Here is a 144,179-nt window from a genome sequence, read left to right on the forward strand (position 1 = left end):
ACACTGCTATCTCATCTGCTTCTGGGTGTTGCAAACATATGCACTAACCAGAGAATGAAGCCGACCCATTTTTGTCGGCGGCGGCGGACACTAAATTTTTGCCTCCGGCGGCGGCGGCTTGACGGCTGAGCCGATATAAATTTGTTCACTCGGCGGCGGACAATTATCCATTATAAAATCAATTTGAAGTTAATCGAATGGTAATGAGATTAGTTGTACAACCTATCTTACAAACAAATTTACTTTTCGTTCAAATTTTCTGAGCTAAATTTTTGCTAAATTATTATAGCAGATTAAATATGATTGGTTGTGTTCAAAATTTTGGAAAAAATACGACAATTTAATAAACATTTTTCTGATTTACATCGATATTTTTGATTACTTGGCGGCTAAATTTGAGTCGAAATGAGTCGACATATTCGGCGGTGGCGTCGACTGGCAAAAAATGGTCGGCGGCGACTGAAATCGGCGGCGCGACTCGGCGGCTTCATTCTCTGGCACTAACTTATAATACCCTGTTCCACAGTGTGGATCGGGTATAAAAATGGTGGCATGTCAAAAGCATTTTGATCGATTGCATTTAGAAAAAGTTATTCGTAATAGAATTCGTTCTTGTATATAAAAATATAAGAATGCCAAAAGCAATGTGTACGGATTCCTTATTGAAAAGATGCCCGAAGAAACCTATTCTCGCATATTGCCTTTCAAATAATACCCCAGTGTCTGTAAAATCACTTTATTCTACTTGTTCACCAATATACCTCTTATGCGCTTTATAGACTATCAGTTATTCCGGACGGAATATCGGTGTTTGTTAAGCATCTTACAGTGTGTCGCATCGATACGACTTGTCGGCGATGACTAAATAATCGGTTAATGTGTTATCGATCCCATAAACATGCAGCAGTATCGATTATGCCTTCGGACTTAACTTATAATGTGCACAATATATGGGATATGTTCGACACGAGCACTGTCGTCCGGAATAACTGATAGTCTGTAAAGCGCATTACAATTTTAAGCGAAATAACTATGTTTTCAGCACTTCATTATCGATTTTATTTAAATAAATTATAAGAAGCTAGTTGCACTTGGTTTTTCACAAAATATAAAATGGCTTTTGTAACAATAGTGATGGCAAAATACTTTCTTGTAAATTTCATACTTTTTCATACGCTTCCCCCATCACAGTTGACGATTGTTGCAGTGTCACTTACGAGTCTGTGGTAGCGATGAGGATGAAATGGAACTTTGGAATCCTGGCAGGGGTTCGATACGAGCACTGACGTCCGGATAAACTTAATCTCTAGGATATGTTCGCCACGAGCACTGTCGTCCGGATAAACTTATAGTCTGGACGGCGCATTAGGAGGCTTTCCCAATAATATTCGACATTTCGAACCCACGGTCGACAAGTACGAGCGGGAAGCGACCATCGGCCGTAACAACAGCTTATATCATTATCATCGGCGGCGCTTGCGTTCTGGTGGCCAACAAAATCGACTCGAGACGAATCGTTCGTCTAGATTGAAACTAAATTAACTTTAGATATAATTTCTAGAAAATCCTGAATTTTGTCATGAACTCATTATTTATGATATACTATCGAACACCGAAACAATTGGGACTCTGGTTTTCGAGATATCAATGTGTGATTTTTGACGAATCGTTCGTCTCGAGGCGAACGAAAATTCCACGAACAGTCAGTAAGATGTAAATTTCAGATGACCTCTTGGCAAGTAAACCCCATCATATTTGGCTTTCGTACAAACGAAGCGACTCCTTAACTCTTTCCAGTCTATTTTTTTTCAAGCTTATTTTGCAATATATGTTTGTAACATCCGATTCGATAATATCTGGCTATCACTTTTTGACTAATTTCTGTCGATTTTATTTTGTTTTTTTTTTTTACTTTTTTCCACTTTTTGCACGATGCAACAAAGCCAGTATCACGGTAACGAGTATTGGTACGATAAACAAAAAAATTATTCACATGCTGGAGGGCTCTACTGTCAGCCACTTGTGGTTTTTCAGTCATATATAATGGTATCATTTCAGAATTCAATAGATCAAAATACTTTTGCAATATTTTTATGAAATCTTATGTTTATACACTTGAAACCCGCTTATTGGATATGCTTAATTGATACAAAATCGCGTATTTTATAGTAAAGTTATTCTAACAATCCTTTAATTCTTCTCAGTAGTGACGACACCTTTCCGATGAGATTAAGATATCGTATACGAATGTTTTGGACGTGGTGGGTAACATATTGTATGAAATGCAGTCAATTTAAAAAAAATGGTGGCATGTCAAAAGCATTTTGATCGATTGCATTTAGAAAAAGTTATTCGTAATAGAATTCGTTGTTGTATATAAAAATAAGAAATATAAGAATGCCAAAAGCAATGTGTACGCATTCCTTATTGAAAAGATGCCCGAAGAAACCTATTCTCGCATATTGCCTTTCAAATAATACAACACTGTTTTGAGAGGCAAAGCTCTCTCACAAACAAAACTCTCTGAGAGCTATATGAACTATCACAACGGTAACTTTATCAAAATGTAAACATTCACTTTCGTTTTTGCAAAAACATACTTTAGCAGCAGGCAGTTAGCACAACACCCATACACCCATCAGTTTGGGAGGTGAGAAATCCAACACAATCCCTCATACAAATACAAAATCTGTAAATAAAACTTCCTTATTTTGCGGGAGGTTAATGTCGCTTTTCCCTGTGCTTTAAATGACAGTAGATAACGGGATTTTCAATGAGATGCACGCATAGAAAGTGTTAACGGACGCAAACCAGAGAAGGTTTGTTGCTGATTAGTGGTAGAGGAAATGGAAAAAAGCAGAAGAAATATTGGAAAAAAGCACCAAGATTTTTTCATGTTGAGAAATTAAAAAAAATCATAGTTTCTTTATCTCTCATGTGATGAAAACAAATCTTTTTGAAAACATCTAAAGAAAATAATAGCGTCTAAGGACTTTTGCAAGTCAAAAAGAATATGTTTGTGTGTGTGTGGTCAGTCTATCTTAGTTTGCGTGTATATGTGGCTGTGTTTATGTGATGTAAAAAATGATTAAATAAATTGACCTGGATTTCTTTCATAGTAGTCCTTCCTTGTTCCTTTCGCAGTATTCGTGTGTGTGTGTATGTGTCTGAATGATTGTCATTGTGTTCTTGTTAAAAGGATGCAAATCTTATGTCTTAAAAGAAACAAAACAAGTTAGTATAATATATCTCTCTTCCACTCAAATACCCCCACATATAGACTCATTTAGCAATAATGAAAATAGGTAAATATATATATGTGTGTGAGTGTGTGTATATACCATAAAGGCATGGGAAATCTGCATTACATATTATGCTCCTTTTCGCCATTTGTGATGTGACGTTTGCGGTTATGGGGTTTACCGTGGGGTATGTACGTTTATGATTAAGTATAGGTGGATTGGTTGCACTCACTGATGCACTCGGCTTGAAATCAAATTGTTCTATATGAGTTTGGAAGCCCCAAACTGTGTCAAAGTTCTAATAACAGTCAATGTTCCACTTAGGGGACGTGCAAAATGAACAAAACATCTTTTTAGCTGTTTTTTGCTGATTTTACTTTTTCATTTCTCACTCTCCAGTTCTGGTTTGTGCAGTTTGTTTCTTCCGTTGTTTCATGCTTTTTGATGTGGTGTACCAGGGCCCCCAAACATTTATGGGCTTGTATTTTTTATTTACTTTTGACATAGTGCATTTGCACAAACACATCCATAAAATACGATGTTCTACCACTTGTGTGCATATTTTCATGTCATTTTTAAAACTTACACCATTTTCACTTGGAAATCATTAAATCTAAAACTGTGAACGTGAAACATAACTATATACAGTAAAACCTCTCAGCGGTTTAGTTTTTATGTGCTAATTTAGGAAACTTATCACGAAAGTTGAGAGGTATCCGTTTCTCAGAGTGTTTGAGAGGTTTCACCAAAAGAAAATTGTTAGTAGTCACTACAGAAAGTTCTGCTAAAAAAGCTATTTCAATCAGACTTTTTGCTATGAGTGTAAAGATACTACTCAAAGAATTTGTTATTTTTATTCATAGCAGCGAAACAAAATGAGCAGTTTTTTGTCTGCTAAAGGGCGGTAGCAGTGTTGCCAGTATTTTTCTGGCTCTTGTCCCCAAATTATGATGTTTTCGTCCCCAAAAATCCCCAATCTAAAATTAAATTCCTTACAAAAATCCCCAAACATTTTTGACAAGTTTTTTCGAAAAAAAAAATAAAGCAAAAGGCTCTGCTGTAGAAAATTAGTAATAATTTAAATTAATTATAATTTTGTGAAATCAAGCAAGCTGCAATAAGACCAATATTTCGAACCACAGCACCAAGAGACTGGTGTTCGTCTTCCAAGTGCTAGAGATATAAAAATGGCAGTTAGGTCACCTTGTATGAACGAAAATGCACTTCTAAATATCCAAAATTTGTAGAATAATACCAGAAATGGTAGATTTTGAGAGAATTTTCTACATAGAAATAAAATTTTGACAAAATTTTTCGATATAATAAACTTTTGAAAAAAAAAATTATATAATAATAAACTTTTGATAAAATTTTAAAAATAAATAAAATTTGGACAACATTTTCTATAGAAATAAAATTTCATAACATTTTCTATAGAAATAAAATTTTCCATTCGTTTTGTTTTGTTATTGTTGGTTTTGTTCTTTAAGCATTGTTGTTGTTTTTTTATTTCAGCTTAAAACCATACACCCAGAAAAAAGTGACCCCTTCTTTAAGTTAAAATGAACTCATTGTGAAGAAAGTTGAACTTCGTATAGCGCCAAAGACATTTTTATTTGTTTGAACGATGTGATTTTCGTAGAAATTAGGTATAATGCATTCCATATATAAGTTAACATTTTCCTATATTTATGTGCCACTATACTACAGAATGAAAAAATTTAACTGATTTGAATTCATATATGGAATGTTTTTATTGAAATTTTTTCATTCACATGGACAAATCTTACACATTTGTGGTAAAACTTTTACTTCATAATTAGAACTGCTTACCTTCGTTTTTAAATACAATTTTATTTATTTATATAAGCAATTTTATATTCAATAAAAGACATGTTTTATTAATATATTGAATATATTTATTAAGAATCAACGGCATCGAATCTCCTTGAAATATTAGTTTATTATTCCGCTGTTTCCAATTTCCATGTGATATTATCAACTGTAAAACGCACTTTTTCTTCTTCTTGTACTTTTCATTTTTAATAAGTTGCTGCCTAACGATTTTGTCCTCCTTTTACAATTTCAATACCTACAAATATAAAAAATCATAAACCATTTTTGTTACAAAAGGTTAGCGTCACTGAATATTACCTGATAATTGAAGATTCCAAAATGAAGACAAATGAAAGGGTTGTTATTCTGCTGGTGTTTTCTTTCTTTATATACCATCACGAACATTGATAGATTTATTTTCAAAAAAAGAAAATTTTTCTCACTAATTTAAAATAATAAATATTTTATATATTTTATTTTTTATTTATTATATTATTTTACCATATTATTTTTTAACAATCTTTCCGTATACCACAACAACGCGATTCCAACTAAAAAAAAACAACCCACGCGCAAACATATCGATTACACCCACGCGCAAACACATCGATTGCGATGACAGGTATCGATTACAGGTAGACAATAGAAATATAGGAAAATTTCCTACATTCTAACAAGTGTGTTTCCTTAAGTTTTGAAAGGATTGCATACTTCTTAGTACGAATGAACTAAAATATTTTTCTATGCCAAGTGTTGTTCGTATGTATGAAAAACTTTCTATTATAAAGGAAGTCGCAATTATCATTTTATAAGAAATTTTACTAATTTTGAGGAAACTTGGTTTTAGTTCGGTTTTTGTTAATTTTTACGAATGCTTTGTTATCGGTGAATAAAATTTTCTTGTTCAGTAGTAAATTCTTATACCCAGCGAAGAAAATAGTATGAGTAAAATTCCATGCCTTATTCTAGTTAATGAACTATTCCTAACTGCTTACAGTTTAGGATTTTTTTACTGAAACGAGTAAATTTTATTATTTCTCACAAAAATTTACCTTAATGGAAATAAAATGGATAAACTATATTGATGAAAAATTTTTCCTTTAGTTTCGAAGGCACTTTTTTCTGGGTGTACATTGACTAAACTACAAGTGTAGCTTAACCAACTGAGGAAAAGAATGTTTGTTACGAATTTATTTCGGCATAAGCCGGCTATCATACAAAACCTTTTTTCGGAAGGTTCAAGTGTGGTTCATTGTTGGGTTTAATGAACTGCCTGAATTTTTTCTGATAATTGGTTGATAGTTTTGCTGCAAGTAGAGGATGCTAATGAGGAATGTGGTAATTCCGAAACGTGCGTCCATCCAACCATCTTGGAGTCTATAGGGCTTTGCCCAAATAAATTTGACAAACATTATTTTCCTCTGTTGGTTAAGGTACACTTGTAGTTTAGTCAATGTATGGTTTTAAGCTGAAATAAAAAACAACAACAAATAAAATTTTGACAAAATTTACTATAGAAATAGAATTTTTTTAAAAAAGATTAACCCGAATTCTCGAAAAAACATCCCCACAAAAATCCCCAAATTTATGGAAATTCCCCACCAAATCCCCAATTCCCCAACTCAGAAATTTCGTCCCCACGAAACAACAGAAAAAATAACATTTTTTATAAATTTTCTTTGATTTGACAAAAAGTATAAGTTGCAATTAGAAAACTATTTAAGTTAAAAAAATTTTCTAAAGTAAACCATCATTTTCTTTCACAAATTTTGTGGGTGTACATGTCCTCCGTTCAAAACTAAAATGATTCTTTGAGATATGCTTGAGGTGATCATATTCTTTCTCTGGGTGTACATAAATTACATCGAAGAAATGCTTTTTTATATTGAAACCAATAGTGAAACCTCCCAAACTTGGACACTCTGAAACCCGAAGAAGGTGGACAATTGGCTTGGGACATTTGTTCTGTTAACACATAAACTCTCATAACAATGTGACCGCGGGTGTCCACTTCTGGTAGGTTTAAGCATTTAATGATTTGGAATCACCCGAAAACGGGTCTGAATATATATGAAAAAATTCATTTTGAATCAATAAAGTAAATCCAGAGGCAATATGTTTCATCTGTATATATATTATCCAAAGCTTTTACGTTTTTTTTAACAAAATGTACTACCACATTTGTTTATAATTTATAATATAACCATCCGATAGGCGGTAAAGAAATTTTAATTAAAAGAAAGTTCCAAATGTTGTTGTAAAAATGTTTTTCTTTAAATCTAGGACACGAATCTTTGAAATGAACTTCCCTCGTCAATGTCATATGTCTACACTGAAAAAAATATTTACGTGATATTAAAGATTTCGCAACCTAAGTTTTAGGATGCGAAATTTACAAAATATTAAGGACAAATTTCTTAAAAAAAATAATGAAATTTTAATTAAAATAAAGTTTATAATCTTTGCTTCGAAATTTTTTTTCATTAAATTTAGGATACCAATTTTGTAAATTTGCGTCCCTCCGTTAAAGTCGCATGTGTTTGAACTAAGGCTAATTTTACTTAAAGTAAAGAAACACATTTTTGATTTAAAGAAATTGTCCTTAAATTAACTGAAATATTGAAACTTTAGATTTAAGATAAAAACGCTTCAAATATAGGCTAAGACTTATTTTGAGGATTTAGCGTCTTTGGTTTAAAGTTTTTTTGGAATTAAGAAAACGTTTTTTACTTTGAAGTATCCGTTATAATTTAGATTTTTAAACTGACATTTGTTTGTACGGAGTACCTTTATTAATAAACCGCGAAAAGAGAATGAACATTTGATAAATGAGATCTGTATCCTAATTTTAATTTTATTGGTCCTAGATTTAAAGCCAGATAGGTCGCTAAAAAATGTCTTTATTTTAAAGAAGCCACATCTTTGGCTCGGAATCAATGCCAAAATCCTTAAAGGAAGGTCAAAATCTTTAGATCCAAGTAAACTTTTTTGAGAGGTGTCCAGGTATGAGAAGTTAATTTTTATGTGTTAATATAGCAAACGTCCCCAGACAACTGTCCACATTTTGGAGGTGTCCGGTTTTCAGAGTGTCCAAGTTTTAGAGGTTTCACTGTATTCCATTCCATGTTTAATGGTAATTTTGGGAAAAAACTATGTCTTCATTATTATTTGTACTTTACATTTGGTTTTCACCAGCGAAATAAGAACTTAGTACCGGCCTTTCAATGAATATCATACACTCATACAAAACAGACTGCAAACTATAGCATACAGTCTGCTGTTATATTTTTATAATTCTTGGTCTAACGAACAACAATTCGTAAAATGTCACACACAAAAAAGTAAACTGTTCTAGCAAGAATGAACTACCTTGTGGGAAAATTGAACAAAATCATATTCCACATTTTGAGATTTCCACAAAGCGTCCTTAAAATCAGGAAAACTACACCCAACGAAATTTGTTAGTTGGGACAGCAGAAAAGTCTGCTAAAGCAGCAGAAAGTCTGCTGAAAAAGGGACAGCAGTCACTGTTTGCTGAAATAGCACACATTTCCTGCTATTTTTTGAGCTCGATTACACTAAAACATGTTTTATTTTGGCTAAAATAAATGAACATGTCAACTTAGGAGTTATCCTAACATAATTAAAACAATATTTTATGAATGTCTATAGTATTTGACCAAAAATCTGAATATTTATCGAATTGAGACATAACAGCAAACAAAATGTTTGCTGATCGTATTTAGGAGCTTGTAAGTATATTACAGTGCAAAAACATACCAAAAACAACTTTTAGTTCTTAAATATGCTTTGGAGAAAAATTTATAACCTAAAAATTTTATAAGTTGTTGTTCATTAGGCCATGAAGTACAAAAATATAACAGCAGACATCGACTGCTGTTTTTAGCAGACTTTTTCCTATGAGTGTACAAATCACAAAAGTAACGAGAAAAATTATTGGCGCCAAATCATGACAATTTTAACCATACAGTAGTTCATTCTTGGGAATTGTACGATTTTTTTTTGTATATTCCTGGCCTCCAATATTCTTAAACACTTCAAAATATGAGCAGCATTTGTTTACTGTTACGTCTTAATTTGAGAAAATATAAGATTTTTTCAGCAAATTCTTTTTATACGTCCTTTTTATACCCTCCACCATAGGATGGGGGTATATTATTATACCCTCCACCATAGGATGGGGGTATATTAACTTTGTCATTCCGTTTGTAACACATCGAAATATTGCTCTAAGACCCCATAAAGTATATATATTCTGGGTCGTGGTGAAATTCTGAGTCGATCTGAGCATGTCCGTCCGTCCGTTCGTCCGTCTGTTGAAATCACGCTAACTTCCGAACGAAACAAGCTATCGACTTGAAACTTGGCACAAGTAGTTGTTATTGATGTAGGTCGGATGGTATTGCAAATGGGCCATATCGGTCCACTTTTACGTATAGCCCCCATATAAACGGACCCCCAAATTTGGCTTGCGATTGCTCTAAGAGAAGCAAATTTCATCCGATCCGGCTGAAATTTGGTACATAGTGTTAGTATATGGTATCTAACAACCATGCAGAAATTGGTCCATATCGGTCCATAATTACATATAGCCCCCATATAAACCGATCCCCCGATTTGGTTTGCGGAGCCTCTAAGAAAACCAAATGTCATCCGATCCGGCTGAAATTTGGTACATGGTGTTAGTATATGGTCTCTAACAACCATGCAAAAATTGGTCCACATCGGCCCATAATTATATATAGCCCCCATATAAACCGATCCCCAGATTTGACCTCCGGAGCCTCTTAGAGGAACAAAAGTCATCCGATCAGATTGAAATTTGGTACGTATAATAATTCATTATATATAGCCCCCATATAAACCGATCCCCAGATTTGACCTCCGGACCCTCTTAGAGGAGCAAAAGTCATCCGATCAGATTGAAATTTGGTACGTATAAACCGTTCCCCAGATTTGATCTCCGGAGCCTCTTGTAGAAGCAAAATTCATCCGATCCGGTTGAAATTTGCAACGTGGTGTTAGTATAAGGCCGCTAATAACCATGCCAAAATTGGTCCATATCGGTTCATAATCATGGTTGCCACTCGAGCCAAAAATAATCTACCAAAATTTTTTTTTTATAGAAAACATTGTCAAAATGTTATTTCTATAGAAAATTTTGTCAAAATTTTATTTCTATAGAAAATTGTGTCAAAATTTTATTTCTATAGAAAATTTTGTTAAAATTTTATTTCTATAGAAAATTTTGTCAAAATTTTATTTCTATAGAAAATTTTTTCCAAATTTTATTTCTATAGAATTTTTTGTCCAAATTTTACTTCTATAGAAAATGTTGTAAAAATGTTATGTTGTCAAAATTTTATTTCTATAGAAACTTTAAACTTAATTATATACGTATTTAATCGGCCTTATTTAGTTTAATATATACCACGTATGGACTATGTGGTATATATTACGGTGTTAGGAAGTTTTAAGATACCTTGCCATCGGCAAGTGTTACCGCAACCCAAGTAATTCGATTGTGGATGACAGTCTTCAGTAGAAGTTTCTACGCAATCCATGGTGGAGGGTACATAAGCTTCGGCCTTGCCGAACTTACGGCCGTATATAAAGGGTGATTCTTTTGAGGTTAGGATTTTCATGCATTAGTATTTGACAGATCACGTGGGATTTCAGATATGGTGTCAAAGAGAAAGATGCTCAGTATGCTTTGACATTTCATCATGAATAGACTTACTAACGAGCAACGCTTGCAAATCATTGAATTTTATTACCAAAATCAGTGTTCGGTTCGAAATGTGTTTATCGACAAATTTTGTTCAGCGATGAGGCTCATTTCTGGTTGAATGGCTACGTAAATAAGCAAAATTGCCGCATTTGGAGTGAAGAGCAACCAGAAGCCGTTCAAGAACTGCCCATGCATCCCGAAAAATGCACTGTTTGGTGTGGTTTGTACGCTGGTGGAATCATTGGACCGTATTTTTTCAAAGATGCTGTTGGACGCAACGTTACGGTGAATGGCGATCGCTATCGTTCGATGCTAACAAACTTTTTGTTGCCAAAAATGGAAGAACTGAACTTGGTTGACATGTGGTTTCAACAAGATGGCGCTACATGCCACACAGCTCGCGATTCTATGGCCATTTTGAGGGAAAACTTCGGAGAACAATTCATCTCAAGAAATGGACCGGTAAGTTGGCCACCAAGATCATGCGATTTGACGCCTTTAGACTATTTTTTGTGGGGCTACGTCAAGTCTAAAGTCTACAGAAATAAGCCAGCAACTATTCCAGCTTTGGAAGACAACATTTCCGAAGAAATTCGGGCTATTCCGGCCGAAATGCTCGAAAAAGTTGCCCAAACTTGGACTTTCCGAATGGACCACCTAAGACGCAGCCGCGGTCAACATTTAAATGAAATTATCTTCAAAAAGTAAATGTCATGGACCAATCTAACGTTTCAAATAAAGAACCGATGAGATTTTGCAAATTTTATGCGTTTTTTTTTTTTTAAAAAGTTATCAAGCTCTTAACAAATCACCCTTTACTTGTTCTCGTTACAATAGTCCCTATTTTCATTTTTATGTTTCAGACAAATTAAAACAGGTTTAACAAAAAACAGACAAAATTTATTAATTAAAATAAATTAACAACCAGTAAGTGCTTTCCCTTTATCTGCAGACTGTTTGAGCAAATTTTTCTGCTGTGTCTACGAACAAATAAATTTCTTTGGGTGTAGACCCGGTTGCCACTTCAACTCATTTTATTTTTCGATAAATGATTATACTTTTATAAAACCAACGGAGAAAACATTATAATTTTCATATAATTGTATATTCTTTTATCGCAAAGATTGTAATACTTTCGTTTTTCTTTTATTCCATGTCAGTTTTCGCACAAATATTAGGGTATTTAAACTGTTGCAGATGATGTCATCGGCCGTATACAAAAACATGGTGTTGAACATTTTTCTTCGTTGGCACTCATTCAAAAAAAAGTTCAAGCCAATTTGTCATTACCCAGATTTGTATTAAGGATGCATATGCAAGTCGCCAACAGTCTTCCTGGCTTAACACAGAAACCCCAAAAAATTTCGACAATTTATTTTGAATTTTATACACAACAACTACAATGTAAATGGAAAAAATTGCATTTTAAAGTCTTCAAGGAAGCATTTAAATGTCTTAAAGGGATGTATGAAAATTAATTTTGCGAAGTTCATATACCCACCAATAATTGGGAGAAAATTCTCAGCTACAATAAGGGATATGACATCGTAAATGCAGAAATTTGCTAATACAGAAGAATGTCTGCTTAAAGAAGGAAGCTGCAAGATTTCTCAAAATAACTTCCATGGAAGTTAAAAAGTCAACAGGGAGAGGTTCAAATTCCCGCGTGGGATAATATTTTTAGTTTTATTGTTTTTTTTTTTTTTTTATTAATTTTCTACTCTTTTTTGCAACATTTAATGAATATGATCATTTCAAACATGTTTATTTTTGGATGGTGACCATGTAACATGTTTGTCGCAACGTTGTTATTTCTCGGAAATAATGTATCTGATTTCGCCATGCATGTTATCTTTGGTGAGAAAACAACAAGTTAGTGACAAACATGTTACATAGTCAACATCCTAGAATAACATTTTGCTTTTCACTTTGACTTTAACCTTTATACTACGTTGGGGTGATTTGATGACCCATATCGTATTTTTCAACACCGCATATCTTACTGTTCGAATATAATTAACAATTTCTATCACTCAGTGCATTAATTGGTAAATGCTGAGTGGTAAGAACTTTTAATGCTGAGTGGTAAGAACTTTTAATTATAATCCAAAAGTAAGAAATTCGGCGATGAAAAATTCGACCTAATACCCAACGTAGTATAAGGGTTAAACGGCCAAATGGCGTAATTTCGAAAACTGGTCCAAAAGAACTTCATCGGAAGGGGAAAGAAATTAATGGAGGATACCTCAATGATCTTAAAAAGAAATAATTGTGGAATAACTTCCATTTTTGCTGGGATTCTGCGTTAACAATTTAATTTTGGAAATATTGGCTATTTTTACCATGTAAATTCCTTTGATATAATGACAGTTTATTAGTTTTGATTAGAATGTTTTCTCGTAACAAAAATAATCGTTCCCAATTATTCTACAGCTTATTTACAAAATAACCTACATGGGTTTATTCGTTTTAATATTAATACAATAGCATTCCTAAACATATCCCCCTTCGTTGAGATTTTTAATATTGATTGAAGGACTTTGTCTCTCTTCGATATCTCAAAACAACCAAAATACTCATAGGGCCCCACGGCCGATTTCCATAGACTAATTAAAATTTTCAAGGAGACTGAGCAGATGCCTATGAGAACGCTCAACATAGCATGATTAACAAAAAAAACGTTCTCATTATGGGCACTGAGTTAACACCTTGCCCTACCCGCACACCACCATTCACCACCCACAAACATCCTTTGGTTGTCATTTGCACGTGCAATTACAGCCTGCTGCACACACATACACATATCTAGTTACAGTACATCGGTTAAAGTTGCTATGAGATGACGATGTTTGTTTGTTCTGCTGCCTTTGTATCTCCAGCCATGCTGCTGGGTATTGTAAACATTGCAAGAGAATGTAGAAAAGAGCAAAACAAAAACAAACGCAGAAAAATACACAGTGCAATCAACAATTATGAAGAGTCACGACCAGGGCTATACAAATATGTGTGTCGCTTTGTGGTATTTGTATATGTATGTGCGTGTACATGTGTAATTTGTGTGCAATTGCCCATTTTTGTTGGTGGAATTTTCATATAAATCTCACACATTCAAGTGGAAATGCTTTGAGATCACATTTCAAATTCAATTGGGATCTGTCAGCCTCCTCAGAGTGATCCCTTCTTCCTTCCCTGGACGATATTGATGGGCCAACACGTTACCGACCCCTCTCTCAGTCACTCTCGCTCTGTTTCTCTACTTGACCGAGGTGGTGGAATGGCAAATGTTTATGACTTTCTTTTAATATTTTTTCATTTCAATCCACTTTGGTGAAATGCGATACAACATGAAAGCACCCCATGCCACAAGAGTCGACATTTCTTAACCCAAATGAAATTGAAAACACGAAGGCAAATTGATACAATTTTCCCCATTTCATACAAATGCGACCCATACGACCCGTAACACTGATACTCAGCTAACCAAATACGACTGTTTTCTGTCTTTCTAACCTCTGTTTGTCCGTCCGTCCGTCTGTCTATTCATCTGTCGATCCAAGTGATGATAATTTAATTTAAAGAAAAGTTTAACCAAACCAACCATGACACAATGATGAACACGACCAAAAATTATATACATTTCTGAATTGATTTCAAAATTGAATTGTACACTGGGGATGGGCACGGTTTGCAACATACAGTCGGATTCTATTCAACTTACTTGTCATCTTTTTAAATACCAATCGGAAGTTTACCCTATTCATTGATGATGATGACAATTTTTGTATCTTTTTTGCAGAGGAGGAACATGCTGATGGATTCCGTTTGGATAACTTGGTGTGCACTGTATGATAGAATCTTACATTAAAACTAAAAAAAAAGAACATGGATGATTCATCTTCATTGACCCTTACGAGCTCAATACTGATAGCTTTGTGTCTGGTGGTATTTGGTTTGATATTGTATCGATATTTAGGATATCGCCAAGCGATATGGTCGCGTTCATACAAAGAGGAGAAGATTGGATTATCGGCTCATAAATTGTTTAAGCCTAATGGTTATATGGTAAGTAGTTAATTATTTACTATGATACTAGATGATATATCATTGTATCGCTAAGACCGGTACTATGTTCGGTTTTCGAGTTGACACTTAGATTATCACTAATTTTTTTTAATTTCACTCCACCAAGAGAGGAATATGATCACCCCAAAAATGTTTCATGAGCAAAATGTTATTTTTGGATGTAGCAACCATGTTATTTTCTCTGAAATTATGTATCTGATTTCAGCAACCACGTATTTGTATAGCGAGAAAACAACATTTGGGGACAAACATGTTCTTTGTCCCACGTCCAAAAATAAAATTTTACTCTTGCAACATTTTTGAGGTGATTATATTCCTGTCCTGCATTCCTAAGCCGCACTGTGGAAAAGGGTATTTTAAGTGCATAACAGGTTGGCTGAGTCCCCGGTCTAACAAAGAACAAGTATATACGGCCGTAAGTTCGGCCAGGCCGAATCTTATGTACCCTCCACCATGGATTGCGTAGGAACTTCTACTAAAGGCTGTCATCCACAATCGAATTACTTGGATTGCGATAACACTTGCCGATGGCAAGTTATCGTAAAACTTTTTAACACTGTCTTCTAAATTGTAAGTTAGCCCATACCGGGTATATATTAAACAAAAAAAGGCCGATTAAATACGTATATAATATAGTTTGACAAAAAAAAATTTTGACAAAATTTTCTATAGAAATAAACGTTTGACAAAACTTTCTATAGAAATGAAATTTTGACACAACTTTCTATAGTAATAAAATTTGACAAAATTTTCTATGGAAATAAAGTTTTGGTAGATTGTTTTTGGCGATATGGACCAATTTTTGTGTAATAAGTCATCGGCTATATATAACTAAAGACCGATATTGACCAATTTTTACATGGCTGTTAGAGGCCATATATTGACAAAATGTACCAAATTTCAACCGCATCGGATGACTTTTGCTATATATAATTATGGACCGATATGGACCAATTTTTGCATGGTTGTTAGATACCATATACCAAACACCATGTACCAAATTTCAACTGGATCGGATGAATTTCGCTCCTCCAAGAGGCTCCTGAGGTCAAATCTGGGGATCGGTTTATATGGGAGCTATATATAATTATGAACCGATATGGACCAATTTTTCCATGGTTGTTACACACAGAAAACAAATTGTTTGGAAATCAGTTATACTAACGAAAATTTTACACTCAGAATTATATATCAGTTGTGCTGATCTATTTCCTTCAATCACAAACGTTTGTCTGTCTTTAATATCATTTGATTATAATTTCAATAGATTTTCGTTTGTAATTGCAAACAAATGGTTGTAGCAATTAATTGCCCCTCTTTTGAAAAAAATTATTTGAATTCGATAGATATGACTTACCTTAAATAAATTTCGTAACTGTCATTTAGTAGTTCTAACTGATATTTGGTATTCTCAGCCGAATGCCGGTTGATGAATTCTCAAATGTCATTTTTATTTTAACAAATTATTTACTATCAAAGGAAGGCATTTGTAGGCTTCAAATTCGTTTAGAAAAGAAACGCATAATCTTCGAAGATATGAAATATTTGTAGGTAAGTTCTGCAATTAGTTTTATAAACTCTAGTAGTGATACCTATACCCCCTAACTTTCTAATTTTATTCGTTAATTTCCCTACGATAGTGACCCATTTTTAAGCTATGCAGCACTATGTACTCTGGACGCCACCTTGCGCAGAGAAATCAAGTCTGGATATCCAGCGATATAGTCCTGGATTTTAAGAAGCTACATTTCGGATACGAAAGCAGTTGGATGTGGAAAATCTTAATAAATCTGCACGATTTTATCAATTTTCTCACACCACGAATATTCAATTATTGATACCATAAAAAAGGACAATATATTTTTGATGCTGTCGAAGTCAAGTACATAATGTCCGAGAAAATAACAGGGTTGCGGCAACCATGCTACATGTTCACCGTAACAAAAATTGCTCTAACAATCTGGGTGTGGATACATTTTGATGCAATAAGTAGAGATTCTAGACCAAAATTTGTATTTACTAATTACATACATTTAGCGTATTTAGATTTATTTGTACCACTATACCTATATATAAATAAAATAAAATATAATATTTAACTGTGAAGTAATTGGTTTTAAATATATTTTTAATTAGGTCATGAGTGTTATTTAGGTTGGGCAATACAACCGAATGATGAAGGTAGTCACAACCAATATCGTCGGCAGACCCAACCAACACCATATGTGGTATTGGTTGTGTCGACCGAATCAGTCGGGTGACACAACTGCCAACCGGTAGTTGCTACAACTGCCAAAAGGAGGTTGGCAATAAATTCGATTGTCACAACCAATCTGTATTCTCTGTGTAGAGACTATATACTAACACCACGTACTAAATTTCAATTGGATCGGATGAATTTTGCTCCTCCAAGAGGCTCCGGAGTTCAAATCTGGGGATCGGTTTATATGGGAGCTATATATAATTATGAACCGATATGGACCAATTTTTGCATGGTTGTTAGAGGCCGTATACTAACATCAGGTACCAAATTTCAACAGGATCGGATGAATTTTGCCCCTCCAGGAGGCTCCGGAGGTCAAATCTGGGGATCGGTTTATATGGGGGCTATATATAATTATGGACCGATATGGACCAATTTTTGCATGGTTGTTAGAGACCGTATACTAACATCAGGTACCACATTTCAACCGGATCGGATGAATTTTTCCCCTCCAAGAGGCTCCGGAGGTCAAATCTGGGGATCGGTTTATATGGGGGCTATATATAATTATGAACCGACATGGACCAATTTTTGCATGGGTGTTAGAGACCGTATACTAAGACCACGTACTAAATTTCAACCGGATCGGATGAATTTTGCTCCTCCAAGAGGCTCCGGAGGTCAAATCTGGGGATCGGTTTATATGGGAGCTATATATAATTATGGACCGATGTGGACCAATTTTTGCATGGTTGTTAGAGGACGTATACTAACATCAGGTACCAAATTTCAACCGGATCGGATGAATTTTGCTGCTCCGGGAGGCTCCCCAAGCCAAATTTGGGGATCGGTTTATATGGGGGCTATACGTAAACGTGGTCCGATATGGCCGATTTTCAATACCATCCGACCTACATCAATAACAACTACTTGTGCCAAGTTTCAAGTCGATAGCTTGTTTCGTTCGGAAGTTAGCGTGATTTCCACAGACGGATGGACAGCCGGACAGACGGACGGACGGACGGACATGCTTAGATCGACTCAGAATTTCACCACGATCCAGAATATATATACTTTATGGGGTCTTAGAGCAATATTTCGATGTGTTACAAACGGAATGACAAAGTTAATATACCCCCATCCTATGGTGGAGGGTATAAAAACACATTTTTTGGTCAATATTCGTTTTTACACACAGAAAAAAATTCACAAACATTTTTCCAATAAAAACCTTAATTGAGTTTTAAAAAATATTCAATTAAAATTTTAATTGAATCAACAAATTTTTTAATTGAAATAAAAATCAATCACACAAATTAATAGTATCAATTAATTTTTTAATTGGATCAATTAATTTTTTAATTGACTGTCAATTAAATTTTTAATTGATACTATCATTTCTGTGATTGAAGACATTTCAATTAAAAAATTAATTGGATCAATTAATTTCGTGATTGAATCAGAAAAAAATTTTTTAGTTCCCTTCAAGAGCGATACAACGATTATAATGACCTTCCAATTTTTTGATACCATTTTTGTAGTACTCCTTCGGTTTTGCCTCAAAATATGCCTCAGTTTCGGCGATCACCTCTACATTGCAGCCAAATTTTTTCCCTGCGAGCATCCTTTTGAGGTCTGAGAACAAGAAAAAGTCGCTGGGGGCCAGATCTGGAGAATACGGTGGGTGGGGAAGCAATTCGAAGCCCAATTCATGAATTTTTGCCATCGTTCTCAATGACTTGTGACACGGTGCGTTGTCTTGGTGGAACAACACTTTTTGCTTCTTCATACGGGGCCGTTTTGCCGCGATTTCGACCTTCAAACGCTCCAATAACGTCATATAATAGTCACTGTTGATGGTTTTTCGCTTCTCAAGATAATCGATAAAAATTATTCCATGCGCATCCCAAAAAACAGAGGCCATTACTTTGCCAGCGGACTTTTGAGTCTTTCCACACTTCGGAGACGGTTCACCGGTCGCTGTCCACTCAGCCGACTGTCGATTGGACTCAGGAGTGTAGTGATGGAGCCATGTTTCATCCATTGTCACATATCGATGGAAAAACTCGGGTGTATTACGAGTTAACAGCTGCAAACACCGCTCAGAATCATCAACACGTTGTTGTTTTTGGTCAAATGTGGGCTCGCGCGGCATCAATTTTGCACAGAGCTTCCGCATATCCAAATATTGATGAATGATATGACCATACGTTCCTTTGATATCTATAAGGCCTCTGCTATATCGATCAACTTCATTTTAGGTCATTCAAACTCATTTTGTGGATTTTTTTTTATGTTTTCGTCGGTAACCACCTCTTTCGGCCGTCCACTGCGTTCACCGTCCTCCGTGCTCATTTCACCACTCTTGAATTTTGCATACCAATAAATTATTGTTGATTTCCCTGGGGCAGAGTCCGGAAACTCATTATCAAGCCAAGTTTTTGCTTCCACCGTATTTTCCCCCTTCAGAAAAAAGTATTTTATCGAAACACGAAATTCCTTTTTTTTTTTTTTTTTCACAATAACCAAAGTTGCTTCACAAAAGACGCTCTATCTCACAAACTAATTGACTTACATACGTCAAATTTTGACACGAATCATTTGAAGGTTGGTACTATATAAAAATAATATGCATTTAATACTAGCGACGCCATCTATGTGTCAGATCGGGGACTTAACAGCCAACCTATTATGTTTGCAACACCCAGAAGGATCTTGTCCTTCATACAGGGTGTTTTTGGCAATAATGCTCAGGGCCGATCCCTGAGTCGATCTAGACATAGCCATCCGCCCGTCTGTCTACAAACACATTTTTGTGACTAAAATCTAGGTCGCAGTTTATGTGTTTTGGGTCAGAATGGAACCCTATTGATTCATTCGGTTCAGATTTAGATATAGCTCCCATACTTTTCATGTTAGCCCGATACCGAAACAGGCGATTAACGTCCAAATCAGCGTTGCCAGAATTGTTTCACAAAAAACCGCTAGATTTGTCCAAAAAACTAGCCAAAAAAAGCTAAAAAATTTAAAAAAATAGCTAGAAAAAAAGCTAAAATTTTTTGTATCAAAAGTCACATTTTTGATTGAAATTTAACAAACTTAAAGGCTTTATTTCACTTAAAATGCATATTATTTTAATTGTATTCATGTTAATTCAATTTCTGTGAGACTGTAAGAAAATTTAAGTCATATTAGCTCTGTTTGCGTACTCGATACATTTTGATTACTATCACAAATTTTTACTGGAAGTCCTTCGTTTATATTTCCTAGTAAAAACATTTCTCCCAGTAAACTTGCAATTGCCAGCTGGTTAATCATCAACAAGTCCAATGTGCGATATATTGCATAATGTCACATAGAACTGCATTAGAAAATATCAATATATTTCGTTTTAACTGAATTAATGATAAATTCGTGAACGTGAACACTTCTCCTAATTTTACCCAAGAAAATAAAACCCATTCTAACTGTCTTGCAAGTTTATATTGAATAATTTTTATTCGAAAATTTCCCATACAAACCTATTGTTGTCCAATTTTCGTAAATGTAAATCCATTCCATTAATATATAGCAGATTTGTTTTGATCCTATCACTACGAATTTTTTCATTGCATTTTTTGATGTTAAAAAAATAATACCACATTCAAAACTTTATTTCCTTAATTATTTCTATATTCGGTTCCAAAGATTTTGTACACTAATGATTTTGGTATTGATTCCGAGTCAAATTTGAATTTAAATATTCGTTTTTTTTTTCAGCTTTTTCTTCATGAGCTATCACAGTGCTTTAAAAACGTGCTAACGACAACTTAAATTTCCAAATTCAGACTCGCCTTTAAGTAGAAATTATTCTATGTTTACGTTTTTAAAATAAAATGTTGAAAAACCTCTTCTATTTTTGAACGCTATTTTGGTTTGTGGTCAAGATACAAAAACTCCACAAATTTAAAGACTATTTCATTAATTTTAAGAATTTTTTAGAATTGACCCTAGCCTTCTTTCATGAAAAGATACCCATTTTTAAGTTGAATCACTTAACTATAAGGACAAAAAGAATTTATCGGCTATTGGACAAGGAAAACAGTTTATATAAGAGAAATTCACAAATGCTATTATAACCAAAATTCGCGTTCGTATTTTAAGGAAATGAAATCTTTGGCCTTACCACAATATTTTTTCAATGTACAAAGCAATTCACATCTACTATTTTAATTTAGTAATATCATAATAACTTTAGAATATTATAATAACATAAAAAGGATAAACGAGTCAAATGCTAATATTCCTAATAATTTACTGACAGTTCATATAAGGAATTGAAATATGTGGAAAACCTTATTCTGGCAGCAAGGCTTAGTTAAAAACGAAGTTTTATCCATATTTCAATAGGAACATGTCGAAAATAAAAAAAAGCTAAAAATAGCTAAAAGGGTCATGAAAAAAAGCTAAAAGCTAAATGCATTTTTTTCCCGCTAAACGTCTTCAAAAAAAGCCAAATCTAGCGGGAAAAAAGCTAAATTGGCAACGCTGGTCCAAATGTATGATTTTAATTTACAATTAATTATTATTTGAGCTTAAATTTATATGACCAAAGGGCGCAATGTTTTAATCCAATTATGAGAATTTGAGATGGTATCGAAAACAAGTAAACCAGGGTATAACATTGTGGTCCCGTGTTTTTTTTGTAAATTTTATTCGAAAGCAAAACATGTCGGAAAAAACATCAAACTTTACAAACACTTTAGATTTGTTCAAATTGGCTACTTGGCCACCACAGGCTAGAATTCCATCTCGGATAACATTATTTCTGAATGCAATAGAACGAAATGCTTTTGCAAGCTATGAAATAAATTATCACGGGAATAAATATGTGTAATAACCGTCGAGTGGCTTAGAAATTAAAGCAACCTCTTGCAACACATATCAGCCACATTGTATGTTCCAACGAATAAGTTTAATTTACTATTTAAGCTACCTTAGATTTTTACCACCTATACTCCTTTTTTCACTTTGTAGTTAAACGGAATACTTTATTAACTCCTTTCTTATAATTTAGATACATTCTGGATCGGAGCTACTTATCAGTTCCAGTGGAAGCTTTAAACGGTTTGATACGGTAGACAAAGAAAGTTGTAAGAATACCCAACATCAAAATTCGCCAAAACATGCCACAACACCCATTTGGAATTTAGCCCAAAATGAATCGGAAATACCACCTCAACCCTTGCGACCGGCTCCGGCGCCAGTGCCAACTTCTACAACAATAACACCACCACCGGTGCCAAATAATACAAATTGCCAACCTAAAATAGTCACTTTCTCTTTGCAACTTACCGATGAGTGTCCATCGGTATCAAATCTTCAACACAATGAGATATTTCGACCATGCAGCATATTGCATTCGAAACCTAAACCAGTGGATGCAATTGAAATTCCTACCTTGGAAGCTCCACCAAAAACCAAACCCACAACGAATCATTTGATTAACATAGGCAATTGTAATGGTAATAACAATGTGCCAACTACTGCCATACCCAGACCAGTGGTTAAGAAGTCGCCACCTCTACACAATGGGGTTTCACTGGAAGACAATCCAAATAGCTTTACAAGCTCCTCTAGCGATGAGAAATTCGTGCAACGAGCTCAAAACAATACAAATCCTTTTCTAGAAAGTTTATCGAATACAAATTCCAACACTGCCTTATCTAATCATACTATGATGACCAATAACATACCTGAAGCATCGAAGCCTGCAAATCCTTTTATAGAGCCTAAAAGTGAGAGTACCCCTACGTTTCGCAGGGACCATTCTCGTTTCAATGATGGTCCGACAGGCTTTACTTTTCGCAGTCGTTCATTTTCACAAACTGAGGTACCAAGTGACAAGGAACCTCCAACGATATCTTTGAAGAATTTAGCCAATGTGTTCCAATATCCCGCACAATCTCTGCCAAATCCGGGCAATCCCTTTGCGCATGTGGCTCGTAAAATCAAAGGACCCCACATGCTACAGAAGACTATATCGGAAGATTTTCTCTTTAGAAAATTTGGTTATAGTGGATTTGGTGGCAGTGGCAGTGGTGCAGAGGTTCAGCAAAATGGTAATGGTGGTACTGGATCATCATGGAACTTTAGCCGCTTATTAATGCAAGAAGATGCACCATTTGGTTTCTGGCGTCGCAATAGCTCACAAACTTCATTGAATTCGGGTAGTATGACTTCCCTGGATGGTGGAAGCTTAGAACGTGCCATTTCCTGTGAATCAGTTGATTCGGACTATGCATCTATGGATTATAACAATGATTTTGATCAATCAACGTACACGCAAATCACAGGATATCTATGCGTTGGATTACATTATGATAAGTGAGTATTTAAGAGATTTTGAAATGGATTAAAAAGGCAAAGGTCGTGTTTTTGAGATTTGTTCAATGTTTGGATATCTTCAGTCCAAATAATACAATTTTTAATTATATGATATCTCTATTCGTCCCATGGAATTTCAACAAATTTATTAAACAAATTCTATTTATCCTCGTTAACCCTCGGACAGACACATGAGTCTGGCCAGACCTTTTTCGATTCTAATTGTAATTAAAATACATATATAATATAGCTAGAGACTTGAAACTTCAGGTACCCTCCTAAAATTTTATTACCTATCGATGTGTGAAAAAATCAGGACGAAAAATACGACAGTAATAATGTAATAATATCAACAAAATAACATATATTCCATATAAATACATTAAAATACCTAGTGGGTCTGGCCAGGCCTCATGTGTTACGAATGTGACTATCGAAACATGTGTATGACGGAGGGTTAAAAGTACGAAACAGAGGACCTAGGCCAATATTATTATTGGAATAGAAAGCTATAGATTTTGGAAGAAATCAGTTCTGATTTAAATATTGATCCTATATCTTACGCCTAATATAGACTGGGGCCAGAAGCTAGATTTTTACCCCGATCATATGTGCTAAATTTGATTGAAATTAGAGGTATGCACGTGACACGAAATTGCCGTGACTCACGAAAATGTTCGTGATTCGTGCGTGAGTCGTGAGTCACGCTCATGACAACAGCGTGAGTGTGCGTGATTAACAAACCAAAATGTCGTGCGTGAGCGTGAGTCACGAAAATAATATCTTCGTGAGTGTGCGTGAGTAACGAATTACACTCACGAAAATATTCCTGCTCACCAACATAAAACGCTTAAGAGTTAAATTCAATTACAATTTTAGTGACACCTGACCGATTTTAATAATGCTCATGTTTTAAGACACTTCGGTAAGGTAAATTAATCATAAAATTATTCGTGAGTCACGATATTTTTCGTGAGTCACGACGTTTTCGTGCGTGAGTACAAATTTTATTTTCGTGAGTGTGAGTGAAAGAGAGTCCTACCAAAAAATATAGTGCGTGAGTGTGCGTGAGTATGATTTTTCAGTCGTGAGTGTGCGTGAGCGTGAGTAAACTATTACTCACGTGCACACCTCTAATTGAAATCGATTCAGGTTTAGATATAGCTCCTATTAGAGGTGTTCACGTGACACGAAATTGTCGTGATTCGTGCGTGAGTCACGCTCAGCATGAGTGTGCGTGATTAACAAACGAAAATGTCGTGCGTGAACGTGAGTCACGAAGATAATATCGTCGTGAGTGTGTGTGAGTAACGAATTACACTCACGAAAATATTCCTGCTCATCAACATAAAACGCTTAAGAGTTAAATTCAATTAAAATTTTAGTGACACCTGGGATGTTAATAGTTTAATAGTAGATTTTGTTCTGTTTGGTAGGTTGGTAGAATTCGTGATGTTTTGGTAGATTTTGAGAAACATTCCTCTCCAACTATAGGGTACTTCAAATCTCTATAGAAATAAAATTTTGGAAAAAGTTTCTATCAAAATAAAATTTTGAGAAATTTTTCTATAGAAATAAAATTTTGAGAACATTTTCTATAGAAATAAAATTTTGAAAAAAAAAATTCAATAGAAATAAAATGTTGACATAATTTTCAATAGAAATAAAATTTTGAGAAAATTTTCAATAGAAAAGAATTGAAAAAATTTTCTATAGAAATATTAGTTTGGTAGATTTGTGGTAATTTTTTCGAATTTTAGTAGATTATTTTTGGCATGCGTGGTAACCGTGGCTTCTAATTTTCTCCTGTAAAAATTATTAATTGTGTTGAATGAAAAAATCCCTACTTCTGACAACACTGTGCCCGATTATATGTTTGGCTCAATGACAAGGAACCTTCCTTTTGTAGCCGAATCCCAACAGCGTTCCACATTGCGGTTGTTTGGCTGAAACGGGTTACTGGTGGAGTAAGCCGGGATAAGCTGGAGTCATAAAAATGAACAGAGAAGACATGGATTTCTCATGAACCGAAAACAAACCACCGTATTTCTATAAATTCAGTGTAGAGTAGTCGATCAATAAAACAAAGGAATTAGATGGTGGACTATACTTTTTTATTTCTGTGAAATAATTCTTATCCATAGGTATTTTGTTGTCGTTAAAGGAAATTGAACGTTAGTGTTGGAACCAAGGTGATTATGAAATTATTATAAATAAAACGACTAAATATGTAGGAAGTTAGAGAAGGATAATGTACAGAATTTGGACAGATGTGGTTGCTGCCAAAGGTAAATTAGGTCATGTGAAAAATATAAAATCGAAATATCGCTATTTGAAATCGATATTACTTTATAAAATTAACCATGTTTTTGAAAATTAAACTTTATAATTGACTAAAATTATTTTAAAAATACTTAAAAAAACTTCTAACATCGAAAAAAGTAAACTAAAGGGTGATACGGTCAAAATTACAAATTGCAGTGGCATGGGCAGATGACCTAAAAAGGCTGTCGAATGTGACCCCAAGAAATTACCCCAAGATTCTTGGGGTCACATTCGACAGCCTTTTTAGGTCATCTGTCCATGCCACTGCAATTTGTAATAAGCTCCGTGGTAGAAACAAGGTCCTCAAGTCACTTGCCGGCAGTACTTGGGGTGCGGACAAAGAAACCTTGCTAACTACTTATAAGGCAATTGGCCGGTCAGTGGTAAACTATGCAGCGCCAGTGTGGACACCGCAGACCAGTGATACGCAGTGGAATAACATACAAACCTGCCAGAACGCTGCTCTTAGAACTGCGACTGGGTGTCTCCGCAGCACACCCTTGGATCACCTTTATGTGGAGACAAAGATCATCCCTGTGCGAAGACACAACTACATGTTGTCAAAGCAGTATCTTCTGGGTTGTTATCGCAGTAATCATCCAAACCACCATCTTATGGATACACAACCACCACCCAGGAACGTAAGGGTTGATATACATAATCTAGAGCGCGAGATCCAGCGCTATAAAAGAGAGCCTCTAGATCAAGCAGCGTACCAGGCAGGTTTGAACAGGATTCATGAGGATACTGTAGCTGAAGCGGTGAGAAGCTACAAGGTTAATCCTGTTCTTGGAGTCCGACCACCGCCCATAGCACCGGAGGAAAGAGACCTCCCACGGCAGACTAGGGTAGTTTTGGCCCAATTAAGATCAGGCAAGTGCAGCCGCCTCAATTCCTACTTATCGGTGATTGATAGCAGCGTAGCTGACGTTTGTCCAATTTGCAACCAAGGGCCACACGACACGCGTCATCTTTTCTCTTGCCCAGCCAAACCAACCCGACTTACCACCAGATCACTCTGGACACACCCCACCTTAGTCGCAGAGTTCCTTGATCTGCCAACAAGCTGATGTACCAAGCGTATAACATGAAATGGATGAGATCACAATAAACTGTTACAACAACAACAACAACAACGGTCAAAATTTGGTCAAGGGAAAAAGCGTGTAAATCGGTGAAATCGTTTATTTAAAAAATCAAATTAAATTTTTTTTCAAGTTCAATTAGTATAAAATTCAGGAAAAATATTCAGTTAGGCTTTCGCTTTTCCAAATCCGAATTGCCGGGCCTCACGCTTGACACCTGCCATCAGATTTTGTACAGCCACCTTGTCCACCTTCTTCGCCGCAGAAAGCCACTTTGCTGCTCGTCCTTAGCAGTTTTTTGGTCTTCTTTAGATTCCGCTTGACAATAGCCCAGTATTTCTCAATTGGGCGGAGATCTGGCGTGTTGGGAGGGTTCTTGTCCTTGGGAACCACCTGCACGTTGTTGGCGGCGTACCACTCCATGGCCTTTTTACCGTAATGGCAAGATGCCAAATCCGGCCAAAACAGTACGGAACAACCGTGTTTCTTCAGGAAAGGCAGCAGACGTTTATTCAAACACTCTTTCACGTAAATTTCTTGGTTGACAGTCCCGGAAGCTATGAAAATGCTGCTTTTCAAGCCACAGGTACAGATGGCTTGCCAAACCAGATATTTCTTTGCGAACTTTGACAGTTTTATGTGCTTGAAAATATCTGCTACCTTTCCCCTTCCTTTTGCCGTATAAAACTCCTGTCCCGGAAGCTGCTTGTCGTCGGCTTTGACGTAGGTTCCGTCGTCCATTACCACGCAGTCAAACTTCGTCAGCATCGTCAGCATCGTCGTGTACAGCCTCCGGGATCGCGCTTTGGCCGTCGTATTTTGTTTATCATCGCAATTTGGAGTCACTACCTTCTTGTAAGTCGATAGTCCGGCTCGTTTTTTGGCTCGATGCGCGGTTGTAGACGATACACCCAGCTTATTTGCGGCATCTCGGAGAGAGAGTAGGGTTTCGCTTGAAACTACCGGCAACTCTCTTTGTCGTCTCAGCGGCTTCCGGTTTTCGATTTCCCCCGATCCAGACTTCCTGGCTGTCGACAAACGTTCCCCAAACACTTTAATTACATTTGTAACGGTTGATTTGGCAACTTTTAGCGATTTTGCCAGCTTTGCGTGCGAGTAGCTCGGATTTTCGCGATGCGCGAGCAAAATTTTGATACGCTGCTCTTCTTGCTTGGACGGCATTTTGACAACTGAAGAGTGAATTCCAAAATCAAAATAGGAGCAACATTCTACACACACCTTCAAAATGAGGGGTGTTCAGGTTTTTTAAATGCAAAATTGAAAGAAGTACGTCAAGTTTATATTGACCAATTTTTGACCGTATCACCCTTTATTTTATAGGAAGAATGGACTACCTCGCACGAAAATTGAACTAAATTTTAGTCCACATTTAGAGATTTCCACAAAGCGTAATTAAAACCGGGTAAATTTATTGCACTGTTGTACTTGTTAACCGCAGTTCACGAAAATCATTTTGACAAAATTTTCTAAAGAAATAAAATTTTGACAAAATTTTCTATAGAAATAAAATGTTGACAAAATTTTCTATAGAAATAAAATTTTGACAAGATTTTCTACAGAAATAAAATTTTGGCAAAATTTTCTATAGAAATAAAATTTTGACAAAATTTACTAAAGAAATAAAATTTTGACAAAATTTTCTAAAGAAATCAAATTTTGACAAAATTTTCTATAGAAATAAAATTTTGACAAAATTTTCTAAAGAAATTAAATTTTGACAAAATTTTCGATAGAAATCAAATTTTATCTAATTATACAATTATTTTTCGAGCTTTATGGACAGATATAGATTAAGGAACATGGTTAATAGAGCCATTGAAAAGAAAATGCCAGATACAAATCTTTTCAATGGCTCTATTAACCATGTTCCTTAATCTATATCTGTCCATAAAGCTCGAAAAATAATTGTATAATTAGATATAATGCATTTGGACGTCAATTACCTGTTTCGGTATCAGGCTAACATGAAATATGAAATCAAATTTTGACAAAATTTTCCTTAGAAATCAAATTTTGACAAAATTTTCCATAGAAATAAAATTTTGACAAAATTTTCTATAGAAATGCAATTTTGGTAAGATTTTTTATAGTAATAAAATTTTGACAATATTTTCTATAAAAAATTTTTAAAAAAATTTCTATAGGAATAACATTTTCTCTAGAAATAAAATTTTGACGCACCAGGTCGCGTTTTTGAAGCTAAAGGCTGGCGTAACTCGGTTTGACTAAGCGACGAGCGGCACGTGTTAACGTCGTTTAATCGGGCTCAAATTTTGGCTATCCCAATATCTGGAAAGGGGATTCGTTTTATGGGGTTAAGGCGAACAAGATTCCGACATTTTTTTTCCCCATATAAGTTGCGTTCACTCTAATGGCTACAATACCCATATTTTAGCACCGAGATTCAACTACACCCTCAAAAAAAATCGCTTCTCTAACATATGTCCCAAACATATTTTGCAGGAAGCATATATATTATTGGATACTGCCGAAAAATTAATATGTTTGTGTTATGTGAACATATTGTATGTTTGGAAGCATTTTGAGCCCAAAAATAGTATATGATTGGAAGAATTTTCCTCAAAGAAGATTGTGCTCATTCCCTCACATAATTTTCATTTCCATGAAATGTTTAGTTCTTGGAACCAAGAAAAAAATTTTGCCCATAATGCCAAAATGATAAACAAAACACATGTCTACACATACATAAAATGCTGTTCTCAAGGCGAAAACACGTGTTGTTTTTTTCCAAATGTCTATTCCCTTGGTTCCGAATGTTTATTCTCTTTACTCTACTCAACTAATATTCAAATTAAATAATATTTAGACCTAAGCATATCAAATATTGTGCCTTATCATAAAACAGTTTTCCGAAACAACATACAAGCGGTTTCACAGAAGTTGCTCTCTTTTGAGTCTCTCGCTTTGTTATGTTGATATCTTTCGTCAACCCTCGCGGTTTCCATCTCTATTTCTTTCTCTATACTCTCTCTCTCTCTCTCTGTCTGAATAAAATATCACAACATATATATGTTTACTCGAAATTTGTAAATGTATATATGTTTACATTCACACATATTATTTTTATGAAACATTCATGCCCCAAACATAATATGTTCTAACATACAACATATGTGTCCCAAACATTTAGAGTTAGTTAAGGAACATTACATGTTTGCACTTAAATATATTGTGTTTAAAAATTGTGCCCGAAACACTTTTTGTTTATATCGGAACATATGAAAAACATATTTTTCTAACAGTGTAGATTTAAGGGCAACTGAATTGATATTTACTTTACGACGGATTTGATTGAAATCGGCTCAGTTTTAAATAAAGCCGGCTCAGTTTTAAATATAACATATTTACTCATAGAAAAAAATCTGCTAAAAACAGCAGTTGATGTCAGCTGTCATATTTTTGTACTTCAGGGTCTAACGAACAAATTATAAAATTTTTAGGTTATAAATTTTTCCCCAAAGCATATTTACGAACCAAAAGTAGTTTTTGGTATATTTTTGCACTGTAATATATTTATGCGCTTTACAGACTATCAGTTATTCCGGGCGGAATGTCGGTGTTCGTAAAGAATCTTACAGTGTGTCGGATCGATACGACTTGTTGGCGATGACTAAATAATCGGTAAATGTGTTATCGATCCCATAAACATGCAGCACTATCGATTATGCCTTCGGACTTAATTTAAAATGTGCACAATATATGGGATATGTTCGACACGAGCACTGTCGTCCGGAATAACTGATAGTCTGTATAGCGCATTACAAGCTTCTAAATACACCCAGAAAAAAGTGCCTTCGAAACTAAAGGAAAAGATTTTCATCAATATAGTTTATCCATTTTATTTCCATTAAGGTAAATTTTTGTGAAAAATAATAAAATTTACTCATTTCAGTAAAAAAATCCTAAACTGTAAGCAGTTAGGAATAGTTCATTAACTAGAATAAGGCATGTAATTTTACTCATACTATTTTCTTCGCTGGGTATAAGAATTTACTGCTGAAAAAGAAAATTTTATTCACCGATAACAAAGCATTCGTAAAAATAAACAAAAACCGAACTAAAACGAAGTTTCCTCAAAATTAGTAAAATTTCTTATAAAATGATAATTGCGACTTCCTTTATAATAGAAAGTTTTTCATACATACGAACAACACTTGGCATAGAAAAATATTTTAGTTCATTCGTACTAAGAAGTATGCAACCCTTTCAAAACTTAAGGAAACACACTTGTTAGAATATAGGAAATTTTCCTAAATTGCTATTGTATACCTGTAATCGATACCTGTCATCGTAATCGATGTGTTTGCGCGTGGGTGTAATCGATATATTTGCGCGTCGGTTGTTTTTTTAGTTGGAATCGCGTTGTTTTGGTATACGGAAAGATTGTTAAAAAATAATATGGTAAAATAATATAATAAATAACAAATAAAATATATAAAATATTTGTTATTTTAAATTAGTGAGAAAAATTTCGTTTTTTTAAATAAATCTATCAATGTTCGTGATAGTGTATAAAGAAAGAAAACACCAGCAGAATAACAACCCTTTCATTTGTCTTCATTTTGGAATCTTCAATTATCAGGTAATATTCAGTGACGCTAACCTTTTGCAACAAAAATGTTTTATAATTTTTTATATTTGTAGGTATTGAAATTGTAAAAGGATGACAAAATCGTTAGGCAGCAACTTATTAAAAGTTAAAAGTACAAGAAGAAGAAAAAGTGCGTTTTACAGTTGATAATATCACACGGAAATTGGAAATAGTGGAATAATAAACTAATATTTCAAAGAGATTCGATGCTGTTGATTCTTAATAAATATATTCAATATATTAATAAAACATGTCTTTTATTGAAGATAAAATTGCTTATAGAAATAAATAAAATTGTATTTAAAAACGAAGGTAAGCAGTTATAATTATGAAGTAAAAGTTTTACCACAAATGTGTAAGATTTGTCGAAATGAATGAAAAAATTTCTATAAAATCATTCCATATATGAATTCAAATTAGTTAAATTTTTTCATTCTGTAGTATAGTGGTATGTAAATATAGGAAAATGTTAACTAATATATGGAATGCATTATTCCTAATTTCTACGAAAATCACATCGTTCAAACAAATAAAAATGTCTTTGGCGCTATACGAAGTTCAACTTTCTTCACAATGAGTTCATTTTAACTTAAAGAAGGGGTCACTTTTTTCTGGGTGTACGATCAGCAAACATTTTGTTTGCTGTTATGCCTCAATTTGATAAATATTTGGATTTTTGGCAAGTGCTATAGATATTCATAAAATATTGCTTTAATTGTGTTACGATAACCCCTAAGTTGAAATTTTTATTTGTTTCAGCCAAGCAAAAATATGTTTTAGTGTCATCGAGCTAAAAAATAGTAGAGAATGTTTGCTATTTTAGCAAAGAATTACTGCTTTCCCTAACTGCTGTTTCCACTAACAAATTTCTTTTGATGTAAGCCTCTGACTTCTATAAATATAGCCCGATTTGGCCCAAAATTACTGTGGCGAGATCTAGCTTGTAAAATGGCCACTGCTAAATAGGGATGATATTATTCCACAACACTGAAAAAAAAATATTTACGTGATATTAAAGATTACGCAACCTCAATTTTGGGATGGGCAATTTACACACTATTAAGGACAAATTTCTTTAAAATAATGAAATTTTAATTAAAAGGAAGTTTATTATCTTTGCTTCAAAAATGTTTTTCATTAAATTTGAAAATTTGCGTCCCTTCGTTAAAGTTACATGTCTTTAAACTAAGGCAAATTTTCCTTAAAGTAATGAACCACATTTTTAATTTAAAGAAATCGTCCTTAAATTAAATGAAATATTGAATCTTTAGATTTAAGATAAAAACTCTTCAAATATAGGCTAAGACTTATTTTGATGATTTAGCATCTTTGGTTTATCGTTTTTTGGAATTAAGAAAATATTTTTACTTCGAAGTATCCGTCGTAATTTGGATTTTTAAACTGACATTTGTTTGTACGTGTACAGCTTTATTAATACACCGGAAAAATTGAATGAAAATTCGATAAATGAGATCTGTATCCTAATAAAGGGTGATTTGTTAAGAGCTTGATAACTTTTTTTTTTAAAAAAACGCATAAAATTTGCAAAATCTCATCGGTTCTTTATTTGAAACGTTAGATTGGTCCATGACATTTACTTTTTGAAGATAATTTCATTTAAATGTTGACCGCGGCTGCGTCTTAGGTGGTCCATTCGGAAAGTCCAATTTTGGGCAACTTTTTCGAGCATTTCGGCCGGAATAGCCCGAATTTCTTCGGAAATGTTGTCTTCCAAAGCTGGAATAGTTGCTGGCTTATTTCTGTAGACTTTAGACTTGACGTAGCCCCACAAAAAATAGTCTAAAGGCGTCAAATCGCATGATCTTGGTGGCCAACTTACCGGTCCATTTCTTGAGATGAATTGTTCTCCGAAGTTTTCCCTCAAAATGGCCATAGAATCGCGAGCTGTGTGGCATGTAGCGCCATCTTGTTGAAACCACATGTCAACCAAGTTCAGTTCTTCCATTTTTGGCAACAAAAAGTTTGTTAGCATCGAACGATAGCGATCGCCATTCACCGTAACGTTGCGTCCAACAGCATCTTTGAAAAAATACTGGTTGAATGGCTATTTACGTAGCCATTCAACCAGAAATGAGCCTCATCGCTGAACAAAATTTGTCGATAAAAAAGCGGATTTTCTGCCAACTTTTCTAGGGCCCATTCACTGAAAATTCGACGTTGTGGCAGATCGTTCGGCTTCAGTTCTTGCACGAGCTGTATTTTATACGGTTTTACACCAAGATCTTTGCGTAAAATCTTCCATGTGGTCGAATAACACAAACCCAATTGCTGCGAACGGCGACGAATCGACATTTCACGGTCTTCAGCAACACTCTCAGAAACAGACGCAATATTCTCTTCTGTACGCACTGTACGCATTCGTGTGGTTGGTTTAATGTCCAATAAAGTAAACTGAGTGCGAAACTTGGTCACAATCGCATTAATTGTTTGCTCACTTGGTCGATTATGTAGACCATAAATCGGACGTAAAGCGCGAAACACATTTCGAACCGAACACTGATTTTGGTAATAAAATTCAATGATTTGCAAGCGTTGCTCGTTAGTAAGTCTATTCATGATGAAATGTCAAAGCATACTGAGCATCTTTCTCTTTGACACCATGTCTGAAATCCCACGTGATCTGTCAAATACTAATGCATGAAAATCCTAACCTCAAAAGAATCACCCTTTATTAATTTTATAGATACTACATTTAAAGCCAGATAACATAGGTTGCAAAAAAATTTCTTTATTTTAAAGAACCCGTATCTTTGGCTGGGAATCAATAGCAAAATCTTTAAAGGAAGGTCAAAATCTCTGGATCCAAGTAAACTTTTTTTTTGAGTGAACAGAGTGTTAATCATGGTACAAATAATTGTTTGAATTCCACTCAGTAGGGTTGGTGTCGTACATTATTTGGCTAATAAATTACAATTATATATTTTTCTTTCCAGAAACTCAATCACACCACAAGGTGTCGACCTACAAGTTAACATTATCGAAGCCAAAGGATTACTTTTACCCTTCAAAGTAAACTCTATTGACACATTTGTAAGGGTATATTTAGTGCCTGATCAAACAGGATCTCTGCAGACTAAAGTGAGTATACTAAGATTGTAAAATTATGTTATGGAACACTTACCCATTCTCATTTATCAAAAGGTTGTCGAAAATTCTGAAACACCAACCTACAACGAATCTCTCCATTTCTGGCTAAGCAAACTCTATCCGAAGCATTCGTTATGGTTTCATTTGTTTCACAACGGAGATGCTCATACATTGATTGGTTTGTATAGGAGATCTGTACATAGATATTCTACGAATATTCATTACCCATATCACAGGTGAAGCTGAAATGGAAATCGGTGACTTACCCAAACCCGTAACAACATGGATACCCTTAACCGATTCACGCAAAGTAAATGCCCAATGGGGTGAAATAATGTTTTCCCTTAGTTATTTGCCGACAGCCGAACGTATTACCATAGTTGTGGTTAAGGCTCGCAATCTTCAGTTAAGGGTACCAAGCAAACGAAATCCGGATGTTATGCATGAGATACAAAACATATTCGTCAAGGTAATTATACGGTCATTTGTAATGAATTTTCCTTTTAATCTCCTATGGTGGTACTGTGCTGCTTCATTGGTAGGTTTATCTCATGAACAATGACAAGAAGGTTCTCAAGAAACGCACTTCCCTGAAACGTAAAGATCGTTGTCCAGTATTCAATGAATTCGTAATATTCAGTCTACCGCCACAAAGTCTGACAACGGCACAAATACGCATAACCGTATATGGTACCACAAACGAAGACGATGATGCCAGTGTAACGCCCCTGGGTCATGTCTTTGTCGGCAGTACTTGTTCCAGTTCTAATGGCAAGGGTTTACGTCACTGGCACCAGATGCTTTCATCGCTGCGAAAACCAGTGGCCATGTGGCATGTTTTGAAGCGGCGTGGATCTCCATGTAAAACGAGTTATTCGAGTAGCGGAGGAGGTGGAGCGGGTGTCATTCACAATGCAGATGCCAACATTATTGATATGCAACAATCAAATATTCAATGTGCCAAAAGGAGTAGTGTAGTATTCTAAGAATGGACACTTCACACATAGTGCCCAAATTTGTAAACTAATTGAGGTAAGAGTGTGAGTCTTAACATTCTTGATTGACATCAGTTGGCTATGTGGAAGACAAAAAGAGGAAAGGCATGTAAGGATTATCTTAAGGATTGCATATGAATGCATTTCTTTAACAATAGTTTGATTGAACCATACTCTTTTGTACGAGGATGCTGTGATAAGTACTTAGCCTACAAAGAAAGAACAAACAATTTAGAAAGGTGGAGATTTTTTTTCAGAATAGCCTCCTTTCGATCCTCGCTACAGGTTCTCGAACTTTTTAAGCCATTCTAAAAGAATAAGTTTTCTTAAACAAGCGTGGTGAGGCGAAAATGGTATGTCGACCCAATCATTTTACTTATTCAGGTAGTCGGTTTAAAATAGACCTTGCGAACTAAAGAATTCGTAACGCAACTAAACGACGTGTCGATTTTGGATTAAAAAGAAAATATAATGCATTTATTTATATGAGAGTATATCATTTATTTTAAATTTAATTTAGAAGGGATATGTATGTACCCACATACGTGAATATAAATGTGTAAATTTATCTGGTAAAGATTAGGTGAAATTAAAAAAAATGGTAACTCCAAAAATTGACTTTTGCAATATTTGAAAAATCGTATCTTTGATTACGACTACTACTACCCTACTTCTTCCTTGGAAATCGTTCGGTCCTGTTTTGACTGTTACGTAAGTCCCCTGAACATCCCTCAGATTGCGCTTCAGCCACGTGATCTTTTTATCCAAGCTAGAGGCGTGCACGTGAGTGAAATTCCACACTCCTCACGCTCACGTAAATTGCCGGTGCACGACAATTCTCGTGATTCACGACAAATCCCCTGACTTGCAGCAATTACTCATCAGTAAGAAACATTTTTATCACTTGTACAATGAAACCATTAGGAAAATGACAAATTAAATTATGGTCCCACCAGCAAACCATCAAACAATGGACGTGAGTATGATTGAATTTATCGTAAAAGTAAATTTGTTCGCAAGTGCGATTTTTTCGTGTGCGTGTATTTTACCGTGAGTTGAATTTTTACGTGAACGTGAATTTTATCTTGAAAATGAATAGGTCCGTGAACATTAATTTTTTGGGAACGTCCATTTTTTCGACAGTGTGATTTTGAAGAAATTTTACTATCGCACGTTCACGAATAGTATTTGATTTTCCTTCAACCTCACGCACGAAAATTTTTTATTTCGTCCCATTCACGCACATTCACGAGATAAGTTTAGATTTTGTTCATTGCACACGTAATTCACGTGTGTCCCGTATGCCTCTAATCTCAGCAAAACAATTGAGGCCAAGAAAGTAACTAAAATGTTACTTCGGATCCGGAAGTGGTATAAAATTTAACATGGGTTTTTTATAGGACGGGTGTCCACTATTTCAACAGCTGTTGCACTGAATTTGCTTCACTTCTAATGCGTATTTTGGATGTGATTTAAACAATACGTTGATATTTTGATATTGAATTAAAATAACTTCCTGCAACAACTTCCTAATATTTTGACTGGGGTGCATTTCAAGGTACCAAGGAAAAAAGTTAGGAAGTTTTGCTTACATTAAATGTATACCCCCAAGAATACTTCTTTTTGTTTAGCGATACATTTCTTAGAAGAATGGGAATTTCAGATACAATAATTGAACACGTCTTAGAGTAGCGACTATAATCGAAGATTTTATTTTCATACACTCGACCATAGGTTGGGGGTGAATGGCGATCGCTATCGTTCGATGCTAACAAACTTTTTGTTGCCAAAAATGGAAGAACTGAACTTGGTTGACATGTGGTTTCAACAAGATGGCGCTACATGCCACACAGCTCGCGATTCTATGGCCATTTTGAGGGAAAACTTCGGAGAACAATTCATCTCAAGAAATGGACCGGTAAGTTGGCCACCAAGATCATGCGATTTGACGCCTTTAGACAATTTTTTGTGGGGCTACGTCAAGTCTAAAGTCTACAGAAATAAGCCAGCAACTATTCCAGCTTTGGAAGACAACATTTCCGAAGAAATTCGGGCTATTCCGGCCGAAATGCTCGAAAAAGTTGGCCAAAATTGGACTTTCCGAATGGACCACCTAAGACGCAGCCGCGGTCAACATTTAAATGAAATTATCTTCAAAAAGTAAATGTCATGGACCAATCTAACGTTTCAAATAAAGAACCGATGAGATTTTGCAAATTTTATGCGTTTTTTTTTTTTAAAAAAGTTATCAAGCTCTTAACAAATCACCCTTTATAAACTGACCCCAGATTTGGCTTGCGGAGACTCTTAGAGAAGCAAATTTCGTCCGATCCGATTGAAATTTGGTGCGTAGTGTTAGTATATGGCGGCCATCCCAAACTTGGTCCAAATCGATCTATAGTTATATATAGCCCCCCCCAGATAAACGATCCCCAATCACACAAAAATCGGTCCATATCGGTTCATAGGTGTATATTCTGACTCTTTAATTACTTACGGCCGTATATACTTGTTTTCGTATATTTAAGAATGGAATGCGAACTACTGAAGTAGCATAACATCTGTAGAACTGATGCGCAGAGAATGAAGCAGACCCATTTTTATCGGCGGCGGCTGACACTAAATTTTTGTCTCCGGCGGCGGCTTGACGGCTAAGACGATAAAAATTTGTCCATTCGCCGGCGAAAAATTATCCATTATATAATCAATTTGAAGTTGCTCGAATAGTAATGAGATTAGTTGTACAACCAATCTTATAACCAAATTTACATTTCATTCAAATTTTCTGAGCTAAATTTTTGTAAAATTATTATAGCAGCTTGAAAATGATTGTTTGTGGCTGGAAGGTTCATAATTTTGGCTAATATAATGATTATAAATACATTGTTCTTATTTAAATCGATATTTTTGATTAATTGGCGGCTAAATTTGAGTCGAAATGAGTCGACATATTCGTCAGCGGCGTCGACTGGCAATAAATTGTCGGCGGCGACTCGGCGGCATCATTCTCTGCTGATGCGTAATGAATGCACCGATTGCTTAAAAGAACGACTTCCAGCCTATGACAAGGCCGTGTAAAATTAATTGTTTCATTTTCATTGCTTTATTAGCGACCCTTGTTTTGTTGCCTCCAGCACTTTATTTTACTTCATGGAAATGAGAAGATTTTTCTTATTTTAGTTATTTTTTGCTAACTTTAATGACGTGAACAAAAAATGAGAAATAATGTTTTATACAAATGAAGTACACAATTTTACTAAATAGGTTTATATTTTCCTAAATTGGGTGAAGTTTGAAGAAATTGAGTTTATAAATTTCTCAAATGAGTAAATTTTATTTACTTAAATTACGTCTGTCTAGAACTCAATTCAATTTTTTTCTTTCAAAATATGAACTTTTATTAAACAACAGAAAAAATTTTATTTTTAATACATTTTCTTCAATTTGAAAAAAATATTAACTAATATGTATTCTAGTTAAAATTAAAAAAATGGTGGCTTACTTTTTTTCTGGGTTGTTGTTTCCAGTGCATTTAATGGTCTCACGACCTGCTATTAAATGGGCTCACGGGATAAAAAAAAGTTGAAAATCGTCATTTCGACTAATCGACCTTTTGTCAAAAACAGGGGAAAGGTCAAAGTCGACTACTTTTGAGAATTAGTTAAAATCGAAATTTGATATTAGTCAATTTTTTCAATCGACTAATTATAATTTATTTATTTATTACTTAATTTACTAATATTACAAATTATAATAAACACATTTATACGGGCTATCGACCTAAAAGGAGTTAAATTGGAGGGTTCGAGTTCGTTTTTCGAAATGTCACCAAAAATCATGTACTTTCTCGGCCTACCGTAAGTAACATAGCATTTTTTATAATACAATGAGCGTTGCCACCTCTTTTATTAAATGTCATTAATCGATGAAAATAGCAATAATACAACTATAAGGCCGGTATGCACCTCTTGCGAAATTTTCGGTAGCAAAAATTTATTTAAGTCTACAACAAAAAAAACAGGGCTGTGTACACAAATTTTAAACCAGCTAATCGCTTTTAAAAATTGTTAGTATATGTTCCAAATATTCCTCAAATAAATTGTTTATTATTTACAGACCTTTTAAAACTTTTACGCACACAATGATTGTAATAAATTAAATGTTTGCTGCCAAAATATGCTTTTGACAACCCTGTTATTTTCATTAGAGGTGCGTACCAGCTTACGAAATTGAACGCTACCGAAAATTTCGTTAGCATAAATAGCAATGCATTTCTTATGGGAATGAAATTTTTCGCTAGAGGTGCATACCGGCCTATATGGTATAAAATATCAGTCCTTTAGACAAGGCTTTAATACAGCAAATTGCTAGTCATACAATTTAATTCAAGTACAAGAAATAATTGATTTTTATTTACATATTACAGGCATAAAAGTTTAATATATATAAAAACGATTAACCCTAAACCATTACAAATACAAAAATATAACATACGTTTTTTGTACATAAGATAAGAATATTAAACAATTTTTATACCTTTTTATTATGACCAAAAAATAAAGAAAACTTATATTCACCATTCTAACTGACTATCTCTTTTTTTCTCGATATTCATTTAAATAATATTTAATATCCACTTCACAATCCACTTTTCTTCTATCCACCTTCCTTATCTGTTATAATCACCAAATAGATACAAAATCCTATAGCGATTATAAATAAAATTTAAACGGAATCCCAAGACCATTTTGACCAAAAACATAGTTTTTATACCTAAAACCAATCTATTATTATTAATAAGCTAAATGTTGTTGAAAGTATTTAATACATGTTAAATTTTAAATAAGATAAAGATATATATTAAATAAAAACGTATTTACAAAATCCAATAAAATCATACAAACAACGTCTATACTAAGGCTTAAGAACTGTGAAATACAAAAGAAATTTTGAATATAAAATGCATATAAACATGAATTGATTTATATTTGCCAAAAGGATTTTGAATAGAAATTATCTTAAATAATTTATTTATAATATTTATAACAATAATATATAATGAATATAAATAATTTATTTTAAAGAATCAGAAGCAATAATGAATTAGTTTGGACATAATTCTTAAAAAATATTGTTTTTTCTACAATTTCCCTTTTTCAGCCAACTTTTTGCCTGCTGTTTTAGCAAACTTTTTTTGTACCCCACGAACAACAAAAGGTTTGAGTTCATTCCCAAAAAAAAAGGGTTTCTATTACCAGGCAATTTTTTAAACATCTATATTCAAAAAAGCTGCCGAAAATAAGTTGCATTTTTTTTATATTACAACCATAGTTATTAAAATAAAATATAATATAAGAAATATAATGAAAATTGTAAATTTACGACAACAACTAACAATATTAATTCTGTTTACCAAACTCCAATCAAATTGTTAAACAAAACAATGCATTATAATAATCAAATAATATATTATTATACTTTGTTACTTAAATTTTAATCAAATTTATACGAAAAAAATTAACAGATTTAATTAATTATAAAAACCGATAATACAAAAGTATTTACTTTTACATAACACTTGATAAAAAATATAAACTACATAAAAAACGGGAATGAAAGAGAAAGGAAATTAACATAATAAGGAAAAAATAAGAAAACGGAAGAGACTATGTCTATTAAGGATTGATTGTTGATCATTAAGATATTATTTATTAATAAATACAAAAATAAAAATGAAGGATAATTACGAGAAAAAAAATCGAAATGGAAATGTTGAAATATAAGATCCCCCTTTAAAGAGATACAGCTTGTGTTTTATTTTTGTTTTTTATTTTATTTTTTTCAATACTATCGAAAATATACATGTACATATAGGCCCCAAAGGCTTATGCGCTAATTATAATATGTATTAGAAAAGCCATTGGTGATTTATTTATAGGAGCACTTCCAATGGCAACCAATCGCAAGCGAAGGATCGATGTATATCCAGACATTGCGTCGTCAAAAAGAGAAATTTGTGAGAACATATGAAAAACAAGAATTTGGTTAAATTTTAGGGATGCCATAAGAGAGTGTATGGTTCATGTCTGGGAATGTAAGATTGTTGAGCAACAACAAGTATATTCGAATAAAACAAATCATTTGCCAGATCCTTTCCCTTCTAACAAATTATGAACCGGAAATAACGTAATTTCACATACAGTTTGGCTGATAAGTTTTATAACCATAATTAAATTTTCGATGACGCTGAGGCATAATGGAGGTTCTATGCCCTTAATGTGCCGAATTATCTCATCCTTTAGCTCTTGAATTGTTGCTGGCTTATCGTCGTACACCTTTTCTTTCAAATAACCCCAAAGAAAAAAGTCCAACGGTGTCAAATCACATGATCTTGGCGGCCAATTGACATCGCCATTACGTGAGATAACACGGCCATTGAATTTGTTGCCATTGTTTCGTTAGCTGTGTGGCAAGTGGCACCGTCCTGCTGAAACCACATATCGTCCACATCCATATCTTCCAATTCGGGCCATAAAAAGTTCGTTATCATCTCACGATAGCGAACACCATTCACAGCAACTGCCTGACCTCATTTTGGAAAAAATACGGCCCGATGATGCCGCCAGCCCATAAACCACACCAAACAGTCACTCTTTGTGGGTGCATTGGTTTTTCGACAATCACTCTTGGATTCGCCCAAATGCGGCAATTCTGTTTATTGATGAATCCACTGAAGTGAAAATGTGCCTCATCGCTGAAGATGATTTTCTTCGAAAATTGATCATCCACTGTTGCCATTTCTTGGAATCATTTAACACTTTGTTGGATTCTGTATCTCTCCATGGTTCAAATTGAGTAAGTCTGAAATAGAGAAATATCAAATAAAATTCGGAAAAATAACTTGGCGTTTAGGTGTGGTTCACATTCAACATTGGCCCTTACAATTTAACCACCCATTAGTTGACAAAAGTGGTGACATGGAGACACATTTCCCCAGACTTCCTACACCCAGAGAAGGAATATGATCACCTCAACTATGTTTCGAGAGCAAAATGTTATTTTAGGACGGAGAACATGTAACATGTTTGCGGCAACCATGTTATTTTCTACAAAAGCGTATGTCTGACTTCGGCAACCATGTATATGTTTGCCGAGAAAACAAAATTTTTGCGACAAAAATGTTCCATGGTCACCGTCCAAAAATAACATTTTGCCCTCGAAACATGGTTGAGATGATCATATTCCTTCTCTGCGTGTATAGGGTATACCCTACCAACCATATATGGTTGGAACCATAGTATGATGATGTTGACGAAAAAGTACTAAAATTTTATTAAAAATGTACTTTTCTAAGCCAAAAGGTGCTAAAATTACATAATATCAAATTTAACGACAGTTGTAAAAGTATACGCATATTTAATTCTACACCGATTTTGACAATTTTTTTTAGATTTTCTAAAAAAAATCTTATTTTGCAAAATTTTATTTCCATAGAAAATTTTGTCAAAATTTTATTTCTATACAAAATTTTATCAACAATTTATTTCTATAGATATTTTCTCAAAAGTGTATTTCTATAGGAAATTTTGTCAAAATTTTATTTCCATAGAAAATTTCATCACAATTTTATTTCTATAGAAAATTTTATCAAAATTTCTATAGAACATTTTGTCAAAATTTTATTTCTATAGAAAATTTTATCAACAATTTATTTCTATAGATATTTTCTCAAAAATTTATTTCTATAGAAAATTTTGTCAAAATTTTATTTCTATAGAAAATTTTATCAACAATTTATTTCTATAGATATTTTCTCAAAAGTGTATTTCTATAGGAAATTTTGTCAAAATTTTATTTCCATAGAAAATTTTATCACAATTTTATTTCTATAGAAAATTGTATCAACATTTTATTTCCATAGAAAATTTTGTCAAAATTTTATTTCTATAGAAAATTTTATCAACAATTTATTTCTATAGATATTTTCTCAAAATTTTATTTCTATAGAAAATTTTATCAACAATTTATTTATATAGATATTTTCTCAAAATTTTATTTCTATAGGAAATTTTGTTAAAATTTTATTTCCATAGAAAATTTTTTCAAAATTTTATTTGTATAGAAAACGACACTTAAAAAGGCCTAATTCCGTACTTTCTAAATGTTTGTGGACTTGTCCAAAAGGACTGCATCGGAAGTGGGAAAAACTTGATGGCGGATTTGTGGAACAACTTCCAATTTTTTTCTGGGTTAAATAAGCAAAATTTTATTTTTAAGTTGAAAGCTAACAACAAATTTATATAACAACACGAGTACACAATTAAAAAAAATGATAATCTTTTCCTCTAGTATAGGGAACCAAGTTTAGTGGCCTGACAGTAGGATTCCGGTCTACCTAGGGTCTTAAAATATGGCTCACTACTTGGTTAATATCTCAGCTCAAACCATACAATTTCAAAGAGTGATCTATAACCGTTCCCTTCTTTTTTTGTCCATTGGTTGTATGGGATCGAAGAACTGTGCGGCGTTTTGTAAGGAATGCACCCAAATACCGCATAGTCATTTTCGTTCAAATGGTTTTTTCAGCCGTTTGAAGGTCATAAAAAAATTTAACGCATTCTAAAATTTGATGTTATTTCCGCTTATTTTCGTTTTGAACCGAACATTTAAAAAAATACAAAAATACAAAAATATTGCGCTTTACTTATCTTTTTTATTGCGTAACCTCAAAATCTATCAGAAATTAAAGAAATGACTGTAATTTTTTTTTTTTATTGCGGAAAAAAACATCTTCAATCTGTGGTCCACCAATAATGAATCATTCATTCTAGCAGAGACTTAATGAAATTTATTTATTAAAAATATTTAAGGTCAATTGGCAACGTCTTTGTCATATCCCCAATTTTGATTCCAGTCTTTAATAGAATGAACTCCTTTTCATATACATTTTGTCAAGATTTATATGGGTTCCCACAATTTTCCCCAGCAATTTCAAATAGGAAATCTCTGAATTCAAACGACATCCCTCCTAGCACACACCCACTAGGGAGACACCTACATTCTTATAGTACCTAGCCCATGTGTTTTGGGCAGACACACAGGCAGTTGAGCGAACCACTTGAGAACCACAACAGCAGCACCAGTACGTATGTTCTAGTACGCCCGCTGGTGTGTATTGCAACAAGTCAAGTGTGAAATTTCCCCAAAAATTAAGTGATTTACGACGGCCGCCGTTACCATAACAACACATTGTAGATCTGTTTTTCTAGGCGACTGAATGGCTGGCTGGCAGACTGATGGAGTTGGACTAGTGTAGTGTGTGAAAGATTCCTGGAGATTTTTCCTATTGCAGTTAGTATAAGAGGACATTCTAGCAAGCTAGAAGGGTCAGTTTGTGAAAGTGATTGCAAGGAAACACACCCGAAAAATTTCATAAGAAATCAAAAACGCTTTAGAAAAAAAAAAAAAACCAAAAAACCCATTCTATATCGAAAGTGTTGAGTGAATTTATTAAAAATGTTATGTAATAGTCCAGACCTGAATTCATCAAATCCTTCATACTCATCGGATGAAATGGCTAGCACAAAATCTATCACATCATCTTCGCCATCATCCTCGACTCCATCGACATTGAGTTTAAAAGAACGCCGCGTTTTACGTACTCCCAAATGTGCCCGTTGCCGTAATCATGGCGTTATTAGCTCAATTAAGGGGCACAAAAAGATGTGCCGTTGGCGTGAGTGCACTTGTCAAAATTGTCAATTAGTGGTTGATCGTCAAAGGGTTATGGCCGCACAGGTAGCCCTTAGACGACAACAGACCTCCTTGGTAGATGAAGCTACATCATCGTATGACACACATTCGGATGATAGTTCTTGTGCCCATAAAGTCAACGATCACCAACAGCATGTCTCAGTGTTTCAGCGTACACAACAGGCTCTGATAGCACAGAAAAAAATCTACAAGCAACGTTTGCGAAATGTCCAACAATCCACATTATATGCCAATGCGGCGATGGAAAGTACGTAGAAATTGTTATTTGAGATTCTATTAAAATATTGCGTTAATTTATAACCGGACAGCCCTAAACATGGATTTCATTTTTGACTCATAAAAATGTATGATAGAACTGTATTATCGGCAATCAAAATTGCCTTTAGAGATACATATCGCACGCTCACAAAAAATCGCTTCTGTAACATATACTCCCAAACATATTTTGCTTCAAGCATATAAATTTTTGGGTATTGCCCAAACATTTATATGTTTGATCTCTTCCAATATATAATATGTTTGAAAGCATATTGGTCTAAACGATATATGTTTGGGTAGTCTAAGTTCCAAACATTTTGTATTTTTGCATCCAAATTCAATAATGTTGTCTTCCAAAAAGCAATATGTTATTATATGAACATATAATATGTTTGGAAGCATTTTGCACCCAAAATTATTATATGCTTAAAAAAAATTCTCAAAATTTTATTTATTTATTTATATATTTACCATCATAATGAATTATGAAAATAAACAGGTAATAAGGTGCTAACAACATAGGTTTTCGACCTGAATGCTCAAAATTTTGTTTCTGCCCAATTGTATATTCCCCCACATCTTTGTCACTTCCACGAGATTTTTTTAGTTCTTAGCACCTTTTTCTGTAATACAAACGTTGTAGAAGAAATTATTCAATTGTATGATTTTTTTATTTTAATTTTACCTTTTGCCGGACGGGGATTCGAACAGCGGACCACACAGTTTGTAAGGATCAAAGAAGTAGCTGATCAATTGCCCAAGGAAAAATAAAATGTTAATTTTGTAATAACAAGCAACAACCACCAACTTAATTCAATATCGCTCCCTGTTAAATAGCGCTCCAAGCTACTAAACACATATATGTTTATAGGCTATTTCTAAATTAATATATGTTTGCATCCAAGCATATTATATTTACAAACATTTTATGTCCCAAACATAATATGTTCTAACATATTAACATATATGTCCCAAACATGTTATGCTAGTTTATGAACATTATATGCTTGCACTACAAAATATTGTGTTTAAAAATTTGTGTACCAAACATATAATGTTTATAGCCAAACATATGAAAAACGGTCTTTTTCATCCGTGCGGGATTAAGATAGGCGATGCAATTTTCACCATGACTTAGTCGATAAAAACAGCTGATTGCATAGAATTTTTTATACTCGTCCGTCGCTTATCGTTCGGTTAATTGGAGGCTGAGAAACCAGACCTTAGTATGTCTATAATAAGAGCTAGCTGAGATCCAGCTAACTTAATCATTTTTTACTGTAAATTCAAAGCTCTTAAAATAAGGATACATTAAAGACAGAATTAGAGTTTTGCGCACAGAAAAAAAATTTCATAAAAAATGTTCCAATTCAAATCATAATTGAGTTTTAAAAATATTCAATTAACAATTTAATTGATTCAACAATTTTTTTAATTGAAGCAAAAACAATCACAAAAATTAATAGTACCAATTAATTTTTTAATTGCATCAATTAATTTTGTAATTGACTTTCAATTAATTTTTAATTGATACCATAATTTCTGTGATTGAAGACATTTCAATTAAAAATTAATTGAAGCAAAAACAATCACAAAAATTAATAGTACCAATTAATTTTTTAATTGCATCAATTAATTTTGTAATTGACTTTCAATTAATTTTTAATTGATACCATAATTTCTGTGATTGAAGACATTTCAATTAAAAATTAATTCGATCAATTTATTTCCTTGAAAATTGAAAACAAAAAAATATTTTTTTTTATTTCAAGTAGACATTTTGCTATGTTTCAAGTAAAAAACGTCTTATCCATTTCAAGTAAAAAACGTCTTATCCATTTTTAAGTCGAATCAAGGACTTACCGACTTCACTGAAAATGTATCGACTTTTGGACAAGAAAAAAACTTTGTATCTGAGAAATGCATCTTCTCAGATACAAAATTCGCTTTCGTATTTTAAGGACATGAGATCTGTGGCCTCACGACAATATTTTGTTCAGTGTGTTTAATAGTGGTGTGCACCTCCAAATATTGCATCACTACTGATTTTTCTCTAGTTTAGAACCCATTTTCGTCCAACCAAAACAAAAAAAAAAACTGTTGGATATAACATAAAAATCACTCGGAGAACTACAGTGGTACAATTGTTAGCATATTCTTCTTGCATACAATTGCCTTTGGGTTCTATAGGTCGAACAGCTCAAAAATTAATTCATTGGTGGTTTGTATTATCTCCGTGATATTTCTTAGTTTCTCTAAGATTCACTAAGTGGATTCGCCCATAGCGTGCTACGCCGATTGCCTACACGCATAAAGTCCCCTATCATTGAGTCGAACAGAGAATTGCGGATCATTAAATCGCTATAAATGGAAAACCCATTATTTCTCCCGTACAAGTTTTGACTGAACAAGTACGCGAACATACCCATATTTGGTTTTTCTTTTTCTCTTTGCAAATAACGGTACAATTAATTATAACGGGCTAATAACGTAGTAACATTGAAACAGCATTTACTTTTTTTTCTCAAATTTCAACTAAATATTTTATAATTCTTAAATAAAAAATCGGCGTATATGATGATAAACAACAAGATAGCAGACCTAATAGATTTAATATTTTTTGATTAAAGATAAATATTTCATTATGCTTAATTAAACCAAACATTTGTTAAAAAAAATTGCGAAAACATAGTCAAGCCAAATAAAAATGAATTAAGCCCAGTATAAGTTCCCCTGCCAACATTTTTTGAATTTGACAGCACTTCTGAAAATCCCCACCACGTCGAAAACAGTCGTATACGATATCTAAAGTTCATCCCAAAAGTGCCTTCACTATTGAGAAGTCGTACCACGCCAAGTTACTAGAAAAAATCATCGCATGAGTGCAATTATTAGGTGTCTTTTTAGATACATTTAGAACGACGCCAATAAGAGCCCCTTCAAACTGTGAGATGTTTATTAATTTGAATAAAATTATATAATTGGTTTTGTAAATTATTATAACATTTATACGAATAAAAACACATTGAGCATTGTCTTAACAAAGGGATTATGTTGATTTATAAGTTGCAATTCTGCTATGTTCGCCTGATGCTCCAGCGTCTATCAGTTCTTATTCTTGATGGAGGCAGCGTGTCTGGATAAATATTTGAAAAACTATCACTTTATTCAATTTGGAAAGTCAAAAATTGTTATATACCTTTCACAACTTTCAGCGTAATAACTATGTTTTCGGCACTCCATTTTCGTTTTTATTTAAATAATTTGTAATAGTTACGTTTGGTGTTTCTCAATATATAAAATGGCTCTTGCCCTGCCAACATTTTTTGAATTTGGGGGCGCTTTTGAGAATCCCCACTACGTCGAAAACAGTCGTATACGATATCCAAAACTCCTCGGAAAAGCGCCGTCACTATTGAGAAGTTGTACCACGCCAAGTTACTACAAAAAAGTATCGCATGAGTGCAATTATTAGGTGCCCATCTGGATACATTTAGAAAGACACCAATAAGAGCCCCTTCAAACAATCAGAGAAAGTGCATTTTAAGATAGTTGTAAAAAAATCATTGTGGTCAAGTAAAACACGATTGTTTAGATGATTATTAATTTAATTAAACATTTATAAATTCTCATAAATATAACATTTATACGACTATCACATCACATTTAACATATTTTTATGCATTAATAAAAGATTGAAGTTGAATTTCAAGTTGCAAGTTACATGTTGTAGCGTCTATCAGCCAGTGCTTTTATTCCCAATGGAGCCAGACTGTCTGGAAAAATATTTGAAAAACTAACACTTTATTCCATTTGGAAAGTCAAAAATTGTTCACCAATATACCTTTCACAATTTTAAGCGAAATAACTATGTTTTCAGCACTTCATTATCGTTTTTATTTAAATAAATTATAAGAAGCTAGTTGTACTTGGTGTTTCACAAAATATAAAATGGCTCTTGTAACAATAGTGATGGCAAACTACTTTCATGCGAATAGTGATGGCAAAATACTATCACAGTTGGCGATTGTTGCAGTGTCACATACGAGTCTGTGGTAGCGATGAGGATGAAATGGATCTTTGAAATGCTGGCAGGGTGATGATGGCAAAATACTTTCATGTACATTTCGTACTTTTTGATACGTTTCCCCCATCACAGTTGGTGATTGTTGTATTGTCACTTACGAGTCTGTGGTAGCGTTGAGGATGAAATGGATCTTTGAAATGCTGGCAGGGGTCTCGCTTGACTGCCAATAATAAAATTTTGCCATAAATTCCATATGGTAGCAAGTTATAAATAATCGATAACAACGTCTCAAGGAATTTTCGCTATCAAAAACACCAATATATTTTTTTTGGGCAGTGAAATTTTCGCTAGAGGTATATATACGGGGATTTGGAGGGAGGGAAACATATATCCTACAACTGCTTCATTCTAATGTCGAAAATAATGAATCACTAGTGAATATTTTTCCTATTCTGCAACCCATTTTAGTCGAACTAATATATAAAAAAAGTTTGGCTTTTATTGAAAAATTAAGAAAATCCATTAATGCAAATTGAACAATCAATTACCAAATTGTTTGTTCAATTCAAATAATGAAGTTGATGTTTAAATAAAACATATGTCAATCTTTCAAGAGGAATGGGCAGGCACATAAGATCTAGACAGATGGATGGATGGATAAATGACTGCCCAGATTAAAAAAAAAAAACAACAAATGTTTTCCAAGTATTTTAGGGTAATTTCTTTGAACTCCAGGAGTCTACAAGACACACTGTCTACACACTCTCTCTCACATATGATGCCATTGTGTCTGGCGACCAAGTATAACAAACACACACTCGTATAAGGTAGGATATTTGACAAATGCTCTCTCTTGAATCATCTAAAAAGGATCCAAGGATATCATATAGCAAAGTCTTACAGTAAGTGTGTAATATGATCATTAAAATGCATAAAATTGGATGAACAAATTTGTTGTTAGTAGGAATCAACCATGCCCAAAAAAAAGTAACAAATTTTGAAATATTAATAATATCAGCTCTTGTAATTGGAGAAGAACTATGATCAACTAACTAATTTTTGAATACACTAGTTGGACGTGCATACTCAAGTACTCTAGAACAAATGGTAGATATCCCAAACGGTACTCAGCATGGGATTAGTTTTTGTTATTTCACACTTGGGTTTTAAGTATTCTGCCATACAGTCTTCCATATGTGGCATGGAAATTGATCTTATAGGTTGAATAGGTTCTTAAAAGCAGACCAGACAGTGTGGTGCCATACTGTCTGGTGGGATGAATAAAGTGAACTCCAAACGTTTGATGTATGTGACAGAAAAGGACACAAAAATATAGTATCAATAGATATGACTCTCTACACAAGGAGGAAGGAGTGAAACATCGTTTCTTAGTTATAATTGATTATTAATAAAAAAAATAAAAAATTTTTTTTACTTTTGTTTTCCCACCAAAAACAAACTTTAGTTAACTAACCAAATAGGAACAAATTTTGTTTTAATTTATTATAAAAAAAAACCTTCCGAAGCTTATTTTTTTTAATAACTGATTTTTATTTTCCTTTTTCAGAATACAACCAACATTTGTCGGCTTGGAATTCACCCCTTGTTGAACGTATACGAAAACGTAAAGCCTTTGCTGACCCCGAATTAAATCATGTTAATGATGCTACACTTCTGAATGCAGCAGTTGTCAGTCATATAACCCAACCAACAATATCTGATTATGAAACATCGTATATTTTATCATACCCTGCGGTTCCGTCTATTCCCCTTATTGATGCAAGTTTCATACCGGCATACCCAACATTGGTCCCTCAGCATCGGCCACAACTTGTTGAAACTCCCCAGACAATGGTTGCGAAGAGACCAAAATTAAGTTTTTCAATAGAGGCCATAATGGGAATAAACTAAACAGAGCTAATGACAATACCAAGAGAAATTTGTAAATAAAATAAATATATATGTGATATTTCATTTCTAAGATGTAGATACATAAAAATAAAACTTTATTATTCAATGTTATAATGACCTTTTTTATTTACTGATGGTAGGGGAAATTTTCATATTCACCGATATGAAATTGTAACCAATGTCATAATTTGGTCTTTTTTTTGTGTAAATGTAATTTTATAATTAAAAAGATTCCGCAATATATTAAAAGTTCAAAAAGCAATAATTAGTTGTATTAATACTTAAGTCCCGTATTATTAACTTAAGGCCTGTAACCTGCCAACATTTCAAAGTTCGATTTTATCTACAACTAGAGTGATACAAATACCGGGCGTTTTGAAAGCTGGGTTTTCTCGGATTAAACAAAACGGACTATTTTCCAAAAGCTCGCGGGTACAAACCGCGATTTGTAACTCTAGCCTCTAAATTTCGTTTGCGTACCAATAACACAGGTCTGCAAAGTATTTGTTACCAAAATGTAAACAGTCGATAACAACCTCTCACGGAATTTTTGTTAGAAAATATATAGCAATGCATTTCTTATGGACTGCATACCAGTCCGGTGGCCGTTAATTTTTGAAACAAATTTATAATCGGCATTCATAAATTAAGAAAGAAAAATCTAATTTTATTATCACAAAACATCAACAAAAAAATATGTAATTCGATCATTTATTAAAACTTGGATACATTTTTTAAAATTTATTATGGATTTATGTGCCTAGCGTAAGTAACATCACCTATAATCTTTATTTTGTTAGAGTGCATTGTGTACATATTTGGAGGAACAATACATAAACCCAAAGAAATTTATTATTAAAAACAGCGGAAAAGTCTGCTAAAAAAGAAAAAAGAATTCTGAAAAAGGGAAAGCGGTCACTGTTTGCTGAAATAGCAAACATTGTCTGCTTTTATCAACTCGATTTCATTAAAATATGTTTTAGTTTGGCTGAAATAAATAACTTATGGTCTATCGTAACACAATTAAAAAAATATATGTTTTATGAATATCTATAGTATATATCAAAAAATCTGAATATTTACCAAAATGAGGCATAACAGCAAACAAAACGTTTGCTGATCGCATTTAGGAGCTTTTAAGTATATTACAGTGCAAAAATATACCAAAAACAACTTTTGGTTCTTAAATATGCTTTGGGTAAAAGTTTATAACCTAAAAATTTTATAATTTGTTGTTCGTTAGACCATGAAGTACAAAAATATAACAGTAGATATCCACTGCTGTTGATAGCAGACATTTTTCTATGAGTGTACGCTTAATAAATAAGATGAATGATTTAAAGAAAGTTCATAGAACCACCCTGCCAACATTGTTTGAATTTGACGGCGCTTCTGAGAATCCCCACCACGTCGAAAACAATCGCATGGCTGAACAAGAAGGTTAAATCATGGGCCCATATGATTACAATTTTTTTATTTCGACAAAATTTTAAGATGTCAAAATCATATGTTTATGGTGGTTGCAGCTCTCCAAATGACACTGCATAGCAAATGCATCTCAAACAAAATCACACATTCATTGCTAGAGAATTATTCGAAGATGACTTGAGTATCTTGATAACATATTCCAGACCCAAAATACCACGCACACCAGTTTTTAAACTGCATCATGAACTGTTTTTGTTAAAAGCTGTCGAAGATCCATTTGACTGACTTCCATTCTTAACTTCGGTGGGTATTATAGTCTTATTTGTCTCATATCGGCGTTCCTCGGATGAATTATCCACTTCACAATCACTCATAGGTGACACAATTAAATTTGAACCTTTATTTTTCTCTGGATTTGAATTATTTTTTCAGGACGATTGAAAGAATAAATAATTGCCACTTTTACCAATGATACGATTCTTTTATCAGCTGATTTTGACTTCTTAAAATTGTAAACAACATATTGAAATTTTTGTTTTTGTTATCGTGATTCAACCTCCTTATTCAGCCATGAACAATCGTATACGACATCCAAAACTCTTCGGAAAAGCGCCGTCACTATTGAGAAGTTGTACCACGCCAAGTTACTACAAAAAAGTATCGCATGAGAACGACGCCAATAAGAACCCCTTCAAACAATCAGAAAAAAGTTAATTTAATATAGTTGTAAAAGAATCATTGTGATCAAGTAAAACGCGATTGTTTAGATGTTTATTAATTTGATTAAACATTTATAAATTCTTATAAATATAACATTTAACATAATTTTTTCATTAATGATGATGATTTGCAGGCGGCAAGTTACTTGTTGCAGCGTCTATCATCCAGTGTTTTTATTCTCGATCGAGGCAGCGTGTCTGGAAAAATATCTCAAAAACTATCACTTTATTCCATTTGGAAAGTCAAAAACTGTTCACCAATATACCTTTCACAATTTTAAGCGAAATAACTATGTTTTCAGCACTTCATTATCGTTTTTATTTAAATAAATTATAAGAAGTTAGTTGCGATTGGTGTTTCACAAAATATAAAATGGCTCTTCTAACAATAGTGATGGCAAAATACTTTTATGTACATTTCATACTTTTTGATATGCTTCCCCCATCACATTTGGCGATTGTTGTAGTGTCACTTACGAGTCTGTGGTAGCGATGATGATGAAATGGAACTTTGAAATGCTGGCAGGGCATATATAGCTGTGAGGGCCGTATGCCTACTCGAACTCTCGAGTGTTATGCTACTAATTTAAATTTATTCCATTTGGAAAGTCAAAAATTGTTCACCAATATACCTTTTGCAATTTTAATTTATGTTTTCAGCACTTCATTATCGATTTTATTTAAATAAATTATATGAAGCTAGTTGCGCTTGTTGTTTCACAGAATATAAATTGGCTCTTGTAAAAATAGTGATGGCAAAATATTTTCATGTAAATTTCATACTTTTTTCATACGATTCCCCCACAGTTGGCGATTGTTGCAGTGTCACTTACGAATCTGTGGTAGCGATGAGGATGAAATGGTACTATGAAATGGTACATCGATCGATTTTCCCAAAATTTTACCTTAATACTCTTATTTATTAACCAATATTGCTCAAATTTCAAATGTACATGTATTAGGCGATCGTATTTAGACTTACATGTAGCTCTCACATAAATCTATTACCCTATTTTCAGAAATTTGGCTTTATTACCCACACTAATTCAGCGATTTTATCTTTTTTAATAATGGACTCAATATTAGTGGCAAACCAAAAGTTGATTATTGAAAATGCCAGTTTTACCGGTCCACCGAAAATAGGATTTTAACGAAAACTGAAATTGCTGGAAAATAACACTTTTCTATTATTTATTTTGGAATATCCGACCAATTGTGCTAAACTTGGCCCATCGATATTTCTGATGAAATCCTAAACGTCTTTTAACCAGAGACCATAAATTCTCAGTGGGATTGAGATAGATGCTTTGTGGTTACCATTGGGGCATTGAAAACATTGGTCGAAAAACCATTTCTTTACTATTTTGTAAGTATGCTTGGAGTCGCCGCCTTCTTGAAAAACAACTTGCTCCTCAAAGTAACAATAAAATTGTAATATGCAAAATATCGAGACAGTCCCCCCTTTTCATGATTCCTTCAATTTTAATTATTTCATGTGCAGTTTGTGTTTATAAATAGGAAAATTCTTAGATGTAATTTATAAGCGTTAAACCTGCCAGCATTTCAAAGTTCCATTTCATCGTCATCGCTACCACAGACTCGTAAGTGACACTGCAACAATTGCCAACTGTGATAGTATTTTGCCATCACTATTCGCATGAAAGTATTTTGCCATCACTATTGTTACAAGAGCCATTTTATATTTTGTGAAACACCGAGCACAACTAGCTTCTTATAATTTATTTAAATAAAAATGACAATGAAGTGCTGAAAACATAGTTATTTCGCTTACAATTGTGAAAGGTATATTGGTGAACAATTTTTGACTTTCCAAATGGAATAAAGTGATACTTTTTCAAATATTTTTCCAGACACGCTGTCTCCATTGGGAATAAAAGCACTGGCTGATAGACACTACAACATCCCTGCCAGCATTTCAAGGTTTGTTTTCATCGCTATCCTTTTCACGGACGCCCAACAGAAACGTTTGTCAAGATAATTCGCGATAATTCGAAAATTACAAAAACAAAATGTTTACAATCGTAATGGCGACTCATGTATGTATGTTTTCAGCACTGTCATTCCAGTAACTGTTATGTTCCCATTAATGTAATAAAGTATTTGGTTAGTGTTTCGATTTCATAGTGCACGATTTCTTTTATAAACCAAAACCAACTGTAAGTATATTGTGAATATTGAAGTGTTTATTTTATACAAGTATAAGCAAAGAAAGCAATCTGGTGATATTTTAAACTAAAATTACAAAATTTGTGGTGTGCGTGTTCCAAAGAATAAAATTAAAAGAAATATCTTCCAGATGGAATTTACCTTTTCACCGTATTGTGTTCAAAGGTATTTTATTAAGTGCCAATTGTTCATGGAAACAAAAGTTATAAAAAGTAAAAGACTAAAAATACAGCTTATAACATGAACTGATACACATCCAATACTTTCCCTTGTTTTATAAGTTAACACAAATTAAAAAGTTTGCATATTTCTTGTTGTTGTTATTTCATCAATTTCATGTAATACGCTTTGGTACATCAGCTTGTAGCCAGATCAAGGAACTCTGTGACTAAGGTGGGTGTGTCCAGAGCGATCTGGCGGTAAGTCGGGTTGGTTTAACAGGACAAGAGAAAAGAAAACCTGCCAGCGTTCTGGCAGGTTTTTATGTTATTCCACTGCGTATCACTAGTTTGCGGTGTCCACACTGGCGCTGTATAGTTTACCACTGACCGGCCAATTGCCTTATAGGTAGCATAGTAAATTCAGTCTTTCGTTTGTTGGAGGTTTGGTCAATGGTGTGGCAGTAAGGACCTAAGGTTAATTTCATTTACATTTGACTTGACCCATAACAAGTTGCAGTAATCACACTTAATACTAGCCATGATAAAATTTAAAAGATATCAGTTTATCATAACATACCTGATCCCTCACCAACCTTTTTTAATAGTCCCATAGAAAAGGACCTATAACCTAAAATTTTGTAAATTAATAGTAATTTTGTTTTACTTAGAGCATGTGTTAAACCCTTTTCGTTTTAAGGCTTTCGTTTTTGTTAATAAAGTCAATAGATGGACAAAATTTCTAGTTTTTAAAAAGTTTAAAAACCTAAAAACTAACTATATTGCAGTTCTCTAATATAATTAAAATACTCTGAATGCGACTAGCCAACAAAATGTTTGCAAAAATTTTGCTTGTTGTTATAACTTAATTTGAGAAAGTTTTTAACAAATTGTTTTCTTATATTACAGATTAAGTTGTTCGCTTCATCCAAACTAAAGCATATTTTAGCGCAATTTCCTTGTTGTCATAACTTTATTAAAATATTAAATTCGAAAGCCGTTAATTTTACACAATTGGTAAGTACGATGTTTTTCATTTAGATTTTGTAAAGACTTAAGGTGTGTATTAAGGTCGAATTTAGCCACTAAAAGCAAAAATAAATCTAAAAAACAGAATAACATAACTTGTTTTTCAAATTTGATAATAACTTCAAGGTGAATGATATGAGGAAAAATTCATTTAGCGCGATAAAGCGAACTTAATACCGGCCTTTAAGTTGAACATGTTTCTATCCATGTATGTATGTATATATACATACCTATGAATATTGACAGTGGCAGCGAGAAGATATCAAATTTTTTTTTGCCCAAAATGCAAGAGTTTGGCAAGCATGGTATGTGGTTTAAACAAGACGATATATATATAACAAGACGATATATATATCGTCTTGTTTAAACCACATGTCATGCTTGTTAAGCTCTTGCATTTTGGGTAAAAAAATTGGATATCTTCTCGCTGCCACTGCCAATATTCATAGGTATGTTCTGGCATTTGTAGCCTTTGCAATATGTCTGGTATTGTTTTCACTCCAAAATCGAAAATTTACATGTTCGTTGACGAAAAATGAGCTTTGTGCTGAACACAAATTTGAACTTCCTTACTTACTTTAATGTAGGTCGACATATAAAAAGTTAGTAAATTAATTTTCCATTTATACATATATATTAAAAAATGATAAGTTTCATAAAACACGTGAAATTTGTTATTTTGCAAGTTGCGGTAGCTTGGATTACCAAATACTATTTACAAAGTAATACATTAAAGCATCAACATTGGGATTCGTATTTAGGTAAGGTGTGTGTGTGTAAAGTACATTATATATAATTTAACAGAGATATATCAACTTAAAAAGTATAGAAAATATTAAGTGTATAATTAAGGAAGCATTTCGATTAATAAACGAATAACTAAAATCTATATAATTTATTATTATTATTATGCATTAAAGTTCAAGTTTTCAATTTCGCCAAAATTAATCTATCAAAATAAGCAATGAAGCAAGAAACCAACATAAAACTATTCATTAGCCTGGTTGGATCTAATGCGCCAATTATATTCGACCAATTATACAATTATATAGTGTCCTTATTTTACTAGGCTATGCCATCAAATGCATACTTGAACAAAGTAAATAAAAATAGGATTTGCGAAAGATTCGAGGCATCCAAAGAGTGAGAGTTACGATGTATGACCGTAGCCGCTGGGGGATTGTTTGTTGCAATTGTTGGCCACATTTGTTAGGCATAACATTCGATTGCTGTTGTATGTGATTAGCATAAATAGTGCGTAATGTAGAATCAATTGAAGTCGTGAACTGTTAAAAGCAAAAAAAAATTAGTTTATAAAATCAAAATATTTTTACATTTACTTTTCTAAAGATGGTCTTTCTTTTGCAGTTTTTATGCGTTGAGAACCGTAGCCCGCTTGCGGTGGCTGCTGGTGTTGGACTTTAGCTATAGATGATTCATCTTTATTTTCATTATGAATACGGTTGCGATCATTGGGGGTGTTTTGCAAAATTTGACTGGGACAAGAGCCGGACCTGAAGATGTAACAAAAAGAAAAATTAAAGATTGTAATATTAACTTTATATGGGTAGAGAAAGTTACCTAACATGCACTGGAGTAATTGTTGATGTGAGTTGTTGTGTTCCGCTTTGTGATTGTTGGTGTTGCTGCTGCGTAGGTTTACTTGTGGTTGCTGTGGAATGCTGAAGCAGCCACTATTGCTGCCCCTGGCGAGTTTGATCTTGATTTTATGTGCGTTAAAAAGTTTTTTTCAATCCCGCCGAAGCGGATGATGTTGATGTCGATGATGATGATGAGGATGAAATACAACCTGTAGTTGTTGGCTTTTTTATCCGTGTTTCCTTTGAAGACAAATTTTGTTGTGGAATGTTTGAATTTCCAGTGCTTGCCCCCATATGATGTGGTGGTAGATCAGGCGGCAATGCTTGGGGAGGTGTTAAATTTGCCAAGGTAAGACGGGCGTTTATATTCTCCAAATCGTGACGCATTGAAGATGAATAATTTGATTGTTGTTGTAGTGTTGGATTACCGCTAAATGTGTGATTACTCATTTGCATATGGCTCGATATGGTGGCACAATTTGCAGGTGGAATTAACTTCCAACTATGCATTAGTTGCTGTTGATCCCTGGCTCTTAAGGGTGTCACATAGTTTCCCGGAAATATTCCACTCACATCTTTCCAATTCTTGCCTTTAAAGCAGCCATCCAAACATCTTTCAGTTACCATATAAACACAACCTTTTTTCAATTCCAATTCATCATTCTTTCGTGGTTTGTATGGGTACAAAGCCAAATAGCCCCAAGGCAAAGAAGGTGGGATGTTCTGTTGCACACACAAAACATTATGGAGCGGTGTTGATGCCGCAGTGTTTGATGCCTGCTGAGATTGATTTTGTTGCGGCGAAGGATTTTGACTAATGTTAGAACTAATGACTAATGATGTTGTTGCTCTTGGGCTGCTGTAGTTTGACCTGTAGCCATTGAAGTACTTGGTCCCATTTCGGGTTCAAAGTCATTTGGAACACTTAAGATTTCAGCTGAATGTCGATTTGTGCTTTGCATAATATTTAAGGCACTGCCATTATTTAATAAAGCATTTACTGAACCTAATGAAAGAAATGGAAGCTTGTTAGATAAAATTTCTTCTAAGCCTTGGTGTCAACTTACCTGTACATAATTGATGGGAAAATTTCCTTCCACACCAACTTTCAATTGACCAACATTTTAACCGCATACATTGGGGAACAGACCTACTTATTAAATTTAACCATCGACAAATTTTCATAACTTTTGCTTCCTCCTTTCTTTCGTAAATATCATACCGAAATCCAAATAAATACTTTCATACATGTTTGAACCAAACATAATCAAAGAAGAAGACGTGAAATGGGCATGTTGTTATTCTTTTTTCTCAAGAACCAGAGATTAGCCCCATACATGTTCGATAAGTAGTTACAACTTTTTTTCGGTTTCTCTTTTAATTTTGCATTCGTAACAAAATCTAATTCGCTTATTTTAGCAATTTTTTAACTTTTAAAAGAACCAAAACACTTTATGAAACATTTTATTAATAATTTAGTGCAATCAACACAGAAATTTTCGGGAACTTTCGAGAAAATAGCAAAATAAAAATTGTCTACATCAAACCAGTAAGTTCAAAGTGCTTCTCCTACAAGTATGGGGCTAATCTCTGGTTCTTGTCACTAACACTATCAAAGCCCAATTCATGTCTTCCTCTTTGATTGTCTTTGGTTTGAACATGAACTCATGCACCTATCGGCAAGAAAGAACAAGCGATATGTACATCTTGGGAAATAGATAATCTTTGGGCAACAGTGCCAGTGAAACAAAACACGAAACGTACGTCAGTTGTTTAAATCAACACAGATACTCCAAATACTCCAAATGGGATTTGGAGTATGCCTATTTCCCTATAAACACGGGAATTCCAACTCCAAAGGGCTACAACAACAACACAGATGGGTAAAAATCACATTTTAAATAGAAACAATCGTTTTCAACTGACATGTCCACAATTTATTTATTAACGGCAAGATTCTCATCCTCCGATTAATATTTAATCGGAAGATAGACCACTGGTTACTATTTTTTTTTGTATGGGATTTTATCGACACGATAAATAATAATAAGACATTGAGAAACTGGAACTAAGTATTTATTATACCCTCCACCATAGGATGGGGGTACATTAACTTTGTCATTCCGTTTGTAACACATCGAAATATTGCTCTAAGACCTCATAAAGTATATATATTCTGGGTCGAGGTGAAATTCTGAGTCGATCTGATCATGTCCGTCCGTCTGTTGAAATCACGCTAACTTCCGAACGAAACAAGCTATCGACTTGACACTGGCCATTAAAGCCAGTGTTTTACCCCAATTTGGTTGAAATTTGCACTAGGAGTACAATTGGTAGTATAGTCACGAGTGCAAAATTTGATTGAAATCGGTTCAGATTTAGATATAGCTCCCATATATATCTTTCGCCCGATATGCATTTATACGGAACTACAAAATTCTCTATAGAAAAAAAAATGTTCATAAAATTTTCTATAGAAATAAAATTTTGACAAAATTTTCTATAGAAATAAAATTTTGATAAAATTTGTTATAGAAATAAAGTGTTGACAAATTTTTCTATAGAAATAACATTTTGACAAAATTTTCTATAGAAATAACATATTGACAAAATTTACTACACAGAAAAAAAGTGAGCTGTTTTATAGGAAGAATGAACTACCTCGCACGAAAATTGAACTTAATTTTACTCCACTTTTTGAAATTTCCACAAAGCGTTGTTAAAACCAGGAAATTTTAATGGCCTGTTGTACTTTTTAACTGCAATTGACGAAATTACATCCTCTCATAGAAGAAAAAATTAACTAAAAGTAAAGTACCAAATTTCAGCCGGATCGGATGAAATTTGCTTCTCGTAGAGGCTCCGAAATCCAAATTTAGGGGTCCGTTTGTATGTGGGCTATACGTAAACGTGGTGCGATATGGCCCATTTTCAATAACATCCGACCTACATCAATAACAACTACTTGTGCCAAGTTATATCTAACTCTGAACCGATTTCAAAAAAATTGGCACACTAGACTATACTACCAATTGTACTTCTAGTGTAAAATTTCAACCAAATTGGGGTAAAACTCTGGCTTCTAAGCCGCATAAGTTCATATCGGACGAAATATATATATGGGAGTTATATCTAAATCTGAACCGATTTCAAAAAAAAATTGGCACACTAGACTATACTACCAATTGTACTCCAGTGCAAAATTTCAACCAAATTGGGGTAAAACTCTGTCTTCTAAGCCGCATAAGTTCATATCGGACGAAATATATATATGGGAGCTATATCTAAATCTGAACCGATTTCAATAAAATTTTGCACATTTCACTATACTACCGATTGTACTCCTAGTGCAAAATTTCAACCAAATTGGGGTAAAACTCTGGCTTCTAGGGCAGTATAAGTGCATATCGGGCGAAATATATATATGGGAGCTATATCTAATTCTGAACCGATTCCTTCCAAAATCAATAGGGTTCTATTCTGACCAAAAACACATACTTGTGCCAAATTTGAAGTCGATTGGGCTTAAACTGCGACCTAATCCTTTGATTACAAAAATGTGTTCACGGATAGACGGACATGGCTATATCGACTCAGAAGCCCACCCTAAGCATTTTTGTCAACGACGCCATGTGTCTATCTCGTCTCCTTCTGGGTGTTGCAAACATATGCAGTAACTTATAATACCCTGTTCCACAGTGTGGCGCAGGGTATAAAAATTTAAATTTGTTTAATCATATCATGTGGAATTGCTAAAATATTTTAGTAAAACTTTTCTACTATAAACCTACATTCTCTTTTTAGGTGTAGTTTTTGTAGCGATAATATTAATTTATTTAATATTTATGCATTTTCAGAAAAATTTAATACAACGTGTTGGGGGAAGTGATATGCCTTCCTTTATGCGAGCCGCAATTAAATCTGTGATAAGCGACAAACTAGCAGTAAATCTAACATGGCGTGGAACGCCAACTAAACCAAGTATACAAAATTTCGTTTCATTCAAAATAATTAAAGGTTTGTTGATTACTCTTTTTACTTAAAAACGTACTAATGTTTTGCTTTCTTACTTAGATATCTGCAACTTAAAATATACACATTGTACAATCACCGACATCAACAGAGTATATCAGCAGCATGTTCTTCATGCGAGAGATCGCTTAATTAGCCGTAAAACCAAAAATTAAAGCAAATTTTTCAAAACGTCAAATCATGGTCCATTTCAATTCGTATATTTAGCAGCATCAATACAACGATAAATTCGTTTTTAAAAATTATATACATTTCAATAAAAATCTCATTATCATATTATATGCTACAGCCTTAACGTGAGTATTAAGTTCGAGTTTAGCCGTTCTGCCATTAGCCATTTTGTCAAATGACTTTTCTTTAATAATCAATTTTAAAGAATATAAACTTTACGAAAAGTTGTTTTGGACTGTTCCCCATCAAGTTATAATAAGATTTGCATCTAATAGTTCTAACTTTATTATTTTTTACTGATTTGCTTTTGATTTTAGCGGCTAAACTTGAACTTAATACCCATATTTAGAAGAAATCTAGAAGTACAAATAATATTTAATTTAAGTACTGGTACACCGTTATGTTCAATGTGAGTTTATTCGTATAAATTGCAATAAATCTATTTTTATTCAAATTAATAAAAATCAAAACAATCGTTTTACTTGACCATAACGACTCCTTTTCAATTCCCCTAAAATTCACTTTTTAGACCCTTTTTAAACTCACCTAAACGATCCTTTCTAGCGGACCTTGTCTAACACTTTGAAGGGGCTCCTGTTGGCGTCGTTATAAATTGATTAAAAAAGACACCTAATAATTGCACTCATGCGAAACCTTTTTGTAGTAACTTTTACGTGGAACAACTTCTCAATAGTGACGGCGCTTTTCCGAGGAGTTTTTGATATCGTATACGATTGTTTTCGACGTGGTGGAGATTCCCAGAAGTGTCGTCAAATTCCAAAAATGTTGGCAGGGATGTAGCTTCAACTTGTAACTCAACATCAATCTTTTATTAATGAATAAAAATATGTTAAATGTGATGTGATAGTCGTATAAATGTTATATTTATGAGAATTTATACATTTTTAATAAAATTAATAAACATCTAAACAATCGTGTTTTACTTGACCACAATGATTCTTTCACAACTATCTTAAAATGCACTTTGTCTGATTGTTTGAAGGGGCTCTTACTGGCGTCCTTATAAATGTATCCAGAAGGGCACCTCATGCGATACTTTTTTGTAGTAACTTGGCGTGGTACGACTTCTCAATAGTGACGGCGCTTTTCCGAGAAGTTTTAGATATCGTATACGACTGTTTTCGACGTAGTGGGGATTCTCAGAAGCGCCCCCAAATTCAAAAAATGTTGGCAGGGAAGATAAGTACTATGTTCGCTTTTCGCGTTGAAATTTTCGTGGCTACTTTATTAACTGTTTTAATAATAAGATAAATTAAATTAACTCAATTGATGCGCCTTTTCTTGTTTCTCTAGATTTCGACAAGACTTTACATGAATAAGTTTGTTTTCATTTATAATTTTGATTATTTAAGCAAAAGTAATCGCGAAATTAAAGTGGTTTTAAACTCGAAAATCGAACATAGTATTCACCTTTATATAGACTGGTAGTGTTGCCAATTTCGTAAGCACCCGAAATTGTACAACAAATCATTCGGTGTTGTCCCAATGCCATTATAAAGAGTGATTCTTTTGAGGTTAGGATTTTCATGCATTAGTATTTGACAGATCACGTGGGATTTCAGACATGGTGTCAAAGAGAAAGATGCTCAGTATGCTTTGACATTTCATCATGAATAGACTTACTAACGAGCAACGCTTGCAAATCATTGAATTTTATTACCAAAATCAGTGTTCGGTTCGAAATGTGTTTATCGACAAATTTTGTTCAGCGATGAGGCTCATTTCTGGTTGAATGGCTACGTAAATAAGCAAAATTGCCGCATTTGGAGTGAAGAGCAACCAGAAGCCGTTCAAGAACTGCCCATGCATCCCGAAAAATGCACTGTTTGGTGTGGTTTGTACGCTGGTGGAATCATTGGACCGTATTTTTTCAAAGATGCTGTTGGACGCAACGTTACGGTGAATGGCGATCGCTATCGTTCGATGCTAACAAACTTTTTGTTGCCAAAAATGGAAGAACTGAACTTGGTTGACATGCGGTTTCAACAAGATGGCGCTACATGCCACACAGCTCGCGATTCTATGGCCATTTTGAGGGAAAACTTCGGAGAACAATTCATCTCAAGAAATGGACCGGTAAGTTGGCCACCAAGATCATGCGATTTGACGCCTTTAGACTATTTTTTGTGGGGCTACGTCAAGTCTAAAGTCTACAGAAATAAGCCGGCAACTATTCCAGCTTTGGAAGACAACATTTCCGAAGAAATTCGGGCTATTCCGGCCGAAATGCTCGAAAAAGTTGCCCAAAATTGGACTTTCCGAATGGACCACCTAAGACGCAGCCGCGGTCAACATTTAAATGAAATTATCTTCAAAAAGTAAATGTCATGGACCAATCTAACGTTTCAAATAAAGAACCGATGAGATTTTGCAAATTTTATGCGTTTTTTTTTTAAAAAAAGTTATCAAGCTCTTAACAAATCACCCTTTATATTTATAGTTGTTTTATGACTGGCATTACCTAAAGAACTGTCGTTCGATACACGTACAGCGGAATAAATTAGGAAGGGCCCCTACGGAGCATCAATTGTTGTAAACAAATGAGTAAACATTTGTATTTATTTTAAACATTTCGAATTATTTGCTTCCAAGCAAATAAAATGTCAGCGCTCGATCAAAGAAATGATATAATAATAGAATGTGTGCCGGAATTGGTCAGACTCTTGACAGGATTCGATGTAAGTTCTGTTTCCGGTTATTTGTAGAATTATTAAAAGTTTAGACAAGCGGCCATATGTATCCAAATTTAACCGTTACATCCTATTCTTAATTAGGATGATGACATTAATACCCAGCAATGCATTCATTTTGCCTGGAATATCATAAAAAATCATAGAAATTTAAGTACAAATAGTCATGATGTACGACGGAAGATTGAAGGCATACAGGAGAGATTCCGCGTTGATAATAGCCCGGAATATGCCGATTACTTGGGACGCTTATGTGATGAGGTTGTAAAGCATCCGTTATGTGTCGATCACTATGAGGTTGATGTCCATTGGTCATTGCTGGATTTCCTCTTTGCTTTAGCTTACAATCCAACAGGAGCTCTAAAGAAGAATAAACATAAAATAGAAATTCTCCCAGAAGTGTGTGAGGGCATTGCGGTTAAGGATACTGAAAAGGCATTTTGGTTAAATGTCCTTAAAGAGGATTTTATTGCAATTCCAAAATACGGCAACAGCGATTCGGATTTGAGTGTAAGTAGAAAATACAAAAGACTTAAAATTTGCCTATGGTTCCAAAACATTTCGTCTTGGAAATTAAGATTTAATTAGAGGAATAGGCTACAATATAATGTACTTGAATTTATTTCAATTTAAGGATTGGAGTGATACCGAGGAAGAGGAGGATACACAAATTGTAAATGTAACGAATAGTCTTACATCCCTATCGATTGACGAAGGGAAAAATATAAATTCTGTTCATCCTTCAGTATTAAGTGTTTTGAAACCTCCACAAAAATCTGTTCCTCACAAATTATTCGATACCAGCAATCCTGCACAAAAGCTTTGTGAAACCATACAGCATTCCTGGTGGAATCCTAAAGCGGTTGGACATTGTAATGCTGAAGTGGAGAGTGATCACACAATCTCAAATTTCTCTTTAGATTATTGTCGATATCTTAATGAGACATCGAACAATTTAATCCATTTCGAAGAGCCAAAAACCATAGCAGAACAACATTTGCTACGTGAAATTCTTTGGATGTTCCAAAGACCAATCAGCTGTGCTGCTTTCCTGCTCGAAGGAGAAGAATTAAAAATCAGACTCAATGTAACCATACCAAGTTGCGGAGTGGTATAGAGTTAATAGTAAATATTTATTAGCATAGCCTATAACCATTACTTTTTTCCAGAGTGCCTTGTGTACATATTTGGAGGAACAATACTTACCTTTTATAAATATGATGAATGTTTTAAGGAAATTTCATAGAACCATATATAGCTGTGAGGACCGTATGCCCCCTCGAACTCTCGAGTGTTATGCTGCCAATTTAAATTTACACTTGACTCCAGTTTGGGACTCCCTATTGGAGTATGAGAAACGTTTAATAGAACCCAAGGATTTTGAAATAAATACTTTGATTACAATGCGATCATTTTTGGATCAAGCATTTCGTCACTTGGAATCATTGCATGAAATTCATGAGAAAGTTTTTCTGGATCATCGCCAGCATCCGGCTCATATTGCAAGTGCTTTTCTCTTGGCTAGTTTAATGAATTGTTATCAAAAGGAAAGCGATGTGTCCAAAGGGAATTTATTCATGTCATTGCTATTGGCCAGTATAAAGGTGTTCTGTGAGATAATTGATACTTGGTGGACAGATGGACGGTTAGATGATTGGCAGCAGGAGTACATTGTAGAGAGGTATGTTCACTTATAGTTAAATTGTGTCCTAAATTAAGCATCCACCTTTAGGGCTAGCAATAATGACCAATCTATTTGTATGAGAGAATATCGCAAAAATAAAAGCAAAGCATTCTTCGTACCCACCAATGTGAGCAATGTTATTGAAGACAATTGCCTTTTCCAATTGATGCGGGAGCATTCCCTCGAAGCTGGCCGAACACTGAACCTCCTCTATGAAATCAATAGAATTGGAGATTTGCGTAAAAATTGTGATGCTATGGGAGGAAAGCTCTATAACGTTTTCATAGATGATTTCCTAAGGCAAGTGACAACTTTGCAAACCGAGGTTACACAGATCACCAGAGGAGATATCAATGAAAATAGCAACATTGAATTGGAAACTAATGATAGTGGCTTTTTCAATGATATATCCTCGAAAAATGTTAGTGATCGCCAAAAGCAGAGTTCTTTATTGGATTGTTTAACAACTACCGATAGTCACCTATTAATGGCATTTACTTTGAACATCAAAGACGAAGATTCAGCCGACGATGACGAAGAAAGAGAGGAAGAAGCAAAGAGACAAACACCTATGAATGCCCCTACCATCTATGAAATTTTGGAAAAAAGAGACTGCTGTAATAATTTGCCTTTGGAAGAATTGTTGACTACCTCTTTGACCCATATTTTTCGAATGCGAATTGCCTTTGCCAATAGTTTCGTCCTTAAGCTATATCGTGAAGAGTTTATGATCTTAAAACATTTGAGAAATATTCGCAAAGTCCTGCTCTTGGAAGCTAGTGATATTATGCATATATTCTATAGTAAATTATTCAGTCAGGTAATCCAATGGTTCTATGTTTAATGAACGACTATGGCACCTATGTTTATTTATTTGTCTTAAAATATAGATAGAATCTGGTGAATCTTGGGCAAATCGTTCACTATTAACCATGCAGTTGGATGATATCATATGCTCCAAATTTCCCGACATGTCTATGCTGTTCTGCATGGAAGTGAATTCAGCATATCGTTGTCAAACCACCAAAGTTGTCGAGGCTGTTGAGGAATTAGTAGTTTCGTACAACCTCAGTCGGGAATTGGCTCACATAATCTCCTCCGATGATATTAAGGCCTACAACAAAGTCTTTTGTTTTCTTCTCAAAGTCAAATGGGGTATTACTACATTGGAAAAGTTACAATTTGCCCGGTCGCATAAGCGACGTATACCCTATGCCCAATTTGAAATGATCGATTTAATTATGAGACGTTTGGAACAATTACGTTTCTGGATGATGTATGCCATACAAAGTGTTCACTTTCATTTAATGACTCATGTTTTGCAATCTATGGGTGAACAATTGGAGGAGAAAATTGAAAGTTGTGAAAATCTTAATGAAATGGAAAGGGTGCATAAATCATATCTAAGTACGGTATGCGAGCATTGCTTCTTGACCGACAATTTAAACACCATAAAGCTGGGAGTGGAACAGGTCTGGAAACTATTTGATTTGATCCCAAAAATTATTTATATTTCTAATCGAATACACTTACAGCTTTTAAGTTTGGTTTCAATTTTACGTGCTGAATGGTTGGCTTGTGTTAAATACATTGAATCCAATAGTCCTTTGGCCATTTCGCTGGACGATAGTTTTAGTGCTGATGATGAAGATAATGATTTTGTTGCCAATTCCCAAATCGATGCCATGGAATACACCTACATATGTTGCCATCAATATTTGGCCAATATATTAAATGATCAAGTCTATTTGAAAAAGAATACATTTTGTAAGTGCTTTGCTGTTTTGCTTTCAAATGGGTGATTTATTTGTTTTAATTTCTTTTCAGTGTCTGGATTGAGAGCTGCTTTTAATACCAGTTTGCCTCATTAATATACTGTGTCTGTTACAAATAATGTTTTATACTCGCAAGATTTTTTGCTTATTTTTTTGTTATACGAGAAATAAAATCATAATGAAAAAAAATTTCAATCGGTCTTAACCACCGCAAGGATTTGAAATCTTATTAAAAATGAAGCCGGGATGATTTATATTGAACTTTTACGAGGTGGAAATTAATACAAATTTCTAAAGTCTTTTTCATTAAAATTGTGTACACCATATACATTTTATTAGTTAGCTCCCAAAGTCGATTTCAGTAGATTTTCTGAAATATTCAAATTTGCTAACCATCGTTTTATCCTCAGTTTATGAACTAATCGGACGATGAGAAACCCGGCCCCAACTCGTGTTTTGTTTCACTCATACATATCTTCACTTTGGTCTATAATTTAATCGTGAATAATCTTACATTATTGAATCTTATTATCAAAATGAGTGTTCTCTTAAGAACGTTTATCGGACGCTTCTTGTGTTCAGCGACCAAGCTTAATTTTGGCTTAATGGGAACGAAAATAATCCCCATTCAATTGATGCATTGGAAGACAACATTGACGGATACCGGATATGCCAAAATTTGACTAAGCGATTAGACCATTTGAGCCGCTGTCGCTGTCAAAGCGTTCAATTTAATAATCTTCAAACATTAAATTGTAAGGACTGTATCGACTCAAATAAAAATACAATAATTTTTCTAAATTTTATATGTATTTTCTTGCTCTTAAAAATAACCCTTTAAGTTCGGATTTGAGGAACGATTGCCACTGAAGCCAAATATATTCTACTAAAATTTTGAGGAAATTTTACCAAAAAAAAATTGTCAAAATTTTATTTCTATAGAAAATGATGTCAACATTTTATTTCTATAGAAAATGTTGTCAAAATTTTATTTCTATAGAATGTTTTGTAAAAAATTTATTTCTATAGAATGTTTTGTAAAAATTTTATTTCTATAGAATGTTTTGTAAAAATTTTATTTCTATAGAAAATTTCATTCCTATAGAAAATTTTGTCAAAATTCTATTTTTATAGAAAATTTTGTCAAAATTTTATTTCTATAGAAAATTATGACAATATTTTATTCTTTTAGGAACTTTTATCATAATTTTATTTCTATAAAAAAATTTGTCAAATTTTTATTTCTATAGAAAATTTTGTCAAAATTTTATTTCTATACAAAATTTTGTCAAAATTTTATTTCTATAGGAAATTTTATCAATATTTTATTTTTATAGGAAATAGAATAGATCTATAGAAAATTTTGTTAAAATTTTATTTCTATAGGAAATTTTGTCAAAATTTTATTTCTATAGAAAACTGTCAAAATTTTATTTCTATAGGAAATTTTGTCAAAATATTATTTCTATAGAAAACTTTGTCAACATTTTATTTCTATAGAAAATTTTGTTAAAATTTTATTTCTATAGAAAACTTTGTAAAAATTTTATTTCTATAGGAAATTTTGTAAAAATTTTATTTCTATAGAAAAATTTTTCAAAATTTTATTTCTATAGGAAATTTTGTCAACATTTTATTTCTATAGAAAACTTTGTCAACATTTTATTTCTATAGAAAATTTTGTTAACATTTTATTTCTATAGAAAACTTTGTCAAAATTTTATTTCTATAGAAAACTTTGTCAAAATTTTATTTCTATAGAAAATTTTGTTAAAATTTTGTCAAAGTTTGTCAAATTTTATTTCTATAGGAAATATTGTAAAAATTTTATTTCTATAGAAATTTTTTTAAAATTTTGTCAAAGTTTGTCAAATTTTATTTCTATAGGAAATTTTGTAAAAATTTTATTTCTATAGAAAATTTTTTCAAAATTTTATTTTTATAGAAAATTTTTTCAAAATTTTATTTCTAAAGAAAATTTTGTCAACATTTTATTTCTAAAGAAAATTTTGTCAAAATTTTATTTCTTTAGGAAATTTTATCAAATATTTTCTTCTATAGAAAACTTTGTTAAAATTTTATGTCTATAGAAATTTTTGTTAAAATTTTATTTCTATAGAAAATTTTGTTAAAATTTTATTTCTATAGAAAATTTTGTCAAAATTTTATTTCTATAGAAATTTTTGTTAAAATTTTATTTCTATAGGAAATTTTGTCAAAATTTTATTTTTATAGAAAACTTTGTCAAAATTTTATTTCTATAGAAATTTTTTAAAATTTTATGGTACTTGTAGGAAATTTTGTCAAAATTTTATTTCTATATGAAATTTGTGATATACTTCTCAGTTAGAGAGGAATATTTTGCAAAATCTTTAGAATTCTACCAACTTTGGCTACCGTGATCCTAGGTCCAATCATTGATCATAAAATAGTTTCGGTAACATCTCTGTTACATTAATGGAGTTTCATCAAAATTACACCAGACAGCCACTATAGCTAGATGGGAAATTTGTTTTAGTTTATTCTTAAATGATAACAATCGTTGCGATGGTGCAATTGTCATTTGGTTGTCACTAGCAACCAGTTGTCGTATACAATGAATTCAATAAAAGGTGAGTAACTAAAATTTATTGTAAACAAACGAATTTTGTAAATAATTGAATTGAATGTGTACTTCCAGATGTACCTTATAAACCAAGCTTGGTTCTACAAATGCTAATGGTTGGAAATGTTTATTTGTCGATATCATGGAGCATAGTTTACGGAATCTATATATTATACAAGGTAAAGATTTGGTCAATTTAAATGTTGGAATATTTTACCAATCATATATTGTATGAAATTCTTATATTCCCCAGTTATCGGATCTATATGATTTACATGGAATATGTGTTATTATTGCCTATCTAATTGGTTCCTTAGTGGAGTTTTATAGAATTCGAATGGGTTACAAGGGCAATTTACAAGGAAGGGTAAATATTCATTTGAGTTATTATACCCCCACCGATTTTAAACAATGTAAGATTCGATACGTAACAAAATGTATTACGGCTCAAAGAAATTTATATCAGGGCATCGTCGACTTTCGACATTTACGACAATAAAAAGGTGACTTTTGGCGTTGCATTTTTTAAGCTACATTATATTTCCCTTCAAGTCTAATGCGACTTGCCGACTTTTTTGGTTCAGACGATATTTGTCACTACAAAAAGTCAATTCGATTTTCGCATACTTAGTCATGGAAATGTATAAAATGGAATAAAACCATTTAAATAGATAATATGACGGTATGAATATGGGCCACATTAAAAAGAAGCCCTACTTTGTCCAATGAAAATGAACCCCAAATTATGTGTGATCCAACAACACGAAACTTTGATCATATTTGCTTCATATTTCATTTATTTTTTGTGGTTCTACTGCATACTGAATATGAACTCTAAAATTTCCGAATGAAAATGGGCCCTAAAATTTATTTGTGGCCTGTTTTCATTTGATGGGGGGCTCATTTTCAACTCTTGAGTTTTACAGATGCATATTGCAGTTTTTAATTTTAAAGCTGGTTTGAATTTTGAGAAATAATCTGAGCTTGGTTTTATCCTTTTATTATGTTTTTTTAATCATTTAAAAAATACTGTCAGACGTATAAAAAATCCTCAATAATTATTCGTACACTCAAAATTATTTTATGCAAATGGGCGCCATTTTTTGTTTTTGTTTTGGGGGTCCATCTTCATTTTTATCAAATATAAAAATGGGACCCATGTATTCATAACGAAAAAGGACCTCAAATTTAGGGTACTGCTTCATTTCCAATTTGAGACCTATTTTCCTGGGGCCGTAGTTCATAGCGCCGATAATATTATAAAACACCACAAATTATTGCAAAATAGAGCAATGTTAAATTTAAACACAATCTTAAAAAATGGTTTAATTTGTGAAGTATATAAGGCTCAAATTGAATCATCTCACCCCGCCACATCTACACTAAAGTCTATGGAAATTCGAATTAGCCAGCGATGAAACATATCGTTAGCATAATGTGTAAAGGAGCGAAGTCAACATTTTACAAAAAAAAAATGGATTAAGATGCAGATCGACAGATAAATCAAAAATGCTTAGTTTACCAAAAAAAATATATATATTAAATATCTGTTTTTATCTCTGTTTGGTAACGATGTGTAAAAGTGCTAAGTCAGCACCTGTTAAAATACACGTGATAAATCAAATTTTAGGTTGAATAGGCTTTGCTACCAAATTTTAATAGCAATTTTTTGTGTGTGATTTTGCGGAAAGTTTACTGTTTGTTGATAGCATTTATGGTAACTACATTTACAATTATTCGAAAATAGGCTTATTTCACAATTAAATTTTTTGTCTCTCCTGTAAAATTTCAAAAATTTGACTTAGCACTTTTACACATTAAGCTAAAGGTTGCATTGCACACTATGCGTCAATCCGTGCGTTGATGGAAGGGTTGATTTTTTCTGTTTGCGGCAGACTATTCGAGCTTTTGATTTCAAAGAGAAATTTCAACTCTTCAATCATCGGACGCATTGCACGCATGGTATGTAATTCTATATTAACCATATGTCTGCTTAGGCTTGTGGAGATTGGTATCTGGCATTTTCTTTTCAATAACTTAATAATACAAATTCCTTTATCTTCATGTCCAATGTGCTCGTATTAAAATTGAAATAATAAAATATTCAATTTAATTGAAAAGTAAAAATAAATAAATAAATGAATATTTTGATATATAAAATAATCTTTATATAGAAAACTCGCCGGTGAGGGTATATTTAGGTTGTTTTTGATGTTTGTTTTTTATATATATTTTTTTATTTCCAGCCCGGTGATTTGTGTACCTTTTTGATATTGTCACCTTTGGTCCAGTTACCAATACTAATATTTCTTCTGCTTTCAGCTAAGGAATTTACCATAATTCTTTTATTTATAAGTACTGCAACACTAATTGTAATGGCCTTTGAGTTTATATTTGGTTTAATCATATTATGGCCCAAATCAGACCATTTGGTCATTGTTAAAAAATAATTGAAAATTTTTATTATCTTGCATTATTTTTATTATATATCTAAAAACCCTAAATTAAAACAATTTGTATAGCTTTGCTACTAAAAAATAAATCTATGTATAGTTAATTCTATACCTTAGTCTTATCATCTAAATTGTGTTTCTTTAGCAAATCGTCTATACGATTAAGATGCCATCGCATTGTAGGTAAATATGTGGATAAAACTTTCATGTTTTCGTCATGCTGGGGACCTTGACCGATTAACTGTGATCTTGTGGGTATCCAGCTGTATATAATCTAAAAATAATACAAAGAGATATACGAACATTAAGAAATTATCAGGCCATTAACTTTCTTTGTCATTAAACGAACTCTCATGACGTAGCACTTACTTTAATGGTACTTTGTACTATGAAACCATGATAAGGTTTTAGCGTTTTCTCATAAGCATCTTGCAGGTGTTTTTTTACTACTTCTGTATTTTGAGCATCGTTGTAGATATTTTCAAAAAATGTGCATACAAGTTGCAAACCTCTTTTAAGCCACAATAGAGCATTTGCTGCCATATTGTCTACACCTATGTTAAGTATAATTAAATCATCTAAATATTTGAACTTGTTGCAGTCCTTTACATACACCTTTTGGATTTTCTGTAAAAAAAATACAAGCATAAATATTTTTAGTAATAGGCCCACAACTCACTTGATCCGGTAATGGCAGTGGTAAATCGCAATATTCATTTTACTTAAACCGAACAGACTGTAGGTTTTTGGACTCTGATTGTTACTTCCAATAAATCAATTTTCCTTGGTTTGTAATTTTCTTGAATGGTGCACACCAGAGAAAGGCTGCGATCTACCGCAACCGACCAGTGTATTTAGTAAACACCAATATTTGCAATCTTAAAACACCAATTGGTAAAATGAATGTCAACCACCAATATAAAACGCAAACGGCGATTGTCGGTGGTTGTTAGTATGAGTGTTGGTCTCTCGTAAACAACAAAATAAAACAATCACTCAAATTGGTTACCTCATATCTCAGCAGTTTGGTATTTTCTTCTTTGGTATTCTCTCAATTCTCTTAAGCTAATGCCAACTGCTGATAGTTATTGTTGTTGAGTGCAATCACACTTAAGTGTATGTACCATACTCGTTTTTTTTATTTACCGACATTGCAAACGAACATGGGTATATTCTGGCGGTGTTTTTTATACCCTGCGCCACACTGTGGAACAGGGTATTATAAGTTAGTGCATATGTTTGTAACACCCAGAAGGAGACGAGATAGACACATGGTGTCTTTGGCAATGATGCTCAGGGTGGGTACCTGAGTCGATATAACCATGTCCGTCTGTCCGTCTGTCTGTGAACACATTTTTGTGATCAAAGTCTAGGTCGCAATTTAAGTCCAATCGCCTTCAAATTTGGCACATGTTCCTAATTTGGATCAGAATAGAACCCTATTGATTTTGGAAGAAATCGGTTCAGATTTAGATATAGCTCCCATATATATCTTTCGCCCGATTCGCACTAATATGGACCCAGCAGCCAGAGTTTTATACCGATTTGCTTGAAATTTTGTACAAAAATAACACTTAGTCGTATAGTCAAGTGTGCAAAAATTTGATCGAAATCGGTTCAGATTTAGTATAGCTCCCATATATATCTTTCGCCCGATATGGACTTATATGGCCCCATAAGCCAGATTTTTGGTCGAATTTGGTTGAAATTTTGCGCTAGGAGTACAATTAGTAGTATAGTCAAGTGTGCAAAGTTTGATTGAAATCAGTTCAGATTTAGATATAGCTCCCATATATATCTTTCGCCCGATATGGACTAATATGGTCCTAAAAGTCAGAGTTTTGGCCCAATTTGGTTGAAATTTTGCACAGAGAGTAGATTTAGCATTATAGCTATGCGTGCCAAATTTGATAGAAATCGGTTCAGATTTAGATATAGCTCCCATATATATGTTTTTCCGATTTCGACAAAAATGGTCAAAATACCAACATTTTCCTTGTAAAATCGGCACTGCTTAGTCGAAAAGTTGTAAAAATTACTCTAACTTCTAATACATATATATCGAGCGATAAATCATAAATAAACTTTTGCGAAGATACCTTAACATTTAAATGTTTCCCATATTTTTTTAATAACATTGTGTTCCACCCTAGTGCATTAGCCATCTTAAATTTTGAGTCTATAGATTTTGTAAAAGTCTATCAAATTCTGTCCAAATCGAGTGATATTTAAATGTATGTATTTGGGACAAACCTTTATATATAGCACCCAACACATTTGACGGATGTGATATGGTATCGAAAATTTAGATCTACAAAGTGGTGCAGGGTATAATATAGTCGGTCCCGCCCGACTTTAGACTTTCCTTACTTGTTTTTTCTTACATTTGTATGAATGTAAGAGATCGCACGGTAATTGGTGTCTTACTCACTGCCACCGACATTTTATGGGTAAGATTGCAATACGAAAAAAAGCCACCGGTTGCAGTTCTCTGGTGCACACACAATAAAAAATATCACCATAATTTTTCCAATTAAAATTTTAATTGAATTCTAACAAATTTTTAATTTGTATGAATGTAAGAGATCGCACGGTAATTGGTGTCTTACTCACTGCCACCGACATTTTATGGGTAAGATTGAAGTACGAAAAAAGCAACCGGTTGCAGTTCTCTGGTGCACACACAATAAAAAATATAATCATAATTTTTCCAATTAAAATTTTAATCGAATTCTAACAAATTGGGTCAACAGATTGAAACAAGAATCAATCACGAAGATTAATAGTAGGTATCAATTAAATTTTTTAATTGCATCAATTCATCATTTCGTGAGTATCAATCACATTAATTTCTGTGATTGAAAAATTTCAATTAAAAATTAATTGGATCTATTAATTTAGTGATTGAATACAAAAATAATTTTTTTGTGTGTAGGAGTAATTGTAGTCAAAATAAAAAATCAAAAAAAAAAAATGTAATTGATTTTTAAAACACAAATAAATAAACAAAATTTTCAATTGAAGCAAAAATAAATCGCAATTGTATCAATTAATTAATTGGAACAATTAATTTTTTGATTGGCTTTGGTGTATTTGGAGTAAAGTTCGAAACAGAGGCGCCAATTTCTACTTAATTTTTTTATTCAAAAATGCATTACTGATATATTTGCTATCGGCTTGGAAAGTAGAACGAAAACAATACGATTGGCGACTGCAGTCACTGGGCATAGGTTTAATGGAGATATAAATAAATTTAATTCATTTAATACTTACGGCAATATTGCCAGCCATGTCGTTGATAACGGGTGTAAAAAGGGTACCAAACGATCCTAATGGAAGTTAATAGAAAACATATGTACATATATTAATGTTTAAGTAATCAAAAAGAATGTAAGAATGTGTGTATTTATATGGCAATGTATGTAAATATGTTGTAAAATGTATATGAATTTTAAGCAATTAGATAGATAGATTGTGTCACAGCTATTTTAGAATATTTCAGAAAAAATGTTCTTATGAACTATGAATCACCTAAACAATTAAAACGACAAAAAATAATAATTATCAGAGTAAATGTAATCGATTTATAAAATCAAAAACATATGTTTAGCTAGAAATATACAGTAAAAATGTGGAAACAATTAGTCATCAACATTGAGTTTTTAACAAATCTATTAACCTACGTCAATTTTGATATGAGTGATCATAAAAATATGAAAGTGTGTCCCTATTCATTTGATTAACTTTGATTTATCTAAGTAGATAATATATTTTGGGCGCTATCATGGAATTTTGTTTGTTCAATGAAACTAAAAAAAAAAAATACAACATTATAGTAAAATGATTTCCACATGTTTTCTTTTCTTTTAACTAAAACACAGTTTGATTTCCATTATTTAAATTATAACAAGTAAGGAAAGTCTAAAGTCGAGCGGGGCCAACTATATTATACCCTGCACCACTTTGTAGATCTAAATTTTCGATACCATATCACATCCGTTAAATGTGTTGGGGGCTATATATAAAGGTATTTCCCAAATACATACATTTAAATATCACTCGATCTGGACAGAAGTTGATAGACTTCTACAAAATCTATAGACTCAAAATTTAAGTCGGCTAATGCACTAGGGTGGAACACAATGTTAGTAAAAAAATATGGGAAACATTTAAATCTGAAGCAATTTTAAGGAAACTTCGAAAAAGTTTATTTATGATTTATCGCTCGATATATATGTATTAGAAGTTTAGGAAAATTAGAGTCATTTTTACAACTTTTCGACAAAGCAGTGACGATTTTACAAGGAAAATGTTGACGATTTTTGTCGAAATCAGAAAAACATATATATGGGAGCTATATCTAAATCTGAACCGATTTCAACCAAATTTGGCACGCATAGCTACAATGCTATTTCTACTCCCTGTGCAAAATTTCAACTAAATCGAAGCAAAAAATTGGCCTCTGTGGTCGTATGAGTGTAAATCGGGCGAAAGCTATATATGGGAGCTATATCTAAATCTGAACCGATTTCAACCACATTTGGCACGCATGGCTACAATGCTAATTCTACTTCCTGTGCAAAATTTCAATTTAATCGGAGTAAAAGATTGGCCACTGTGGTCATATGAGTGTAAATCGAGCGAACGATATATATGGGAGCTATATATAAATCTGAACCGATTTCAATAAAATTTGGCATACTTGACTACACTACTAATTGTACTCCTAGTGCAAAATTTCAACCAAATTGGGGTAAAATTCTAGCTTCTGGGACCGTATTAGTCCATATCGAGCGAAAGATATATATGGGAGCTATATCTAAATCTGAACCAATTTCTTTCAAAATCAATAGACATCTATTCTGAGCCAAAACACATACTTGTGCCAAATTTGAAGTCGATTGGACTAAAACTGCGACCTAGACTTTGATTACAAAAATGTGTTCACGGACCGACGGACATCGCTATATCGACTCAAGAGCCCACCCTGAGCATTTTTGCCAAAGACACCCTGTGTCTATCTCGTTTCCTTCTGGGTGTTGCAAACATATGCACTAACTGTTCCTGTTCCACAGTGTGGCGCAGGGTATAAAAATAGGTAAATTATTTAATTGAAAACAATTTAATTGATAACTATTATAAAAAAATGATTTATTTTGTGTATGGAGACGCAGAAAACTTTTTGGTGTTCGACCGGAACCCATGTTCACTGTATGCATTTCTACAGAAGGAATTTAGCAGACACCAAAAAGTACCAAAGTCTGCAGATGGTTTTAATTGAAGTTTAGTTAGAAAAATTAAAGCAATCATTCTTCAAAAATAAATCAGTCACATAATTTAATTCAATAAATTAAATGAAACAATCAATATTTAAAATAATATTTTGATGTGTACTTTCCTGTTTAAAAAATCTCACAATTAAGAAGATGTTTTTGGTTATATTGGTAAATGTTAAAATAAATCACGTCATTTGTCTTATCAAAAAATATGTTTAGAGTTTTGGATTTGCTAACAAAATCTATTTGCCCAAATGCAAAATATTGCAAGTACATGTAAATATAACAGATAGTTTTTTTTTAACACTTACGTATCACATCCACAATTTCGTTGGAAGCAGCCAGAAATATTTCCGTTTCAACTTTATCATCTATGGTTGGTGGAAATCCCTTCAGTTGATTAAATTGTATTCTAGCCATTTGATTTTGTTCCATGATGTCCCACAAAATGATGTTGACGTCGACGATGGGCTACGTATTATGCGTGGTTATTGCAAGCAAGAGCACTGAACTATTATTAATACTCGAAAATATTCAACGGAGCATATTATGTAGTCTATTTTTTGATATTTTCCTATAGTTATAGACATTTGGATTGCCAAAAATCAATATCTTTGACTTTGTAGGTAACAGTAGTTAAAGTATATTTATCTTATCATCATGACTTCGACATTGATAATGGAGAGTTTGGCCTCTTCTATTTATTAAACAAAATACAGGCAGCAAATAAAATCCAGAGAGTGAACCGCTGTTGTGTGTGGGCCAGTCAGCGTTTTTCATGTAAATACAATAATGATAGCGAGAGGCAAAATGATCAATGTTGTCGTACCTATTTGTGAGGCCTTTTGTATTATTATTATTATTATCTGCTGATGCATAAGCTAATTTTTTCAAAAACAAGTCGGAAGAGTTCCATGAGGCAAAGACACAACGTAACAACAATCAGCTCTATTTAGGAGATTGTGCTGTAGTTGTTGTTGTTTGACTTTTTGTTTGGCTTCTCTGAAGTACTGTGGAAGAATTATTTATTTGCTTGTATGGGTGTGCGTTGTCGTATCACTTAGCTGTTTGTATTCGAAGCGATGAAACATTGAGTTTAGCGGAATGGAGAAATAGGTTGTTATTTTTGTTTACAAAGTGGGACAATACAAAGCAAATTTTCTCAGCTACTAGTCGAAATATTTCATGCCATATGATCTCATGCATTACTACGTACTGTGAGATTCCAATTTTAGATGTATAGCTTTTTGATATGGCCATTGGTACTCATGACAAAGATGTGACTATCTTTTTTGAGTTTATTTTCGTATTTTCCTAAATCGAATTGGAAGACTGGATCTTGTTGGTTTTTGGCGGTTACTTTTTGAAATTCAAACCAATCGGTTACTAAACTATTGACATTTTTACGTACTTCTATTATTTTCAAAGGAAATTTCGAAGAGATCAATAGCAGCTTATCTTTGATTATGTTCACATTGAAATCATTGTTATCTACGGCATCGACGGAATTAGCTCTCAGCCATGGATGATGAGCCAAAATTATGGCAGAATTTGGTGTAAAATAAAATGAGTCATTTTCTTTTTGTTCTCTGTAACAGTCTAAAAATCCCTGGGCCGGTGTCTTTTTCAGTTGGGTAAAGCGTGGTCGAATTACACCATTTTCATGTTGAACCACTCTTTTAGGTAAATGTTCAGTTAATGCATTCATAATGAACACATTGTTAATATAATCAAAATTCGTACCCATTACACCTTCTTGATCATGGCCTAAATCGAATATATGGCCTATTTCATGGCACACTGCACCCAAGCTGGAAGCATAAACACCTCCACGGGTTTTACGATAGTTGCTTTCATCAGGTTCTTTACTTAAATCCAATGCTGTCTTATCTTCAAAACATTTGATAATTTCAGAAAAACTTTTTGGCCATGAATAAAAATATGTGCAACTGAAAAGAGCTAATCCCCCAGCTCCACAAGCAGCATGACCTTGGATATGTTTGCGTATATTTTCATATGAGAAGTCTTGGGTTTTTACAACCTCATCGGCAAGGTATCGGCTGCATTTGATAAATGCCACAAATTTTAAATTAATATCCTGACCCATTTTGGACGCCAAAAGTTCCTTGGCGAAATGAGACCATAAATCATGTTCAGGGTTTTTCCAAATCTCCTCTTTGGTCAGAGAGGTGGTGAATACTTCACAATTGTTTCGGAATGTAAAACATAAACGGCCATAAGAAAGTTCTTTTAACTTTTCTGCATATACGCTTTGAATTATTAACAAATTCAGGTCAATTATTTGCCGGTATACATCCAATGTATCATCGATGTCTTCGTCTTGGGCCATTATTATTAGGGGTTGTATTGAGTAGTTTGAACTGCTTGGCTCATAGGATACATTAACTTCCTTTATGGCATTACAATATTGAAATTTTATAAATATATTTCTATTATCCACGCCCAGATCCAATAAAAACTTAAATTTTCCACTACTCGATTCGATCGATGTCACTTGATGATTAACATCATCGTCTAGGGAAATTGTTGTAGTTGCCTTGCATTTCTCTCCTTCCACTTTACCTTTTATTAAGAGAAAACGATGTGGAATTATCTCATTATTTCGCAAATTTAATAATTTTATTGAATGTAAACAACAACAATTTACGGACATTGTTATTTGGAGATGTGCAAATTTGTTGTTTTCATTGACGGCTATGGTATGTCTACATTTATCGATAACTATGGTATTTATCGTATATGTAGTGTGCAGCGTTGCCATTTTGGTTCGATCGGAACAAAATTGGCCCATAAGATTTTTAATTTTTCAATCATATAACAATTAAAATATTTTTATTATTGTATTGTATTAAAACATCTATTGAACAATTATTTTCATAATTTGATTCGTCGGTTGCTTTTTAAGGCCGACCATTCTACTTTATTAGAATTCTTTTTCTATTCTATTCATATCTTTTATTTATGTAAGCCAAATTTATTTTTTTTTACATATGAAGAATGCATTAGATTCTAAATCTTTCCGAAGTTATAGAGGAATTTTATGTTCTGTGGACAAGCGTTCAAGAAAATCGAAAGAAAATTTTAGATCTTAGGTCAGGTTCTAGGACAATTTATTTTTTTTGACCATTTTAATCATTATTCTCGAATGTAAACCGGATATGTAAATGGTAATAGTCCTTTCTGGCATACTTTATTTTTTAATTAAAGCACTATGTACACCAATAAATTACTTTGTAAATAATAATTTTTTTTTTCGAAATAGGAAATTTCGTCCGATGAAGGGAATTTTGATGCGATTTTGGAAAACATTATTCCAAAATTAAATTTCATTGTGGCAACGCTGGTAGTGTGAAATCTCTGCTGTCAAGTACTACTTTTTGCAAGGCTGAGCCCCAGAGATCTGACACGTCAATTTTCATCATTAAATACACGGCCAAAAGTTTTTCTTAATATTTTTTTAAGATTTAACAGTTAATAATTTCTAATTTCTACTTGATTTTATAAATAAAGTGTAGTGCTTTAAAATCTAATTGAAAATAATTGTGTATACGTGCCGTAAATCAAAAAATTTCACTGAGCAAAATGTCACTATCTACAGTGCCCTGTTACACCATTATAAATTCACCCGATTTGGAGGTGCCCAATGAAATGCAATTGAAACAGGATTTGGAAAAAGGCGATACCAATGTTAAAATTGATACATTGAAAAAGGTTATTCAATTGTTATTGAATGGCGAGCGTTTATCGGGTCTGATTATGACCATCATACGTTTTGTCTTGCCCGTCCAGAATCATACCATCAAAAAGTTACTTCTTATCTTTTGGGAAATTGTACCCAAGACATCACCAGATGGTAAATTGCTACAGGAAATGATTTTAGTATGCGATGCTTATAGAAAGGTAAGGTTTAAAGAAATTTTATGTTCTTAGTTTGGCACGAATCTTGGAGAATTCGGGAAACGACTGGTGACATGCCTAAAAGAATTTTGTTTCGGTGACTAGGCTGGAATTAATGGAGAAAAGAGCTAATATATTTAAAGAATTATGTTTGAAAAGTTCTGATTTTATAATTATTTAGAAAATTCAAAACATGAATTAAAATTTGAACATAGGTCATTCGCTTTGGCAGACTGTAATACTGGCCAGGTTTTTGGGTATTTATTCCTGACATTATTAATGCAGACAAAACCTTTGAAGTTTTCTTTATCAAAATAAATAGCAGTTTTGCATAAGTGACGCTTTAATTGAAGAGGACCACATTTTGGTTTGGCTGCCATTTTTTTTGTAAATTTTTTTTACCAATAATCAATAATAAATCAGTTTTTTCTAAATCTATAGGTTTCGAATTAGTTACAACATACAGCGTACTACCTCCGAATTTTACAAACGTGGCATAAAGTATACTCTTAGGAAACTTTGTCGAGTTTTACCAAAGAGATCAGACAGCTTACCAGGCAGGTCAGAACGGGATTGATTGATTGATTGATTGATTGGGTATAGTGTAACTGAAACGGGGAGAAGCTACAAGGTTAATCCTATCATCGGAGCCACCGTAGTGCAATGGTTATTAGCATGCCCGCCTTGCATACACAAGGTCGTGGGTTCGATTCCTGCTTCGACCGAACACCAAAAAGTTTTTCAGCGGTGGATTATCCCACCTCAGTAATGCTAGTGACATTTCTGAGGGTTTCAAAGCTTCTGTAAGTGTTTTCACTGCATTGTGGAACGCCGTTCAAACTCGGCTATAAAAAAGGTCTTTTGTCATTGAGCTTAACATGGGATCGGGCAGCACTCAGTAATAAGAGAGAAGTTCACCAATGTGGTATCACAATGGACTGAATAGACTAAGTGAGCCTGATACATCGGGCTGCCACCTAACCTAACCTATCTTCGGAGTTCTTCCTCCGATCCGTACCACTGGAGGAAAGAGATCTCCAACTGTAGATCAGTTTAATTTTGGACCAACTGACGTGCAGACGCCTCAATTCCTAACTATCAGTTATTGATAGAGCGTAGCTGATGTGTGTCCCATCTGCAAACAAGGGCCATATGATTTGCCCAGCTAATCCTACCCGCTTGCACATTTTTCCAAGCGGTGATACTTTTGTGACACTATTATGCCACTAAATGTGATACTTTTTTAATTTTTGTGCCACTTTTTAAAACGTTTATTGTAATAAAATTTTTTACACATTGTTACCGCAAATACCATTGAGATTAAGGATATGGTCGGTGTCTTAAAAAATTATCAAGTTTATCATTGGAATACGATATATTTTCCTCTTTTGTCATAATTTACTCAGTGGACAAGTGTTCTGCCTAAAAGTAGGCAATGGGAATTTTCTATAGTAAATAAACCGGTTAGAGAGGACCTAAATTAAATAAATTATTTAACAAGTCTATATAAAATACTGCGTTTAATTGTTAGGTTTTCTTTATGAAAAAGTGTGTCAATTTTTTTAAAATAATGCCACCTTTTATTGTGAGTGCAACTTTTCAGAAATTCTCAACGGTAACACTGCATACGAGGCGTTTGACACCCGAAATCTTCCCTTGTGTTCCATTAAAATTGCTACATTTGCGTTAATTTTTTAATTCAAAATTGTGAAATATTTCGTTTAACTTTGCATTCTCTTTCTTTTCCAGGATCTTCAACATCCCAATGAGTTTTTGCGGGGCTCCACCTTGCGGTTCTTGTGTAAATTAAAAGAACCAGAACTATTGGAACCTCTTATGCCTTCCATTCGCGCTTGTTTGGAACATCGTCACTCATACGTGAGGCGTAATGCTGTCCTTGCCATATTTACAATTTACAAAAACTTTGATTGGCTTGTACCCGATGGTCCTGAATTAATTGCAAATTTCTTGGACACCCAACAGGATATGTCCTGTAAACGTAATGCTTTCCTTATGCTTTTGCATGCCGATCAAGAGAGGGCTCTCAATTATCTGGCTTCATGCATCGATCAGGTTAATAATTTTGGTGACATTCTGCAATTGGTGATTGTGGAACTTATCTATAAAGTCTGTCATGCCAATCCCGCCGAACGATCACGATTCATACGTTGCATTTATAATTTGTTGAACTCTTCATCGAATGCTGTTCGTTATGAAGCAGCTGGTACTTTAATTACTCTTTCCTCGGCACCCACAGCCATTAAAGCGGCCGCTGGTTGCTACATTGAGTTGATTGTTAAGGAAAGCGATAACAATGTCAAATTGATCGTTTTGGATCGTTTGATTGCCATGAAAGATAATGATAACATGGAAAAAGTTATGCAGGATTTGGTAATGGATATTCTACGTGTATTGGCAGCACCTGATATTGAGGTGCGACGCAAAACTTTGGCTTTAGCCATGGATTTGGTGTCATCTCGAAACATAAATGAAATGGTGTTGGTTTTGAAGAAAGAAGTATCAAAAACGCACAATGTTGAACATGAGGATACCGGAAAATATCGCCAACTTTTGGTGCGTACTTTACACTCGTGCTCCATTAAATTCCCTGATGTGGCTGCCAGCGTGATTCCTGTTTTAGTGGAATTCCTTTCCGATACTAATGAATTGGCTGCAGCTGATGTTCTAATTTTCATCAGAGAGGCTATACAGAAGTTCCCCTCATTGAGAAGTTTGATTATTGGTCACTTGATCGAAGCTTTTCCACAAATCAAGTCTTCGAAAATTCATCGGGCTGCTGTTTGGATTTTAGGTGAATATGTTGATGATAAGGGACAAATTTTGGAGGTAATTGATGTTATTACCCAAACATTGGGTGAAATTCCTATGGTTGAAGCTGAGCAACGTCGTTTAGCTGGAGATGAAACAGAGGGGGAATTGGCTGCCGCAAACCCAACACCAGCTGCTCAAGCAACGACAAATTCGAAAGTCACCTCCGATGGTACATATGCCACACAAAGTGCTTTCAGTGTAGCACCGTAAGTTCCCTTCATATAGTAAGAGAACATATTTTCTCATTTTATTCTATTTTTGTAGAGTTGCTAAAAAAGAGAAGCGTCCTCCATTGCGTCAATATCTCATGGATGGAGATTTCTTTATTGGTGCCGCTTTATCGGCCACTCTAACGAAATTGGTTTTGCGTTATGCCGATTTGGAAGAAGAAGTGGTATGTATTCCATATAAGCCATTTAATTAGATATACACTTTTTTATTGAAATATTCTAAATTCTCTAGCGTTCCCAAAATCGTTTGGCCACTCGCGTTATGCTTATCATGAGCTCAATTTTGCATTTGGGTAAATCTGGTTTCCCTACAAAACCAATTACCAATGACGACACCGATCGCATTTTCATTTGCTTGCGTACTTTAAGTGAGCGCACTGATGAGGCTGTTCAAGTATTTAAACATTATTGTCGTGAAGCTTTGGGTAAAATGTTGGATGCACAATCAGAAGAAGATCAGCGTGTTCTGAAAGAGAAACAAAAGGCAGCTGCCAAAGTTCAACCTGACGACCCTGTTCTTTTCTCACAACTTTCGAATGGACGTGAAAATCAATTGGGTGAAAATGTCTTTGAGTCTAGTTTGAACCAAGCTTTGGCCGGTACTAAGTCCACTAATATGAGCGATATTACATCACCCAATAATAAATTGAATAAGGTTACACAATTGACCGGTTTCTCAGATCCCGTTTATGCTGAGGCCTATGTTAATGTCAATCAATACGATATTGTGTTGGATGTATTGATTGTCAATCAAACAAGTAAGTCTTTGTAATCGGTATAGTAAACAATTTTTGTAATCTTTTATCTCTTTTAGATGATACTTTGCAAAATTGTACTTTGGAATTGGCTACTTTGGGCGATTTGAAGTTAGTAGAACGACCACATCCAGTTGTATTGGCTCCCCATGATTTTTGTAACATTAAGGCTAATGTGAAAGTTTCTTCAACAGAAAATGGCATAATTTTTGGCAACATTGGTATGTGTTTAGGTTGATAAAAAAAATGGATATTCTTATTGAATCTAATTTAATTCCAGTATATGACACATCTATTAACACTAATGTTGTTGTTCTCAACACCATTCACATTGACATTATGGATTACATTATTCCTGCTACTTGCACTGACACCGAGTTCCGACAAATGTGGCAAGATTTTGAATGGGAAAATAAGGTAAAAAATATTCGTAATTATATGACATTCAATCATATTAAATTGTTTTTATTGATTTGCAGGTCACAGTGAATACCACATTTACCGATTTACATGAATATCTCAAACATTTGCTTAAGAGCACAAATATGAAGTGTCTTACGCCAGAGAAGGCTTTGTCTGGCCAATGTGGATTTATGGCTGCCAATATTTACGCCAAGTGAGTATATTCAAGAAATTAAAAAAATAAATTGACATCCAGAGATTACCAGGTATACCGGTATGAAGTGAGCGTCAAGATACAAATGTCTCGTTAGGGAATATTTGTTGTAAACGAGTTTGCTATGACATTTGCGAAAAATATTTATAATACATAAAGTCATTGAACAGACATCGAGCCGAGGCATATGGTGATCATGCTCTATCAGAAGCAACATACAATAGATGATTTCAACGGTTGAGAAATAATGATTTTGATGTGAGAAATGAAGAGTGTGTAAGACCACCAAAAAAGTTTGAAGACCTAATTGGATGGATGAGCCAAAAGCAAATGGCAGCAATGTTGAATGTTGCACAGCAAACAATTTCTAAAGCTATAGGAAAGAAAACACGCAATATCCATAAACTTTTAGTTTTTTGGAAAGATTTAAAATTTTGTCATGATTTTATTTTAGTATTACATTTCGACAAAATTTTAAAAAATTTTCTTGAAATATTTTCATCATTTTTCAAATTTGGTGGACTACTATTTCAGAGTTAAAGAAGCAATTTCTTATGACACAATAATTCTCGTTACACGACAATACTCCGACATATTTAATTTTTCTGAGTGTGAGTGACGTACATTTTCATATCTCACGAGATTAGCTCTACCAAATAATCGCCTTCGGCATTCAGCCACAAATTGATAATCGGCGAAAACCCTCGGCTCTCGGCATGATGAGGCCGATAAAAGTATTGAGTAGCTTAACATTGGTTTCAAGGGAGATTCAGCTAGTTTTATCAAAAAACGAATTTTCAGATTTAAAACTATTGGCGTGGCAATACATTCAGAAACTTGTCAATAAATCCCAATTCTGTGGTGAAAGAAAAAATAGTTTATATTAAAAAATGTTTCACAATAGATAAACCCTATTAGCCTTCCATGATATTTTCCTTTCAATTTTATTGTAAATGTGAAATTCTAAACTGGGGTTTTCTTATGTGACGGAAAGAAGAATTGGGAAAATAAATTTTCATTACGATGTTATACTATCGGATTTTGAATGTTGAAAGTCCTAAAGTGCCATAAAGAATAATATACAATATGTATTATATTTTTGTTTAATAAAATATTTTATTATTAAGTACAGCACTCGAAACTTATTAATTTATACATTTACAAAAATTCATTCGAATATCGTCTTGGGCTTCGGTCGCGTTCTACTTACGAGAGAACTACTAGTGACCATCAGGCGTACCATCAAATAGTGGACATGTTTAGAATCGTGAACGTGAATAAAGGTCTTAAGTGATTTAAAACAATAGCGTGGATGGTGAGCGTGTATTTTTTGTAGTCGTGAATTTTATCATGAACGGAAATTTTATAGTGGGCCTGAATTTTTGCGTGAATATTTAATCGTAAACGTGATTTTTCATAAATTAAACTAACACACATTCATATTTGGTATATAGGTGTAAATATGACATTTCGATAGATATGGGCAAAACAATGCCTTAAATCATCGTATTTACATTTTCGATCACCAGGCACCACTTACGAAAATTACGTAGATTTCTCGAAAAGACCAAATAGTTGCTTGATGTTCTTCATATATGATCGATCATCCTTTACTTTCATTTAATATTTATCTTTTTTAAAATTTAATTACAGATCGATTTTCGGAGAAAATGCTTTGGCCAATTTAAGTATTGAAAAGCCCGTAGATGATCCCGACTCCAAAGTTACTGGTCATATAAGAATACGTGCGAAGAGTCAGGTTAGTTTTAGATCCAATATAGTCATTAAATTGTAAATAACATATTGTTTTGTTCATTACAGGGCATGGCTTTGAGTTTGGGCGATAAAATCAGCTCATCTCAAAAATTGTGTGTGCAAGCTTCATAAATTACTAACCTTGTTCATTCCAAAAAAATATAATTTTTTTTTCTTTTTCTGTGCATTAATTTTAAGTATTTTTCTCGTTCAAGATTTATATGTTATTACATTACAAGTATATATAGAAGAAGATATCTACGTATATTAGAATACACATACATTTACACATACACTAATATTGATAGAAATAAATAAAGCAAAATAATACATAAAACTAATGTTGCAGTCTTTTCTTTACAAAAGAATAATTTGGTTAATAGTATGGTATTATTTAATTTTAATTTAATTTATTTATTATCATATATAACAAGGCCTTATACAGTTACATAAATCAATATTCCCAGCGGGAAATGGAAGGGACGTGGAATCGATGATGGAAGTGCTGCCCGGGTAGCTATAAGGCCTGGGCGCTGCATTACGTGTTCATTTCAAAATAACATTGGATTGGATTGGAGACCAAGGCCTTGCCTCTCGCTTCTATTCGTATGCCTTCTAGAGGTGATGTTGTCGGTGCCATGTTATCAGGCCTTCATACTAAGTACAAAAATCATGCCTTCCAAAGAAGGCCCTCAAAAAGGCCTGGACAGGAAGGCATAAAAGAAAGCGTGTAAAAATAAATATTTTGAAGGCAAGGTTGTCTATGAACTGAAAATTTGCCTTCATACATTTTACATTAGAATTTAATTTGACTTACTTTTCCTATACAGTTTATCTTATTTTTGTGATTTTAATATTTACCTCATGTGTATTTTTATTTTTCTGCTCCATCGGGATTTGAACCGGGGTCCTCGTTATTGGTAGTCCTACACTCATCCATTGGCCTACGACACATTTATGTGATGTGGGCGCCAAAAGGTAAACTTAAGCTACACGTGAGGTCATTCCGCGTTCCCTTCTGTCGGAAGTGAACGTATAATGGGTATCGGATCTTTTATATGTTACAGAGAATGTCTTCTAGAAGGCCAAAGTTAGGAGTAACTAGACATAAACAAATTAATAGTTTGGCAGCCAACAAAGAATGAGTATGAGATCCTTTTTATACCTGACGTCACAGAATGGTATTGGGGGAATAACAAATTTGTCATTCCGTGCGTAACAAACAAAATATCTATTTCCGACTATATACAGTGTATATATACTTGATTAGGGGAAAATGAAAAGATGATATTACTACACCGAAAAAATCCGTAGTTAACGGAACGCTAAATTTAACTTATTTTTATTGCACAAAAATTATTTGTTTGTAGTTAAATTTATTTTTTTTTTTTTTGAAATTTTCCACATCCCAATGAAATTTTCGTTTTTTGTAAGTATGTCTCAAACATTTTATAAACTAAACGTGGGTATATAGTTCAATGACCGTACACATAAATTCCATATGAACTAAAGCAAAAGAAAATTTTCGTACGATTCCAAAAATAGAATGAAATGCCAATGATTTTGTCCTTTATTTTTAGTTCGTTTTTATACCCTTCACCACTACTGTGGTACAGGGTATAATAAGTTTGTGCATTTGTATGTAACGTCAAGAAGGTCGATTAGTATACCGGTCGTCTTAGAATTAAATTCTGAGTCGATTTAGCCATGTCCGTCTGTCTGTCTGTCTGGCCGTCTGTCTGTATATGTAATATTGTGTGCAAAGTACAGTTCGCAGTTTAAGTCAGATCGTCTTCAAATTTGGCACAGAGTTTTACCTTGGCTCAAAGACAATCGCGATTGATTTCGGTTCAGATTTAGATATAGTTGCCATATATATTTATCACCGATATGACCATAATTGACGTATTTAGAGAGTTTTACCCTGATTTGCTTCAAATTTTGCACAGGAGTGCGTTTAATAGTATCGTTAATTATACCAAATTTAGTTGAAATCGGTTCAGATTTAGATATAGCTCCCGAATATGTCTTTCGACCGATTTCGAATCATATTTATACCCACAGACACCAAAGATTTACCCCGATTTACTTGAAACTTTGCACAGGGAGTAGAATTAAGGTTCTGGATATGCGAGCGAATTTTAATTGAAATCGGTTCAGATTTTGATATAACTCCCATATATCTTTCGCCAGATTTTCCGTCATATGACCACAGAGTTCAAAGTTGTAGTCCGTTTTCGTTAAATTTTGCACAGGGAGTAGAATTAAAATACTAAGTACCCAGCAAAAAAAGAGCTTCCAAAAAGTAGTTTGGATCCTCAATCTGTGATCCGGAAGTAGTGCAAACTTGGATCATCTCCAATGAATTTTACATGGGCTTGTCATAGGACGGAAGTACTCCCTTTTTGGATCCTTTGCATTGCTTCAGAAGTTGTGCCCTGGAAGTTAATTTGAATGAAGAAATTTAAAAAGCGAAAAAAAAAATTTTAACCAATTTAATTTTTTTTTCATCCATATGTTTTATTACACAATTATATTCCTATTATCTAATTTTTACAATTTGAAAAATTTGTTCGCTCCGACCAGGGGTTGAACCTGGGTTTGCTGGCACCATAACAGAATGCCTTAGCACACTCAGCCACCAACACCATTGAACATAAAGCGTCGAAAGGTCAATTCAAATGTTTGTGATATGATCGTAATACGACACCAAGGAATAACATTATAATTGCTTCTCGAGATGTTCTTTATTAGTATGAACGAAAAAATAAGAAACGCAGGTTCATATCTCACCAGCGGCAATTTTTTTTATCAAATATTTTTCTAAAAAAATATTTTATTATGTCATGCATCGTTTTTATTTTTTATTTTCGGCATATATTTTCGTATAAATATATTTTTTCCATTAAAACTCAACAAAAAAAAAAAAATTAAAAATTCTCGTAATTTGCAAAACCTTCTCGAAAGAACTTCCATGGAAGCGAGAAAGTCAAACGGCACAGGTTCAAATCCCAGCAGGGATGAAATTTATTTTTTTTTATTATTTTTTTATTAATTTCTATTTTTTTTAGTTTTTTATTAGTTTTCTATTTTTTTGTAAAATTTAATTGTACAAAATTTGCACTTAAAATAACCTGATTGCTTTCTTTCTAATACTTGTCCACAAGGACTGCATCGGAAGTAGAAAAAAATCATTGGGGGATCCCAAGATGTGCTTTAGAAGAAGTGTTTGTGCGCTTGTCCAAAAGGACTGCATCGGAAGTGGAAAAAAATTATTGGGGGATCCCACGATGCGCTTTAGAAGAAATGTTTGTGAAGTTGTCCAAAAGGACTGCATCGGAAGTTGAAAAAACTCGATGGGGGATTCTGGGATGGGATTTAAAAGAAATGTTTGTGGAACAACTTCCAATTTTTTTTTTGGGTATGCATGTCAAATTTGGTTAAAATCGGTTCAGATTTCTATATAGCTTCTATATATATGTTTTTACGATTTGGGCAAAAATGGCCAAAATACCCACATTTTTCTTATAAAATCGCTACTGCTAAGTCGAAAACTTGTAAAAGTGACTCAAATTTTACATTATTTCTTATACATGTCTATCGACCGACAAATCATAAATACACTTTTGCGAAGTTGCCTCAAAATTGGTTCAGATTAAAATGTTTCCCATATTTTTTACTAACATACTGTACCATTCCAGGGCATTAGGCGACTTAAATTTTAAGTCTATAGGTTATAAAATCTGTTCAGATGAAGTCAGATTTAAATGTATGTATTTGGAACAAAAACCTTTATATATAGCACCCAACACATTTGACCGATTTGATATAGTGTCGAAAATGTGGATTTACAAAGTGGTACAGGGTATAATATATTCGGCCCCGCACGACTTTAGACTTTCCTTACTTGTTTTTTAGTAACATTGTGGTCCGTCCCGGTCATAAACCAATTTAAATTTTGAGTCTAGACATTTTGTAAATGTTTAAAAAAATGCCCAAATCGGTTCATATTTAAGGTGTTAAGATGTTGGTATACATACTGGTGGAGGGTATAATTTAGCCGGCCCCGCCCGACTTTAGACTTTCCTTACTTGTTTAATATGAGAATGAGTTAATTCGTGTTTTCCTATTGGACTTTACGATACGCATTAAAAAAGATTTCAATTTCATACCGTGAAACAAGTTGTCAAAATTACTAGAGAGAATGGGCGGAGCTGAACTATCAAAGACAATTTGTTTGCTTCTTTAACTCTCAAGGATTTGATTAAAACTGTCTGTAAAACTGAATTTTCGTTCTTATAACAACAATATTGGTCCTTCTTTTTCCAATTCCCAAAGAAGGCACAGAATAATGTTTGCGGGCATTTTTTAGAAAGGAAGTGCAAGGCATTTTAGCATGCATGATAGGAGAAGGCATATGGGAAGGTGTTAAGGATCCCAAAATCATGGGTTAAGAAGGCATGATTTTTGCGGTACTTCGCAATTTTCCCGCTGGGTTACAAAGACTACTTATACCATTATCTTAAATGTAACATTTATTTAAAATTTTTGCTGTTCAGTGTATCCACTTTGAAGTCCCTCATAACTATTTAATACATAATTCCAAGATACTTCCAAGTACAGCTTCCATTCGTCCTCTGAATCTAGGATTCGTGATAATATACACAAAAAAAATTTCTAATTCAATCACGAAATTAATTGGTCCAATTAATTTTTTAATTGAAATGTCTTCAATCACAGAAATGATAGTATCAATTAAACAATTAATTGACAGCCAATTAAAAATTAATTGATACTATTAATTTGTGTGATCGATTTTTGTTCCAATTAAAAAGTTTGTTGAATCAATTGTAGAAAGTGTGCAATAAATTGTTCCTTTTTCGAAATAAAGTAAAACTCAAATTTTAAGGTTAGGACTCGTTTATTCAATACTCAAAGCTCGCTCAATACTCTCTGACTGTGAACAAGAATTCAACTGTACAACCAAAAAAACTATTGCGCCAAGTGCGATACTATCAAAGTCATTTTAATGTCAATCAAGAAACAAATGGAAAATGAAATATTTAGTACAAGAAAGAGATAAATAGTAAATAATTTTATAGGGGGCCTTCAGGTGGTATCGTTTGCTAAATACAGGGTGTTTACATTCGGCCATCCTGACCTATCAATCGTCCTCGATTTATTTATGTTGTTTTGATTTTTGTTGTATGCGCTTGCTTCGTCTTAAAACACAGGAAGAATCACTATCCGATTGTTCATCCACAATACCATCAGAAACTTCATCATTTAATGTCAGTATACGTTTCAATTGATCTACGGCTGCTACAGATTCATATTTCTTTTGAGTTCTCTGTAGACCGGGGATATCAGACACTCTGTAGCGGTCATTAGGTAGAACTTCAGTGATCATATATGGACCTTTGTAGTGTGGAAGCAACTTGGATGATTCTCCGACCCCTGGCAGTGTTGTTCTTTTTACCATTACATGATCTCCGGGTTGGTACGAAGTTGCCTCACTTCTAGCCTTATTGTATGCTTGCCTCTGTTTGCTTTGCTCTTTGACGATGTTTTCCAATGCTTGGTTTCGTATTGTCTCAATATCCTCCTGTTGTTGCTGTCTAACGGCATCTTCAAGTACATCACTTGACAAGTTTTTGGGTGTGTAATTTAGAAGAATTCGGAAGGGAGTACTTTTTAAAGTTCGGTGATATGTATTGTTTAAACTATATTGGGCAATGCCTACGAAACAGTCCCAATCTCGATTATCTGGTGTTTTGCTCATTGTAGCAATCATAGGTGTAATGCTTCTATTAAGTCTTTCAAGCTGCCCATTTGCTCTTGGAGTAGCCGTAGCATTCTTTATATGGATAATGTTGTGAGCTTTACAAAAATTAACAAAGGGTGCACCAGTAAAAGAGGTTCCTAAATCCGTTATGAACCTATTTGGAAGGCCAAACAACGAGACCATTTCTTCCACTACACGAACTGTGGTTGTTGATTTGGTATTGCGAACTGCTTTTAAAATACAAAATTTTGTAAAACCATCAATAGCCGCCAGTATATAGGAGTTGCCTTTTGAACTTTTTACGAAAGGGCCCAAATGATCTAAATGTACAGTGTGGAAGGGCACACCAATTTTATCGATGGGGTGTAACATACCTGGTCTCTTACCTCCGGGTTGTTTATGATACAAACACTCAAAACAAGCTCCGATATAGTTTTTGACATAGTTTTTCATTCTTGGAAACCAGTAGTTTTCTCTAATTTTCGCCACAGTCTTATCTACACCAACATGCGCAAATTGGTCATGATAATTTCTCACAATTTTCCATCTAGCCTGGCGTGGAACATAAAATTTTTCATCATCACCAACTTTTCTAAAAACAACGTTCCTTTTAAGTACATATTGTTGTATAATGTGTTTGTCGTAGTCATCCAAATCAGCTGTTTTGTGAAGAGACTTCATAATTTCAATAACATTAGGATCCGTTTTCTGTAATAAAGAAAGCCACTCATTTTCATTCAAATTTGTATACAAAGAAACTACATCTGCCACAGTCCCAACTTCTCCAGAATTTCCTACAGCATTACGGCTTAGGGTGTCTACATGTTGCATTTTACTTCCAGCTCGATGTACTATTTCAAATTCGAATTCCATTAGCTGCAACCACCAGCGACCAATTCGAGGTATTAAATCTTTTTTCGAGAATGTACTTCTCACAGCGTTACAGTCCGTGACGACAACAAATTTAATACCAACTAAATACACTCGTAACTTTTGCAATGCCCATACGACAGCAAGTGTCTCCAGCTCTGTTGAGTGATAACGACTTTCCTCAGGAGTTGTTTGTTTACTTACGTACGCAACGGGATGCAATTTTTTATCTAATTGCTCTTGCATCAAAATACCTCCAAACCCCAATTGACAAGCGTCGGTATGCACCTCCGTCCTCGCATGTGGGGAGTACATGCACAATACAGGTCGAGTTATGAGCTTCTCTTTAATCAATTGGAATGCTTTTTCTTCTTTATCTGTCCATTGCCATTCGCTATTCTTTCGTGTCAACTTTGTTAGTGGCTGCGCTATTACACCGAAATTGTAAACAAACTGCCGAAAGTAGCTAGCAAGTCCGATAAATTGCCTCACACGATGAACATCAGTTGGTGTTGGAAATTTCACTACGCTCTCTATTTTACTTTCAGCTGGCCGTAATACTCCACACTCTATCTCAAAACCAAGATATTCTATTCTCCTGTAAAGAAATTTACATTTGGAAAGATTAAGCTTTAAATTTGCTTTACTTAGTACATTCATAACAATTCGCAAATTTTCTAACCCCTCTTCTTCTGTATCAGCTGGCAAAAGAATATCGTCAAAGTATGCTAAGGCGATCGTAAAACGTAGCGGACCAAGTACTTTGTTTATTAATTGCTGGAACACAGCTGGTCCATTGCTTACTCCAAACGGCATACGCAAATACTCAAAGTGTCCATCGGGGGTGACAAAAGCTGTTAAATGTCTTGATTCTTTGCTCACTGGTATTTGATGGTATCCACTTTTCATATCAAGTGCAGTGAATATCTGTTTATTTCTTAGTCTGTCAATATTATCATGTATTAACGGCAGTGGATATTGCATTCTTTTTGTTATTTTATTTAACGCTCTATAATCGATGCATATTCTTCTCTCTCCGTTTCTCTTTTTAACTAGTAAAATTGGGCTCACATAGTTTGAATCAGAATCACAGATAATACCCGCTCTCTTCATTATCTCAATCTCATTTCTCACATACTCTCTTTCTGAAACACTCAATCGATATGGACGGAATGTAACGGGTTCATCACTAGTCAATTCTATTTTAAACTCAACATCTTTTGTTGTTCCCAAATCACTCAACTCATAAGAGAAACAAGATAAATTATCTAAAATTATGCTCTTTAGTTTCTTTACTCCTTCTTCGCTAACATCATCGCCTATTTGAACTGAATCAAAATCAAAGTTGTCTACTGCTGCAAGTAAGCCGCACTGCATGGTAACGTTGTTGTTATTTTCTATTTCGTTATCACATTTATTCTCCAAACATATTTTTGCACATGCAATTTTTTCGTCTTTCTCAAATTTTATGTCAGTCGATGTGATGTTTAAAACAGGAATACAGCATTCTCCAGTACAGTTTGTTACAATACAATTTGGAATTAGTGCTCCAAATCTGTTCTGGGTGTTTTCTATAAATAAATCAACATTTTCAGAAGAATCGCAATATGTAGATATAATTCCAACATAATTTGGAGGAATAACTGTTGCCTCTTTGACCCATAATTTGATGTTCGTTTTTGGCAATGTGGGTACTTCCATATTTTGCAGGCAATCGTCTGATTCTTCGACAGAATGTTCTTCAAAGAAACGTAATGTTTTTCCTCGTCTTACCATAGTAATGTGCTCTTTTTCGGTGAAAGGCTGACCAACCAACAGCGGAATGGACAATTCTGTGTCTTTGACTATATATATTTCAACGTCGGCAGCAGCTTGGTCTACTTTTAAGCTCGCTTCAAAAATACCAATGGGAACTACAGATCCATGTCCAAATCCTTGAATGCGAAGTGTTGTATTTGGTGTACTGAAATTAATACCTAGATCTTTTGCTGTGTGCTCAGACATCATATTAACAGCGCTGCCTGGGTCGATATAAGCTTTGACAATTTTTCCATTTACGTAGACTTCTTGGAAATACTTACTATTGGTGCTGTTGTGAATATTATTGTCGGCGGTGGTGGTGGTGGTGGCAATCGTTGTGTGATTTCTGTTGCGGGCGTAATTTGAAGTTTGTGGTGCGTTTGCTCTTACTTTTTCTGGACATTTATTCTGAGTATGACCCTCTTTATGACATTGCAAACATTTTATGGGCGCGGTGCAGAACCTTTTGACATGGCCAACTCCTTCGCATCGGAAACATTTAAGCTGAGACGTTTCGGTTATACAGAAACGAGCAAAATGTCCCGGTTTGCCGCATTTACTGCAAATTTGTGCACTGTTGGACTTGTCTTTGTTGAAAAGTCGTTGTGCTTGTGATTTAACTGTTACGACATCCCCTTCAGCGCAACCAGCATCAATATAATCGTGAATATTGGAAATAATATCATTGAATGTAATGTGTTGTCTCTGTAAAAGGAATTTTCTGAGCTCAATCGATTTTATACCTTTTATTATGAATTTTCGGGCATCATCAAATTCTAAACCAAGTTGTTGCGTGAGACGGAGTTTTTCAAAGAAGTAATCGCTTATATCCTCTTGGTCTCCCTGATGCTTTCCTGCCATTTTCTCCCAGAGCTCAGCTGTAGACTGTTGACCAATAAATGTCTCTTTGAATTCATCTTCAAAATCTCTCCAACTTCTGAATTCTGCTGCACAATACCAGTTTAGAGCTGCTCCTTCTAAATTTGCTCGGGCACACTGTAAACGAAAAGAATCGGGCCAGTTATTCATATTACCAATTCCATTAATGGACGCGAGCCAATCCTTTGCCTCTGTTGGCAACCTCTTCCCATTAAACTTTTTGATATTATTGTTAAGATCGGGCATCACGTGGTACGAAGTTCTCTCTGATCGCAAGGCATTTATAAGCATTTGATTTTGTTGAAGCAGTATCGCTAATATCGAAGATTCGTCGTTATTAGTTCCTCTTTGATTGGGTGTACTTGATGCTCCCAAGAGTGTTGAATTCTGATTTGGTGTTCCAAGGTTGGAATTCTCTTCGTCGGGTTTGTCGCTCTGGGACATTTTATTGCTTTCGGCGCAGAATAAAGAAAAATATGATGTGACAAGAAGTATGATTGTTTTTCTTTATTATCCCACTTCTGATTTGTAGAAAGTGTGCAATAAATTGTTCCTTTTTCGAAATAAAGTAAAACTCAAATTTTAAGGTTAGGACTCGTTTATTCAATACTCAAAGCTCGCTCAATACTCTCTGACTGTGAACAAGAATTCAACTGTACAACCAAAAAAACTATTGCGCCAAGTGCGATACTATCAAAGTCATTTTAATGTCAATCAAGAAACAAATGGAAAATGAAATATTTAGTACAAGAAAGAGATAAATAGTAAATAATTTTATAGGGGGCCTTCAGGTGGTATCGTTTGCTAAATACAGGGTGTTTACACAATTAAATTTTTAATTGACTTGTTTTTAAAACTCAATTAAAATTTTAATTGGAAAAATTTTCGTGAATTTTTTTCTGTGTATTGGCTCTTGTATTAGCCCATTAAACATGCAGGTAAGTACACCTTGAATTTTGTAATGTTTTATATGTCCAAATATATGACCAAATTTGAATAAGCAGCGTTTATAACTGATGGTAATATTGCAGTTCTTATTTGCGGTCATCGTGCGTTTTAGAGGTTCACTGCGACTGATTTTGACTTACAACAGTGCACCCAAAGAAATTTGTTAGGAGATACAGCAAAATAAGCTAAAAAGCAAAAAGTTTGCTGAAGTAGCAAATATTTTCTGCTACAAAAAATAAATGAATATTTTCGAAATTAAGGCATAGCAGCAAATAAAAAGCTTTATACTCACATTGAGGAACTTTTGCGCAGTAATAACCAAAAGCTATTCTTAAATAAGTTTTGCGTGTCATATTAAAAACTAAAAATTTTCCAATTTTTATTTATTTATTTATATTTTTTGTAAAAATAACCAAGCCTTTAGGCGAATATAAAATGGTTATAAAAAAATTACAAAAGTAAATTTAAATATATTAAAATTTTGACCAAAAATAACAAGATAAAACTTAGGATAAAAACTAGCAATAATAAATTATAAAAGAGAAGAACAAAGAATGAGTAAAGATACATTTTTTTAGAAAAAAAAATGAAATAAAAAACTTTTAGTGATTTAGAAAACAAAGTGGGAACAACTACCAATAAACAATGGATAAAAAAACTGGCATAAAAGAAGAACTTATTACTACTACGAGGGCGGTTCGGAAACTTCTTATCCTATCAATGAAAGAGAATAGTTAGTTTTTCAAAAATATTTTTATTTTTCAATATAATCTCCTGAAACTTCAATACACTTAGTCCAACGCTTTTCTAGCAATTCAATCCCTTGACTAAAATAGTTTTGCTCAAGGTCTTCAAAATAGTGGTTTACAACTGGAATTGCATCTTCATTTGAGGTAAAATGCTTGCCAGCAAGGATGTTTTTTTACATTTGCGAACAAGTAAAAGTCACTGGGAGCTAAATCAGGAGAATAAGCAACTCGTACTTTAATTCGTTGATTTTAGCCATTGTTAAAACACTCTTGTGCGCTTGATAAAAAATTATTTCTTTTTTGGTTGTAAGCCAGGGAGTTTTTCTCGAATTTGTACATTTAATTGATCCAAAAGGTTGCAATAGTACTCTGAATTTATTGTTTTACCCTTTTGCAGATTGTCAATCAATAAAATATCTTTGAAGTCCCAAAAAACCGTTGTCATAACCTTACCAGGTTATGAATTGTTTTTGCCTTCTTTGGGGCACTTCCTCCAGCTTCAGTCCATTGTTTGGATTGTTTTTTTGTCCCTGGAGTATAGTTATGAAACGAGGCTTAAAATCCATTTTATTTCGCTTAAAACGATCCAAACAAGCTTGAGAAATGTTCATTCTTATGCGTTTTTGATCGACTGTTAACAAATGCGGCACCGATCTTGCAGAAAGCTTTTTCATCTGTAGTTCTTCATGCAAAATTAAATGGACTCGATCATTTGAGATGTCCATGATATTAGTAATTTCACGCACTTTTATTCGTCGATCATTTAATACCATATCATGCACTTTTGCTACATTTTCTGTTTTTGTTGCTGTTTTTGGACGTCCACTACGTGATTCATCTTCAATGCTTGTACGACCACGTTTAAATTCAGCAACCCAATTTTTTACTGTTGCATATGAAGGAGCACTTTCACCTGACACATTCACCATCATTATGAATTTCTTGTCCCGATAAACCTTTTTTATGTAAATATTTAATGACAGCACGCTAAGAGGAAGTATTTAATGTGCTAGGCTAAGAAGTTTCCGAACTGCCCTCGTATGTTATTTGTTGTTCGCTGACTCTGAAGTACAAAAATATAACAGCATACCGACTGATGTTTTTAGCAGACTTATTCTAATTTTACTCGAACCAGTAGACTAACTTTATTCGGGCCAGCAGATATTTTTAGCAAAAAACCAGCAGAATTTAGTCTGCTGGGGACTAACTTCACAATTGTTTCCAATTGTGAAGTTAGTCCCCAGCAGACTATAGAGCGTCCTTACGGGGTGACGCTCTATCCTACGAGTAAAGCATGAAATTTGTGAGGTTATAGGTACTTGGAACGTTTGACATACGAGCGAATGTTATAAAAATTCGACGTGGATTAAGTGAACAACAGTACATCGAAGATTTTATTTAAATTTTGGCAATTAAGCTCCGTGAAGGATTAGTGCTTATCGATGGTATGGTGAATTCATCTGAGGTCGTATTTCACGCCAAGACGAATTTCTTGAAGGTCCTTAAAAATCAGTTGTTTTTTCGGAAAGCACTGGTGCTGTGTATGTGCATGTAGCCTATTTTGCCGGTAAAATTGTAGTAGAATGTGGAAAAATGTAAAAACAATTCCTAAAATATACACCAGTTAAAGAATTTTTTATTCAAAATTTAGATAGTTTTTGCTCAAGAAAATGCGAAAAATATATAAAAAAAGAAAACACATTAAAGCTTCAGAATCTGTTATTTATTTGTGTTAAAAGTCGTTCAACTTTGCATACGATACAGAAAAAATGTTGGTGTATATTTTTCAGATCTGTGATGGTGTAAAGTTTAGTCCAGAACACCTCTTAAGTGTGGCACCTCACGAAAGCGAAAAGTCGTCCAACTTTGCATACGATAGCTGTACACAGAAAAAATGTTGGTGTATATTTTTCAGATCTGTGATGATGTAAAGTTTAGTCCAGAACACCTCTTAAGTATGACACCTCACGAAAGCGATACATATGTGTACCACAACAGACACGATTATTTATCACTACACTAATATACATTACAATTATATTTTCCAAACATCACCAATAATTTATTTTTTTCATTTTTCTTTTATGTATTATTCTACCGATGTATAAAGTATCTTACAATAGCCATTGTCACACGCACAAGAGTCATTAAATCTAATCTTGTGCAGTGGTCAGCAGCTGCAATAAGTACTTGTTTCATGAAATGTTCCAAATTATTTTCCGTATGCAAAAGTGAGCTGAAATTAAAAGACGGATAGAGGTAAGTATATTTTTTTATTAGATATAAATAAAAGAGTTATTTGGTTAGATCCATTTTTTAATTTAATCGCGATTTTTGACTTCTTGTGGTAAAATTTACAAATTTCTGAACAGAAATTCTGTACTATTTTGTGGGTAATACGAATTTAGTAAATCTTTATGCTTCATTTGTTTATAATTGTTTGCCCTTTTTAATTTAACTAACGTACACTGAAAAAAATATTTAGGTGATATTAAAGATTACGCAACCTAAATTTTAGGATGCGAAATTTACAAAGTATTAAGGTCAAATTTCTTTAAAATAATGAAATTTTAATTAAAATAAAGTTTATAATCTTTGCTTCAAGTTTTTTTTCATTAAATTTAGGACACAAATTTTGTAAATTTGCATCTTTGAACTAAGGCTAATTTTCCTTAAAGTAAGAAGCACATTTTTGATTTAAAGAAATTGTCCTTAAATTAACTGAAATATTGAAACTTTAGATTTAAGATAAAAACGCTTCAAATATAGACTAAGACTTATTTTGAGGATTTAGCGTATTTGGTTTAAAGTTTTTTTTTTGAAATTAAGAAAACATTTTTTACTTTGAAGTATCCGCTATAATTTGGATTTTTAAGCTTGCATTTGTTTGTACGTGTGTACCTTTATTAATAAACCGCGAAAATATACCCAGCAAAAATTAGGTAACCACATCTCATTACAATTGACATTACCAGGAGTAAAGCTGTCATTACACGTTGCATTACATTGCGGCGAGTTATAATGACTAACTTGTAATGACGAAAATAAATACTTTTCGGTAATTTTCGAATTGTTATTCTCAAATTTTATGCAGTTGTAGTTAACGAATTAATAAAATAGAATAAATGATGGTACCATTAGGTATAATTATTCACATAATCGAGCACTTACATAAAAAATCAAAAAGAATATGTAATGTAACGGTAATTCTGAAAATTTTTCCATTAAGAAATTTTTATCACAAACATTTCATAATAATTGTGTTTAATGACATTATCATATTATGTTTTAAATAAATGCTTTCTTATACCTCATTTACATTACATTTCCAAAATGCGCTTAAACTAAATTTCAAATGCCATTTGCCTTATAAAAAAGAGACTTAAAATCCACTTTTAGTAGATTTTGAACCTTATGTGAATTGGCTATTGGATATATTATAACGTAATTCACGAATCCAACTCCCTTAAACAACCTACATTTATTTCTATTTTAAGTGTGAAATTAATTTGCATCTTATTTAGATTATTTATTAATTTTTTTGTTTATTTATACAATATTCGTTTCTATTCAAGTAGTTCTCCTATTACAGCATCACTCGCCATATTTTGATCCATTGTAATCGGCGATAGAAATCAATATTTTCGAGATTTGGTTGCCTGAGACAATAAGTGGCTATTTTGCAAGCTTTGGTGTATCTACGAATAAGTCATTACATATTAGGTGATTATATGCTTTAAATGCACTACTTATTTTATGGCCGAAAGTATGCCTGGGGAGAAGTACTTTCCTTCTAGGACATGTGTATGTAAATGTAATTCGAAGGGATGCCAATTAATAAGTGGTTATTAATTTTTAAATAGGCTTACCTACAAGATTACCGGGTAATGAGAGTTTTTGCTGGGTAATGACAATTTGATAAATGAGATCTGTATCCTAATTTTAATTTTATTGGTCCTAGATTTAATGCCAGATCGCTAAAAAATTTCTTTATTTTAAAGAAGCCGCATCTTTCGCTCAGAATCAATACCAACATCCTTAAGGGAAGGTCAAAATCTTTGGATCCAAGTAAACTTTTATTTGACTGTACACAAATTATTATTACTGTTGTTGGGGTCTTGGTGGATATTAGGAATACACAATTGATTCTTTTATACAAAAACACAAAATTAAGTAAAAGCAATATTAAGAATGAAAAATGAATATTTGTTTAATGTCAAAAATAATGAATACTCATATACCAATATTTCAATGATATGTTGATAAATAAATTCTCTAGTTCGCACAGTGCATATTTAGCAAGTACAAGTAACTACAACATCTCCCTTTTTTTAAAATTAATTTTCGAAACTAAACCTAACTGGTTGTTTCCGATTACGAAGTGGTCTTTTAAGAATTTGAGGAGTTAAAGCTGTTGGAGTACTGAAAACTAAGGGTGTCTGCATTTCATCCTCTAATGATTGATCATCTAAATTTGCAGAATTTTGATGGATTTAGCACTTGTCCAGGATTTAGCACTTGTTGGTTTTCCGAAAATGTAGTATTCTCTTCGGGATTTATGTTTTGTAGGGTTGGTTGCTCGCATTGAAGATTTGGTTTAAACCCAAAAATTTCCATCATAAGTTGAATAGATTCCGTGGTATAATTTTGAATATTTTCATCAAATCTCCGAATTAACTGATTGATGTGAGATCGGATAAGTTTGGTTTTACGACCTTCAAAAATGTATACATTGTAGTTAACTGCACCGACACGTTCTACTACTGATCCTGGTATCCAAATTTGTTTTCCATTTCTGAAAATTTGAGCATATATTAAATCTTTTGGTTTGAAACTTCTCTGTCTGTTATTGAATTGTTCCTCCATTTTTGAGTTCCGTTCCTTATCCTCTCGTTGGCTATTTGGTTTTAACAAATCAAGAGTGTTTTTAATTTTCCGATTAAAAAACAACTCTGCCGGCGAAACTGAATTTTCTTTAGGAGTGGATCGATATGTTTGCAGAAATATTTGGAGTATTTGATCGTCATTTCCTGTTAAGGAAACTTTCTCAAGGCATAGTAATTCCATGAAATAAAATAGAGTTAAATTGGTTTTTGAGCCCTGGAGGGCTCACTTTTTTTGAGTGTATAAAATATATATTCTGAAATATTGGCAGAGACGTATTTTTTTCGTTTCTATAGATTTTCCTATATTTGAAGATTTTTCATCTTTAATCCAAGTATTCAAAATCTTTGATACAATAAGGAAAATTTGTATTACATACTTAAAAGTATTGAAACTTTAACGGAATTCGAAATAGAATACCCTACACACAAAAAATAGCTTTTGTGTTCAATCACGAAATTAATTAATTTTTAATTGAAATGTCTTCAATCACAGAAATGATAGTATCAATTAAAAAATTAATTGAAAGTTAAATAAAAAAAATAATTTATGCTATTAATTTTGGGATTGATTTCTTTTTTCAATTAAAATATTTGTCGAATCTATTAATTTTTTAATTGAATATTTTTTACAACTCAAGACTTTAATTGGAAAAATTTTCGTGAAAATTTTTTCTGTGTATATTGAAAACAAGTAAAGAAGGCGAAGCCGACTATATTATACCCTGCACCACTTTGTACACTTAAAAAAAGTTTACTTGCATCCATCTTGACCTTCCCTTAAGGATTTTGGAAGCTAGATATTTTTAGAGACCTATCTAGCTTTCAATATATACTAAAAAAAGTTTACTTGGACTCAAAGATGTAAACCTTCCCTTAATTCCGAGCCAAAGATGCGGTTTCTTTAAAGTAAAGACATTTTTCAGGGACCTATCTAGCTTTAAATCTAGAATCAATAAAATTAAATTTAGGATACAGATCTCAGCTATGGATTTTTTACGATATATTAATAAAGCTATTCACGTACAAACAAATGCATTTAAACTTCAAATTAAAACAGATAATTCAAAGTAAAAAAATGTTTTCTTAAACAAAAAAATAAATAATTCAAAGATACAAAATCCTCAAAAGAAGTCTTAGCCTATATTTGAAGCGCTTTTATCTTAAATCTAAAGATTCAATATTTCAGTTAATTTAAGAGCGATTTCTTTAAATCAAAAATGTATTCCTTTACTTTAAGGAAAATTTGGCTTAATACAACGACATGTTTTTAACTGAGGGACGCTAATTACTAAGATTTGTGTCCTAAATTTAATGAAAATACTTGTGAAGCAAATATTATAATCTTTCTTTTAATTAAAATTTCATTTTTTTTTAAATTTGTCCTTAATATTGTGTAAAAAAATTTTAGGTTGCGTAATCTTTAATATCACGTAAACATTTTTTTCAGTGTATTTGCAAAATATTAATAAAATTGTTTACGTAGAAAGAAATGCCAGTTAAAAAAATCCAAATTATAACAAATACTTCAAAAACAAAAAAAAATATTTTCTTAATTCCAAAAAAAAAAAACTCAAAATAAGTCTAAGCCTATATTTAAAGTGTTTTTTCTTAAATCTAAAGATTAAATATATCAGTTTTAAAGAAGATTTCTTTAAATCAAAAACTTTTTCTTCACTTTGAGGAAATTTCCAAGATTAGTGCCTCAATTTAATGAAAAACACTTTTGAGGGAAACATTATACATATTCTTTTTATTAAAATTTCATTAATTTAAAGAAATCTGTCGTTAATATTGTGTAAATTGCGTGTCTTAAAATTTAAGTTGCACAATCTTTCATATTAGGTCAATATTTTCTCATTGTTTTCAATATCAAATTTGACATTCATAGCTACACCCAGAGAAGGAATATGATCACCTCAACCATGTTTCAAGAGCATAATGTTACTTTTTCAGGGGAAACATATAAGATGTTTGTCGAAACCATGTTATTTTCTCGGAAATTATATATCTAATTTTGGAAAGCATGTTATGTTTGACGAGACATGCTTTGTTTGCGACAAAAATGTTACATAGTCGCTGTAAAAAAGTAACATGGTGCTCTTGAAACATGTTTCCTTCTCTGGGTGTAGAATGCTAATTCTACTCCCTGTGGAAAAAATGCGGAGTAAAACTATGTCCTCTGTGGTTAATAGTGTAATTCACGGTTAATGAGTGTAAGTGGGAGCTATATCTAAATCTGAAATGATTTCAACCAAATTCACTATCTATTGTAATCCTTGTGCAAAATTGAAAGAAAATCAAGATAACACTCTGGCTTCTGGGGCCATGTGAATGCATATAGGGCAAATTATATACATATACATATGTGAGCTATATCTTAATCTGAACCGATTTCTTCCAAAATCAATAGGGTTCTATTCTGACCAAAAACACGTACTTCTGCCAAATTTGAAGACGATTGGACTAAAACTGCGATTAGACTATGATTACAAAAATGTGTTCACAGACAAACGGACGGGCGGTCAGACATGGCTAGATCGCTCAGGTGCCGGCCCTGAGCATTATTGCCATAGACAGCATATGTCTATAGCGTCCCCTTCTGGGTGTTGTACTAACTTATAATACACTGTTCCACACACTCAAAAAAAGTTTACTTCAACTAAAGATGTTGACATTCCCATAAGGATTTTGGTATAGATTCCGAGGTTTCTTTAAAATGAAAACAATTTTTAGGGAGTTGTCTATCTTTAAATCTAGGCTCTATAAAATTAAAATTATTGTAAAAATCTGATTTATCGAATTTTTATTTTCTTTTTGTGATATATCAACAACGCTATACATGTACAAATAAATATCAGTTTAAAAATCCAAATTGTAACAAGTATCTGAAAAAATTTCACGAAAATTTTTCCAGTTAAAATCTTAATTGAGTTAAAAAACAAATTTCAATTAACCCTTTCACTACCGAAATAAACCTAATATTAAAAACTTTAATTTTTCTTCCGTTTTTACTTGTACTAACAGTGTGTAGAACAAAAATTGTCATTTTGAGAACCTACCTCAATAACTTCAAGAGCTGTATGAGCTTGTTCTCAAAACTTGATTCTTGAATTGTGACCAAATGGTCTTACGAAAATAAGCGCTATTTGGTCTATAAAATATTTTACAGTTTGATAAAAAATACAAATAAGATCCCGTAAAAGTATCAGCTATAGTTTTTGTATAAATGTTCATTTACTAGAAACATACAGTAGAAAAATTGTCTCAATTTTTCGTATTTTTGGTTTATTGATATAGAATTTGGTGTCTTTTTCGAATGTCCTTCTAAGTGACTTTCAATTAATTTTTTAATTGACACTATCATTTCTTTGATTGAAGACATTTCAGTAAAAAAATTAATTGTATCAATTAATTTCGTGATTGAATTAGAAAAAAAAACAAAATTTTTGTATGTAGTAGTAATAGTACTCGATTCAATATTTTAGATTTCACTAATACCAGCCCCCTTCTCACAATAGGGTGGTTCGTCAGCAGAGCGATAGGTTTATCATGAAGTCTTACATAGCTCAAACGTTGACCACATTATCGCATAGGGTTTCTTTCCATCCTTAAAAAAAACAACGGTTTTCAATAAGAAAGAAACAACAAAAAACATAGAATGACCAACTTTGTTGTAATCCCCAGTGTAGGCGCTTAAGGGATGTATGTTTTGTTTTGTGATTGCATTTGCCACCAGCTGATTTTATATTTTACCCAAATAAATGCATAGCGACGACCCCTTTTTTGGTATTCTTCTATTTTTACAGGGGCATGTGTTAGCGTTTGAAGCACACAAGAGGAAGAAGCCCCTAAAGTGGTCTTCCTAAGAGTGTAATTTAAAACAGCATAATTTTTAAGTAGTCGCTTTTTGTTTTCTGCTTCTAAATCGGCTTATAAAGCTAACACACAATTACACATGTTGTTAACGGGCAATAGGGTGGCGATATAGTGGGTGTCGGTGCAGATGAGGGGTTTCTCTCATAGGTCATTGATATTGTTTTAGTTTAGTATTGCCTGCATAAGGTGCAACTTTGTCTTTTATACAGCCCGTACTCCAAAAATTACTTGCATGTAGAGATGTTGACCTTCACTTATGGATTTTTGTGATTGAGTCCTATCCATTGAATCGGCTTCTTTAAAGTAAAGATATTTTTAAGTCGAACCGAACTTTAAAGATTAAAAATCTCAGTTAATTAAGGACAAGTTGTCTTAGTTTAATACATTCGACTTTAACGAGCCAATTTTCAAATATGTGTATCCTAAATTTAATGAATAAAAAATTAAAACATGCGATTTTTTGCATTTGATACCAAGGACTTTGATTTTTTTTTCATTTCATGTGAATAAAGATAAAAATGTGTCATTTTGAAATTAAAATCTATTTTTATTGTCATAAAAAAATTAATGATAAAAGAATAATATTGAGTTTATATGCTTCTATGTCCCTTTTTTTTGATTTGTTCGACATGCAATTTTTTGTATTTGATCCCAAGGACTTTTTTTCATTTCATGTGAAGAAAGATAAAAATGTGTCATTTTGAAATTAAAATGTATTTTTATTGTCATAAAAAAATAATGATAAAATAATTCGATAAAAAATAAATAAAATAAAGATATTTTGAAGAAGTCGAACCTAGCTTCAAAGATTAAAGATCTCAGTTAATTTAAAAAATTAGATGTTATGTTTTTCTTTACATTAAGGACGAGTTGCCTTAGATGAAAGATATTCGACTTTACATGGAAATAAATTCACAAAAAGTTTTCCTATTAAAATTTTAATTGAGTTTTAAAAAACAATCTATTAAAAATTTAATTGATTCAACAAATTTTTTAATTGGCATAAAAATCAATTACAAAAATCAATATTATCAAATAATTTTTTAATTGACTTTCAATTAATTTTTTAATTGATACTATCATTTCTGTGATTGAATTAAAAAAATAATTGGATCAATTAATTTCCTGATTGAATCAGATTTTTTTGTGTTTAACGACACAGATTTGATATATGTAACTAAAAGAAATAAATTAAATCAAATATTACAAAAGGTTTTTCAACTAAAAATTCTTTACTAAAAAATCCTTAATTTTCTATACTTTTTGCGACCTAAAATATTAGTAAAATGTCATTTTAAAACAATGTGTCATTTTGGAAGTAAAATCTATTTTTATTGTCATAAAGAATTAATGATAAAATAATTCGATAATTTATTCAAAAATATGAATACAACTTTGTATAATTCTTTGAATTTAATACCGGTTTGAAAATACATTAAAAACACCGGTTATACTGGTCCACCGGAAGTGAGGTTTTTACAAAAGCGACACAAGAACATAAACCGGAGAGCTCATCCAAGATAAAAATTAGACTTGATTATAAAATTAATTGATTACATCGGCACTTTCAATTAATAAGTGGTTCAATATTTTATTGATAGCAAAACTCATTTATTTCTTGTGCTATTATTTATTTATTCATAATGATTCGAATAGATTTTCTTGTAATTGTATGGGAGCTTCTTTTCTTATGAATTATCCGATTATAATTATAAATGGATTTTTCTTTAATGAACCAATGAAGAGTATGTATATACACAGAAAAAAAATATCACCAAAATATATCCACTTAAAAAGTTGATTGAATTTGAAAAAAAATTTCCATTAATAAATTAATTGATACAATAAACTTTTTAATCAATATAGAAACATTAAGTTAATTATGTCAATGATTTAACATTTTTAAACATTTAATTAAAAAATTAATTGATACAATTACTTTTTAATCAATCTCTGAAGTTATGGATATTTATTTTTATTTTTTTAATTAAAAACTTATTTTAGTTAAGAAACTAATTGAAAATAGTAACGTTTTTTATTAAAAAATATATTGAGTTTTTGATTTGATTAATATGAGATCAATTAATTTTTTAATCAAGTATTTTTTTAATGTCCAATTAAAACTGTGATTGATACTATCATTTTCGTGATTGAAGACATTTTAATTAAAAAATTTATTGTATCAATTAATTTCGCGAATGAATTTGAAAAATTTTTTTGTGTGTATGCTTTTTACAAGCCCATTTAGAGAGCTTTAAAATAATTTAATAAATTGAATAATAAATCTAAATTAGATTTTTTTAATTTCCCTTTATACATTTAATAATATCTTTGATTTAATTTATTTTTAAATTTAATAGTCTGTAAGAATTGTAATCCATAGACTTAAATGAATATATAAGTAAATACATTTTGTGTCTTATTTCGGTAACCATATATACTTTTGGCGAGAAAATAACATTTTTGCTACAAACCTGTGCCATATTCTCCGTCTAAAAACAACATTTTGATCTTGAAACAGGTTTGGGGTGATCATATTCTCTCACTCTCTGCGTGTATATTTGTACACATATCACGGTCAAAATAAATGTCAATGTCATCGGGGAAGACACTATAGAAACACTGGGCGGACAAACATTTCGGTAAATACACTTTGAGTCTTATTTCGATAACCATATACTTTTGGCGAGAAAATAACATTTTTGCTACAAACCTGTGCCATATTCTCCGTCTAAAAACAACATTTTTATCTTGATCAAAATGATCATATTCTCTCACTCTCTGCGTGTACACATATCACGGTCAAAATAAATGTCAATGTCATCGGGGAAGACACTATAGAAACATAAAATTGTGACAAAATTTTCTATAGAAATAAAATTTTGAAGAAATTTTTTATAGAAATAAAATTTTGAAAAAAACTTTTTATACGGTCGCAGATCATAGACTTTCCAACAAAATTCAGTACTATCGCAAAATTTTCAATAGAAATACAATTTTGAAGAAATTTTTTATAGAAATAAAATTTTGAAAAAGTTTTTATAGAAATAAAATTTTGAAAAAGTTTTTATAGAAATAAAATTTTGACAAAACTTTTTATACGGTCGCAGATCATAGACTTTCCAACAAAATTCAGTACCATCGCAATAATTTCTATAGAAATACAAATTTGAAGAAATTTTTTATAGAAATAAAATTTTGAAAAAGTTTTTATAGAAATAAAATTTTGACAAAACTTTTTATACGGTCGCAGACCATGGACTTTCCAACAAAATTCAGTACCATCGCAAAATTTTCTATAGAAATACAATTTTGTAGAAATTTTTTATATAAATAAAATTTTGAAAAAGTTTTTATAGAAATAAAATGTTGACAAAACTTTTGATACGGTCGCAGACCATGGACTTTCCAACAAAATTCAGTACAATCGCAAAATTTTCTATAGATATAAAATATTGACAAAATTTTCTATAGACATAAAATTTTGAAGAAATTTTTTATAGAAATAAAATTTTGAAAAAAGTTTTTTTTTTATAGAAATAATATTTTGACAAAATTTTCTATAGAAATAACATTTTGACAAAATTTTCTATAGAAATAAAATTTTGAAGAAATTTTTTATAGGGTCGGACTTTCCAAAAAAATTCAGTACCATCGCAAAATTTTCTGTAGAAATGAAAATTTGACATATCCTATAGAAATAAAATTTTGACAAAATGTTATATAGAAATAAAATTTTGGTAAAATTTTCTATAGAAATAAAATTTTAACAAAATTTTCTATAAAAATACAATTTTGACAAAATTTTCTATAGAAATAAAATTTTGAAGAAATTTTTTATAGAAATAACATTTTGACAAAACTTTTTATACGGTCGCAGACCATGGACTCCAACAAAATTCAGTACGATCGCAAAATGTTATGTAGAAATAAAAATTTGACAACATTTTCTATAGAAATAACATTTTGACAAAATTTTCAATGAATGGAAATAAAATTTTTAAGAAATTTTTTATTAAAATAATATTTTGACAAAATTTTCTATAGAAATAAAATTTTGACAAAATTTTCTATAGAAGTAAAATTTTGACAAAATTTTCTATAGAAATAAAATTTTGAAGACATATTTTATAGAAATAATATTTTGAAAAAAAAAAATTAATACGGTCGCAGACGTTGGACTTTTCAACAAAATTCAGTACCATCGCAAAATTTTCTGTAGAAATAAAAATTTAACAAATTGTTCTCCTTATCCGCTGATAAGGTCTTGCAGTGAATAAGACTTTTATTAATACTACAATCATTAGAATTATCAAATTGGAAGTCGTATGTTTATCGTGGCTATTCCTGTAATATCCCTGTATAGTCATACATATTCCAAAATATTTGAATTGTTTATGAAAATGTATATAAAGGTTTTATCCTAATTTTTCCCTTTGATAATGTATAGATAAATATAGATTAAAACATATTGTTAATATCTCTGATGAAAAATCTTATTTGTAGCAATATCTAAAAGATAAAATCTCATTCAAGCATTGTAATTATGTTGAGAAATGAAAACTAATAAAGACGAATTCAAAAATAAAATTTTTACAAAATTTTCTATAGAAATAAAATTTTGCAAAATTTTCTTTAGAAATAAAATTTTAACAAAATTTTCTATAGAAATAAAATTTTGACAAAAATTTCTTTAAATTCAACATTTTAATTTTCGACTGACACTAAAACATACCAAAGTGTCGATTATCTTAAGACGGAATGCGTCAAAATACCGCAGAGCCAATTTTGTGAAGCGTATGATTAGTTATGTCGCCACTTAAAAGCCCACAATTCTTTCCAATTTAACCAATTCGAACAAATCCAAACTGATTCTAAAATGTCATGTCCTTTTCGACTGAATTATAAAATTAAAACAAAATATAGCAGTCTAATTTGTTACATTAGATATCGGCCACAATGTACGAATATTATTGTTTTTGGGTCTTTTTATATCATAAGTTTTTCAATTTAATTTCAAGTTATTGTAAATAGCATCGATCACTATATAATTTGCAATTCTTTATTTTCCAACTAAAATGTTCTTTTATAATTTCAGTGTAACTATTTTCCATATTAATAATTTGCTGATGATTTCACCATTTACGTGGCTATGTCCATTTTTATTTAGATTTATCTACGAAATATACATTGTTTTTTAAATCTAAATGAAAATTGTGAACACTATTATGCACACAAAAATATATTACCAATATTTTTCCAATTAAAATTTTAATAGGATTGTAAAATTATAGTTCAATTTTTCCAAAATTTTAAGGTTCCAATATATTTTTCATGATGTTATCATGTAGCTCAGAGGCAGTTGGTAATTTTATACGCTCAACTTTAAGTGGTAATATTATACTTTCTAATTCTTTTTGGATGAAATTTATTCAGATAGCAATTAATTCAAAAATTATATATTATAGTGAGATATTTTTTATTGCATTTGTGTTATTCAGAAGGGTGAAACTGAACTTTTCTTTTGTTAAATTCATTCCCTTGGATCACTTGCTGTTTTTCGCTCACAACTCAATATTTGTGAAGATCTTTGGTTGACTTTAGTATCTCACAATAGCCGCTGTCACACGCACAAGAGTCATCTAATCTAATCTTGTGCAGTGGCCAGCAGCTGCAATAAGAACTATTCCTTTATCCAAAACTATGGAAAGCGATCGATGAACATCAAGAATAGGATCAGAGCAAAATATTTAAAACATTTCAAAATCCAATGCACTGTACTTAAAAAAGAGGCTTTAGGGGTATTTGCGTTTTTTTCTTTTCTCCTCTGGAGATATATGACTAGTTTTACTTTTCACATATTGTCACCAACTGCTCTACTTATACCATGGGCCAATATTATTATTGAACGTCTTATTGTTTTATGTGAGTTTTGGATGGTCAATATGGTCGATGGTCAACGTATTGTTAACAAGTAGCGTTATATGTAGTTTTTTTTTTCATTTTCAATTTATGAATTAATAATGACGCAAACACATGTTAAAAATTCCAAACCACCAATAGTCTCTTCTAAAAAGTCCTTGGCCTATAAGGAGGATATACAAATTGTCAATAATATCCGTTTCGATTCATTTGTATGAACTATATATTTGGAGCGTTGTTCTTCTACAAATCCATAAGCATGGTGTGTGTTTGTCTCTTTTAAATAATTTTTGTAATAATTATTTTTGTTGTTGTCACATGTATTGTTGTTCTTGTATTAATACACACACACACCCAGTCAGATTTCGTCCAAGACGAAAACGTTTAATTATCCTTGTTATGCGTGACACGACATTTTTCAATTGCTTCAATTTAAATTTAAGTTGAGATTTTTCCGTTAGCTCCCGCTTTTTGGGGCACCTCTTGTCCGCTCGTTTTTAGTACGGTATTGCCATTTAGTATTGATGGTAATTGACTGAGGCTTTGGACATCTAGTTACCTGACTTTTATAGCCGTTATAGCTTAGCTTATTAGTTTTGTTTTGTTATCCTCCGTGTCGCTTGCATTATAAGAAGCCAACCAACCAAACCATCCCTCCATTTGTGGAGGGTGGTGGTGGTGGTCGTGATGGTATTGACCACTTGGACTAATACCATCATATGTACATGTTTACCTCCATCAATGCATGCACCTGTATGTTTGCTTACATTTCCATGCGTCTTTGTGTGATTGTGAAAGATTTGTTTTTGTTGTAAATATTTTTGTAGAAGTCATTCGTTCGTTTTTGTTTTAAAGAAGCTTTATTAGTGAACATATTCCATGACAGTGGCGTTTCCTGTGCAAGGCGATTAGCTTTAGGAAAATAGGGAATCGTAATAAATCGATCTATATACGCTATACTAATATGGACAAAATGTGATGCGAAAAATGTAAACGAATGGTTATCATGAAATATATTCCAGTAACATTTGATTTTATTGTTTATAATCTTACAAAAGCATTTCGATCTATTACATTGAGAAATAAAATTATTCGTGATGGAATTCAAACGCCATAGTATGATTGATTTATATTTGGCTGGAAAACCACAAATGGCTATTGTTAGAGCTCTCCAGCATTTAAATGTGATTAAATATTTTGTTTCCCCTACCAGCGCTTGAATATGGACCCCAAGAAAATTTGGCCCAAAACGTAAATGAAGTAGCACCCGGAGATAGTCCGAGTAATAATAATTACCTGTATAAAACGTAGTAAATGTCAAAAATACAGGGAGAAAATATTACCAAAATACTACCAAACAAAAAATCCGATTTAGTAAAATTTTATTTCTATAGACAATTTTCTCAAAATGTTATTTCTATGGTAACTTTTGTCAAATGTTTATTTCTATACAAATATTTGTGAAAATTTTATTTCTATAGAAAATTTTATCAACATTTTAGCTCTACAGAATTTTTTTTCAAAATTTTATTTTTTATAGAAAATTTTGCCATTTTGTTTTTTTATAGAAAATTTTGTCAAATTTTATTTCTATAGAAAATTTTGTTAAAATTTTATTTTTTTATAGAAAATATTGTCAAATTTTATTTTTTTGTAAATTTTGTCAAAGTTTTATTTTTTATAGAAAATTTTGTCAAAATTTTATTGCTATAGAACATTTTGTCAAAATTTTATTTTTCTAGAAAATCTTGTCAAAATTTTTTTTTTAGAAAATTTTGTCTAAATTTTAGTTTTTTACCAAATTTTGTCAAAATGTTATTTTTTGTAGAAAATTTGTGAAGCACCCCTATGCTGGAGAGGAATATTTGGCAAAATCCACCTTAACATAAAGAATTCTACCAATCTACCAAACAGTAAAAAAGTTTTGTCAAAAATAAAATTTCTATAGAAAATTTTGCCAAAATTTAAATTTTTTATAGAAAATTTTGCTAAAATTTTATTTTGTATAGAAAATTTTGTCAAAATGTTATTCCTACACACAAAATTTTTTTTTTTGATTTCAATCACGAAAATCGCGGATTCAATCATTTTTTTAATTGAAATGTCTTCAATCACGAAAATGATAGTATCAATCACCCATTGTGATTGAAAATCAACACGATTTTCAATTAAAAATTTAATTGACTTTTGTCACGGAATCAATTAATTGTGTGATTGAATCAATTAAAAACGTGATTGATTTTTAACATAAAATTCAATCACAGTTTTAATTGAATCAATTAAAATTTTAATTAATTTCGCGACAAAAATCAATCAACTATTTGATTCATTCAATTAAATAATTAATTGAAATTGGCTATAAATTTCAATCAAAAATATATATTGCGACCCCAAAATCGAATTTATAAAAGAAAATATGTGTTTCTTATAAAACATATTTAATATTTTATTATTTTTTGAATTATGCTATAGACAAATAAATTTGGTTCTTGTCATTTGTGTTTTGTTCTAACAGAACTTACAAATACAATTACTATCAATAACAACTATAGGGTAAAAAAATAAATTATATAAATCATTATCTTCATTATAATAATAACCATGTCAGCATGTTCCTTCTAATATGTAGATGCGCCTAGATTTCCAATAAATCAGCAGCCTGTAAGCTAAATTAGTTTTTCTGAAAGTAAACAGAATAATTCGAATTTAATTTTGTTCAATTAAAAGTTAATTTTGTTAAACATTACTTGCATAGAATATCAAGTTCAACTCTTAGTTCCAGGTTGCAGATTTATAATCTTCTTTTGCAGTTGTAGTCTTTTAGCATAAAAAGGTTTATTAAGGAGCTCGGTAATTTAATTTTAGCAACAATTCCTTTCCAAATTTCCACACATTGAAATCGTCTATAAAATTTGAACCAATTAAAGACAAAAATAATGGAAAAGCAATGTAATATTTGGTATTATATTGATGATTGGTATTATATTTGCAAATTCTGGAAATAGAAAAAAATATAAATGGAAAATACATATTTTTACTATTTTCGGATATTTTACATATTTTTAAATCCAAAAGAAATAACTTTTTTACCATTACATAATTCAGCTCATTAGTTTATATATCAGATAGATAACTGCTCTCTACTTGGGTTCAAACTGAAAAAGGCATGTAAAACAAAAATGCAATTTAATGCCAACGCCACTTCGCAACTTCAAGGTGAATCTTCAAACAAACCCATACCACTCTTGGTCTTAAGAAAACTAGGAGTGAAAAACATTTATAATTTTAAAAGATCAATACGGTACCCACTTTTTTATTGCAAACCTATTCTTATATATTTGATAAAATGATGGAGTTGATGGGATTGATTGGTCAATTTCACGAAATAAAATTGGTCACTAAAAGAAATGAATAAAAAACATATTATTTTAGTCTGTTTAATGTAAACAGGCTTCAATGGAAAACGATATTCACATTTCACAATTTCCTACCTTCAATAAACGTAGATTGTTTTCCATTTTTACAATACCACAAAACACAAACACAGGTAATTTCAAATGCGTTCTCTCATATATTTGTTTCAAACCTTTACCACGTGGCCATTTGTTGTTGCACACTTTATTTATTTCAACCCTTTGCTATGGTTTGTTGTTGCGTTCAAAATATTTATGCACACATTTTGAATGCAGCAGACAGAATGTCGCCAATCATGTTTTTCAATTTACGCGAAAAACAAAAACCCAACCGTTCGTTACGAGTTACTTCCACAGACTGATCTCTCTATCATACATTGTTGAATATCCATTCTCTTGTTCTCTTTTCGCTCTTTCCATTGATCAAAATTATTCAATTTCAATCACAAAGGTGATTGGATCAATCACATGTGTAATTGGAAACGGAAAAAATTCCAATCACGTTTGTAATTGAAAATTATTTCCGAATTGATTAACAAATTGATTGAATCAATTAATATTTTAATTGGAAACGTTACAAATATCAATCATTTTTTTAATTGGTTTTTATTCGGATTTGATTAAATAATTAATTGAATCAATTAACATATTAATTGAATCCGTTTCCAAATTTAATTAAGTGTTTAATTGAAAAAATGTTGGTGATAATTTTTTGTGTGTATAGAGGTATTTTGAGGACTGAGAACAAGAAAAAGTCGCTGGGGCCAGATCTGGAGAATACGGTGGGTGGGGAAGCAATTCGAAGCCCAATTCATGAATTTTTGCCATCGTTCTCAATGACTTGTGGCACGGTGCGTTGTCTTGGTGGAACAACACTTTTTTCTTCTTCATATGGAGCCGTTTTGCCGCGATTTCGACCTTCAAACGCTCCAATAACGACATATAATAGTCACTGTTGATGGTTTTTCCCTTCTCAAGATAATCGATAAAAATGATTCCATACGCATCCCAAAAAACAGAGGCCATTACTTTGCCAGCGGACTTTTGAGTCTTTCCACGCTTCGGAGACGGTTCACCGATCGCTGTCCACTCAACCGACTGTCGATTGGACTCAGGAGTGTAGTGATGGAGCCATGTTTCATCCATTGTCACATATCGACGGAAAAACTCGGGTGTATTACGAGTTAACAGCTGCAAACACCGCTCAGAATCATCAACACGTTGTTGTTTTTGGTCAAATGTGAGCTTGCGCGGCACCTAGTTTGCACAGAGCTTCCGCATATCCAAATATTGATGAATGCTATGACCAACACGCTCCTTTGATATCTTTAAGGCCTCTCGATCAATTTCATTTTACGCTCATTCAAAATCATTTTGTGGATTTTTTTGATGTTTTCGTCGGTAACCACCTCTTTCGGTCGTCCACTGCGTTCACCGTCCTCTGTGCTCATTTCACCACGCTTGAATTTTGCATACCAATCAATTATTGTTGATTTCCCTGGGGCAGAGTCCGGAAACTCATTATCAAGCCAAGTTTTTGCTTCCACCGTATTTTTTCCCTTCAGAAAACAGTTGCTTCTTCAATAACGAAATTAATTGATCCAATTTTCATACCGCCATGATTTTTTGTTTTTGAATAATAAAATTAAAAGAAAAACTCTTCGCCAATAGTATCCTCTTGGTAAAATCTTATCGGATGCCATACATCGGCACGTCTCTGAACATTGATTAACACCATCACATTTGCGGTGTAGACGTTGTCGTTATTTCGATGCAACCCTGCAAACTTTTTCTATCGACAATTTATCTTATAAGTTTTGTCAAGGAAGAACACACTCTCGCATGCGAGTTAGAGTTCCTGTTCGGAACTAAAATGTCCCACTATATGTACACAGAGAGAGTTGAAAAAAAAATAGCAATTATGATCGTCCAAACAGAAAAAATTCACGAAAATAATTTCGCAATTAAAAAAAAACTAATTGTTACAATTAAATTTTTAATCAAAAATAGAAACATTAAGCCTTTTAAGACAATAATTGAAAAATGTAAATTTTTCAATTATTGTTTTTAATCGAAATCGGAGGAGTAAGTAAAAAAATGTTTTTTTTTTTAATTTTTAATCAAACTAAAAAAACAGTTTTTAATTAAGAAATCAATTGAATTTTTCAATAAACATCAATTATATTTTTAATTGAATCAATTAAAAATTAATTGAAATCTGCAGTGTATGTCTAAGATGAAACATAATATATTTGAATAACACAAATAATATTTTGTTTGGTTCAATACTTAAAATATATATACTTCAAGCAAAATGTGTTTGGGGTTTGTTGAGGGTGTACCAGCAAACCTCCTGGCGAGCCGAAGTAATGGCATTCTATATGAAAGATTATAAATTAAACTCCCAAATGTTTGCAGGGATATTGTGTATCGACCACACTACTCAAGGGGGTATGATAATGCATTGGTGTTAGTTGTACACTTACACCTATACTCATAACAATGAAGACGGTGACACTGAAACAAACGGAAAAGGCATCAGAAGACTTGTAAAATCGCTGTAGTTTCTAAAAAAGAGGCCATCATGAGGCCACCACCTCCTATAATAAAAGAAAAATTAAATAATTTCTTTCTTGTATTTTTAAGTTTTCGCTTCTTTTTTTTTGTTTAACGAGAACGGCGACTGTGAATGTTTGTCTCCTAGATATTTGGTTTTTGGCACCGTGGGTTGACAGTTTGAGTGTTTGCATGGAAAGGTCATTTTGATATCTTTTCATATATTATTGACTGAGAATTATGCCAAAACGGCTTATCAACAATGTGTGTTCAGACGAAAAGGTCTGGAAGCCAGAGAAAATCATAAATTCGCTGTGGTTCAAATACTTGGAAAGGGGCATTTGCCACCATATATTATACTGAGAGATTTAGCTTCTTTTGTATTTTTTTTTGTTAATTGTATCTATATTGATAATTAATTGGATTTGAGTTAATTGTTTGCAAACACTGAAGAATAATTGTTGAATTATTGCAAACATTTATACGATAGTTCCAACATTTTTTTATATAAAGATTTTTTTAAGTTGGTAATCTTTAATTAAAAAGTTTTATTCTTACAGATAGTGAAAATATTCGCCTTTGGAATTTATTTCCATCCATTATAATCGATTCTTTTGTGAATAAGGTAATTCTTTTTCAAAGAAATAATCATTAAATTAACTATGAAAGTTAAAAAATATTTATGATTTAATCACGAATTAATTTCTTAATTGGAATTTCTTCAGTCACGATAACGATAGTATCAATCACACAATTAATTAGAAATAAAAAATATACTTGATTAAAAACCTCATTTAATTAATTCTTTAAATAGTTCAATTAAATATTTAATTTTTTTTTCGTCGAAAAATTCTATTAATTTTTTAATTAAGGCAAGAAATTATTTATTGTATTATTTATATATTTATAATTATATTTCCGTTAGATGGAATAGTTTTCTGGTATAAGAGTTTGTATACTCTTATTTTTCTGGTTGGATTTTTTAAAGATCTAACTTTTATTTTAAAACTAAATGGATTTTTTATTTAATAAAAATTTTTACTGGGTTAATTAATATTTTAATTAAATTAAATTATAATTTTAGTTGAAAATTATCAGTAAATTTAATTAAAATATTAATTAACCAAGTGAAAAATGTAATTAAAAAGTTAATTTTAAAATTTTTTTATTTAAATTTTAAATAAAGTTAATTTTATCAGTTAATTTTTTAATTGATTATGTTTTCATCTTCACTCAAGTTTTTAATTGAAAATATTTGGGCTATATGTTTTTCTATGTTTCAAGTAACTCAAAAATCAATCACACAACTAATTAAACTCAATTAAATAATTTTCTAATTATTTCAGTAAAAAATTTAATTCGTGGAAAAACTCATTTAATTTTTTAATTAAGACAATAAATTATTTATTGTATTATTTATCTATTTATAATTATTTTTCCTTTAGATGGAATAATTTTCTGGTAATTTTATAAGAGTTTTTACATTTTTATTATCCGGTTGGATTTTTTAAAGGTTTATTTTTTTAAATCTAATTGATTTTTTATTTAATTAAAATTTTTACCGTGGTAATTAATATTTTAATAAAATTAAATTATAATCTTCAACTATTTTCCTAATTGTTTTTAATTTTTTTATTTAAATTTTAAATAAAGTTAAAAGTATCAGTTAATTTTTTAATTGGAAATATTTTGGCGATATGTTTTTCTGTGCTTCAAGTAACTCAAAATTTTTCGTACAAAATATAGTAGGAATGCAGGGGGCTAATCACGGCATTCGATATCGAGAACTTTTGATCGAAATCTAAATTTTTCGGATCACGGGAGTCGATATCGAGTTTTTTTGATCGACAATTTTTTTGATTGGTAAATTGCAATCGTAAAACATTTTTCACTTGTTTTTTACATTGTTTTCGCCATATAGGAATAGTAAATATATTAGTTTTAGTTCGAATTGTTGCTAGTTTGTAGTAAATTTACATATGTTATAATTAACATATTTTGAATATTTAGGACTAATGCAACTCCAATAAATGTTAAACAAAAATTGGTCATAGTCGAGTTCGGGAGCGAGCATCCTAGCTTGGCGGAGAACCATATGTAAAGTGCATATGCTGGATCGGTATCCAAGAGATTGTGATCAACCAATTACCGTACCATTCCGTGACAACATAACGCTTCTGGACCACCTTGTAAGAATAGTGAATGATGAAGGCTTCCACTGGCTTTAAGACGGCAGACAATTGTAAAGCGATAGACTTGACGTTAACATGCCACCAAAAATTATTTTCTATTTCGCCTCCTTCGTCAGCCGAAATCGTCCATTAAGCCTGCAAAAAGGTGACATTCTAACAGTGCACACCATTTCAAACCCATGTACTTACACCAATAACAATGTGCCCTTTTATTCCTTATTTGTCACCGAATTATTTTATATTCATCTCATCCTCCAAGTAGGAAGGAATTCGGAGGAATGTAAAAATATTGGTCCATAAGATATAATGCAATACAATTTACTTTTTACTTTGAAATCTTCAAAAACATGTGTTTTTCTACATTCTATTTTGTGTCGCTAACTTAATTTTGTCATTTCATCTTGTTCTGCTTCGTTTTTAGCTGTTGGCAATGCTAGAGAAATTGCATCAAATTTCGATCGAATGCCGTGATCCAAACTTTTAATCGTATCGACAATTTTTTCGATACGATTATGAATTCGATATCGAATGCCGTGATTAGCCCCCAGTACGGCGTAGTTAATTTGTTAATGATTTGACCCCAATGATTTTTTTCTTTACTTTTCATGTTCATGTTTGCTTTTATGAGAAGAATTTCGTAAATGGTAGTAAAACTTAAACACAATTTAGTTCAATTTTCCTATTAAACAATCCACAGTTTTTTTTCTGTCTAGATTTGAAATTTCATAATAGGGATTGTAATCATAATTAAAAAAATTTGTCTTTTACTATTCACTGTAGAATTCCTTCACCCTCTGTATCACAAGAGAAGATATCCTTGATCCTTCAATGGTTTGAATGGAAAATATCATACATATTTTCAAATTACGTATACGATGTGTAACATAATCGTTCGTTTGTCAAAAGTACGGTTAATACACATAGGTATCGGTGAGTGTTCCTCTATTCACACAGATTCTGCTGTATGTTTGATTGTATGTATTGTTCGTAGCATTCTGTAACATCGAACATAGTGTTTAGAATGCACTCTTCTTCTCACATAGAAAATGAAGCCTATTTAAAGGCGTTATTATTTCAAATTAAATAACAAAAGTCTTCGTCAACAAACATGTAATACATTTTCGTAGGTGTGTGTGTGCTCTCAAATTTTGTATGTATTCAAGTACCGATGGATGTAATAGAAGCAATAAACAAAAAAAAAAAACAAATCACTTGTATGGCATCGAAATCCACCTACCGGGAAGGTGGAGGAGCTCTATTATTATGCATTGGCTTAAGTATTGCCAGAAGTGACGATTTATTGTCATTTTGTACATTTTATGATGATTGATTTTTGGCAGAAATTATAACACTCAATGGTCGATTTGGAATTTGAAGTATTTAAATTATTATTTAAATCTTAATTAAATCAAAATTAATACAGCGCCCACGATTATATCGAACTCACATCAACTGATTTTCTAGATTCATTATATTTGTATATTTTTCTGTACAAATTATTATTATTTTTTTTTTAATTTCCAAATAAAAAAAAAAAAAATAAAATTGTTTTTTTTTTAATACGATAAATAATTGTTATCCTCAATAAAACAATTAAACGTTTTTTGTTTTTTTTTTTTTTTTTTTGATAAAAATCAATTGAATTTTAACCCTCCCAGCAAAATAATACGGAAGTTGTTCTAAAGGCACAACTTTATAAGCACTCCCAAAAATGTCCTCCTTTAATTGAACTACCCACACGCAGAGAAGAAATATGATCACCTCAGACATGTTTCAAGAGCAAAATGTTATTTTTGTATGGTGACCATGTAACATGTTTGTTACTAAAATGTTATTTTATCGTCAAATATAACCTGCTTGCCGAAATCTGATACATGATTTCCGAGAAAATAACATGGTTACGAAAACGATGTTACATGGTCACCACCCAAAAATAACATTTTGCTCTTAAAACATGTTTGAGGTAATCATATTCCTTCTCTGGGTGCAGGAAGTTATTTTCATTAAATTATTTCTATAACTCGTTTTTTTCACATTTTTAATGGGTAATTTTAATTTTTTTGGTTACAAATAGGTTAAAAACAAAGTACAAATCATAAATTAAAATATTTGAAGTTAACATCATAAAAAAATTATAAACATTATTTATTTAGCAAAATATCACAAAATTTTTTTTAATTCACATCCAAAACACTGAATTCGGATCACAGCTTAAGATGTGATGCAAAAATGAATATTTTCAGTACCTTTTTGGTGACGCTTTTTTGATGGACCTATTTCAGGGCTTAATTAGAGACTGAATTTCATATCTTTAAAAACAAAAACACAACTCCTACTGATTGTAAGAAATGACAATTGAATAAATAGATTTTTAACCAAAAGCCGCTAAAGTCCTCAATGAAAGCTTCTCGTCCTTATAGTTAGTTGAATCGACTTTCAAATTGATATCTTTGCTGTTGAACTGGGTTAGAAGGGAGCTACTGTGGTGCAATGGTTAGTATGCACGGTGGTTGCTATAGTTGGTAGAATTCTACCAAAAATAGTAGATTTTTTACTGTTTGGTAAATTGGTATAATTCTTCATGTTTTGTTAGATTTTGCAAAATATTCCCCTTCAACATAGAGGTACAAAATTTTGACAAAATTTTCTATAGAAATAAAATTTTGACGAAAATTTCAATAGATATAAAATTTTGATAACATTTTCTATAAAAATAAAATTTTGATAAAAATTTTTATAGAAATGAAATTTTGGCGAAATTTTCTTTGGAAATAAAATTTTGACAAAATTTTCTATAAAAAAAAATTTTTGAAGAAAAAAATTCTAAAAAAAATAAAATTTTGACAATATTTTACATAAAAATTAAATTTTGACAACATTTTATATAAAAATAAAATTTTGACAACATTTTATATAAAAATAAAATTTTGACAACATTTTATATAAAAATAAAATTTTGACAAAAGTCTATAGAAATAATATTTGACAAAATTTTATATAAATTAAATGTTGACAAAATTTTATACAAAAAGAAAATTTTGACAAAAATTTCTATAAAAAAATAACAATTTTCCATAAAAATAAAATTTTGAAAAAATTTTCTATAAAAAATGTTGATAAAATTCTATATAAAAAATAAAAATTTTCCCTGAAAATAAAATTTTTATAAAATTTTCTACAAAAATAAAATTTTGTCAAAATTTTCTATAAAAATAAAATTTTGACAATTTTGACACAATTTTCTATAGAAATAAAATTTTGAAAATTTTGACAAAATTTTCTATAGAAATAAAATTTTGACAATTTTGACAAAATTTTCTATAGAAATAAAATTTGACAAAATTTCCGATAGAAATTAAATTTTGACAAAATTTTCGATAGAAATTAAATTTTGACAAAATTTACTATAGAAATGAAAGTTTGAGAAAATTTACACTAGAAATAAGATTATGGCTAAAATTTCTATAGAAATAAAATACTGACAAAATTTTCTATAGAAATAAAATTTATTGTTTAGTAGTTTTTTGGTAAAATTTGCTCCAAATTTTGGTAGATTAATTGTGGGTCGAGTGGTAACCGTGTTAGCATGCCCGCCTTGAATACACAGGGTCGTGGGTTCAAACCCAGTTTCGACCAAGGTTAGGTTAGGTTAGCTTAGGTGGCAGCCCGATGTATCAATCTCACTTAGACTATTCAGTCCATTGTGATACTACATTGGTGAACTTCTCTCTTATCACTGAATGCTGCCCGATTCCATGTTAAGCTCAATGACAAGCGACCTCCTTTTTATAGCCGAGTCCGAACGGCGTTCCACATTGCAGTGAAACCACTTAGAGAAGCTTAGAAACCCTCAGAAATATCACCAGCATTACTGAGGCGGGATAATCCACCGCTGAAAAACTTTTTGGTGTTCGGTCATTTCCTAATTAGTTTCCTAATATTAAGTACGCAAAACCCAAAAATAAATATAAATTACATCTTAAATGTATCCCTACACTGATAAACATCATACATCCTTATTTCTATGACTCTAAATTTAGAAATTCTTTAAGATAAATAAATTTTAATTAAAATTAATTTTATAAAATTTGTTTTAAATTCTTCCTTAACTTAAATTTGAAATTTGCGTCTGTCAGTTAAGCTTTAACTACTGAGGTGAAAGGTGTGCTATGGTTGTGGTAAATTTTACTTCTTTAATTTTTAGAAAATATTGGTATTTATTTATGTAAATTATGTATGTAAAATAGTAAATTAAAAAAAACAATAAGGGAGAGTAAAATTTACCGCCACCACAGTTGTTAAATATTAAAGTCGAGTGCCTTTGAAGTAAGGGTAATTTTCCTTAATATAAGAAAGTATGGTTTGATTAAAAAAAAATAATTGGATATGCAATCGTAGGCTTAAAGATAAAAGAGCTTCAAATATATATTTTATTATACATATTTTGAGGATTCCGCATCTTTGATTTAAATTTTTTTTTTGAAGTAAAAAAAACGTTTTTTTTCTTTGAAATGTATTATACAAATTTGGATTTTACAAATTACATTTATTTCTTCAAATATAGGTTAATACATATTTTGAGGATTCCGCATCTTTGATTTTTTTTTTTTTTTTGAAGTAAAGAAAACGTTTTTTTTTTTTCTTTGAAATATATTATACAAATTTGGATTTTACAAATTACATTTATTTGTTGACAAAACAGACAAAACTCTCACAAGAATTTTTCCAATTAAAATTTTATTTGAGTTTTAAAAAAATATTCAATTAAAAATTTAATTGTTTCAAAAATTTTTTTAATTGCAACAAAAATCAATCACAAAAACTAATAGTATCAATTATTTTTTTAATTGGATCAATTAATTTTTTAATCTTTCAATTCATATTTTAATTGATACTATCATTTCTGTGATTTAAGACATTTCAATTAAAAAATTAATTGGATTAATTAATTTCGTGATTGAATCAGAAAAAAAAAATTTGTGTCAAATAACTTCCTTAACCCGAGTTGTACCAGCGTGACCATATGGTCACACACATTAGACCGTCACTATATCTTCTCGTGTTGATCGCTGATAAACATACAATTGACATTTCAAAATTCGAAAAAGATAATTACAGCACAATTCGGGTTAATATATATATATAAAAAAGGCGAATGTATAATTCTGTAAATGAGATGAGGAAGTACCTAGAATATTATGCGAAAAAATTTCAAATTGTAAACATTAGTTAATTAGAATATGAAAGTGTAATAAAAATATTGATAAAAAACAAAAGTTTAAATTCGCGAAAAAAAATAGTTTTTTAGTTTTTCAAATTTCTTCATTCAAATGAAATTCCAAGGCACAGATTCTAAGGCAATGAAAAGGATACGAAAATGAAACGTCAAGTTCATTGTATATGATCCAAATTTGCACCATTTCCGGAATCCGTAAATGGGGATCCAAATTACTTTTTTGGAAGCCCGTTTTTTTTTTGCTGGAACACTATTTAATCTCAAATACAAAACAAACAAAAAAAAAAAAAATATATATATATATATATATATATATATATATATATATATATATATATATATATATATATATATATATATATATATATATATATATATATATATATATATATATATATATATATATATATAGCTAATCTTGCTTCTTGCTTGCTTCAGTTTTTTTCAAGAAAATTTACACTTTTTTCTGATAAAAACATTTTTTTAAGTGTACATAATTTAAAATATTTTTTTTGTTTTGATTATTATCACAATAATATTGATTTTAAAACGTTTTAATTTAATACAAAACAATTGAATGGTCACAGTTTGAATTGCTGAAAGAATTTAGTTTCATTGATTTCCAAAACTTTAAGGACACACAAATGTAATATGCAACGTTTTTATTGAATGAAAACAAAAAAAAAATTAAGAGAAATGCGTCATTACCGAGTGAATGTTGCCACCACAACACTGCAACGGGCTAGGTGTCGCCTTAGGTTTATCCTTATTGCTGTTGTTGCTGTTCATTCACTCTCCCATTTGTTCACTCACTCACTTCCTTTTGGAGCTGACCTTCCTCAATGATTATGTGGTTGTGCATCACATAGTGAAGAAGATAAGAAGGACTAACTATGGCTTGAGTATGGTTGGCATGTACGTCAGAGTTTTTGTGCCTGTTGCATATGAATGGAAGTTTCAATTTAAATTTTTTCCCCCATTTTATTAGTAACTCAAGAAAACTTTAAAGAAAATACTGGGAGTCCAAATGTTGAGTACTTACTTTATTTCCCAAAAAAAAAGAAACAAAATTTGGTTGGTTTGTTTAGCAAGGCTTTTTTGCAGGTAATCCTTATGCAAAGCCATTTTTTTTTCGATGTAGAACTTTTATTAAAAATTTGAACACACTCAAACACCTCAATTATTATAACATAATATTTTTTCATTGTTTGATACTTTCCATTTGGAGTTTTTGTTTTTTTTTTTTTATATACATTTCACTTGTTACAGTTTTTGTGTAATGACTTATTTTCACTTGGATTCCTTAATCTTGTTTTTAAAAATTTTCAATTTCAATTCACTTTTTTCTAATGAAATTTATATTTTGTTTTTTTGTTTTTTTTTTTTGGAATTTCTTCATTAAATTTTTGTTTGTTAATTTTTCTTCTATTTTTGAGATTTTTGTTGAGAATTCAGCCGCGTCTTCTTGGTTTGAGACCAGAATTTCAACTAATTTCAATCGAGATGGATGTTTCATATGTAAGCTTTAAAAATATCCACATAGTATTGTGCTGAAAATGCCAACCAAGAAGAACAAGATATAATAGAGGTGGCAAGGGCAATGGACCAACTGCAAGGGGTTAGAGGGGGGAGATAGAGCAAAAACGATGGAACCTCTGAAATGATTCCATTCACAAATTCATCTCTGATGCTAGGTACTGCTGTTGATGACGATGACGACGGCCCTGTAAAGGTTACCGCTTGCGAACGGAATGTCCTCTGCAAACGACGACAATAACAATGAGTTCGCAGTGCACAAAAATAGAGACGAATGCAAGCACTGGTTGGCAGGCAAGCTGCTGTATATCCTTTTTGGATATTCCCCTCGCCCCCTGTACCGCTATACAAGCTCATGGCTTTCGTTAACGGCACTCCCCGTTTGCCATCGTCGTCATAACACTCAGAGGGCTTCAGAGAGAGCGAAGTAAGCGAAGAGAGAGGGATGACAACCATGGTCGGTATGGTGCTGGCTTACTTCGTCGTTGAGAAAAATTTGCTCAATGAAAATTTTCTGCCGCTGATGCAAATCTATTTTTATGTTCTACATACACACATATGTATGTATATCCTTATAGTATATAAAATTCTATATGCATTCTCCCCCTTGTACGGACGATATATGTCCTCGAAATCATTTTGCTTTCTTTGCATTTTCCAGTTTGCGCCAAAGCGGACTTTCATGCACTTTCACTTCTGTATACAAGTGTGAAGAGTGTATGTTTGTGTGTGCATGCGTTTGTGTGTACCCCTGTCTGTAGTCTGATTTGCAAAACTGTGAATGAATGTCATCCGTGACGTCATCAACATTAGTCTATGTCGCCAAGTTTCGTATCCTCTCGTTCGTTTTGTACGAGCTCATGACACATCGTGTTCGTGAGTAGGTCACTCGGTTAGTAGTGTTGCGGCCTTTTTAAAGTGCCAAAGCAATTTCTCTGTCGTCTATGAACATCGTTGGCATTTTCATCTTTGGATACCCAAAACTTGAACGAAGTTTGCCGTAGTCATCGTCGTTTGTTTTGTGATTGTATGTGTGTATCAATGACATCAATGACGACTATACAAGCTAACATTTACCAGAGGACTTGAAGTATAAATGCAGACATTCATTTACTTTGTTTTGCATGTGTTTGTGTCGAAAATTTCATTCTTATCCTGTTTATGAACAGTGGTTTAGAGAAAATTTCTGCAACTATTTGATAAATATTTTAAAGACGGATGAATATTTGGAGTCTATTTCATATTTCTTTAAATCAGATTAGCAAAATGTGTTCAAAATTATATGGATTCTTTGTTTCAAATACCAAACAATGGATTTTTCAGTTATCACAGAACTATTTTGTTCTCTTCATGAAAATTGCAATTAAATCGGGGAACTTTGAAATTTATTTTACCAGATTCTCCCCTTTTCAAATGGCAGTCTCTCTTATGTGTCCTGTAAGTTTCAAGTAATTCAGAGAAGCTAAATTTTCATAAAATATTTACTGACCCCATATAAAAGATTATGCAACCTAAAATTTAGGACACGCACAATATTAAGGACAAATTTCATTGATATGAAGAAATTTTAATAAAAAAAATCATGACATGAATCTTTGAAATTTGCGTTCCTCAGAGTAAGACAAACTTTCAAGTAAAGAAAAACATGTGTTGTAAACAAAAAATCTTTAAATTAACTGAGATATTGAATCTGTGAAAAAGAGACTCAAATATAGGCTAAGACTTCTTTTGAGGATTTTTCATCTTTGTTTTATTTATTTTGTAGGCAGAAAAAAAAATTTTGCAGTGTATTTAAGGTTTTGAGGAATACTTCAAAAAGTGTAGAGAAATTTAAAATCAAAGTTCAAAGGAACGTGTTGGTCATATCATTCATCAATATTTGGATATGCGGAAGCTCTGTGCAAAATGGGTGCCGCGCGAGCTCACATTTGACCAAAAACAACAACGTGTTGATGATTCTGAGCGGTGTTTGCAGCTGTTAACTCATAATACACCCGAGTTTTTCCGTCGATATGTGACAATGGAAGAAACATGGCTCCATCACTACACTCCTGAGTCCAATCGACAGTCGACTGAGTGGACAGCGACCGGTGAACCGTTTCCGAAGCGTGGAAAAACTCAAAAGTCCGCTGGCAAAGTAATGGCCTCTGTTTTTTGGGATGCGCATGGAATAATTTTTATCGATTATCTTGAGAAGGGAAAAACCATCAACAGTGACTATTATATGGCGTAATTGGAGCGTTTGAAGGTCGAAATCGCGGCAAAACGGCCCCATATGAAGAAGAAAAAATTGTTGTTCCACCAAGACAACGCACCGTGCCACAAGTCATTGAGAACGATGGCAAAAATTCATGAATTGGGCTTCGAATTGCTTCCCCACCCACCGTATTCTCCAGATCTGGCCCCCAGCGACTTTTTCTTGTTCTCAAACCTCAAAAGGATGCTCGCAGGGAAAAAATTTGGCTGCAATGAAGCGGTGATCGCCTATTTTGAGGCAAAACCGAAGGAGTACTACCAAAATGGTATCAAAAAATTGGAAGGTCGTTATAATCGTTGTATCGCTCTTAAAGGGAACTATGTTGAATAATAAAAACGAATTTTGACAAAAAAATGTGTTTTTCTTTGTTAGACCGGGGACTTATCAGCCAACCCGGAAGGTCGGTCAACGGCGAGGTTTCGTTAACAAATAGTCACCAGAAAATGTGTTCTTAAGCCTCAAAAAAATCTTGCTTTAAGGTGAAAGATTAGACAACGTAAATTTTGGAACAAAATTTTACAGAGCATAGTTGTTTTAAATACAGGATTTTTAATTAAAAAAATCTGAAATCTAAAATCAAATGAAAGCAAAACATTTTACAATAAGTTTTAATCATTCACAATAGTACGAACATTAGTACTCCTTGTTCTAGTGTGTCTGATATGTAATGCTACAAAGTAAAGCTCGATATGGAAATTACATCGAATATGAGAATCAGTTTAGATTTGCTCGAAGTGCCTATTTTTGGTTCGAATTATGGCTTTGAAAGCCATCGCACGCTGCCCGAAAGTGCCCATTGCAGGCGAAGCGCTGTCTTGATAGGATCGACACTTTGATATTTTTTAGCGTCAACCTTACTATCCAAAATGTACCAGAGGCAAAAGTCCAACGGATTGCGATTGAGATCTAGAGATTTTGGTGACCATTGTACAGTAGAAAAGAAGAAGGTACAGTTGGAATGTTCATGGTATATGTGTGCACGTGAGTAATATTTTACTCACGCTCAGGCACACTCACGACGGAGAAATCTTATTCACGCACACTCATGCACGATATTTTTTGGTAGGACTCACGATCACGCACGCTCACGAAAAGACACTTTGTACTCACGCACGAAAATCTTTTAAATGTCGTGACTCACGAGAAATATCGTGACTCACGAAAAATGTCGCGAGTCACAAGGTTTCTCGTGAGTCACGAATAATTTTATGAGTAACTTACCTATAGAACCTGACTGAAAATATGAGTATGATTAAAATCGAGACCATTATAAAACTCTTAACACTTAGGATGTCACTAAAATTATAAATAAATTCAACTCGCAAGTATTTTATTTTCGTAAGCAGGATTATTTTCGTGAGCGTGTTTTTCCGAAATTCGTTACTCAGGCACACTCACGAAGATATTATTTTCGTGACTCACGCTCACGCACGACATTTGGTTGATTAATCACGCTCACGCACACTCACGCCGTCACCATCACGCGTGACTCACGACTCAAGCGTGAGTAACGACAATTTCGTGTCACGTGAACACCTCTAGTTCATGGTCTGCGGCCGAAATATTTGTCTGCCCAGGGCTTCATTTCTTCAGTATATTATCCCGATAATATTCGGCAATTATGTTCACGATAAATAGGAGCGGAGAGCTACACTGTGAGGCGACAATAATCAATATCTTTTGAATAAATAAACCTAGAGCCTTGAAATATTGTATTGAAAAAATCTCATATATAGACACAACTTTCGGAAAAATGAGCGGTGTTGAAGAAGAACCACGCCCACTTCCAGTACAAATCTGAAGGTCTGGTCACTTTCCTTTATTATTGTAAAGAAAGTACAGGTCTTATATATGATTTATCTTTTCGATATTGGCCTGAGTCACTTTTTCAGTGATTAAGGAATGGAGAAAAATCAGACAGTAAATGTGACCTAGGCTTTGATTACAAGAATATAGTTACAGACCGATAGCTGGACAGACGGACAAACAAATGGACGTTGAAAAATCGAATAAGTAGATTAATGCAAATCCATATTTTAATTAGAAGAAAACATTAACAAACACACATTGCAAACTACTACTAATTTTCACGTTTGTTGCAATTTTTTTTTTTTTTTGATAAACGTATACCAGTTATACCGCTATGAAATGAGCGTTTCTTCATGTGGCACCCATTTCCCATAGCTTTAAAACAGTCAGAAAGTGTTTGTTGTACAACATATAACATTGCTGATATTTGCTTTTGACTCAAAGTGTCATCTCCATCCAATGTCGGCGTCTTCAAACTGTTTTGATGGAATTCCACGTTCTTCATTTCTCACATCTTTTGCATGTTACTTCTGATAGGCATAAGCGTAGGAAGGCCTTTGGGGACGGGGCTTAGACCCCCCAGAAAAATTTTAGCCCCCCCAGAATTTGAAAACCTATTTACGATTTTACATTTTTCTAAAAATTAAACAAGTATATACAACCGCACAAAGTTCCGATAAAGACTTTCATGCACAATCGAATTACTTTAGTTGTGGTAGCAGTTGTCGATGGCAATGTTTGAAATCTGATATTTATAAAATAAATCTGTGGTTGAACTTTTGATTTAGTTGAATAACTAAAGCTCCTTTATTATTTTGTTTAGTCTGGTTTAGTCAATTTAATTAAAAAAATAGTAATTGATACTATTCTTTCATAAATTAATATCTTAATAATGCTGCAAAAAAGCATAGCCAAAAAGAAGTGAAAATCTTCTTTTTGGGTCCGGAAGTGGTGCAAAATTGGCGGAGAAGCGATTAATGTGATATGAAATTGTCATAGAACGAATGTCCACCGTTTCAACAGCCGTTGCAATAAATTTGCATCATTTCTTAAATTGTGAACCAAATTCAGTGTTTTGAATGTGAATTAAAAAATTTTGTTATATTTTTCCAAATAATAAATTTTTATATTTTTATGATTTTTAATGCATTCTAACGCTTGTTTGAAACGTTTTCCCTCGAATATTTTCAAAAATTCTATAAAAATTTCTATAATGAATTTAGCATTTTTGTGGCAAACTTTGAATAATTTGTACCATTTTATTTATTCTTACCTTTTTTTAAAAGAAAACAAAAAATTACGCATTAAAATATGAAAAAATTAAGTAAAAAAACTTCCTGTGTAGTTAAAATAATTAACTTCTTTGTGAGGACATTTTTGGAAGTGATTTTAAAGTTGTGACATTAGAACAACTCCCAATTTTTTTGCTTGGAAAAGTGTGGAACTACTTTTAGTTGCTTTATTATAAATTAATTGTCGAGTTATTTTGATGCCTATATTGTTATTAATTTTTATGAAATAAAACATTAATTGAACCTATAAGTTCAGTCTATAAATTTTCAGCTAGGGGGGCTATAGCCCCCCCCCCCCCCAGGAAAATTGCCTAGCTACACTAATGCTGATAGGGAATGATCACCATTCAATGTGACTATGCAGCACTTTTTTTATGAAAATCAAAAAATTATTTCTTACCGCAAATCATTCCACATTTTTAACACCCCGTGTAAAAATTGGGGGATCTGATTTGATATGGTTAGATTTGAGTCAAGATATGATCAGATCCGAAAAATGGTTATATCTGGGCAGATCTAAATACTACGGAATTGGATCTGATCAGTTCTCAAAAATGAGACACATCTAATTTGATATAATTATATATTATTTGATATTTATGTTTCTTTCGAGATCGTTGAGCAGCATAGTATACCTGGCCATAATAAAAGCCCATAATTTGTATATAAAATGAGATCAATTGTTTTATTTAATAAAACAAACAAAAAGTATATGAATTAAATATTTAGAAATACAAAACAAATTAATTTTTGAATCTACTTCGGGCATTAAATAATGCCTCGTATTTGGAAGTTTTATTTCGCCAAAACGCTGCGACATCGCCCTCTCAATTTCCCATCTTGTTTGCGGATCCCATCCTCATAATGTGTCAACTGCCACTTGGCTTCGATCGGTCATTTGGCGATTGCGATTTTTTTAGGTTCTCTAATTCAGCCTCCGTTTCACGAATTGTTTTATTTAATGCTGCAAACTCGTCCTCCTAAAAATCAGAAATACATTTTATGCGAGAACGAATGATATAATATAAACGTATACTTACATCTTCACTGGATGAACTACTCGTATGTAAAGTCTCCTTTTCAATATTTTTTTTACTTGGGACTTTATTTTTTTGTTTTCTTTTTTATACATTTTGTTTTCTTTAAACGCGCCAATTTCAAATATTCGAAACAATCTTTTTAAAGTATTCATTAGTTTTTTTATTATATTTTGGACCGTATTTATACACCCAGAAAAAAGTGACCTCTTCTTTAAGATAAAATGAACTCATTGTGAAGAAAGTTGACCTTCGCATAGCGCCAAAGACATTTTTATTTGTTTGAACGATGTGATTTTCGTAGAAATTAGGTAGAATGCATTCCATATATTAGTTAACATTTTCCTATATTTATGTACCACTATACTACAGAATGAAAAAATTTAACTGAATTGAATTAATATATGGATTGATTTTATTGAACTTTTTTCATTCATTTGGACAAATCTTACATATTTGTGGTAAACCTTTTACTTCAAAATTAGAACTGCTTACCTTCGTTTTTAAATACAATTTATTTATTTATATAAGCAATTTTTTCTTCTATAAATTACATGTTTTATTAATATATTAAATATACTTATTTAAAATCAACAGCATCGACTGGCCTTAAAATATTAGTTTATTATTCCACTATTTCCAATTTCCATGTAATGTTATCAACTGCACTGAAAAAAAGCATGCCCGGTTCCAAAGATTTTGTCTTTGGTATTGGCATTGATTCCGAGCCAAAGAAGCGGAGAATACAAGTAAGGATACTTTTAAGACACAATTCTCTTTCAAATTTGGGTTTTGTGTACTTGCTTCTAGGAAGCAAATTTAAATTTTTCGCTTTCTCAGCTTTTTTCTTCATATGCTATCAAAGTCCTTTAAAAACGAGTTAACGACAACTTTATTTCTCAAATTAAGACTCGACTTCCAGCAGAAATTATTCTATGTTTCAAGTAAAAAACTTCTTTAAAATAAAGTTTTGAAAAACATGTCCTATATTTGAACGATTTTTTGCTTTATAGTCAAGATTTAAAAATACAACAAATTTAAAGACAATTTCATTAAATATAAAGGATTTTTCTGAATTATTAAAGTCAAGTTGACCTTAGCCCAAATATTTTTTCTTTCATGATACCCATTTTTAAGTCAAATCACTTAATTATAAGGACAATACGACTTCATTGAAAAGTTTATCGACTTTTGGACAAGGAAAAAACTTTATATTAGAGAAATACGTCTTCTATGCTAAGCAAAATTTGCATTTTTTTCAGTGTGTAAACCGCATTTTTCTTCTTCTTGTACCTTTCACTTTTAATAAGTTGCTGCCTAACGATTTTGTCCTCCTTTTACAATTTCAATACCTACAAATATAAAAAAAAATCATAAACCAATTTTTTCACAAAAGTTTAGCGTCACTGAATATTACCTGATAATTGAAGACGAATTAAGGGGTTGTTATTCTTCTGGTATTTTCTCACTAATTTAAAATAACAAATATTTTATATATTTTATTTGTTATTTATTATATTATTTTACTAAATTATTTTTTAACTATCTCTCCGTATACCATAACAACACGATTCCAACGAAAAAAACAACCCACGCGCAAACATATCGATTACATTGATGACAGGTATAGATTACAGGCAGATAAAAGAAATATAGGAAAATTTCCTATATTCTAACAAGTGAGTTTCCTTAAGTTTTGAAAGGATTGAATATTTCTTAGTACGAATGAACTAAAATATTTTTCTATCCCAAGTGTTATTGGTATGTATGATAAGCTTTCTATAATAAAGGAAGTCGAAATTATCATTTTATAGGAAATTTTACTAAATTTGAGAAAACTTGGGTTTAGTTCGGTTTTTGTTTATTTTTACGAATGCTTTGTTATCAGTGAATAAAATTTTCTTTTTCAGTAGTAAATTCTTATACCCAGCGAAGAAAACGGTATTAGTAAAATTCATGCCTTATTCTAGTTAATGAACTATTCCTAACTGCTTTCAGTTTAGGATGTTTGTACTGAAACAAGTAAATTTTATTATTTCACACAACAATTTACCTTAATGGAAATAAAATGTCTAAACTAAATTGATGAACAATGTTATATATACCATATCTTATTAGATATAGTGCTATACATGGTCCTATCCAAGCATATATTATTAGATATGCGAGATATAATTAAATATTATACTATATATGATGAGATCTGCGATTATATCTAACCAAATCTAGCACCATATATAGCACATCTGTGCAGAGCTAATTATGTCTGAACAAATATCTGAACAGATCTAATTAGATGAAATTTGATATTATTAGATAGGATTGGATCCTCCAATTTTTACACGGAACGATGAAAAAAATATGATTTTATCTGTTCAATGACTTGATGTATACTAAATATTTTTTGCAAATGTCTTAGCAAACAAACAAACAAAAATAAGGGCATGTTCACAACAAATATTCACTATCGAGACATTTATATCTTAATGCTCACTTCATACCGGTATATCTTGCAAATATGTAAATATATGCAAAAATAACTTAACTTAACAGTCCTTTTCAGGACACTTTGCACGTGAATACTTAAATGAGATTTGACTGCATTTCCAAACAAATGCAATCAAAAAAATCCTGAAAAAGAACCCTTATTTTTTTAAGATTTAGAAGAACGCTCGAGTGGTTTTCGTAAATTTAATACTACTAGTTTTCTACATCATCCAAAAAATAACTATATGTTACATATGATAGGCATAGCGATAACTATTTGTGGTTTGGTTCAAATTAACTGACCAACCAACTGAGTAGTTCGATTGAACATATGCTTGGATTTATTTTAGGGACGACAGATCCTTGACTTCAATTTTTATTCAAATCAACTATTATAATATACTAAGGATAATTTGTGATCAGGGCAGAAGAATGCAAGCTTTTAAACTTTCCTTTAACTAAAATATATTGTGTAAATATGGAGTCTTAAAATAAACTCTCGTATTAACCCGATACTCTTTGAATCTATTAGCAAAAGTATTGTTTTAGATTTTACAAATGTATTTAACATGTTATATATTATTAATATAATGTTCTTCTCCCTATTAATTTAGAATTTAATTAGCTTTACCCTAGACTACAATTTTCTCAAAATTTGAAACTTGAAACCAATGTATGAACATATTTTCACTTATAGTTTGGTGATTCATAGTCATTCATATCGAACCATTTTTACTTTTTTTCTTTCAACGTACTTGTGAATTTTAGTTTCTATGTGTGTGTGTGTGTGTGTACATTTATAATGTTTACTTTTTCAGTTAGCCAGAGATCTCATTTTACGACCGTTCCACTTTTTGTATTTGCCAGAAAAGAGATGAATACTGCTGATGCAGCCAAAGCTCTTTTGTTTTTGTGCTCTTCGGTGTCCTTCATGTTCCATCATGCCAATGTACGTCATCAATTACAGCTTTGATAAAAGTCCAACTACAAAACTCTGTTAAACGAAGAATTAAGTGCAATGAACTTGTTTTCTTCAACATGGGAACGATTGCATACGGCTACAACAATTGCTCAATATCTACACTGTGCTCTCCGTTTATCATTCTCATGGAGAAAAACACCATTTCATGCATTCCTAAGTGTGTTCGTGTGTGTGTGTGTGCGAGAGTTTTAGGTATTTCCTTGTTGCACTGCAAACATTTGGGAGTGTAATTTATATTAACATATTTCGAGTAGCCAGGAAGTTTTTTGATAGTAATATCTCATGTACAAACACATTAAAAATCGCTAAGGGATGTGGGATGTTTTGATAAAAACAATAACAACAAACGTGGATGTACTGAGCGAAAGCCCTAAGGCCTGGTTATGCATCCAAAAATGGGTCGTAAGCGTATCGTGGCGGGTCAGCTGTTTGTTTTTGATATACGGCAACCCATATAAACGATTACCCAACGTTTGCACAATGTAAGCGTGTCGTAAGATTCAGAAAAAACAATTTACGTATCGTTGTCGTATCAGCTGATCAAAAAACAAGCGTGATCGATGAAAACTACGATTAGGGTGAAAATATATTTCATTAAAATATTGTTTTCGGTTAAAATGGACGATGAGAAATTCATATTTTTCGTGAAATTCATTTGAAATGTAAAAAAACAAACTTTTCTCTGCCAGTTCTTGATAGTTTGTTGCTATGTTGTTTTCAAGTTGGCTAATCGCCAAAAAATCATACGTTGCCGTTATGATACGGCTACGCTACATTTTTAGATGCATAATCAGACCTTAACCAGGCCTTTAGACTTCAAAACAAAATGTTCCGAGGTCAGCTCTTGCTCCAGTCATCAAAATTTATATTGTTTTTTTTCGTTTTTAATACATAGAAAAAAAATTCACAAAAATTTTTCCAATTAAAGTCCTTATTGAGTTTTAAAAAATATTTAAATAAAAATTTAATCCATTCAACAAATTTTTTATTGAAACAAAAATCAATTACAAAAATTAATAGTATCAATTAATTTTTTAATTGACCTTCAATTAATTTTTTAATTTCTGTGATTGAAGTCATTTCAATTAAAAAATTAATTGCATCAATAGGTTAGGTGGCAGCCCGATGTATCAGGTTCACTTAGGCTATTCAGTCCATTATGATACCACATTGGTGAACTTCTCTCTTAACACTGAGTGCTGCCCGATTCCATGTTAAACTCAATGACAAGGGACCTCCTTTTTATAGCCGAGTCCGAACGGCGTTCCACATTGCAGTGAAACCACTTAGAGAAACCCTCAGAAATGTCACCAGCATTACTGAGGTGGGATAATCCACCGCCGAAAAACTTTTTGGTGTTCGGTCGAAGCAGGAATCGAACCCACGACCTTGTGTATGCAAGGCGGGCATGCTGACAATAGCATTGAAAAAAAAAATTGTGTGTAGTTATAAATGTTTAGCGCTTTCTCTACCACTAATTCGATTTCCCAATGAAAATATCGTATAGTGTGGAATTTGACCCAGAATCTATGAATAATTTTTGGTGAAGCTACTTAGATGCATTTTCGCTAGAAAATGTTTGCAGGCTGCTGAAACGACAATAGCTCTATTTATTACACCAACACACACTAACATAAAATTGTTGTTATATTCGTAAGCATGTAAGCATTTTATGGATATTTTTTTACATTGCCTTGCAGTAACAGTATTATTTTGGCATACTGCAAGATAGAATCTGAAGCAAGGAAAAAGAACATATAAAATAAATTTTCAATAATTTCAATGTATGTAGAGTTTTAAAGAGACATTGAATTTAATGGATATGTCTTTTATTGTTGCCTTTTGATGTTATGTATATACTTTGATCAATTGTTATATACATAGTTGCTGTACCGTTTATTTAGCTCAACTATTTTTTTTTGCTCTGCTTGGAAAGCGACATCATTCATTTTCCTGAGGTCTATGTAGACGTCATTGTAGCGGCGGCAAGCTATTTCCTTGCATTGACTTTGTTTACTTATCAGAGGTCTTACATATATATTTTTGGTTCATTCATAATAGGAGATGAAAATGGATATGACATTTTATTTTACTTAATGTTAAAATCTACAATCTTTATATGAATACAGTTGGTACACAGATTTTATATAAAGTTTTTATTTTTTCATTAAATAATAATATGCATTTATAAACCATTAATAATGATAAATTTGTATTCCACATAGAAATAAATTGTTGAATATTGACATTATATACCAAATTTGAGTTTTTGAAAGTAGGTTGTAAAAAAGACTTTATCACTTACAAATTTCAAAATAAATTTTCGTTGTTTAGCACGAAAAAATATTTCTATCCTCACAAAAGAAATTTTTGATAAACATCAAAAAAATGTTTTTTTTTTTTTGGGTTAACTGTATCTTCTTTCTCATTTCCACGTGATTTATTTAGCTGTCAACACTTTTTTCTTTAATATTAACAAGGTATAAGACATTACTCAATTTAAATTTTACCTTTCGTCAACACCCAATTATCTCTAGGATGAATGCTAACAAAAAGAAAGTATGTTATAGTTTAAGTTTTTCTTCCATAAGGATGTAAACGCAAACGCTGTTGAAAATTTGATCTCAAAAATGGTAGATTTTTTTGCAAAATATTCCTCTCCAAATGCAATATACTTCAATTTTTATAGAAATACGATGATGACAAAATTTTCTATGGAAATAAAATTATGGTAAAATTTTCTATAGAAATAAAATTTTGACACAAGTTTTTAGAGCCACCGTGGTGCAATTGTAAGCATGCCCGACTTGCATACACAAAGTCGTGGGTTTGATTCCTGCTTCGACCGAACACCAAAAAGTTTTTCAGCGGTGGTTTATCCAACCTCAGTAATGATGGTGACATTGCTGAGTGTTTCAAAACTTCTCTAAGTGGTTATCACTGACCTTAACATGGAATCGGACAGCACTCAGTGATAAGAGAGAAGTTCACCACTGTGGTATTACAATGGACTGAATACTCTAAGTGAGTCTGATACATCGGGCTGCCACTTAATCTAACCTAGAGAAATAAAATTTTTTATTGTTGTTTTTGATTTCAGCTTAAAACCATGCATTGACTAAAATACAAGTGTGGTATAACCAACAGAGGAAAAGTATGAAAATAAAATATTCTATAGAAATAAAATTTTGACAACATTTTCTATAGAAATAAAGTTTTGACAAATTTTTCTATAGAAATAAAATTTTGACAAAAGTTTTTAGAGAAATACAATTTTTTATTGTTGTTTTTGATTTCAGCTTAAAATCATGCATTGACTAAAATACAAGAGGAAAAGTATGAAAATAAAAAAAAAATTTCTATAGAAATAAAATTTTGACAAAATTTTCTATAGAAATAAAATTTTGACAACATTTTCTATAGAAATAAAATTTTGACAAATTTTTCTATAGAAATAAAATTTTGACAAAAGTTTTTAGAGAAATAAAATTTTGAGAAAATTTTCTATAGAAGCTAATTTTGACAAAATTGTCTATAGAAGTAAATTATGGCAAACATTTTCGACAAAAGTTTTTAGAGAAATAAAATTTTGACAAAAATTTTGACAAAATTTTCTATAGAAGTAAATTATGACAAACATTTTCGACAAAAGTTTTTAGAGAAATAAAATTTTGACAAAAATTTCTATAGAAGTACATTTTGACAAAATTTTCTATAAAAGCAAATTTTACGAAAATTTTCTATAGAAGTAAATTTTGACAAAATTTTCTATAAAAGTAAATTTAGACAACATTTTCTAGAGAAATAAATGTTGACAAAATTTTCTGGAGAAAAATATTGGAAAATTTTTGATCAAAAACTTCTATACAATTTTTTTTTGGAATTTGGTAGATTTTTGGTAAAATTATCTTCAAATTTTGGTAGATTTTTTTTTTGCACGAGAGGCAACCGTGATACCCTACAAACCCAGCTAACTGCAAGTCAAATTGATGACATCACTTTAACAAAAGAAAAATTAAATGCTTGTATAGATTGAAGAAGGCAAAGTTGACTATCACAAAAATTTTTCGCAGTGGTTTTAGTGAATTCACTGAATTTATTCTATTAATGGTAGATAGTTTTGCTGCTTGTAGA

General features: G+C 32.3%; 9 protein-coding genes and 1 long non-coding RNA gene across 13 annotated transcripts; 6 read left to right on the plus strand and 4 right to left on the minus strand.

The window, feature by feature from the left end:
• Nucleotides 1–5,076: 5,076 nt before the first annotated feature.
• Nucleotides 5,077–5,640, minus strand: LOC142231826 (uncharacterized). Its single transcript, XR_012720933.1, has 3 exons — nt 5,580–5,640; nt 5,397–5,520; nt 5,077–5,334 (listed from the first exon to the last, which is right to left on the minus strand). It is a non-coding gene; the product is annotated as an uncharacterized LOC142231826 (long non-coding RNA).
• An 8,997-nt stretch (nt 5,641–14,637) lies between these two features.
• On the plus strand, nt 14,638–37,845 carry Syt12 (Synaptotagmin 12). The gene is made up of 6 exons (XM_075303083.1): nt 14,638–14,892; nt 22,173–23,482; nt 34,480–34,624; nt 34,688–34,811; nt 34,870–35,102; nt 35,176–37,845. The coding sequence occupies exons 1-6, from the start codon at nt 14,713–14,715 to the stop codon at nt 35,617–35,619; spliced, it is 2,436 nt and encodes an 811-aa protein (XP_075159198.1). The 5' UTR covers nt 14,638–14,712; the 3' UTR covers nt 35,620–37,845.
• A 7,031-nt stretch (nt 37,846–44,876) lies between these two features.
• Nucleotides 44,877–51,641, plus strand: dmrt11E (doublesex-Mab related 11E). Its single transcript, XM_075300611.1, has 2 exons — nt 44,877–45,649; nt 51,255–51,641. The coding sequence occupies exons 1-2, from the start codon at nt 45,145–45,147 to the stop codon at nt 51,596–51,598; spliced, it is 849 nt and encodes a 282-aa protein (XP_075156726.1). The 5' UTR covers nt 44,877–45,144; the 3' UTR covers nt 51,599–51,641.
• A 3,771-nt stretch (nt 51,642–55,412) lies between these two features.
• LOC142232333 (uncharacterized) lies at nt 55,413–63,396 on the plus strand. 4 transcript variants are annotated; one of them, XM_075303085.1, is made up of 5 exons: nt 55,413–55,548; nt 55,617–55,869; nt 57,000–57,107; nt 62,578–62,737; nt 62,795–63,396. In XM_075303085.1, exons 2-5 carry the CDS (start codon nt 55,801–55,803, stop codon nt 62,905–62,907), a joined length of 450 nt encoding a protein of 149 aa, XP_075159200.1. In that variant the 5' UTR covers nt 55,413–55,548; nt 55,617–55,800; the 3' UTR covers nt 62,908–63,396. The 4 variants fall into 4 exon arrangements, with proteins under 4 accessions (XP_075159200.1, XP_075159202.1, XP_075159201.1 ...); XM_075303087.1 differs by having other exon boundaries at nt 55,415–55,548; nt 55,617–55,806; XM_075303086.1 differs by having other exon boundaries at nt 55,415–55,548; nt 55,617–55,802.
• On the minus strand, nt 57,731–59,520 carry LOC142232332 (uncharacterized). Its single transcript, XM_075303084.1, has 3 exons — nt 58,701–59,520; nt 58,460–58,633; nt 57,731–58,405 (listed from the first exon to the last, which is right to left on the minus strand). Exon 1 carries the CDS (start codon nt 59,345–59,347, stop codon nt 58,856–58,858), a length of 492 nt encoding a protein of 163 aa, XP_075159199.1. The 5' UTR covers nt 59,348–59,520; the 3' UTR covers nt 57,731–58,405; nt 58,460–58,633; nt 58,701–58,855.
• A 2,045-nt stretch (nt 63,397–65,441) lies between the features above and the next one.
• Nucleotides 65,442–69,307, plus strand: Grip128 (gamma-tubulin complex component 5). Its single transcript, XM_075303089.1, has 8 exons — nt 65,442–65,622; nt 65,719–66,144; nt 66,269–66,745; nt 66,804–67,315; nt 67,367–68,138; nt 68,209–68,790; nt 68,854–69,085; nt 69,146–69,307. Exons 1-8 carry the CDS (start codon nt 65,545–65,547, stop codon nt 69,187–69,189), a joined length of 3,123 nt encoding a protein of 1,040 aa, XP_075159204.1. The 5' UTR covers nt 65,442–65,544; the 3' UTR covers nt 69,190–69,307.
• A 2,160-nt stretch (nt 69,308–71,467) lies between these two features.
• Nucleotides 71,468–74,276, plus strand: LOC142232337 (transmembrane protein 17A). Its single transcript, XM_075303092.1, has 4 exons — nt 71,468–71,705; nt 71,774–71,877; nt 71,952–72,065; nt 73,945–74,276. Exons 1-4 carry the CDS (start codon nt 71,690–71,692, stop codon nt 74,146–74,148), a joined length of 438 nt encoding a protein of 145 aa, XP_075159207.1. The 5' UTR covers nt 71,468–71,689; the 3' UTR covers nt 74,149–74,276.
• LOC142232336 (glycolipid transfer protein) lies at nt 74,156–80,622 on the minus strand. The gene is made up of 4 exons (XM_075303091.1): nt 79,739–80,622; nt 77,425–77,480; nt 74,521–74,778; nt 74,156–74,425 (listed from the first exon to the last, which is right to left on the minus strand). The coding sequence occupies exons 1-4, from the start codon at nt 79,860–79,862 to the stop codon at nt 74,258–74,260; spliced, it is 606 nt and encodes a 201-aa protein (XP_075159206.1). The 5' UTR covers nt 79,863–80,622; the 3' UTR covers nt 74,156–74,257.
• Nucleotides 79,997–82,142, minus strand: LOC142232335 (uncharacterized). Its single transcript, XM_075303090.1, has 2 exons — nt 80,257–82,142; nt 79,997–80,175 (listed from the first exon to the last, which is right to left on the minus strand). The coding sequence occupies exon 1, from the start codon at nt 82,099–82,101 to the stop codon at nt 80,659–80,661; it is 1,443 nt and encodes a 480-aa protein (XP_075159205.1). The 5' UTR covers nt 82,102–82,142; the 3' UTR covers nt 79,997–80,175; nt 80,257–80,658.
• A 682-nt stretch (nt 82,143–82,824) lies between these two features.
• betaCOP (coatomer subunit beta) lies at nt 82,825–89,874 on the plus strand. The gene is made up of 9 exons (XM_075303093.1): nt 82,825–83,348; nt 85,095–86,383; nt 86,442–86,571; nt 86,640–87,165; nt 87,222–87,383; nt 87,443–87,579; nt 87,642–87,778; nt 89,432–89,537; nt 89,600–89,874. The coding sequence occupies exons 1-9, from the start codon at nt 83,031–83,033 to the stop codon at nt 89,663–89,665; spliced, it is 2,871 nt and encodes a 956-aa protein (XP_075159208.1). The 5' UTR covers nt 82,825–83,030; the 3' UTR covers nt 89,666–89,874.
• Nucleotides 89,875–144,179: the final 54,305 nt, after the last annotated feature.

Source organism: Haematobia irritans, chromosome 3 (assembly GCF_050003625.1).
Source record: "Haematobia irritans isolate KBUSLIRL chromosome 3, ASM5000362v1, whole genome shotgun sequence".
Classification (NCBI taxonomy): Eukaryota; Metazoa; Arthropoda; class Insecta; order Diptera; family Muscidae; genus Haematobia; species Haematobia irritans.

What these genes read in the sequence shown, in the direction of transcription:
- Syt12 (XM_075303083.1), top strand. Translation starts at nt 14,713, where the DNA reads ATGGATGATTCATCTTCATTGACCCTTACGAGCTCAATACTGATAGCT. An exon ending in GTTGGATTACATTATGATAA is followed by an intron (nt 23,483 to 34,479) that starts GTGAGTATTTAA and finishes TTTTCTTTCCAG; the next exon opens with AAACTCAATCACACCACAAG. An exon ending in TACAAAACATATTCGTCAAG is followed by an intron (nt 35,103 to 35,175) that starts GTAATTATACGG and finishes CTTCATTGGTAG; the next exon opens with GTTTATCTCATGAACAATGA.
- dmrt11E (XM_075300611.1), top strand. Translation starts at nt 45,145, where the DNA reads ATGTTATGTAATAGTCCAGACCTGAATTCATCAAATCCTTCATACTCA. An exon ending in TGCCAATGCGGCGATGGAAA is followed by an intron (nt 45,650 to 51,254) that starts GTACGTAGAAAT and finishes TTCCTTTTTCAG; the next exon opens with AATACAACCAACATTTGTCG.
- LOC142232333 (XM_075303085.1), top strand. Translation starts at nt 55,801, where the DNA reads ATGTATGTATGTTTTCAGCACTGTCATTCCAGTAACTGTTATGTTCCC. An exon ending in CCGTTAATTTTACACAATTG is followed by an intron (nt 57,108 to 62,577) that starts GTAAGTACGATG and finishes ATGCATTTTCAG; the next exon opens with AAAAATTTAATACAACGTGT. An exon ending in TTCATTCAAAATAATTAAAG is followed by an intron (nt 62,738 to 62,794) that starts GTTTGTTGATTA and finishes TTTCTTACTTAG; the next exon opens with ATATCTGCAACTTAAAATAT.
- LOC142232332 (XM_075303084.1), bottom strand. Translation starts at nt 59,347, where the DNA reads ATGGTAACTGAAAGATGTTTGGATGGCTGCTTTAAAGGCAAGAATTGG.
- Grip128 (XM_075303089.1), top strand. Translation starts at nt 65,545, where the DNA reads ATGTCAGCGCTCGATCAAAGAAATGATATAATAATAGAATGTGTGCCG. An exon ending in ATAGTAAATTATTCAGTCAG is followed by an intron (nt 68,139 to 68,208) that starts GTAATCCAATGG and finishes CTTAAAATATAG; the next exon opens with ATAGAATCTGGTGAATCTTG. An exon ending in TAAAGCTGGGAGTGGAACAG is followed by an intron (nt 68,791 to 68,853) that starts GTCTGGAAACTA and finishes ATACACTTACAG; the next exon opens with CTTTTAAGTTTGGTTTCAAT.
- LOC142232337 (XM_075303092.1), top strand. An exon ending in GAATCTATATATTATACAAG is followed by an intron (nt 71,878 to 71,951) that starts GTAAAGATTTGG and finishes TATATTCCCCAG; the next exon opens with TTATCGGATCTATATGATTT. An exon ending in AGGGCAATTTACAAGGAAGG is followed by an intron (nt 72,066 to 73,944) that starts GTAAATATTCAT and finishes TTTTATTTCCAG; the next exon opens with CCCGGTGATTTGTGTACCTT.
- LOC142232336 (XM_075303091.1), bottom strand. Translation starts at nt 79,862, where the DNA reads ATGGAACAAAATCAAATGGCTAGAATACAATTTAATCAACTGAAGGGA. An exon ending in CGAAATTGTGGATGTGATAC is followed by an intron (nt 77,481 to 79,738) that starts GTAAGTGTTAAA and finishes AACTTCCATTAG; the next exon opens with GATCGTTTGGTACCCTTTTT. An exon ending in TAGTACAAAGTACCATTAAA is followed by an intron (nt 74,426 to 74,520) that starts GTAAGTGCTACG and finishes TATTATTTTTAG; the next exon opens with ATTATATACAGCTGGATACC.
- LOC142232335 (XM_075303090.1), bottom strand. Translation starts at nt 82,101, where the DNA reads ATGTCCGTAAATTGTTGTTGTTTACATTCAATAAAATTATTAAATTTG.
- betaCOP (XM_075303093.1), top strand. Translation starts at nt 83,031, where the DNA reads ATGTCACTATCTACAGTGCCCTGTTACACCATTATAAATTCACCCGAT. An exon ending in GCTGCCAATATTTACGCCAA is followed by an intron (nt 87,779 to 89,431) that starts GTGAGTATATTC and finishes ATTTAATTACAG; the next exon opens with ATCGATTTTCGGAGAAAATG. An exon ending in GAATACGTGCGAAGAGTCAG is followed by an intron (nt 89,538 to 89,599) that starts GTTAGTTTTAGA and finishes TGTTCATTACAG; the next exon opens with GGCATGGCTTTGAGTTTGGG.